The sequence below is a fragment of the Haemaphysalis longicornis genome, unplaced genomic scaffold, assembly GCF_048455015.1.
Source record: "Haemaphysalis longicornis isolate Haplotype H1 unplaced genomic scaffold, Haemaphysalis longicornis Haplotype H1 scaffold_3, whole genome shotgun sequence".
In the NCBI taxonomy this organism is placed as follows: Eukaryota; Metazoa; Arthropoda; class Arachnida; order Ixodida; family Ixodidae; genus Haemaphysalis; species Haemaphysalis longicornis.
In genome coordinates this window covers 86,408,641-86,552,819 of record NW_027526335.1, presented here as the reverse complement: position 1 = coordinate 86,552,819, position 144,179 = coordinate 86,408,641, and the positions used below count along the sequence as shown (strand labels likewise).

The 144,179-nt window shown below is 49.5% G+C and overlaps 2 protein-coding genes across 3 annotated transcripts; one reads left to right on the top strand and one right to left on the bottom strand.

Moving 5' to 3' along the window:
- The first annotated feature begins 4,469 nt into the window (after positions 1 to 4,469).
- LOC144175311 (uncharacterized) lies at positions 4,470 to 10,616 on the top strand. The gene is made up of 2 exons (XM_077704393.1): positions 4,470 to 4,871; positions 9,643 to 10,616. Exons 1-2 carry the CDS (start codon positions 4,502 to 4,504, stop codon positions 10,614 to 10,616), a joined length of 1,344 nt encoding a protein of 447 aa, XP_077560519.1. The 5' UTR covers positions 4,470 to 4,501.
- A 13,824-nt stretch (positions 10,617 to 24,440) lies between these two features.
- On the bottom strand, positions 24,441 to 130,861 carry LOC144174772 (protein brain tumor-like). Of its 2 annotated transcripts, XM_077703649.1 has the most exons (7): positions 130,456 to 130,861; positions 80,361 to 80,513; positions 53,113 to 53,367; positions 52,342 to 52,542; positions 51,991 to 52,257; positions 44,787 to 45,077; positions 24,441 to 32,426 (listed from the first exon to the last, which is right to left on the bottom strand). In XM_077703649.1, exons 2-7 carry the CDS (start codon positions 80,391 to 80,393, stop codon positions 30,960 to 30,962), a joined length of 2,514 nt encoding a protein of 837 aa, XP_077559775.1. In that variant the 5' UTR covers positions 80,394 to 80,513; positions 130,456 to 130,861; the 3' UTR covers positions 24,441 to 30,959. The 2 variants fall into 2 exon arrangements, with proteins under 2 accessions (XP_077559775.1, XP_077559774.1); XM_077703648.1 differs by lacking the exons at positions 80,361 to 80,513; positions 130,456 to 130,861 and adding an exon at positions 66,270 to 66,710.
- Between the last annotated feature and the right edge of the window lie 13,318 nt (positions 130,862 to 144,179).

The window sequence follows — 144,179 nt, the reverse complement described above, 5'->3', positions numbered from 1 at the left end:
CCTCCCGCACTTGTCTTCCACGTTTTCCACGCTGTTTGAATTCGTCTATTCTAGACGCACTTGTACCTTTTTTGTATGTTTCTTTTTTTTTTCTTAGTCGACGAAGGGTTCTGGTGAACCATGTGTTAGATGTGCTTAAGGCTTTCGCGATTTCACGAAATAATTTCCGAATTTAAAGAAATAATCCGCCGTCCCCAGTGACTTGATAACTACAGGGGTAGCCCCCTATCGCTCCATCTGTCCCTCCTTCTCCCCCCCTTCCCAATTGCATGCAGCAACACGCAACCAGGATGCAGGGGTTAAAAAACGTCGGCTCTCGATCATCACGCTCCCTCTCCTTCCTCCTCATCCCTCTTCTTACGCTTTTTCCGCTCTTGCTGCTCCGCGGCATCCTCACTGCAGGAAAAGCAGGAAATCACCTCGGTCCTCATCAGCGCCGGGATGGGCATGTCGACATGCACTCTCACAAGTAACGCACTAGTGATGTCCACGGCAGTGTTACAAGCTCGTGGCTTTACGTAAAGATACTCGAGCCCTAACAGGCCGCGTCAGAATCACGGACAGGCATGCGTCCATGGCGTTCGAGGCCGTTTACACCAAACTCGCTTCATCGGTTATTTTGCGCCCCAATCAAAGTGGAACTATGCACTTATTGCAAGACTTTACGGACCGGTCCATTGCGACTCAAAAGTTAACGCTTTGACGTATTATTCAGAACGCGGCCGGCATATATGTGTTTATGCGCTAGTGACTCCTCCTCCAAGATGCACCCGGGAAAATGAGTGCGTGTGAGCAACGGAGCCGCCCAAACTGCAACAGTGCCTCGGATCTTTTTCCGCGGCGCGCTGTGTTAAAGCCAAGCCGCGGAGCCGCTGCTAGGAGTCCACTCTTCAACAGTCCGCGTGCCCGGCAGCCGTCCGGGCCGTTCCCCATAACAATACTGCGATCCAATCAGCGTCGACAGGGGAGGCTATATATGGAAGCAAATTTGGGGCCCCAAGAGGCGGAGTCCGGCTGACCTTCACCTCTGACTCGGGGTGGCCGCGGCATCTCGAGCGGGCGCCTTCCAGGCAGGTCACGACGCCACGGGGGGCCCCGCCGGTGACCACGGAGGTTTTGCAAAAAAAAAAAAAAAAAAAAAAAAGCAACGTTTTGTTCTTCCGCGTATGGGGGATGCGAACAAGGCGTGAGCTCCTGTTGCAGCGAACGTGACTTTTCTTGCGCTTCAGCCGCCGTGAGGTGGGCGTCCGGCCTTCTAGCGTCGTCATTAGGGCTAATGAGTTACGATAGCGCCTTTTTTTTTTTTTCGCCCATCATTTTCTCTTTCCCTCTGTGAAAAATAAGAGTAGCACCCGCTGCGGTGGCTCAGGGGCTAAGGCGTTGCGCTACTGAGCACGAGGTCGCGGGTTCGATTCCCGGCCGCAGCGGCAGCTTTTCTGATGGAAGCGAAAAGCGAAAACGCCCGTGTGTACGAGAGTTCGGCGCACGTTAAAGATCCCCAGGTGGTCAAAATTAATCCGGAGCCCTCCACTACGGCGCGCCTCATCACCTGCGTTGCGCCGGCACGTTAAACCCTACAATTCATCAATCAACAATAAGAGTAGCGGTGTCCAGCCGGCATGAACTGGACCTGACGAACCGACGATGCGGCGAAGATTTCTGACTGCACCTTCAACACTGTCAAGTTGCAGAGAAGGAGAAGCACGTACGTGTATATCCGCCAAGGATGGGCAGCCTATTTTTTATGTTCTTTTCACTTTGCCTCACAATATCCATGTCCATGCAGTGGGGCAAATTTGATGTGAGTAGAACAAAACATCGAGTAAGGATATTTTAACTTGATAGAATGAATTAACAGCAGAAAAAAATCATGTATATGATTACATAATTTTGTGTTTTTACACACGGGTGCACGGACCCCAAGGGGTGCGTGCTACAACATCCTCAACTACAACAGCCTATTAACGTCCACTGCAGAACTAAGGCCCCTCCCATTGACCTCCAACCACTCCTGTCCTGCGCTGAGCGAGTGAATTATTTACCTCCGAATTTTCTTAATTCATACCTCCACGTAGCTAACGGTTTTCCCCTAATTTTAGCCCCGTATTTTGGTAGCCACTTTAACGCCATCCGGTGGTCCACCGGTTGTTATTTCTTCTCACTACGGGGCCACCCGAAGTACACGGGGCCACACGAAGTACACTTCGGGGCCACCCGAAGTACACTCCTAGTACTGCTGCATTTCTTCTAGTACTGCAGCATTTTACAAGCCGCACTTGTAAAATGCTGAAGCGTTTCCAATGTGGACTCGATTAATAATTAAACCCGTCTGTTCCCCTGTAATGCTAAAAGGGACCCTGCAACACTTTTCTCAACTTTTCTCTAAATCTTAAAGGCTTTTAGACTGTAGTCAACAAACACATCCATGTACGTCACGAAGTACCTCAGACAAAAATTACTGATCTGTGCCCATCAGATAGAACTTGCTCAAAAGATTTTTCTCTCTTTCCCGGTCTTGGCATTCTTCTACCACTGAAATTACGTCATTACAGCGATGTAGCGGCTGTTGGCCGGCTTTATATCAGTTGCAGCAATAAACGCGTTTGGTAGCCACACTTAAAAAAAAACGCTACAAAAGCAAAGCAGGAACGGAAGGCGGATCTGATGCGGCGAGCTAATCACGTGGGGCCGCTTTGTGCCGGCGATAACTAAAGCTTTCATAGTGCTTCCAGAGCCGAAGGAAAGAGTAAAACATTTATGCTATAATTTGCAGAGTCCCTTTAATGTGTCATGTTTTCGCCACATACAAAAAATTTCATGTGAAACGCTTAAACTGCTCCTGAAAAAAAATATCTTTCAAGCAATGTATTTTGTATTGTAGTAAAGCTGACTTGAATAGGCTAGGTGTTTTTGTTGGTGTGCAACGCTGCCTAGAGAAAGATGTAGTTTTGTGAAGGCGGGATCTTCACAGTTTGATATCAATACCCGTAATTTCCCACCTAAAGTTGCCTTCCAAGCAATTCATTTGTGCATCGTAGCGAAACAGACTGCAAAAAATAAAAGGGATCGGTTCAGTGTAAATCTCTCCGCAAGGATGCATGGGGTCCTATCGAGATATTTATTAGAATGTCCTTGGTTATCATACTTTTACACCATACTTTTACACAAAACTTTTGCCCCTAAAAACAATGTCTTGCCAGCAAAGCGTTGGTGTATAGTAGCGATGCCGACTTTAAAGCGGTTAGGTTCTGCGTATGCCCTTTAAAGGGATACACGGCGTCTAATGAAGCTATTTATTGAACAACCCCGAGGCACCAAAAAAAGCGTCTTCTTGGCAATGCATTGGTGTTTAGTAGTCCAGCCAACATTAACGTTGTTGGTGTTTAGCGGTGCGGCTTAAGCATTTATTCGACAATTCCCACTTAGGCTAGATCGCAAGTAATTTCATGACGCTATCAAATCGCGTCCTTTGCCTTTCGTCTTCACGCCTTGCAAACTTTATTACAAAGGACTGTTATACTCTACAAGCAAAAGGGCAACAAACGCAGGCGCTGTGTTTGTCGCATTTTGTCCCGTTCTTTCATTTTCCCGCCAAGACATGTACCAGCTCACCCAGCCTACAAACCCTCTTGCATAGCGTAGACGCTTCTTGACATGGACGCGGTCGAAAAACATTTAAAAATGCCCTTTCCTCACCCAGTTCACTTCCCCATTCCATACAGCGGCAGGTACAGGAGGCAGAAACAATCGGCCACCAGTTGAATTGCACTGAACCCACTTCCGTTCAATTCATCAAGAGAGGAGCGAGACAGGGAGGGAAGAGCGTGTGGGGTGGTACCCAAGAGCGGAGAACGGCGCCACAGCCCCTAGGCGAAACACTGCTCTGCATTTAAGACAGCTTTCACGTTGATTGGCACGGCTTTAATTTTTAAAGCAAAGCTTGACTACTTTCGTCCATCGGTTTCCCGGAGGATGCGCAAGGTGACCTTTTGACCGGAGACACACCCCTCGAAGCGCATCGCGTGATTCGCCGGGACCGCTTTCGGCGCTGCGCACAAGGCCTCGTTTTCAGTCGTTCTGCTCATATGAGCGGCGGCCGCCGCCGCGGTAGCGGCAGATCAGCTGATCGGAAGCCGACCACCCCCGCAGCCTCCCATGCATGCTCCGCGCGGTCGTCCGGGCTACGTGACTCGTCTCGCGCCCGGCGAAGAGGAACGGCGCGTTCGCCGGGCCTACTGTGAGCGTTGCACGGGACCGAACGGCTTTGAGCCGTGGTCGGCAATACAGCTAAATCAAAGGTTTAACCAAGCGAAACCAAAACTCAACCAGACTAAGCCAATCTTTTGCGTTGCATATCCAAGGTTAGCTGAGCTAAGCCGCAGCCATTTTTTTTTTCCTTTCGTGCTCGGGCTGTGTGTGTGTCTTTAGAGCGGGCTCGCTGCGTACATGTACTATGTGTGGCGCGGGCTCAGAGACTTGAGACTTAAATGTGATTGGACGAATGCATCAAGTATGCAACTGTTCACTGCCCTGGTTTTGGTTTTGTTTTTACTTTTCCTGTTCCTATCTGCCGCAGCACGCAGTCAGCAAGGCGCTGCGAGCGTTCCTGTTGCTAGCGCTGCTGGCCGGTGGCTGCAACGGCTACCCCGGATCCACGTCGTGGCAGGTGCTGGCGCCCGGCGAGCTTCCCGCCGAGCACAAGATGGCCAAGGCGTTCGTCGTTCACCTGCCCATCCACGCGGCACAGATGGAGCCCACCGAAGAGCAGCGACCGCCGCCGAACGAGGCAGTCACAGCGTCCACCGCCACCAGCTATCACCAGCAGCCGCACGACCAGCACCACGGTCACCCGCAGGACCAGCAACCCCAGGGTTCGTTGAAGAAGCGTTGGCGCCGACGCAGGCGGAGGAGATACCGGACGCAGCGGGGCCCGGTAGCGCCGTCGGGGATGGAGCCTCCTCGGGCTCCGCGTGGGAAGCGCGTGCGAGTGCGAAAGATAAGAGAGTCGAAAGATAAGAGAGCCCGTGGCTCTGCCACACTTGAGGCACAGCCAAAGCTGCGACGCTACGTCGTCTGCTGGAGGGAGCAATGGCGCGAATGGCGTGAATGCGCGCACCTGAGCGGTCGCGGTTGAACAGTGTGGCAAAAGGAACCGCAGCTGCCAGATAAGACGAATTGGTGCGCTTCAGAAGCAGCGATGAGGAAGCATTCCTCCATCATCGCGATGCAAAATAGGCGTCCAGGTGGAAACGAAAGTACGAAGACTCAGGCGGGCAGTATAAGGCACAATAACCGCGCATGCAACGATTGTTATTGTTTCTTTCCCCCTTCCTCCTCCCAATTTTTCCCAGTATGACGGTCTCTTCTTCTTTCTCTTGTCCTTCTTTTCCCCGTATTCTCCATCCTGTGCTCCGAGAAGGAGATTCCAGGAAATGCAAGGACATTTTTTTTATAAAGATGTTTCGTGAAGGAAAATCATCCGCGTTCTAATCTGAGCTTTCGTGCGCCGCAAATGCACTCTGAATATGAGAGGCCGGTAGCATGGAGAGCTGGCGACTAGGTTTTTCTACGCGTACCTGGCTGACGTCTTGTTTTAGATTGGGTGATACCCTCGCAGCCAAACTCCCGCCATTTCCCGTCTACAAAAACAATATTCAAACTCTAGCGAGCATTAAATTTACGGTACATCACAGATTAAGATGAGCGCAAGACTAGCATGATCTGCACGAAAGTTGATATTCCCAAAGACACCCATATAGCTACATGAATCACCATGCGCGTTTTAGTTCATTTCAAGCTTTCAAGGTTACGGTGCGCGGGCACTGATAGGACGTTTTTGACGTGAAGTTTGGTAGGGTGGAGGTTTGGGGAAGGAAGGGGAATGGCGGCGGGGGGACAACATTTTAATTATTCGAAAATGAAATAAATACCCGAAGATTGCGAAACCTGGACTTTGAAAAGGTTTTCCAGGCAGAAAGAATGTGCAGTTATTTTCTGCATTGTAACTGAACCAAACGCTAAAATCAAGCTACCTGCAGCGTATGCGCACTGCTGTGACAACCAGCTATACGTACGTATATTGTACGTAATCACGGCGTGCGAGTGTAGCTATAGTTGTTTCTTTGCCTGTAATCCTTGTGACAGAATATGATCAAGGCCAAATAAAAAGATCTGCGAATTCAATGTCATTCTGAATCATGCATTCCGAATCATCGTTTCAGTCTTACTTGTCAGTTCGTACGCTGCGATCAAGTTGAATACAATTGTAAAGTTTTTTTTTTTAGTCTTAAAGATTGGCGTCAGCATAAAGGGGGGGTAGGGGGGAGGAAAAGGGGCTCCGCTGAATATGAGGTCTAGGCTGTAAACAATCTCAGTTTATCAGTTCACGATCAGCGGGTATGGAGATAATCGATTGTCCTTACTGACTAGAAAGGCCTTGAGATAATGCAGACTTTCTAGCATTGTTTTGCGTTTTTCTTTACAAAAACAACCGTTTTGATCGCCCCCTCCTCCTCCCCCTTCTCCCCTACTTGGATACCCCAGATACACCTTCACCCCACATCCTAAACCTCCGAAAAACATTTATGCGGGCCTCTATGCTCCGTACTAACTTCCTTATATTTATTTGCACGAAGACGCGGGTTCGATTCCCGCCCGCGGCGGCCGCCTTTCTGATGGAGGCAAAAAGCAAAAACGCCTGTGTGCACGAGATTTCGGCCCACGTTAAAGATCCCTAGGTGGTTAAAATTAATCCGGAGCCCTCCACTACAGCGCGTCTCATCGCCTAAATTGCGTCGGCGCGTTACACCCTACAATCAATCAAATCCTTATATTTATTTTGCCACGCAGCAGTGACGTACACGCAAGAAGAAGTGCCCAGCCCCTATTGCTTTACGATCACAATTTTAAACCGAGAAGAAGCCACCCGAAGCCCCATCTTCCGAAACAAATTCCTGACTACGTCACTGTTGCGTGAACCCCCCTCCCCCCCCACCGCGCTCTTAGGCGCACCAAGAGAGAATATAGCAGGTCACCGGAAGACATTTTATTTATTTAGAAGCCTCCTCTGAAGAGGAGTAGGCGGACTTGCAGGTGGGTAAACAGTAAAAAATTCCCCCGCATTTCCCCGAGGGGGAGAATGTGAAAGTGCGAATGCACGGTTGTCGGCCCGCTTGCGGCACTTGCGCTCGGCCCCCGCAGCCCACCGCCTCGCCGCCTTCTCTTCCATCTCTTCCATCGGGTTTGTAGTATCACGTGTACACCACGCAGTTATCAAGCCGCTATAACGCCGCTGAGTCGCCAACGCACGCCGCTGACGACGTAGTTTGAATGCGTTAAAGATATAAGGCGCGTTACTAACACTGATATCAGCGTCGCGTCCGTGGCTTAGTCGGTAGAGCATCGCGCTGCGCCCGCAAAGTCCTCGGATGGAAACCTGGCGCCGGATGCTGTTTTTTTTTATATAGAGAGGAGGACTGCGGACGCCGCCGCCGCCGCCGCCGGCGGCGGTGGAAGGTTTGGGGTCGCTTATAAAGTGCATTCGCACTTAAAACAAGCAGCCAGGTTACCAACGGGCTATCGAGCTTTCAAGTGGTCTGAAAAATTGAACAAATATATAGGAAGAAAAATACATCGCAAAGGGAGCAGTTCCACTAATGGCTGCGGCCGTAAAAGCTACAAACAGGAGCGAGTTACACCGGAAAGCTGGAGTGTTGAGTGAAATATGTGGCTGTAATCACGTGATATATATATATATATATATATATGGCGAATTTGCAATGAAAAGCTATGCCGTCTCAACGGTAACGTTTTATCATCAGAATATTAACACAATACAGCCATAAGATTCTTATGTGGTAATTGCCGCAACGACGCAATGCCGTCGACTTATCGTGCAGCTGGGCTGTATTTTAACAGTACAGGACCAAATCGCCGTCAGTCGAATCTCCATCTAGCCTACCGTTTTCTATGCGACGCCGAAGCTGGGTAGTCCTACAATTGCACTTAGCTCAACAAGATTTCCCTTTCAAAGAAGCCGATTGCCCAAATGCTTTTGCAAAACAAGCTCACTTACCATTCAGACGAAGGTGGCTGGACACCTATGTTACGAAAAATAGCTAAAAAATTGGCGCAGCTTGCACTACTGCAAGGCTAAAGAAACAGCAGAGCTGGGGATTGACCTCGCTTTGTCCAGTTTTGGTAAGTTTCGCCAGGCTTTGCTAGGCTTTGCTAAGGTTTGTTAGGTTCTGCGACGTTCTTGCTCGGTAGGCTAAGTGTTGAGGGATGAGGCCAAGTTTAGCCGGATTTCACAAGCCTGTTCCGGTCCGTCACACCCACTGATCCCAGGGTGGAACAAGCGAGGTCGACCCCCAGCTCCGCCGTTTCTCCATCTTTGCACCACTAGGGAGCCATTTGTTTTGCGTTCTATTAGACAAAGAAAGACTATCACCTTTAAAACTAAGGGGTGGCTGGCTTCACTGTTATAATACTCTATCTGCGGTAATGCACGCTTTACAGGCGGTGCAGTTTTTTTTCTTGGTATTTTTGTTGCTAATACCACCGGACCAAGCTCAAGCTTAAACAACTCCGATGTTAAAAACAACAGTGACACGCCAGCATAAAAACAGCCACCTTAAGCGGCCGGTGACAACAATTCGCACAGCAATATGCCCAGGGCCTTTCTCCTCACTCAGGGTGATGCATGTTCACCAACCACCCCCACGAAACCACGAAACCATGGCAGTCACACACGTATACTTGAGAGCCCAAAAAGTATCCGGAAATCATAATGCAAGTTCTGCGCACTCTTACGGACGATCCTGGCCACGTACGATGGCACCTCTAATCGCGCTCGCATTGCGGGAATGCGATACAGCTGTCACCGCCATTGCGGAGGAAAACCCGGTAAAGGTATTTTTTTTTCCTTCTGTTCGAACGGTGGCCAGGACTGAGGCGTTACAAGTGTTCGTTGGTTACCGACCAATTTCAAATAAAGAGTACGAAGTGTGGGGAAAATTTGAGTCTTTCACGACTGCATATCAGAGCACCAACAAAAGATTGGGATAGTGGCGTGGCAAGGGGGGTTGAGATCACTACTGTTGCTAGTGTAACGAGAATAGTGTACGGACTGCCTGTGCACACGCTGAGGCGGATCCCGGCCGACCTCATCCAGCCAGGGAGGGTGTACACATACCAGGCAGGGTAGTGCTGGGCTCGGATTCTTTTGACCCCCCCCCCCCCCCCCCCTCCTTTCTAGATCCATCACTGGGCAGACCTTGTCATGCGTAACTGAGAAGAGATAACGCCGACCCATCACATCGCACTCAAACCCGCAACGGTGGCTCTGAGCGGGTTGTGCTTTTGAACCCAAAGACGGGGTGCCAATCACGGCCGTGGCAGCTGTTTTTCTGGCAGAGACAAAAAACAGAAACGCCTCTGTGTCGAGATGTAGACGCATGTTAAAGATCCCCATGAATGTGGTCTAAGCGAATCCGCAGTGCCACAGTACGGTCCACCTCATAGCCTGGGCATAGCGCTTCACAGCACAAAACCCCCAAAAATGTTTTCAGGAGCAGTGAGCGGAAGTGTGATATCCCAGTAGCAAATGATTCCTCTCGGTCACCCTCTTTGCCTTGTCGGCAGCTGGTCGCGAGCCACTCCAGGCCTCCCAGGCAGAAGAACTCAAGAAGCTGGTCATCCTGGTAAGGATACCCCAAGAGCAGCCGGCAGCACTGCTACCTCCGCCGCCACCACCACCCCAGGAAATAAAGCAGCAGCCAGAGGCGGATAAAACCGGTTACAACATCCAGGTGGACCAGAAGCTCCCCATCATTTTGATCGCGCTGGACAAGCCGCTCGCTTCGCACGCCAAGGTGCAGTCGGTGGCCGCATGGAAGGAACCGCTGCAGAGGCCCGGGGCTTCAAAGGAGGACCGCACCCTGGGCAACAGCAAGGAGTGGCGGCCCATCATCTACCCCCGGAGGCAGCAGAACTCGCCTCCCGCACAGCGCCAGTGGACGCGCTGGAGCAGAAACCTGGACCGCCGAGCGCTTTGGAGCAAGGAGCAGCAGAGCCCGTGGAAGCCGACCTCGGCGGACCGTTCTGGCAACAACGTAGTGGCGGCAGCACCCCCCAAGGTGCGAGGCGAAGATCACCAGGGCGGGGGCAACGAAGCCAAACTTCTGCTGCTGCTCGTTCACGAGAATAGCGCCGTTGGAGGCACGAAGAACTGGGAGCCGGCTCAACAAGGCGAACCGGCACCCGCGCAGTGGCGAGGGAATGAAAAATCATCCTCGGCATTGCCACCGCAGCAGCAGCCGCACCACCACCACCACCACCACCACAACCATCACCAGCAGCAGCAGCAACAACAACAACAACAACAACAGCAGCATGCACTAGGAGACACGATGAACAAAAACTGGCGAGAGCCAGTGAACGCCATGGTTTGGGCCCAGCCACCACAGTCCAGGAACTGGCAACACAATTCAAATGAATCGTTCAGGCCTCGCTCCGCAGTCTGGCATTCCGGACAGACGCACGGCATGCCGCGAGGACACTACAATGGCTTCACGCAGAAGAGAAACTACGACCAGTTTGCCAACCATCGATACTGAACACGGGTTTCGTGATTTGCAAGGTGGGGCCATGACAAGTGCGCGCTGTTCACAGTGTTTGGGACAGGCACCGCGCGCACGGCTACAGGCTCACATTCGTCAACACGTGGGTCCCGGTACATGTCCTCAAATCGTTCTGCCCGAGAGAACTGCTACGCAGTGGTCTGTTTTTGTACATTCCAGAATAAGGTACCAGCGGTGCCGGATTCACCGCTCGTGGGTACTCAGTGTGTACGTATCGAGTACTTTTTCCTATCGTGCACTGGCTCTTGCTCACAGCATTGATGACATCCCTCATTTCAGAGTTATGGTCTGTTTTAAAGTCTGTTGTAAATGAATGCTTCGCCGCAACGCATACTTCGTTCCCATTCAAATAAAATCATTGAAAAACCACAACTTTCTCCTTCATTCCACACGAGTCCAGTTATTCCAATGCTCCAAACAGAAAGTTTCTTTGGATGAACTGCTTTAAACTACTGCTTCACTGTACTATGCACTCCGTTTTCATTCCATTTAGTAGCAACACACAACTCAGGACCTTTTTAACAGCAAAAGTGGCCGATGATAAAAAGGGCAGATGGTTCACCGTGTAAAACCAGTGCAAGACCAATTGTACGGGTAAACAGAAGTAACGGCTGCTGCCCACGAATACAACTGTGCTTGATCTCTGTCGGCAAAGGGTGGTCCCGTAAGCTGCATGATTTAGCGAGGCAACGAGATGGCAAAAGCTTTGGATAGATTGTGGGCTAGTGCTTCTTACACACAATGCCCCGCTCTCTATCTGATCTGAAACAGACCACTACAGTCAAACCCGGCTATAACGAACCCGGATAAAGCGAATTATGCTATATATCGAACAAAAATATTTCAGTTACGGAAATACATGGGAAACATGTTCCTTACAACGAAGTTCACATCCGATATATCGAACTCTGGGCGCCTAGAATGGCCACCGAAATGCATGATCTCGGAGCCGCTATTGAGATGTAGATCGGCCGCGACCACGGAGCAAGAGCCGCGACTGAGACATTGCGCCTCGCACGGAGCGACGTGACGCCCAATACTTTCCGTAACTGTTTCCGACGCGCGGGACTCAGGACGGAACCCGACCAGTAAGCGAGTTCGGACCAAGATAGCAGCATCGGTGAATCGCGGGAAGAGCTCGCCAACGTTCCCGATGATGTCGCGAGTGAAATCAATCCGACGCTTATAATAGAGAGTTTTAGCAGTCCGTCCATTCCGTTCGTTACGTTGTTACCGGGTTTACCGGGACCGGTCTGCGCCTGCGCGCGCGGAAGGGCGAGAAGGCGTGGACATGGCGAAGGCAGGCTGGCGGAACTGATCCATCTACCGTAACGAATGCCCAAGTGCCCAGACGGGTCCCGGTCGACACGCAAGCAACGTACGCGCCGGAACGGACGGACTGCTAAAACTATCTAATGAAGCGCTTCCGGCAGTCGATATGCTCCGCCAATGCTTCCTAGATTTTTGAGGACGCGGACTCGAACTGGTGCAAACAATATTTCGTGTGGAGAATGCTATGCTAGTTGAAGCCGCCAAAACGAAAGTGAAAACAAAAATCACCGCTTTTTTTTGCAACGTGGGTAGTTAAGGCGGAAAGTAGCTTTATTACTTGCAATAAATGCATTATTTTGGTATGGTAATGGCTACTGTACTGTGTTCGTTTCTGCATACGCGAATGGCGGAGTCGGGAGGGGGGGTGGGGACTCCCGCGGATTGCGAACTCGTAACAATGGGCTCGTTATAGGCGGGTTCGGCTATATCGAACTATTGGATATATCGAACTAATCGCGGTGCATATTGCAGTTCGCTATAAACGGGTTTGACTTAATGCTGATGCTCTCAACAAGAGTACGATTGTTTTCATGAACTTCTAAATTAAGTGCTCCATTGCATCAATTCAAATAAAATTATTTCGATGGTGTAATTACTCTGTTGATATCATACAGAATTACAATTGGTCAGATAAAAAGGTCCACTCAGCATGCAAAACTATAGGAATGCTCATCATGCGCACGCTCTCAGAGAAAATTCAGTTGACCAATTCTCGATAGTTAAAGGCCTACTCCCTAGCAGGCAATTACTTTGCAATACATGTTGAAATGGTGCGTCAGATTGCACCAACCGTATGAAAACATAACTTAATGACAACGTGCTCCCGCATCGACGAAAGCGTGCGCTGAAGTAGACGCTGCCTCCACCAGCCCCATGGCAGGGCGAGTCATCACAACGGCTGCTGTATGGCCTAGGCCTAGCGCAACTCGAGCGGCTCCAATCAACCAAAGCTTGCCTCCACCACTTCTCACCACTAAATTGCATACGAACGAAGAATTATAAAACCAGGTCCCTTTTTTTTTACATGACAACTTATTTTTGACGAGGCAGAAAACGCACAGGGAATACACTGAGCCTTGCTCTCGCTACCAACTCTGCCGACCAATCATCCGTGCACCCTGACGCACAGGCAGAATTGGTCTTAGCAAGTAGATACCTGGTGTGCACAGACTTCAGCGCAACCAACGCGTAGCAATGCATCTGCCATACAATGTACCATGCGCCCATTTTACACGTTCCAACACCAAACTGAGTAGATTGGGCCTTGGGTTTGTTAATCGCAAGGAATCATCAGATTGAAGAGGATAACTTAACGTTGTCCTCCAGAATGACTGCGGGCCTCGTGCACTGCAGTTATAAGTAAACACGTGGCTCCACCTGGTAGCAGCGGTGGCGTTCTTTCCAGATAAGAAAATAATAAACATATATAGCAGATTGCTACGGGGCTCAATTACAATGCGAACGGGGAAATTAGTATACAAGACATCACTGCGTTTTCTTGCATTCACAGTTGTTATTTCAATATATTCCTCATACCAGTTGTGCGGGAATGCATGTTAAAACATTGTAGAAAGCGCCACTTCTCTAATACAAGCAGACGACAGAACCCGAATGAGCTGCTTGCGACGCCGACGTCGACAAAGCCCATAACACCTAAGATGAAATTAAAAAAAAAAGAACCATAGTTGCATTCATGGGCATCGGCAGGATTTTATCTTGAGGGGGACAAACCCGTTGCATGGCGAGGCGAGGGTCAAGTGCTGCTATGGCTTTTTTTTTTGAAGGGGGGGGGGTTCTTTTGCACCCCCCCCCCCCCATGGCAACGCCCATGACTTATCCCTACCCTTGGCTCTCTGAAGAGACGGTACATGCACGTTTAAAGAAGGTTAAAAGGCTAGTGGAAGGAAGGAAGGAAGGAAGGAAGGAAGGAAGGAAGGAAGGAAGGAAGGAAGGAAGGAAGGAAGGAAGGAAGGAAGGAAGGAAGGAACACGTTTTTTCGTCCATCGGGATCAGGTATTGGGGGTGGAGGAGGCCGACAGGGCCACCGCGACCGCCAGGGCCCGGGAGGTGGTCAGGACATGGCCTGACTCCCCCGGGTCACGCAACATCTGCTCCCAGTGGTGAGGGGAGGGAACTGGGGGGTTACGGGTCTGCGGAGCATTCGCAGAGGGAATGGTAGTGAGTGTCGAGTGCCCCGCAGGCTGGTTAAACTACCCTAAAACTAGGTGCAGATAGGATCCCCCTTAGCTTAGGCACATGGTATTGTTTCCTCAAGCAGTCAGTGTGCGAGAGAATAGCTTGTCTTTTGCAGCCTAGAGCAGACAGTCGACGAATAAAACGGGTGTCTGCACTTACCTGCGGCAGAAGTCGTACTTAAAGGAGCCATGAAGACAAAATACAAGTTGTGTTTATTAGAAAGACTGCTTAGTCCCGATAACAATGATACCATTATCATCGCAATCTTCGAACAAATAACGGAGATATTAAAGAAAACGTGTGAAGCAGTCGCGACCCCCTAGCCAATTTCCCGCAACTTTTCTATGCCGTCACGGAACCTTGTTTCTGCGATTGGCGGCCGCCTAACTGACCTGTCACGACGACACATGTCTGGACGCCTGTAATGGGGCCTCTAGTTCCATTTGACCACATCAGTTGAATGCTAACGTGCCGTTAACGCACTGAAAATCATGTTTTATTGTTGGCCCGTATGACGTCATTCTTGCTCATAACACGTCACTGTGGCGCGCAATTTGAAAGTTTTTAAATACTTCTTGCTTTTTTTCGTTAAAAAAACGTCTTTTGTGGTTGTAATTGAGCTGAGTGAGATACTGAATCCTAGTTCTTTCAAATTTAACGAAGTTGTATTTTCTCTTCATGGCTCCTTTAAAGCTTAAAGTGGGCTTCAGCGCATCGGTCGCCATTTTGCCTGCGCCCTTTTTTGGCATGTTCCACAAGACAGAAGAGCTAGCACACACCAAATAAGGAAACAGACCCCTTGGTAACCATGACAAAAACGTATTTATTCACTTACCTCCAAACAGAAGTAATGGACACAACAATAGTGCCAGCTATAACACACATACAGTAGAACCTGCATTGGTTCGAGATTCCAGTTAATCAGAGGAACTTACCATCACATGAAATCGAACAAAATAATCCTGCATTGTTAATGCTCAAAAACCACAACTGTACCACGTACCACCAGTACAGGGAAAAAAGGGCAGTTTTAACAGGTCCTCGTCTGCAGTAAAAGGTGCAAGTAGCTCTATAACTCCAAATAAACTCTGCTTAATCGCCGCTCTAAGATGCGCAACGAATTCATTACACTGGACATTTCGTTCCAGCTAGGGCACTCTTCTTGAAGTTAATTAAAAAATCAAAGCCACTTTAAAGCAGAGATATGGTTAAAACGCGAAGCTTTATTATCCCATGCAACCTGAGTGAAAGTCAAAGTCCAAAATCCAAACTGCTTCGACCATATCGAAGCGGTGCAATCAGATAGACGTCGGCTTCATAACGCGAATGACCCAGGTTCGATTCTGACCACGGGAAGGGTTCTTTTTTGAGGCGCTTGATGTGTCTTTGCGGAAACCCATTGCGTAAGTTCGCATTTCTGCGGCGCGTTGTGGGCGTAACGATTTGGATTTTGGACTTTTTCGACTGCGAAGACGTTGGCTTTCGATCAGAGAAAGCTTCGCGTTTCAACCATCTTTCACTTCGCCCGCGATCATCATCATCATCGTCAGAGAAAGTAGGCGTCCCTGCGGTGCGTTTTGGAGCAACGTCGCCATCAATGACGCAAAAAAAGCTTCGCTTTAAATAGGGCGCAGCTTTTCAGACTGAGCATTTCCCGGCCCTCTTGTAGGCCACACTCTTTCCTAAAGTGCAGTCATTTTTTTGCATAAACCGAGAGAGAGAGAGAACAACTTTAACGGAAAACGGTGATGTTAGCTGAGCCGTCGCGCTGGCTTGCTGCGCCAGCACAAACCGAAACCAATTCAAGACCACCTGTTAAAGAGCTCTTCAAATAATAACCAGCCACTGCACAGTCGAGGACCACATACGTAATGTACACTACACCAATTTCTGTGACGTTTGTTTGCTTGGACAATTACACAGTAATCACACGAGTAATAATAAAATAGTAGATGTTATACACCAACAATACAAGTAAAGAACACTGGAACACCCGAATTCCTGCTGTTTGTAATCAACTTCTACCGCTCGCACCATCGCACACATTTTACAAACGGTCTGAAAATATGCACAGGATGGTGAAACGGCATCGGGGCAAGCACCAGAGAAAAATGAAGGCCCCACACAGCTTGCTATCCAGACTAGTTTATGGAAGCAACAAATGAGTGCTCGTGCATAAGCAGAGAATGTGAAACGTTTTCATAAATGCCTGCTATCACCCTTCCACAGGCCAAACTTTTCGCATGAACTGTAGTGAGGTGCGTGCTTTTCGAAATGATTTCGATTGAGGTTACAGAATAGAGTTCAACACCTCAATGATCATCTTGGCCTCCCGCCCTTTGAAGACAAGGCGCGGAGCTAATTGGCAATCTAAGGGATTGACTTTCCGCCTGCATGACCAGCTTCCACCAGCGGCTGAGCCCCCAAAATAGTGTACTGGATTTGGTCAGCCACTTAGAACATAATAGAACATATGACTTGTCCACGGTTGCCCGGTTTCTTAATGTGGCTAAGGCATACGACTGTGTCTTGCAAAGTGCTATTTTGAGTCATCTGCAAGAAATGGAGGTGACAGGTCACCTACTCCGCTTCATTCGAGTCTTCTTGACCGACCGCTTCTTGCAGGTGCGGATAGAGAATGTGTTTAGTTCAAAAAGAAGTACGAGGCGTACCCCAGGGCAGTGTTTGGTCGCCCATTCTCTTCAATGTAGCCATGGCTGCCCTGCCTTTTACGCTGACGAATCATCGTTCAAAAGCTCGTATGTCAATATATGCGGACGACATCTGCCTCTGTCTCACCGGGTACCAGACAAAGCGCTTGCGTATAATAGCACAACGTGTTGTTTCGTCTGTTCAGGCGTACCCTTCAACAGTAGGGCTGACACTATCAAAGGCGAAATCGTGCTTTGTTCTATTTCCAGGTGTGCGACACTGGTCTGAACGTCTCAGGATAGACCTGAATGGCATTCCCATCCGCCAAGCTACTCACGTACGATTTCTAGGAATCTTCCTCGACCATAGATTGAATTGGCGAAAGGCCAAGTTGCACGAAGCCTTGATCTTGAACCACATGCTCTATCAGCTGCCTCTCATACCTCCATCAGAGACGTAATACGAGCGGTTGGAATCCTTGTCCAGGAAAGGGTTTCTTAGGCTGTCTCTTGGCGTTCCTCAAGCAGCTGGAAACAAGATCCTCCATGAGGCACAGTCAACACCTCTCCGCCTTCAGTCGTCTCAAAGTTAGCTTATGCAAGTGTTGCGCCTCAGACAAACAAGGGCTGGATTAGCATTGCTGCGGCATTTACTATTAAGGGTAGAGTCTCATAGCCATGCAACCCTAAATACTCTTGGAGTGCTGTGTCCCAAATGGACTGGAAAAAGGGCTACTTTGGACCCGACTTGGTCCCGCGAGAGCGTGGATTGTGCATGGACCATCCCTCAGATGCGCTCGAAGCGTTGTATACCTATTGCTGCAGCACGATCACTGGTGCTGGAGCATTTGGAACGGGACTACGGGTACTCTTTGCACATATACACTGATGGATCGGTTGACACAAAAAGTGGGGTGTGTGCGGCGTCTTTTTTCATACCCAGTTTGAATGTTTCGTGGGCTGCCAGGGTGGAGCATTTGGTATCATCTACAGGGAGCGAGTGTGTTGCCATATAGAAGCTGCGTTGCGCGAACTGTCATCGTTTGGAGTTCACAAAGTCGCAATAGTCAGCTATTCAAAGTCAGCCCTTCACCTGTTGCAGCGGGATATACCCGTGGGGAAAAAAAAACCTGCCAGCGATCCCTAGTTCTACTGAAGCGGCTCAAGCATGAAGGCTTCACCGTGGATCCTGTCGCAGGTCGGTGTAGCGGAAATCCTAGCTGACATCCTGACATGCTGACATCCTAGCAAAGGACGCCTTATCATCTACAAGGATGGTGCAAACGCGGTGCGATTTCCGACGCATAAAGAAACAGACCGTTCGTGAGCACTTTATAGGCAGCTGTGGCGAAAGAAGTACATCAACCAGTCGTGACGATAGTCGTGAAGAGCAGCTGCTGCGAGAGCACTTCGATGTGCTGGCGCTGCAGGAGACCAGCGTCTGTGGCAGCACCCTGCGCCTGCCGGGGTACGTGTGCCACGCCAGCGCAACAAGCTGCAGTGTGCGCTCCTGCACCAGCCATCCGTGCCAAGACGCCAGCCACACCCAAGGCAAGTCCCGGGCAGCTGTCTACGTGAGGGCTGCGCTTAACAGTGCTCAAGTGAACCTGGCCTCGGTCGTGGATGGCCCCATGGAATGCGCCGCCGTCACGGTGCGCATGGGGTCCACGGACACCACTTTGGCGAGCGTCTACGTCCGCCCAACGCGGCCCTGGGATGACAGCAGTGGGGCGGCTGCGGGTCGTGTGCGGAGATTTTAACGCGCACAACCCAGTCTGGGGCAGCCCCCGCACTACCCGCAGGGGACGAGAGCTGCTGGATGCTACCACAGCATGCAGACTGCTAGTGGCCAACACAGCCAGCCCCACCTTCACCCGCCCTGGTCCCTTAGGCGCGGTCCAGCTGTCCTGACGTCATACTGGTGTCCCAGAAGTGCCTACGTACACCTTTTAAACCGCCACCAGCACCTGGGGGTCGGACCACTACCCCGTCCTGGTCACCCCCAGGGGCGATCACAGGCGAGCAGACACCAGGCTCTACGCCGTTACCAACTGGAACACCTACCGCAAGGAGATTGCAGAGTGTCTGGAGGACCCAGAGCCTGATTTCCCGGCAGCTGTTGTGCAGAGCGCCAACAAGGCCACAGTACGGGGGGAGGTACGTACCCCTCTGCACGACACTGCCGGACCTGGAGCTCCTGACACTCCGGGATAGGCCCAACCAGCTGCAACGGCGGGCCATCCGGAGCAGGCGTCAGGAAGACTGGACGGCGTACCGGCAGGTGGATGCACAGCGCAGGAGGAGAGCCAAGCAGCGGCGGAGGCAGAGCTGGGAGTCGGTGTGCTCCTCTATGGACTCGCGCAGGGATCCGGCAAAAGCCTGGTGAGTCTTCCGGGCCCTGATCCAGCCTGCCGTCACCAACCGGCGCCCTGTGCTCGCCTCCGCCATTTCCTTGGGCATCACTCAGGAGGCCTTGGCAGAGCGGCTAGCCGACCAGTTCACCCCGGCTCCACCTGCCGTTGCGGCCCAGCTGCACGTGTTGCCGGCGTCCCCCATAGGGCCCGCAAGTGGTGGCCATTTTCAGTGGCGACATCACACTCCGAGAGCTGCGGGCCACCTTTGATCGATCCCCCAAGCGGCGGAGCGCCCCTGGCATTGACGGGGTGACCCACCAGATGCTTCAGAACCTGGACGTCACACAGCTGCAGCCGCTTCTGCAGCTCCTCAACGGAGTGTGGGAGGGCAGCCTTCCAGCTACTTGGCGGGTGGCACTAGGAAGGCCGACGCTGAAGGTCGGTAAGCCGCCACCGAGCCTGCATCGTACCGGCCGGTTTCCCCGACGTCCGCAGCGGGGAAGCTGATAGAGAACACGATCCTGGCCCGCCGCCAGTGGATTGCTGATCGTCGGGGCGTCTTCAAGGAGCAGCAAAGCGGCTTCAGGCGCCACCACTGCACGACTGACTCCCTGGGAGATGTGGTGTCTATGCTGAAGTAGACCCGCCATGACAAGGAGGTGGCCTTCTTGCTCCTGCTGGACATGAGGTCGGCCTTCAACTCCATCCCCCACACGGCCATCCTGGAGGCCCTGGACAGCATGGGCGTTTTGGGGCACCTCCGGAGTTACGTGAGGGCGTTCCTGACTAACCGGACCCTACGAGTCAGGGTGGGCCGAGCAACGATCAGCCCACGAGACGTCAGCTCTGGGGTTCCCCAGGTGAGTGTGCTCAGCCCATTCCTCTTCAACCTCATCCTGGCTCCACTCCAGGAGTGCATCCTAGTTGGCTTGCATTTGCAGTGGAAATGGCAGTCTATGCCGCCGACGACATCGCCATCTGGGCACATGGACTCACGAGACTACTCTCCAAGGTGAAGGTGTGCCTCCAGGGGGTGCTGTGGGCAGTCACCGCCTTCCTGACAAGCCGCGGCCTGCAGCTGTCCGAGACAAAAACGCAGGCCTTGATCTTCCACCCGAGGGGGTATACAGGGCACTTAAGGCGACACCGCCGCTCACCTTGAACGGCCGGTCTCTTCCGTGGTGCACCAGCGCCAAGTATCTGGGGCTACTGGTCGACTGCCAGTTGTCCTGGCATACCCAGCTTTCTCGCACAAAATTCCGACCTCTCAGGAACCTACAAAAACCACTTCACGAAAGCGATATTTGGCATAAAGCAAGAAGTCAACGTGAAGATGAAAACACTAAAAGAATTTTCCGTGATCCTGAATATTTTGTGCGTAATTTGCTGTCAAATCCAACTCCCCATGCATTTCTATGGGACAGTTTCCATGGCTCAGGAACCTAGTCGCGCAACGTGCGAGTCTTGAAACTATGCACAAAGCAAGTTTTCACCCCCAATTTTAGCTGCGCAAAAGAAATTTACATTTCGCTAAATAACTACAGAGCAATCACTGTTGAAAGGACTGCCATGAGCGGGAAAGCTGCACATGCTACCTGCGATGAAGGCACTCTGGCAACGCACAACGACGGTCCACCAGGGCTGCGGAGGTTGCTGGCGCGTGGACGGGGCTGCACACACACCGTGGCCCTGCGGTTGTTCCACGGTATGGCGTCGTCCGCTGTGCTCTATGCTGTGCCTCTAGTGCAACTCAAGCCGCGCCGATAGGAGGAGCTGGAGGTGGATCAGCGCCGAGCTACCCGTCTTTGCTTGGGCCTTTCGAGCACATTTCTGGTGGCGGCGACGTACACGGAGGCAGGCACCTGACCTATTCAGATGCGGGCCCTGCAGGTGGGGCTTTGCCACAGTCGGCCCAACTTTCGGATGGGCATGCTGCACAGTACCTAGGAGAGCCACATCGCGTTGCTGCAGCGGCCCCGTCTGGATCCACCACCCCCAGGCACGGGGCAGGCTCTACACATCGCCACGACATTGCCGGGGGTACGTAGCAAGAGGTCGAGTCCACCAAGAGGTGGCCGCCCTGCTGCAGGACGACGCTGCCGGACTTCTGCAGGTGTACACGGAAGGCTCCGTGCCACAGTTGACGGGCAGAGCCGGAGCCGCCTGCACGGCCCTTGGAACTCGGCACCAGCCAGGTGTGCAGCCTGCCCTTCCCTGCCTCATCCACCCACGCAGAGCTGGTTGGACTCCACCTGGCCGCGGATCTTCTTCTAGAGCAGGGTACCCAGGTCCGGGTGGCCATCATTCTGACTGTCTTACGATCTGCCCTCCCCCATCTGCGGGATGTGGTGTCATTTGACGCTTTAAGGACTATCCTTGCACGAGTGGTGGAGGCCATGCATCCAGATGCCCCAGTAGTCAATGGCCAGGCCCCACGGGTCCTGCCCGGACGCTTCAGCAGAGAGGCCCGGTCGCTCCTGCTTCGCCTGCGGCTTAATAATTGCTGCAACGTGGGAGCCCGCCTGCACCACCAAGGCCGCCGGGCGTGCCTTCCCCCCCCCCCCCCCCCCCCCCCCCTTGCGCCGACTGCCCAGAGCCCGAGGCGCTCGAGCACTTACCGTGCTCTTGCCGCCAGCATGAAACCGCGAGGGAGGAACTCCGGGCCGCACTCCAGCGACTCGGTGCACCAAGCCACAAGCTGGAAGACTTCCTGTTCCCCACGGGACCTTACGCCATCCGACAGCTAGGAGGTCTTCCAGCCCCCACTCAACTTACTGGTTATGACAGGACTAGCACTGCGTTTGTAGCCGTCGTCATGGACGAAACGAACGCGACATAGACTGTTCCCCAATCTCCTACCGCTCTTCTCCCTCTCTCTCTATCCTGTTATCCTTTGAAACTCCACTCCCCTTCCGCCGTCCAGCAGATCCTGGCGGCACTTGAACAGCAGCGGCCGAGAGAAAGCCTAGAGGGCCTGGCCGCCCAGCGCGGGCAGGCCGGAGGACCTCGACACGAGTAGCGAGGGAGCGGCCTAGTAAAGAGCCCAGCCGGGAAGACGTAGAGGCGCGCGTCACGGCGCTTCGGTAACGGAGGCCGGTTGCAGGCGATTTTAATAAAGTCTTCACTCACTCACTCACTCCCCTTCCCTGGACTGGGTTGTATGAGGGTGAACTCCCCGTTGAGTTCAGCAATATCCCCAGTTCCTTTCTCTTCCCTGCTTTTTAATAAATCACCACCACCACCCACCTTTTGTCCAAGCGCGAGGCGCACATGCTTGACTCGTGGTCCGCGCGGCCGAAGTCGTCTCCTTCGTTGTCTTCCGTCAATCAGAGTTGCACGTGCGGGGATGGCGCGGGATTGACGAACCGTCCTCAAACAGGGGTCGCACGGGATCCGCGCTGCAGAAATCGCCTCCTTTGTTGCCGCTGTTGCCACTCAGAGAGTTGGAGGTGTGCGGATGACGCAGGATTGCAATGATGAACCGCAGTATTAAAGCGGATTCGTACGTGGCACGAGCCGATACCGACGAAGCCTAGGGCGATGATGGGACTGGCGAAGAAAACGCGCTAATTAGCGCAGATGTCCGAGCTTGGGTGTGCCGGTTCCGCACCCGATCATAACACCGCTAGGATAACGCTCGGGTCTTTTGAAATTTCATTCAGGTATACGTAGTTGGCTAGGAATTCTACTCAGTCATAAATTACACGTTTCGTTCCGTGCACTCAGTGGAGGGTGTGCAGCTTCGCAGGCCATCTTTCTTCACTGAGTGGAAGGGCACAAATTTTTTTTATTTTTATCTTTCATTTGGGCGGCGGTGCTGGTGTTCAGTTGAAGCTGTTGCGAAATGAGTGTCCACCAGGGCGGAGAAAATCCTGCGCTTGTATACAGCTGGTTTTATTGTGATGAATCACTTACCCGTTGCCTTTGCGGACCATTTTCTCTTGTACCGTTTGGCTGTTGGCATCGCACTGTAACAGCGTAGCTGCCATTTGTTCGTTCTCTTGCTCATAATGGTACAGCGCTCAACGGCATGCTTCGGTTATTCGAATATTCAGATATGCGTTATAGTAATACTAGAGCAGGAGGAGGAGGAGGAGCAGAAAACTACAGTAAAATGTACCTGGTTGGTGGGTGGGCTCCTCAGTCCAGGACAGGAGAGTAAGAGTTATTTTCTTCAATTCATGAATAGCCATCCCAAAAAGGCCAGTATGTGTTCTTTACGCCTGAAGGGGTTGGAAAACAAAAAGCTGCTTGGGCATATTCATCGGTTTAAATTCTCGTTATACTGAAAACAGGCACATGTACTATTTATTGCGTTTGCTAACGACTATATCAAGACTTCAACACAGTAATCATGGCACGACTGTTGCGGTTGAGATGTAGTTCCTTACGATAACAACGGTTACAATGGAAATTGTGGGCACAAACGCCACTTTGAAGTACTCTGGCCAGCGTTGTCTCCGCCGTTTCGCGGGGCATCCCCAAACCTCCCAATAAGGCATTTGTGGACGCTCAGAAAAGTTACTGTGTTGGGCACAGAAAAAACATCCATCTGATATAAGTCGACAACAGAAGAAATAGAAGATAGCCATTTTATTTCCTGCTGCGCAATGCACTTGTAGGGGCCTGCTGCTTGATGCGCAGCATTAGACTGTCGAGTCATCACAGGAGCTCAAAAATACTTTAGTGAAGCCTATGCATTCTTAATACTTAATACTTAAATCTTAATACTTAACCTCGCAAATAAGCTAGAAAGGACGAGCTACACACCATCTAAACGATGCTCTGAAAAATGTTGGTCTCCTCTCCTTGCGTGTTGCAAACTTGCGCAACAGCTCAAAATTATTCAGGTGTCGGATGCTGGCAAAATGACTGAATTACGGGAAATACCCTTTTTTATAGCACTAATGCATCAAAAAGGGCGATTTCCAGTACAGGCACTGCTGCTCCTCACAATCGGACGACAGCGGCGCGAGTGTAGCAGCAGCGAGAGTTCCTAAGCTGATGTCAAACATCTCACCGCCATCAAAGTGTGGTGGATGCTACAGGAGTCGGAACTGCCCGGTGAACGTATCCGACTCGCCGAGACATTCTACGGAGGGCAGCTGAAGAAAAGCAACAATTGGTGCTTGGGATATGGAAGGACATTTTTTCAACCTGCAGCGCAGGTGGATCTGCCCCGGTAAGCAATGTAGCTTCAGCAATGCTGCTCACAGCTTGTGCAAAGAATCACAGACGTGTACAGGAAAAATGAGAGAGCCAGGTAGTCACCAAAACAAAAATATTTTATTGTTGACGCGTTACCCATACACTAAATCTCAACAAAAAAGGGAGTAGACATAAAAAAGTACAAACAATGTTGGTCTAATAAGTTAGTTACATCACACACACGTGAGAAAGTCAAGGCCCGTGAGAATCGTATTGAACCTTGTACCAAAAAAAAATCACGGAAAAAAAGAACTTGAGTCGGAATCCAGTAGCGATTATTACTGGAGGCAGCTCACAGTGCTTCCTGCCAACGGCCAAACGAAGCATGCAAGATATATTTCCGAAACTTGGCGCCTACGCCACATTTTGTGTACACCTCTCAGCGTGGCGCGAGGAAGGCACCCAAAAACACTTGCGTCCATCGGCCAGCACTGGGCAGGAACTCGCGGGTGACTACGCTACAACACGCCGAAATTAGGCTTAAAGAATCGACCTTTTTCTTCACTCTTTTCCATCTTAGAAATGCCAGGTGGTGAAAAGTATTAACGCTCAGTGAATGACAACACCAACCGAAGGCCCAACCAGGAGCGCTAACATGTCCGGAAAACATTTTTTTTTAGGAGGTGCCACTCTGCTTTAACAACTGACTGTAAAATGGAGCCGCAGGATTCCGACAGAAAACACGTCGTTGCAACGCATACTTTGTTCATCTGTGCCTGCTACGGCCCTTTTTTTGTTTTTTTCTTTGCTTCCTATTCGCACTAACGCAGTTTTCATATAAACGTTTTTTTGTTTCTTCGCAGCACCAACATAACAAAACACACGATGCTCAGAACCGCCACACTGCTTATTACATCGAAGGCCTGCAGTTTTGCGTCCAATTTCGGGTAGCCGTAAAAGGGGGGAGGCCGGTCTACTGGCCGCAAGCACCGTGAGAGAGAGGCCAGGCCGTGCGCACTCCCACCTGTACGATAGCCACCTGTTCGCTGTATACGGCCAACCCTCAAGAGTACGATTGTCGAGGTGATGACGGTTTTCCGGAACTGCGTGCTGTAGAGATCTGATTGGAACAAGTAGCGGACAGGTTTAGCAAACGCCCCTGCACTGCAAGCTCCAGCGCGCACTCGCTAGGAGGCAGCGCGGTGCCGGCGTGGTCGTTTTGGACGATTACCGGTCGGCCACCTCTCGAGAGCGTTTGCGTATAAAAAAATACTAAAAGACGACCCTTGACGTTTACTCTAGAAAAAACACATGCTAGACACCATTCGTACAGTTGAAAGCAGCTTGATAGCTGTACACAACACGCAAGGAGTTCTCCCCTTTCCCCCGCTTTTCTTTTTCCACGAGAAAAAAAAAAAAAAAAAAGTGAACACCATACAATGCTTACTTTCCCCGCAGGAGAGAGAGAAACCATTGTTGGCGGTGAACCCACACGGGCCCTTGCTTAATGGCTGGAGAGTACGCAGGGGTCTTCCACACAAAACGCAGTTGGTACACTGACAACGAAAAACTGGTGAAGAAAAACGAAAAACCTGCAGCACAACTCAGCTATACACCACGGGTGAAGGAGATAATACACACACACACACAAGACAAGACAGCACCAACACTCCACTAGAAAAACACGCAGGGATGATGGAAATTCACACTGTGGAACTCTCGGTAGAAAAACTGTTTAACGTCAATGCGGAGTCACCTTGGCCAGTGGCCCGTCAACAAAGAACTCAAAATCCGCTGCCACGCCGCAGCCTCCAAATGATGAGGAACAAATAAATAACAGCTCTGAACAAGTGTTGAGCACATCTGCTGGAACAGAGAAAGGACGCAGAGACGACAAAAACGAGACTCTATAGAAACAGGGCGGGGGCAAGACGCGCAGTGCGACCCACGAGTAGCCAAGAGAGAACAGCAGCCTTAAAACACAAGTCGAACCTGACAGGAATGTACGGGCAGCCACACTGAAAACACGGCCAGACAACACGAACAGCGCACACAACTCGCACTAACGCGGCGCTACGTAAAAAAATATCCGGGGAAAGTGGGGGCAGAGCAACAGCGCCGCGTCGCTTCAGCACTGGCACCTTCTCTCCGACCGTGCGCGTGCAACGAAAGAAGCAGTGGCACTTGACTAGGCACGTACAACCAAGAGCCACAGGGCTCGCACAAACTCCAAGGCCAAAGTTGCAAACCGCTCCGGGCTGTCACGCAACACCAAACACAATGGAGAAGTGCCAATGCCGCCCCATCCAGGCTCCGCCGCCCGAGCGCCGCCCCATCCGGGCTCCGGCCACGTTTGTCCGGCCAAAGTGGTCAGTCTACGGGAGAAGGCTGCTAGAAACATCCGCTTGGGCTGTGGCAACCGCGTTGCTCTGCGAGTGGGCTCGGCGCAATTCCTTTCACGCTGGCGGCGGGAGCTATGCCGAGACATGTACGCCGCGCGGCATCCTCTGTGCATGTGTGCTGCGAGAGGTTGTAGAACAGCGTCTAGCTACGACGGGGAAGTGTTTTGCAAGACAGACCGTGAGGTGAGCAAGTGAAAACTCCTCAAAAAAGAAAAAAGAAAAAAAAAAGAACCTCCTCCTCCTCCCAAGGGTTAATAAGTGTTGAGAAACAAACACTCGAAGCAACCACCCTCTTCCCAAACAGCCCTCTACTGTAGTGATAAATGCACGTTCACACAGCTTCAACATTTCCCACATACACAGTATAAATATACGCACGCATGCACACATGTATATATTTATATATATGTATATGCCGTGAACATGGAGATAATATATTAAGAACGAGAAACTTCATCTCATGGTTCTCCTTTAAATAATAAACCTTCCAAAAATGTCAACGCAAAACAAAACACGCGTACGAAACAAGGGAAAAAATGCAAATGAAGCCATGTAACTGCAGTAAAGACATGTGGTTTTGTACTATGAAAAACCTTAAACTCTTCCGTCAAGTTGGCATTATAAACTGGAATATGTAATCAACTGTGTTCCTTGACGAACCTAACCGGCTAAAATGTTAACGAACCTTGTAGCTTGGTCTAGAGCGGAACAATTCACTCCCGGAAAAGATCTGCAGCCTGTGAACAGTTCCCAGAAGACAGGGCACAGAAAGCCTGATCATGTCCTTGATGATGGTCTATTGCTCCAGACACCTTTCCCAAGCCTGCTCAGGTGGGGCCACTGCAACAATTTAGCAACTAAGCCGTCTCAAAGCCCTGGAAGCCCTAGGCGCGTAGCAACTTCTGGCAGGAAACAAACAGAAACTGAAAGGACGCAAGAGCCAATGGAAAGAACTTCCGGAATGTCATGGCACCATAGACTGCTGGCAAAGGCCTTGGAACGACGCGGGAGAGGAGTAGAAATCGATGCGGAAAAAGCAAACGCCTTCTAGGAAGGCTCCGGATGAACACAAGCTGACCGAAAAGCAGCAGAGGGGGACTAAAGGACTCGTTAGACCGGAGAATAGCCAAGCAGGTTTTGCGTCAAGGCACATGCAGGGTTGCAGAAGGATCTACAGCACGGCCAAGAACAAAAGAGAAAGAAGAAAGCCCCAGCGAAATGCAGCAAAGACCACCAACCGGGCAGTCTTGAGTGACACTACAGGAACGGAACGTTGGTGGTCACTCAGCTCTTTCCCCATGCATACTTGCATAGTGTGGAAGGAAGAAAATGGATCGGGTTGAGTCGCAGGCTCTGCTAGGGATAGTCCGGCGACCTAAGAACACACCAGGCCTTTCTCCGCACCTTTGCATTTAGCAACAAACGACTTGGATATGTATAGATGGGGGGCGGGGGGCTGAGGGGCAGAAGGGAGAGGGGTCAACTTCTGCACAGTTCCGAGGGATCACCATGTCAAACAGCAGTGAACACACAACACACACACATGCACGCAGCACACACGACATAAGTGCACAGACAACCATAGAGCACAACAGGAAAGGATGACAACTTTCACGCGCACGTCGGCCACGCTTCCCGAGCCGTGAAGCCTGAGAAAAGATGCGCGAGCAGCCGCCCCTACGTAGCGGAACCGGCCAGGAAGAGCCCACTTTCGTTTAAACTCCCCAGTGTGCCGCCCGTCCTAAACACTGCATGCGCAAAAGCCAAGAACCAACAGCTTTGCAACACAGAAACGAGAGAGAGACTGAGATTCTCAAAACGCACGTGCTGCACAAGCTTGGCATTCACTCACTTATTGCTGAAACAACAAAAAATGGTTTATTCAACAGAATACTTCTTGTGCATGAAGAATTATACAACTACAATCCCATCTCGCTTCGAAGAAATAAGTTACAGGGGTAAACAACATAGCGTCCATATTTTCTGGCCGTGCCAAATGCAGACTGCTATACGTTGGTCGAAAAAACCTTGAGCATTACACACGCCTCACCTGCTACACCACTTCGCGCAAAGCTGCATTATGCCACCAGCCTGCAAGTAGCGCTGGCTGTGTTATGTATAAAAAAACACATGTGCGCTCGTATTCCTTCACAAACAACAGTCCAGGGACAGATTAAAACAAAAAAGGAAAAATATCTAGAAGATTTTTCGGTATAACACAAACTATATGAATGGCAGTAACACTTAAATGCAAAAATACTAAATAAAAAAAGAAAGATCTAGAGCAAGTGAAAAGAGGAGAGAGAGCAGCAGCAATAGCAAGAACAAACTGCTTTCTTTTCACATTATAAAAACACAAGGCTGGGAACTAAAACATCCTTTTTAAACAACACAACTCAATTAACAAAAAAAGTAACCGCCATAAAAAAACTCCAGACCAGACAATGAGAAGGGCTTTTCCTCATTGTACTCAGCTATCCATTTGTTTCTCCCAACATCCTGTTTGGTTTGTTTTGCCCTCCTGGATCAGGCAGTAGTAGAGTGCAGTCAGACAGGCAGACCCTGATGACTAGCCCCAGGAGGAAAGATGAACAGAAAGGGGGGAGGAGACAACCCTGCGGGGTACCCTCCCAAACTCGCTCACACACAAGCTACCTGTGGTCGCCCACGCTGTAATAGACGTGCCAACTACCGCCGGGAGAACTGTGTAAAGAGGAACTGGTGGTGTGGCCGCCAACTTTGGCAAGCAACAGGTAAGGGTTCACAACTGCCAGTATGCAATTGGGAAACAAGAGATCCCCGGGTGTGCAACATTCACGTGGTTCTTCGCTAGCTGAAACAGGAGAGAAGTGGGGGATAAAAAAATAAAACAGCATGGGGGGTTAATGATGATGCTTGGCACACAACTGCCTTCTCACACACCGGCGCAGACAAAAGTGTGGCCACCAAAGAAATCAGCAGTCAGGCACACACGCACGCACACACCCACAAAGCCCATGTATAACAGAGAGTGGGCTTCCATTTTCACGAGGAGAGGAAGAAAGAAGACCTAACAAACGAGAGGAGAGTAAAGACCGTCGTTAGTCGATGACTGGCCCCTCAAAAAATGCGCACGCGCAGCATTTACGCACCAATGGCGGCCGCCTGCACGCCGCTGGCAGATTGGAAAATGGCAGTGCGGCATTTCCCACACCATCGCTTCTTTTGCGAGACCTGCCCAGGACACCTCTTTGGCATTGACTGCTGTCCGACCCTTGATCTGCAGGACTTCCCGTAGACATTTTGTTGCTTAGCTTCGATTTTCACTTGTGGTCTGCCATTATGAGGCGTTTGTTTTTCTAAACATTCTGCTGCACCATTCACGGTTTATGACTAGGACCGTACACGAAAAAAAGCTTGTAATCTCAAAAAAAAAAAAAAAAAAAAAAGCTCTCCTAGGCAACCCAAACAAACAAGACCTAACAGAGAGAGCCTAATAAACATCATCAAACACAAAAAATCTAAAAGAGTGGCAGGGGAAAAAAAGAAGCCAACCAAACAAAGGGGTGCTATAAAAACAGCAAACATACTTTAACCGGACACAAAAACTAAACAAAGGGGGAGCTCGCAAACCAAAGGGCATAATCATGTATTGTGTATGGGTTGAGGAAGTCCCACTAACCAAACAGTAAAAAATGGGGGAAATGTAAAAACAACACAACAACTATGCTACTACTCAACATAACAAGAGCCTCTGTAGATTACATGGTTTAAATAAACAATGACACCATATGCACTAAAAACCCCCAAATAACTTAAGTAGATCAGATCAAAGAAACAATGTGACATCAGCCACGACACATTGACCGGCAGTTCGTCATAAGACAAGAAAAGAGGGCGCATTTAAAAAGGAACAGCAAAGTGGTGGTGTTCTTCTCGATAAAAGACTGCCAATGGATTAAACATGTCCTCCGCAGACAAAAAGAAATCAATCAGAATACTGCCATTTATGTTGCCATCGTGGCTAGCCAACTAACAGATACCCCCACTCTTATCCAAATAAAATAAGGGGGAAGGGCGTTCTGCTCTCCCCGTTTTCTTCGTTACAACACTTCGTATCAAACCAGTTTAAAAAGAGCACGAGGCATTAAAAAAAAAGAAGAAAGAGGTGAGGAAGAAGTAACGAAGAAGGGGACAGAGAGAGGCCCGTGCAACAAGCCGTGGCACAACAATTGGGTTCGTCCCTGCAGGAGCCCATCAGAGGCTGCCCGGCGGAGGGGCAGAGGAGGCAGGCAGCTGCACGTAGCGGTAGACGTACAGGCGATAGTCCTTACTGGCCAGCACCACCGACCCGTCGTCCATGAGGGCGACATCGAAGCACTGGGCGTGCTTCACCTTGGACTCGAGGGCGTTCACCAGCTGTCCATCCTGGGTGAAGACGGTGACGTTGAAGTTGTTGTGGTTGTCAGCCACCAGGATCTCGCCCCCCTGGTTCATGCAGACCCCGATGGGGTAGTTGGTCAGGCCCTCGCCCCCAATTTGGCGCAAGAAGGCCCCGTCGTAGTTGAACACCTTGACGCAGTGGGCCCGGTTGTCTGAGATGAAGATCTCCTGCCGGTCGTTGACCACCACCCCGTTGGGGAACTCGAGGTGCTTGGAGCAGCCAAATTTCTGCAGCACGTTGCCGCTCTGGTCGAAGATGATCACCCGCATCACCTTGCACTCGACCACCACCACACGGCCTTTGGGGTCCACGGCCACACCCCGCGGGTGCTGCAGGATCACCGCCCCGAACTTGCGCACAAACTGGCCGTACTGGTTGTAGATCTGGATCTGGTGCGTGGGTGACCGCTCCGTCACCACTATGTCCCCGGACTGGCGCACCACAGCCACCCGGTTCGGGTACAGCAGCTGCCCGTCCCGCTTGCCACACTCCCCAAACTGGAACTTGAACCGGCCTTCCCGGTCGAAGATCTGGATCCGATGGTTGTTGGTGTCTGCCACCACGATGTCGTTCTGAGCATTGACGGCCACGCCCGAGGGCTCTGTGAACTGGCCCTCCATGACGCCAAACTCGCCAAACTTGCAGTGGTAGATCATCTTCTGCCGCTTGATCTGCGACTTGAGCGGGTAGAGCCCTACACCGGAGCTGGCTAGGTACTTGGATGACAGCTCGGCCAGCGCGTTCTGCGGCGGTGGGGCGGGGGTGTCCGGGGGAGCGCCAAAGTCCGACCCGTTGTGGAAGATGTCGCCGCCCCCGCTCGACCACTTCTCGTACGGGCTGACGTCGGCGAGGCTTGTTGAGAACGGTCCAAGGCTGTTGGCGGAGCTGAAGCGCTTGGAGAGGAGGTTCGACTCAAAGGGAGAGGTGGGGGGAGGTGGGGGGTGGTGGCCGTTTTGGTGGAGCGTAGAGCTGCGGTCCGCCGGACCGAGCACGACACCGTTGGGCCGGGCAATGGGCGGCTGCCGGGGAGCCCCTTCAGAGGCTCCGCCCTGCTTGATGTAGCCGAAAGTGTTGCGCACGCCAACCTGGATGGCCTGGTAGTTGGACACAAACTCCAGGTCCATGCCGTGGAGCCCGGACTCTGGCCGGAAGGACAGGAACCCCTGGAACTTGGCCTCCAGCAGCTGTTTGAACACAAGCGCCTCCGTGCTCGTGGAGAACCGGGTAAGCCGCTCCACGAAGGCGCACACCTGGTGGATTCGCTCAATGGTGTCTTGGACCTGAAAGCACCAACCAGTCACCGTCGTTAGGAGCCCGAGTAGAGTATGGCGTGATTTTCCAGTTCAAAGCAATACATGCCTTGAGAACCGTCCTAGGAAGTACGAAGTTAAAAAAAAAAATCCTACAGTGTTGCTAAATAACATATCTATCACCATGAATCTGCACGAGGACACTTCTGTTCATTACAAGAACGTAAATTTTATGGCCTAGATACACTAAGTTGTCTGGGAATTGACCTGTGCAAGGAAAGATATTGAACTGATGCAAGGCTTTCTTAGAATATTTGCGCTTTCCAGCATGGCACAAGACACAGGAAATTAACACGGAAATATCAAAGGAACAAACAGCATGTGAAACTAAGCTAAAGCTGCAAATGGTATTCAGTTTTCCTGCCTAGCTGCTGGCAAAGAGGAGACTGCAGATTTGACTCCAAACTGTTCAAATACAAGTCGCTCTCCCACGATGTCTTTCATGGCGATGGATGTAACAAGTGCAGAAATCCAAGTATTGTAGCTTCTGCCATAGTAGAAGACCTGCAGTCCTAACATCGCGAAGTAAGTTAGAGGCACCAGATGTGCAGTAATAGAGTCCTTTTGCCTGCTGGAGATGCCCAGAGAAGCCATGCAAAGAAGTCAACGCTACCTAGTCTCCTAATTCCCCGTGGAAGCAGATTGAAGCCAGCCGAAGTTGGTGCTGAGCTTCTTTTACAATTAAGTCACGCCAAAAGTTACACCATGAACCTGGGTTTGTGAAGCCGACCTGTTATAGCAGCAAGACTGTGCCAGTGAACTGCTGCAAACTTTGTTGATATACCGGCTTGTGTGTGTAGTTTGTGGCAGGAGAAATGCTTCCAGTGACAGCGCTTGTTTCTCACACACTGGTCTTACAGACAAACCCATCTTGCTAATGCTACAAGCAATAAAATTGACAGTTGGGCTAGTTGGTTTTGATTCATTGCAAGTAGCGCTAGAGACGGGACACAGAAGAGCCGTCGTGTGTGTCTTCTCTTCTGTGTCCCGTCTCTAGCGCTACTTACGATGCTACAAGCAATGTAACCTTTAAAGGGGCACTGACACAAAAATTTTGCACCTTGTTTTTTTTTTTGTTGCGATAAGTCGCTAGTGACCTACTTATCACCTGTAGAAACCTTATTTGCTTCAGCGTCCGACGGTTGTTTAATCAGAGGCATTTTCAATGCGGCCAGTCGCAGTTTCGGTTTCAGCGGGTGCCACGAACCGATGGATTTTATGTGAACAAAGCTGACCACGTGACTGTCGGAGAGATATCACAGAGCAGAGCTGCCGTAGCACTGTCGAATCCGCATCGACGGCAATTTCTGCGAATACCCCCACGTAATGATGTCGTGAGCCGCTTAATTAAAAAGCGACCGTGGACGTTATGCAGGCGCTGCGAGTGCAAATACTACCGCGGCTAAAGAACGACGCGCGACGCTCGAGACAGTGGGTGGCAAGACGCGCGCTGGGAGCAGCCGGCCGGTCTGCCTACAGGTCCGCCTACACATGTGTTCGGCTTAACACTGCGGCAGATATTCGATTGCCGCTCTCGTAAGCGGTGCAGATGACAATTTTTATAGCAACCCGCCATCGCATCATGAACTCCTTTCTCATGTAAGCCACCATGGTCGGGACTTGGGGACAATTTCGTGCAGCGGTAACAAGCTATCACTCGAGCTACCTGCGCCGGCCTGGGCCACTTTGCGGCCGTGGCCGCCGCCTGTACAGCGACCGTGCGGCTCGCTCAGTGGGCTTTTCGTGTCTCCGGCGCGTTTTCGCGTCCGATGTAAATAACAAGTAATAGAAACAGGGTGCCTGGAATCGCTGTAGAACTTTGGTTGCGGCCAGCTGCCCGATGAGCTGACGAAATCACAGCGCCTCCGCCGCCAACGATCGGGTTGTTCGTTCTTGAGAGCAAAAGCTCCGCCCTCCGGCCCTTTGATTGGAGCGGCGAGCCGAGCGAGCTGGCGAAAAACGCCGGCAGTGCGGAAGCGGCAAACACAAACTGGTGACGTGTTTGGATGTTGTTTATTTAGAAAATATGCGCAGGATGTCGATTGTGCGTGGTCTTCTGCTGACTGCTCGGTTGCGTTTCGCACACTTTAAAATTGATTTTAAATATGTTCTCGGCTGTATTCGCCGCTGATAATTTGCATATGATGTATATGTGTTCACACCAATCTACTTCCGAAGTTATCTCGCCTTCAAAATTTTGTGTCAGTGCCCCTTTAACTCCTTTAATTTATAGAACATTACCATAGGTCACAGATGCAAGCAAACGTATGAACGAACGGAATGGGATTGGCCCCAAAAATGGCAACTGTCTTGTGTAATAGCTCTTGAGCAGAGATACCTTGAATTTGTCATGATGCCGCTGATTACCCCTAGAGAGAGAGAAAAAAATTATGCCCACCTCCCCTCAAGGGAACCCTGGTGTGATGCGACGCTGAGGGGGGTTCAAGCGCAAGCGGAGAGCAACCGTCGACCGAAAGGCCGCCGGAGAGTGGCACACCGGTTATATGCGCAGCGCGCCCGAAGGAGAGGAGACCACGGAGAGAGAGAGAGTACTACACATGCGCAGCACCGCCCACCGGCGGAGTGAGAGCGCGCTGGGCCACACACCCGCAGATGTTGAGAGAGTGTGTTCGCTCTCACCTGGGCACGCGCCGGCGCCAGTGCGTCTGCCGCGGCTATGATGCAACACAATCCAACACAATCCACTTTAATCCAATCCAATCCAAATCCAATGCAATGCAATGCAATGCCCCTCGAGAGAGAGTGTTCACTACCGGAGAGGAGAGCGGGTGAGCGGAGGATAGTGCGGACGCCGCCGCCGGACACACGCAGGAAGGACAGGGCCACCGACAAGAGATGCTCTCAGCGTGGCATGTAAAAAAAATGTGATTGCTTCTGGGAGTTGTGACAGCAAAAGTGGAGTCACATGCATGGTCTGCAGGGGCGAGACAGCCCAAACAAATTAGGGAGCGTTTTTTGAAGCAGCAACATTTCGATTTTGGAGAAGAACCTTGGTTTGGAGCAGTTCACATTTAGTGTGCCTTCTTGGGAGCTTGAGAAACCAACTACAGTTGAACCTCGATGTAACGAAACTCTCGATGTAATGAACCACGTAATTTTCCTAACTTCAAGTGTATGAACACCATGTATTTTCACCACCTGTGTAACAAAGTCCGGTTTGCCGGAATTTCAATGTAACGAAGTTTCATGGAGAACTGGGCACGAAATTTAAGTTGTAGAGGTATATTTTGGGAGACGCAAACGCCGAAATGGGGTCTCAATAAAACGCGAATGGCAACACAGGCCGGCCGCCCAATGCCGCGGATGCAGCGAGCCACAGTCTGTGAACGAGCTCCTTGCCTACAAACTGCGTGGCGTGCATACACGGCTGGCGCACTGTTTCTGTTGGAGCTTAATCGTCTACGTGGGCATCAGCGTGAACCGCATGGAGCGTTTTCTCCCTGCAAAAACGTGAAACGCGCCCCGCAAGCCGCTGACGCAGCCGCGGAGACTAGCCGCGCGATGTGGGTATACCTCCAGCGACCGCTTCTAACCGCTCGCTGAAACACAACTCGAGGGGCAAACGAAAGGGGCACGCAAGAAAAAAAAAGCAGATAACATGGGCGAAATTTATACAAATGGTTAATGTGGGGGTGTGAGCCACTCATCTAAAACACAAACACTGAAATTGGGCAAATGGTGATGGTGGTGTCAGAGTAACGAATGAAGGGACACTCAGCTTTTCCACCCACTGAGGGTCCCCAAGATCATATGTGGTATGAAGTGCAATTTAAAAATCCAATGTCTCCCAGGAAAGCGAAAAGGCATTTACTTGGAATAAAAGTTTATCACCTAAAAACGACAAGGGATGAAGTGGTACTGTACGAGTGTAGAGTTCCTGCAAGTGCTTCTTCCTTCCCTTGTGACAGTACCCACACTAGACTAAAATATGTGCCACTGATAGGCGATATCCGCACCTCTTGCATCGTGGTGGTGGTGTTCCATTTGAAAGGCGTGAGTGTATAGCGTGTGTATTCTGCACACGTATGCCTCCGTTCTGTTGTGTTTGCCTTTGCGATAGCTTCCTAATTGGGATATTGTAGTGTGGAGCTTGTTGTCTGCTCGTGTCTCAGTGTTGCTGCCAGCGCTGTCAGACTGCCCTTCGAATGAGTGGTTTCCAATCAAGATAGGGAAGCTGTGAAACATCGACGCCACAGCAAAGTGCTCCCGCAGCAGCGCTCTCGCCAGCGAGTTCGTTACCAGGCATGCCACTGTGTCCAGACACCCAACACACGGCTATGGTCTGTTTTAAAGCGTACGCTGACATTATCTTTAACTTATTCAACACAATACTCCTGTCCTTGATTTGCCTGAGCGCAATGCCATCACAACACTCAAGGAGTCTGTGCATGCAATAAATAGTGTACTTGTTCACATTATACTTTCTAGTGTAATTAATATAGCCTCTGCCTCAGCCGTAATTATACTTGTGTCCTCGTGCTGGCAAAGATAAGACCATGCGCAGCACATGGCCACAGCAGTGGCACCCTTGAAGGCACCTGCGTAAAAAGTAACGTATGGATACTTGCGTTGCAAGTGCAGAAAGTGTTGTCGAGTGAGTTCTTTAGGTGAATGTCTTTTGTCAATTTCCTTTAATGACATGTCACAGGTGGCAGGGAGCAGATGCCAAGGTGGAAAGAACTCTGCAATGTCAGTTTTGTAGGATTCAGACAAGATTACCGCAAGTTCCTCGGCCTCTGCTCTCACTTGGGAAGGAAAAAGGCAGAGCAAGCGACGGACAGCTTAAAAACAGCCTTTCAGAGGATATGTTCTGAATGATATCATTAGACCGATGACTTCTTATGGATGTCGCCTTCACACAATACAAAAGTGTCACGTATGTACGCCGGTGCTTTAAAAGGGCCATGCAGACAAAACACAAGTTTGGTTCATTCATAAGATTGCCTTGTTAGAATCATACTGACACCACTTTTAATGCACACTTCACTCAAATAAGCTATATAATTAGGAAAAAAGGGAATGACCATGCGACCCACTCGTTAACTTCCTGCAACAGAACCTCTGATGTCATTTGCCCATTAGTGCAATTGGCTGAGGCTGGCAAAAGCAAACGCAAATTAGGCAGTGCTTATAAGCTTGCTGAAGGAGCTACCTGCGCTTAAATGTAATGCATATTCGTTTTACTGCAGGAAGAATGGAGGGGTAAACAATGAAAGTTAGGAAAATGCACGTGAACTTAAAAGTACCGATGCCCACTGCTGTTGGTACTGGGCGCACTATGCTTGTTTTAGCTGCACAGCAGTCCGCTGCTTTCGAGTTTACATGACGCTGGCCAATTGGTGTAAGCGACGTTGTCTTACGTGACCCTGTTTTTCGAGCATGCCCCATGTTTCACGAAACGGTTACTTTCTACCGTAACAAAAACGATCCAGGTGCAAATACAGTCAAAAACAAAGCAACGGAGTGTCCTCCGTTGCTTTGTCCGCTGCTGACTATGGTAGCGCCATCTGGGAGGACTGATGGTAAGCAAGGCTGCAGAGCCTAATAAAGCCCTGGAAGTTTTTTGAATACCCGCCCTCATGACATCACGGCACACGTCACGAAAACATGATTTGGTGGGAGAATCAAAATTTTAACCTAAATTGATTCATTTCTCAGTGAATACGGCATCGTTTGCTGCCGGACAAGCGCTGGGGGCACTATAACACACGAAATAATACAACAAACTTATTTTGTCTGCATGGCCCCTCCCTTTTAACACAAGGGGTTGTCCGGAAAAGCCCCAGTTGTTTAATATGTGGGATGAAAATAAGCTTATCTCAAACTACGCCAAGAAACATGTGTTCCCTTTTAACGAGCATGTGAACTTGTATTGCGGGTTGCAGATGAATCCAACGCTGCCCGGAAAAGAGAAAACAGGCGCTTTTCTCAGAGTTGAGGTTAGAAATTTTTTTTTTTTTTATAGTTCCACGAAAGTTCGTCTGGTCAGGTATCCTGATGAGGACGAATATGCAGTCACTGACCAAGTCAAGAAGAAAACAGACGTTTTGGAACCCATCCAGGTTCCTTCATCACACTAAGCAGGCAAGAGCCGCAAGTAGCTTCTCATTCTTGACTTAGTCAGTGACCACACCTTCGTCTTCATTAAAATCTTTTGTGTTGGCCCACTTGGCCAGTCTGTTCACAGTAACTTGGATCTGTCGTTCACAGATCGAGGAGTTACATGACCAGAAGCTGATGTGGACATCATCTATGTAGACAGAATAAAAAATCGTGAGTGGAAGTGCTCTCCCTAACGTATTCACTTTTGCAATGAATAGTGTGGCTTGCTTTAGCACTCCATCGTGGGGCACACCATTTTCTTGTGTATATGTCCTGAACAATGCTGGACCAACTCGTACCCGAAATGTTCTATGACAGGTAGCTTCCCAGCTTGCTTAACATCCACAAATGCCGAAAGATTGCAGGTCCCTCAAAACACCACATCGCCACGCTGTTTCATAGGCCTTTTCTTTGTCAAAGAATACAAATAGACAGTGTTTTTTCTGAGCAAAACCATCTTTAACATTAGAGTCAACAGCTACAAGAGATCTATCCAACCGAAAGCCTGCCTGTGAGCTATCGAGGACACCACAGTACTCCAAAAAGTAGATAAGCTTTCTATTGATCATCCTCTCGGAGAGAGTGCTCAAGCAGCTCGTCACAGCTATTGGGCGGCAGCTTGTCGCAGAAGAGGCATCTTTTCCCTCTTTCAGTATTGCCAACACAAATTGCGTCTTTCCATGCATGAGAAAAGAGCCCAGGGCACTACATCTTATTGTACAAGAAGAGAAGAGTACTGAGGGTGTCCACGTGTAGATGCTGAATCATTGTGTAATGCTATTTAATTGGCCCCTGGCACTGAAGCATGGCATGCACTCAGGGCTACCATAAGTTCCCGCAGAGAAAAAGGAGGGTATCACGAATAGGCTTTCTTTCAGCAGACTATTTGTATAGCAGAAATGTCTTGGTTAGTGGGAGGAGCTGGAAATGTATTCCAAGTGTTGTGCCAGGGTGTTTGCCTGGCCTGTAAGTGTATCACCTGAGGTGCTGACAAGAGGTGTGACGTGTTTTCATATGCTGTTCCAGACTTTGCGCGTATCTGTATACAAATTTATTGACGACAGAAAAAAATACACCATCTTCCCGTGGGGAACCATGAGAAGGATGCGAAGCATCATGGGGGTTCCGTGTAGGTTCCATTGTGTTGCCGTTATGTTGTTTCATTTATCGGAGCACGAATGGGAACGTAGTGTGAACCCCCATGTAGAGACAGAGAAATGTAGAGACAGCGAAGAGACCGACACCCGTGTTACCTGATCGAACACCTCCTGGTTCTCGTCTTTCTTTATTGCGTGCTCACGCTCCTACCCCGCTGCCCACCCTCTTTGTCCTCTGCTCTGGTTAAGCTGCAAGGCCCATGAAAAGTTCAACATCCTCCTCTAAAGTTTTAAGTACGTCGTTTCCGTTGACGTTCAGCTTCATGTGCCTTCGTTGTATCAGTAGCTTCTTGACGTAGTTTGAATGAGTGAAGGACATAAGGCGCGTTCGTAGCACATGCTCCTGTCTCGGTTTGTAGCGCAGTGGGAAGAGCGCCACGTACCTCCCGTTGCGGCCAGAGAGTCGTGGAATCGAAACCGGGCGCCGCCTGAGTACTTCTTTTTATGGTGGACTGCGCTGCTGTCAGCCCAAACGCTGACGGGGCTGAAGAGACGCGCATGCGCAGTAGAGTGCGGACGGCGGACAACAACGAGGGAGGGAGGGACACAGCCCCGAGCATGAGATGCTTCGCATCTAAAAAACCTCCAGCCGTCTGTTATTGCCTGACGCCAGATGCGACGTCCCATGGCTTTTGCACACTTGAAGGAAATGAGCTTTTCTGTAGTAGGATACCTGCAGAGGACCCCCCAGGTCTCACTGAGCATTTCGTGCTTTCCTATGATCTTCATTCCACCAGGGCCTCTGAAGACTAAGGGCCATATTTCGAGTCCCTCCTCCACTTCATTTGCTCCCTCCACTCAGCTGAGGGGAGGATTCCACAATGATTATGCATGGGGTGATCAATTTCAAGGATCTCCTCGACCAGAGGCTGGAGTGGAGGACGGACTCGGAATACGAGAGTAAGTGTGGTACCGGAGGTCTGGGGTAGAGAAACCCTGGCAGCATCAAGTATATGTACCGTGATGAAAGTGCATGCTTCGTCAATACTGTGGCATGGGTAACACTCAGAGAATCCTCCACACAAGGCAGCCGAGGCAAGGGCGCCAAAATGGGAGGCAGGCACGAGGCAAGGACAACGGGCAGTAATCCTTAGGGGTGGTTTATTCTCCAAACCCCCCTCCCGCTCCCGTCTTCTGTGCTACCGACGGGTCCCGCGTTGCTTGAGCAGCTGAGTCGTTTGACTCCAGCGCTAATGGTGAATGATGCACACCAGGATTTCTCACGGCTTCGTGCTTACTATGGGCTGCAGAAAGCCTGGCGGCCTCCCCCCCTCTCGGCTTGTGCTCTTGACAGACAGACGTGGCATGTACACACATACCGTATGTTCGCGCATATAACCCGCCCCTGCATATAATCTGCACCCCCACTTTCAGTCCGCCGGAAAAGAAAAAAATCCTCGCGTATTGCCCACACATTTGATGCAGGAAAGGCTGCACCAAAGCTACTGCACAAGCAACACATTATATACTATATAAACAGAAAAAGCACATGTTTAGCAAGTGGAATACACCGCCTGCAAGGGGAAAGTCACGATTCACTCAATGTCACTGCTCTCACTAGAGCTATCACTTGAGCCGCAGTCCTCACTGTTGTACAGAAGGCCATCTACACGGCACAATGTGCATTGCTGTTAGCTGCAGTAAAGGAAAAACCCCCCATATTATCCGCGCCCCTAATTTGCCACAGAAATTTCCGCATTTTTGGCGCGGGTTATATGCGCAAAAAGACGGTACTTGCACACCTGGGCTTTCATGCCCGGCCAGGTAGCGTGCCGACAAAGCTTTTTTGCCACGTCTTGGGCACGCTACTGTGACCGCCTGCGTCATGGTAGTGCTGCAGCGTGATAAGTGAGTTTGCGAGGAATTACGGCCTTGAAACACTTGACAGAGTCAGAGTCGCCTTTTCCCAGAATGTATTTCAGCAGAGCTCCGTTGGCGTACAGCAGGAAACTGTCCAGCTCACTTGCACCACTAGAGCTCACACCCACCGCTATATCCCTGGCTTCAGAGCCACCTAGGTTCTCCCACCTCTGAATTGCCCGGTTTTCCGTCTCTTTGCTGAGACTGTCGATCACCTTCAGGTCCCCCTTGTCCTCCTGCTGCGCCTGTAGCAGCTCTTTCTGAACGCTATCTCCAGGGAAGCCCTTGCCCCCAGGAGATGCACGTGCTCTGCGCTTTCACAAAGTACATGCTCCCGTGCTCTGCCACGTTCCTCTCGCGGCAAGAAAGGTCGTTGGCCCTCCGCCTCCTCCTCAGCTTCTCCTGCCGGCTGTTCGTTGTGTACGGGTGCCCGCGACAATGCGTCGGCTACCAAGTTTATGGCCCCTTTGTGATATCGGCCCTCGTATTCAAAGCGCTGCAGGGTCAGGGCCCACCGCACAAGCCTCCCACTGGCTCCCGGAGACGGGACAGCCATGTTAGTGCTATGTGGTTGGTTTCGACCATAAATTTGGTCCCTTCTGCGTACATCTCAAACTTTCGCACTGCATAGATGATCGCCAGGCACTCTTTCTCGGTTATCAAGTAGTTTCTCTCGGCAGGCGATAGTGCTCGGCTGGCAAACGCCATTGATCATCGCTGCTCTCCCTCCGTTTGGTGGAGCACTGCTCCTATGCCAAGGTCGCTCGCGTCCGAGTGTATCCCAAAGGGCTTGTTTACGTCCGGCAGCTTTAGCGAGGCCGTGTCCGCAGTGCTTGGTAATAGCCAGCGGAAGCTGCACTCTTACACCTCCCCCTACTCCCAAGGAGCGCTCTTCTTGAGTAGTTTCATGAGGGGCTCTTGCAAACGTACTCAGGCCAGAATAAACTGACGAAAGTACCCTACCATTCCCAGGAATCGGCGTGCTCTGCTCACGTCCTTTGGCGCGGCGAATCCCAAGATTGCCTGCAACTTCCCTGGGTCTGGAACACTTGCCCACACTCGGCCCTGTACCCAAGCAGACTCACTTGAGAACTGTAGATTTGGGCCTTGGATGGGTTCAGCGCATTTCCTGCCACCTTCAGTTTCCCCAAAACGTCCCTCAAGTGGCTGAGGTGCTCCTCAAAGGTGCGGGAGTACACGACGATGTCGTCCAGGTAGGTCAGTCTGTGTTGACACTTGGCATCCCCAAGCACCCAATCTATCAGCCGATGGAATGTGCCAAGACTTCTGCACAAACCAAAAGCCATGCGGACGAACTCATACAGCCCCCGGTGGCACGTGAATGCCATCTTGCATCCGTTGCCCAGTCGCATCTTGACCTGCAGGTATGCCTTGCTGGCGTCCAAGACAGAGAAGTAGCTAGCGCCCCCAAGGTTTGAGACGATTTTGTCCACGTTCAAGAAGGGGTACGCGTCTTTTTGGATGACCGCATTCAGCTTCATAGTCGACGCACAAACGCCAGCCACCGTTGTTTTGCGCACCAGCACCACTGGGAATCCCCATAGGCTCATGGAGCGGCAAATGATACCCGCTTTGAGCAGCTCATCCAACGCAGCGTTAGTCACCTGCCGCTTGGCGGGACTTACCGGGCGGGGATTGCATTTCCAAGGCTGGGCCTCACCCGTGTTGATGCCATGCTGTACCAGGTTGGTACAGCCCGGCTGTTCGGTGAACATCTCCTTGAACTCACCCAGCAGTGACAGGGCGCGAACTTGCTCGGGAGTGGATAGCTCACAAGCGTTTGCCAAGAGTGCGTGTAATTCCTCGGTCCGTTCCTCCCGAGCTGGCGGGGGTTCCGCCGCCGCTACCAGCGGCCTGGGCGGCGGCCCTGTGCGCCGCCCCTCGGCTGGTTCTCCTCTGGGTGCCTTTGTGGGTGTGCCGCCAGCGTGCTGCTCTGGCGCGGTGCTTGTCTGTCCCGCTACCACCAGTGGCTTGGCGAACGGCACGAGTGACATAAGTGGGGGGTCCCGATAGCCTCCCATGCCAATGTCAACCACGATGCCAGTCTTGGAAATGAAGTTTCTGCCCAAGATGACTGGGACCATGAGCCCTGGCAAGTGCACAAAGCACGTTCGTCGCTTCCGCTGATTCCACCGAATGGTGAAGCACACGTTGCTGCCCGGCCGCATTTCCTCGCACGCGAGCTGTGGGGGCTTTTCTCGGTGGCGTAACCAAACGGCGTTTCGCCTGAGGTGGTGGACGACTTCGTCCCCTGGGAGAAAAAGCCGTTCTCCGAAGCAGGAGAATACATGACGACGAACGTTTTAAAAATTACTGCTATTTTCCGGTTAGAGTTAAATTTCTGTGTTTGGATGCTACATAGAGCCAACATACTAACTACCGCTATAGGTACCTCCTTGCATGGCACCATTAACAATGTCATGAAACATGCAATGCAGTGGGAGAATGAAAATATGGTCTTTAATTGTTAAATTTCTCAGTGAATAAAGTACCGCTTGCTGCTGGGTAAGCACTCAAGGTATTGTGAAATATCAAATCTTTTGACTAAAGTAAAGTCTCCATGGCCCTTCAAGAACAACCAAGTGGCATCTCGCCAAACTCCAGCTCTAGCGCACGCGACGCAAATTTTTTCGCAGCAAGGTATTCTCACAGGGACAGATTAGACTCCCCCTTAACTCACTCACAGCAGTGCTTCATGGCACATTAAAAGGCACCAGCCCCTCGACCACATCCTTGATCTGGGGCGGGGTGGAGTTGTCAGTATTGTGCAACGCAATCATCCCATCATTCATAGACCCCAGGCAGATGGTAGGGTAGTCCTTCGTTGCAGGGACAGGTGCGCCTCGTCAAAAAACATTTTCCCATCCTCTGACCTAAGCACTGACCACCCAAGCAATCAATGTCCTATTGAATGCCACAGTGCGCTTCTTTGATTGGGCATGCCGACATCATGCCCAATGGTGGCTGGTGAATTGGTTGCAAAGCTCTGATAACAGCTATCATCATTAGACCATCGTACTCTAGAGTGGGTTTGTGAGAACAACATTGCCGTCGCAGCAAGATGGGAGCGGCTGAAGCGGTTGAGCTTTTCATGGCAGCAGTCATTGCCGCTAGCCAGCCTACTCCCACGGGTATGCTTGATGTTTTGCATTAAAAACGAAGGACTCACCTTCTGGCCGAGCAGGGTGAGGGAGACCATCTTGGCATTGTAGACGTTTTCGAGCTCGCGCAGGGTCTCCTGGCGGCGCTCCTCGAGCATGGAGCGGTAGAAGTGGAAGGTGTCGGCCACCTCCCCCTGGGCGCGCTGGTACTGGGCCTGCAGCCTGGAGGACACCTGCTCCAGGCTCTTGAGGGCCGCCCGGAGGTCATGCGACCGCACCCGGCCGTCCTCCACAAGGTGCGACAGGCCCTCCACGTGCCGAGGCGCCGCCTCGCTCAGGGGCTCCAAGTCGTGCATCGCCTGAACGAGCATGGCACAACAAGGCGTCACTTGCATTGTGGCCCAAAATGACGACGACCCACGGAGGTGGCAGCCCAAGCGAGAGCATTGCCGCGCTCGCTGCCCCTTATCTCCAATTCTCGAGTTCCTCGCCCGTAACACTCTCTGAGAACCGTCACCTGCCACGCGCAGGTACTTATAAGAGCACGTACACACGTACCTGTCTTTTTAAGTGCGAATGCACTTCTTAAGCGAGCCTGAATCGTCCGCCGCCGTCGTCCGCATAGCAACAGCTGCGGGTGCGCGCGCTCCTCGTCTTCCCTAGCAACGGGGGGAGATGGGCGCGCGCTACTCTCCTCCTCCTAACTCCGCTCAGTGACTGCGGGTGTTGGGCGCCTCCTCTCCACTTCGGGCAGGAGAGCTCTCACTCGCGTAGCGGGCGCTCCGCATTCCGACGCGTGAGGGCGCTCGTGTAGCCCTCGCCGTAACGGCGGGCGCTACTCTCCTCCTCCTTTCTCCGCTCAGTGACTGCGGGTGTTGGGCGAGGCTCCTCTCCACTCCAAGATCACGATATCCACCGTAATCGCGCAATCAACAACCGTGCATTCGCACTTACACACTCTCCCCCTCGGGGAAGTGCGAGGGAATTTTTTCTTTTCAAGTTGAAGATCAATGCAACGGGGACGCCCCAATAGACGTTCCTTTCTTTCATCCCCAAGCCCTTCTGCAGCAACATTTTGACTTTCCGTTCTTTTTTTCCATCGCCGCCTCATACTAACGTTCATCTCGCTCGGCCTTAGCAGTTTACACTCACCCTTTCCCCTCTCAATTTGAGCTTAGAGCATAGAGCTGGAAAGGCATCGGCCTTTCCAGCTGAAAGAGAGAGGGGGGAGGGGGAGGGGGGGCTAAAAAGATTGAAAGCCTGCAATCAGAAGTAGGCACTGCACCGCCAACACATTATGGGGAGAAAAGCCCCCCGACCTGAAGCTCAGTTGCTCACACCAGCCACCAGATGGTGCGAACAAACTTGAAATAGCAAGTCTTCAGCAGTCGGCAACACTTCCTTAGCAGCTCACACTTTCTTATCTATCACTGCATGCAGAAAAATCCCTAACGCTCCTGCCAAATGTGTGCTATACACTTTAAGCCAGATAATCTTCTGAATTCAACTTGTAGGTGGGCCTCTGCCAGCCATGATTAGATCTCCAACATTCTTCAACAAGACAACTGGCTTGCAAGATTATTCTCCCTTTTTTTTTTCTGAATGAACTGTATCCCTTTTCCCTTTCATTACGGCCAAGGCACAAAACAACCTACAAACACAAGCATGACGAAAACACAGCTGCAAAGTTTATGGGCACAGCACCCTGCCTTTAAGGTGGCACATCGAAAAACTATTTTTACAGTTGTGACGATAAAAATTGGGGGTGTATGTAGTTCTTCGTTCTGATTGCAGATATAACATTTGTTCTTGTGCAAAAAGAATATATTCAAATTAATTTGGATTGTTATATTTGATTTTCTGACAGCCCTTGTAAAAAAATGATGGAGGGATGCAGCTGGACAAGGTACCAGTGAACTGTGCATAAATGAAGGAGTGCAATAAGACCCAGCAGTTTTTTTACAAAAGCTGTCAAAAATCAAATATAAAAATCCAAATAAATTTGAATATATTTTTTTTTGTACAAGAACAAATGTTATATCTGCAATCAGGATGAAGAACTACATACACCCCGCAATATTTCTCACCATATCTAAAAATAAACTTTCTTGGTTTAAGACCAGTGCCCCCCCTTAAGAGTTGGTTTACTCGTGGTTATAGGAGTAATACGTAAAAACTGCCTTTGTGCTAGTACACCAACCTGTGCTCATGCGAAGGGTAAACGCTGCAATAAACAACACAAGTTCTAGCAGGCCAACAGAGCGACTACCAACAAGAGTGGCGTCCCTATTTACAATACAATTAACAGTTCACACGAACTACAACAAATTAAACCTCAGAGGAAACGTGCAGGCTCTTTTTTTGTGTGTGTAACGCTGTATTCGGGTGGTTGCTTTAGAGCCCTTTGAAAACCGGTAGCGCGTTCGGGTGGTTGTCTCGGAGAGTCAAAGCGGCTCCGACTGCTTAACTCTGAAGTAGGACCGCCGCTGAGATCTGGAGGTGAGCGGTCACGTGACACCAGCAGCCATGCCGATCACCCGCGGACGTCAGAGTTGGACGACTCCTGCAACTTTGCTATCACTGCACCGAGGGCTAGCCAGCTATTAGTCGTCGAAGTTTTTAGTCGGGCGTGGTGTTATTTGCTTTTCATGCCGCAGATGCCACCTACACGTTGCGGCGGTGGCGGCAACATGGCAGCGGCCGTGAAGCGGCGTAGGTAGCTCAAGCGGCTCAAGCTACCACTTGTTCCCGCCCTCCCCAATGACCTTCACACCGCAAATAAAGTTCCACACGCGCGAAAGGAGCCAATATTGCGGCTGAAAATGGCAGTACAAATAGTCATTCAGGCCACTTATGAAAGCGGCAATCAAATACCTGCCGTGGCAGTAAGCCTAAACAACTCTAGGTTGTCGCTTGTAATGCGATTGCACCAGCATAACAACCATGCTACAGGAGCCCTTCACCCTCTTGGTGCAAGCAGTCAGCCTCTCCCAGTGCCGTGGAGGGTGGTGCTGGCCGCGTCACGGCACCACAGCCACCCGCTGCTCCGAAATCGAGTAAACTGTTGAGTTGGGGAGCCATGTTTCTCGCCCGGATTGGGAGTGGCCTCCAACTCGGAATGCTCCAAGCCAGAGCATAAGAACAACCACCCGAATACAGCACAAGTATCCACCTAGGCCATCTTCTCTGACATATGCACCTTTACTCATTAGCATTAGCGCTCAGTGATCGATTGCCTAACCACGTTCTTGTGCACACTGGTACGCAACTCACTTGTAAGGACACCGAAGTGAATTTGAAACTTCTGTTTGCATCTGTCCTCCGTGGACTGGCGGAAATAAACAAACATTGTTTGTCCTGGCCGTAAAGCAGTATTTAGTTTATAAAGGCGGAAAGAAGGGAAAATATCATGCGTCGTCCCAAACGGCCTCAACTACTACAGCAGTGACGCCCAGTTTTCGTGCAATGTGATTGGATGATGCCCAAATTTTTCATGCACACGCACTTGTTGTTGTGCCAGTTATTTTTTCTTTACAGAGGGCCATTAGTTTTTGCAACATGCATAAATGCCTGAATGTATTCTTGTGGTTTCTTTAGAGTTGTCCATGCCACTCTTGTGCCATTTCGGCTGCAGAACGGGCTGCAGCGTCACTCAGTGCAACCAAGTACCATTTAGAGGCAAAGGACGAGCTGGGGCGTATGCAGTGGCTAGTGTCACTAGATAAGATACAGAGTACCGTTACCGAGGCATGCAAGTGAGCAACGGCGGCCATTTTGGTGTTTATCAGTGTTGCCAGATTGCCCGTTCCGTGGCTACACTGCTAACTTTGACGAGGTCATTTGTAAACAAGGCTGCCGAAGATACCGCAACACGACATCTTCAGACACCCTTCTGCAGCTGAAATGCTGCAAAGGGCGTTGTCTTTGATTCTCGTTTGGAACGGCACCAGCCGTGCGCAGCCGCAGAGCATCGAGGACAAGCTGAGACTACCGAAGTTAACTGATAGAAAACGCATAAACAACAAAATGGCGCTGCCCATCAACCGTCGCAGTGTAAACAAATGTCACGTGATGCGAACGGACCAATGATCACTGCAGCAGCACAAAACAATAGGCAAAAAAAAGTGTGCAGATACTCTGTAACCTTAACTAGTGACACTAGCAGTGGCTGAACGCCCTATGGAACATTGGAAATGCTCAACTGTGAAGCTGAGGAGAGAATCGGACTAAACAAAACCCATCCAGTATTCCAACCCACACATTCAGGTGCTCCTCACATAGTGCCTCATGAGACTAAGCCAAGGAAGCACTTGAGAAACAGCAAGTTTCCTATGCAGATTTACTTGCTGGCACTCCCAGCTGCCAAGCTGAGCAAAGGAGAACAGCAGTTTTGAATGGACTTTTCTACTCAATAAATTCAAGTAAATGCACCTAGAGTGGTCAAAACATGGCCTGTGGACTTCTGAATTCAATCTGTACAGGTAATGTCACAATGTTTACGAATCCCTTCAGTGTCCCTTTAATGCTCCAAGCACCCACTCGCCATGTGACCATTGAAAATTATGCATTCCAAACGAATTCTTCTGGCAAACATGCAACTCTGTACTACACACTTCTTTATATCTTGATCATTGAGGAAGCTTCTAGCTTTTACGCAGCAATCAACGTAGAGCATCATGTACTCTAGGAAGTCCCAACCAGAACGGAAGCAGCTGTCGAAGCTGATTGATTGATTCTAAGGTTTAACGCACCGACGCAACGCAGGCGACGAGGCGCGCCGTAGTGGAGGGCTCCGGATTAATTTTGACCACCTGGGGATCTTTAACGTGCGCCGAAATCTCGTACACACGGGCGTTTTTGCTTTTCGCCTCTATCAGAAAAGCAGCTTCCGCGGCCGGGAATCGAACCCGCGACCTCGTGCTCAGCAGCGCAACGCCTTAGCCACTAAGCCACCACGGCGGGTAGCAGATGTCGAAGCCAGGAGTCATACCCTGCCATGCTCAATATAAAAAGCGACAAAATTGAATGGCATTGATGCAGCTATACAAAGAACTGCTTATGCAAAATGTGTGCCAGAAGCCTTTTGACTACTTTACACTATCGAAATCGAGGAACCGTTATGATCACAGGCACAAGAATCCCTGGTACCGATTCTTTAGCGCTGCGCTGTGCCAGGCCCAAGCACTCCACATTTACACCTGCTTGTGGTACAGTCGACAGCTTGCGGGAGGAGGAGGATAAACTTTATTGACAGCATCGTAATGTGGTGTGGGGCCCTCAGTCCAGGACTCCATTGGAGACCCCTGCCGCCACGGCCCTTTCCACCAGCCGAAGCTGGGAATCGAGACCAGAGCTGGACAGCTCCTTCTCCCACTGCTCACGGGAAGGGTGCGCTATGCTTTCGAATTTTTTGGTTTGCGGAACACTCCCACACCATATGGTACAGGGTGCCCGGGGCAGTGAATCGCGCAGACCTGCAATCCCAGCTCTGTGTTTGCTAATGGGAAGAGACGCGAGCTGGTCTCATGTTACGTAAGTCTCGCAGATGATGTGCACACCATGTGACACCTGGCGGTAGTCCTGCACTACACCAGGGCTTCCGCTACTCAGCTCCGCCACATCAGACGACCCTCCTATTCAATGTGCACACACAAAGTAGAGGTCCAAAAATGCGCGTGTGCAGGGACAAGGTATGGAGGGGAGACCTGTCCCAATCGCGATCAGAGGGTACGAAACTTAAAAGCCCTCGAGCCTCGTGCTCACATGCTTTTTGGGAGGCCCCACACAAACGGTTGGGCTTTGGTGCTGTTGTCTGTCTACTGTGTGCTCCTTTACCGGCAAACCTCGTTGCATTGCTGTAGGTATGGCAGCCCTGTGGTAATCATGCTGAGAACTATACTTGGGTGCAAGGTAAGAACGACAACGGGAGTTGCCCCTGCGCCTCATAACCGTAGCGGCTGTTCCTCCGAGCGGCGGAAAGCGCACCTTACTTACTGCGAGTGCTTTGAATGTGACTCAAATCGTTTCGCGATTTTCCCGACTTAATCTGCTTGAATACTGCAGTGACAACAAACAAACTAGATGACAAAATGCAGACGACATTGCGCATTAAGGGCCACTGAAGTGAATTTGTCAAGCTTCCACTTTTGGCTGCACTGTGTAGACTGGTTCAAATGAACACACTTTTCATTGTTTATTCGGTTGATAAGTCGGTAATTATTTTATAAAGCCTGAAAGAAGAAGAACTGCCATGCGCAGTTTGCAACGGCTGCACCAACGAACCGCAGTGACATCAGGTAAAGGTGCTACGTGATTGGACGATGTCCAAGATTAGCATTCAAACAAGTTTCTGTTTCGATTCTGTGAAGCAAAATGCTTGACATCCGATGTTATCGTTAGATGGGCATTCTCGACATCTCAGTAATCGTCGTATCGCGCTTCTGCCATGTCATCGGCTGTAAAATGCCTCAGATAAGCCTACCAGGACGGCTTGGAAACTTCGCTGACTCTTCCTCCTTCAATTGGCCTTAGATTTTCGTACTAGTGTAAGAGTCAGCGAAGCGTCGCATGTGCGCTTGTGCAGTGCTCGTGTGGAGCGACCTGGACTTGGAGCTTGATGCAGTACAAACTAACGAACTAAACTATAGAGAGGCACATCCTTCCATTCACAAACGTGTTATGGCTTAGTTTCAACTGAGCGAACGATTGCGCCAACCCGTCGGCAGCCAGCGGACTAAACGCTGGGCCAACTGACTCTGTCGGAAGGTCGGCGAGCCGTGCGGTAGCGCAGTCAAGCCAAGTCATTTTTTCCCGACATCACATGAAAACGCCACAGAAAATGGGCAAGGATGCAGAGAGGAGGACAGCATTTTAAAATTGATTTTCTACTAAATAAATTCGCGTAAACACACCGAGAGTGGTCGAAACATGGCCTAGGGACTCCTGACTACAATTTGCACTAGTAATCCCGCAATGCTTACAAATCACTTCAGTGTCCTTTTAAGCGCAATCTTCTTTCAAAAAGCACGCACGCTTTGACATCCGGGTTCGTCGCTTAGGCGGCGCGACACACAACATGAGCAAGTGCCATTCTTAACTTGTACCCGAGTATAGAGGGGTGGCCTTACATCGGAACATCGGAGTAGTGGGCAAGTCACCGTAAGAACCCCTCCGTCCCACAAGCTTGATAGCACAAACAAGCACGTGACTGTGGGCCAAAGCTGGCATCTCCAACGCCCAATTGCGGGCCCTGTTCAGAGGCAGGGTGGTCACCTTTGGGTGGTCGAGCAGGGCGCACTCCTTGCAGACGGGCAGGTCGCAGGAGCGGCAGAAGTAGCGCAGGGCCTCCGAGCGGTGACGCAGGCAGGCCACGGGCTTGTCCTGGGGGGCACGCAGCCCATCCCGGGCGCTCTGCAGCTCCCCCAGGGTCAGCACCCGGTGGCCCTCGAAGCAGTGCATGAACTGGTGCGCCATCACGCAGTTCGGGCACAGGAAGTTGGCGCAGTCGAAGCACCGGGCCACCGCGCTAGACTCCTTGCCCTGCAAGCGCAGTTCGCATCCGCTGTTCCCCTCTCAACGCTTCACACCCTGCGGCAGGCGACAATCGGCCAGCCTCCTCCCCACCTTGCAACCTGTGCAGCCGAGGCTGGCGCCTTCAAGGGCGGCGGTCTCGAGGATGTTGGAGACGGCGTAGTCCGATGGGAGCCCCGCTGTGCCTACGGAGGGCAGCGGGGTGTCGTGGTTGCACTGGGGGCAGCGGATTTTGTCCCCCGTGCATTCTTTTTCCAGGCAGGGCTGGCAGAAGGTGTGCAGGCAGTTCAGGACCTGCAAAGATGCCACAATGCATACACAGCGTTTCTTTCTTTCTTTTTGCTTCAAGCACACGTGCTACTGCAATGACAGTTGCACATTAACAGCATACTGTCGCACTTCTTCCACAGAGCCACTTCGTCCTTGCAAAGGCTGTTGATAATGCCAGCCTTCTTGCAATCTTGCCTTCTTATGGCTTCGTTTGTGCTTTCACACGACCCCAGTCTGTCGGCGCTTGCAACTTTCGCACAACACCCTTTTGAACAGACCACATAAAGTAGGTTCGGTGATGCCGACAAATATTGGAAAGTGCAAAGTGCAAAGCTCAAGCTTTGTGGACTTGAACATTTCAAGTTCATTCCTCTCGAATGCCCGATGGTGATGACAAAAAGCTTCAGGTCAGACAGTCATCTCTTGACCAACCTGCGAGAGGTCACGTGCCATTTATATAAGCAAACGCTTAACCGAACAGTGGCGGTTTTCAGAATGTCACAAGCAGTTCGGATACAGCTGTTGAAGGTCACTTGTGAGATACACTGTGCAGACGCACGAACTGTAGTCACGGCCAATGCCAACACTGCCCACCTTGGGGATGGTGAAGGTGTCGTGACAGAGGCTGCACTTGGTGCTGAGCTGGGGCAGCAGCGCGGCCGAGCTGCCCGTGCCGGCCGCGTTGCCGTTCTCCGAGGGGCTGCCCCCGCTGCTGCCCTCCCCTCCGGAGGAGCTCGGGGCCGTGAACGCCTCGGGCAGGGAGGTGGGCGAGCCCAGCTGCGAGCCGGCCGTGGTGCCCGACCCGCTCAGCGTCGTCGGCGGGCTGCTGCTGCCCAGGGACAGCTGAACCTGGGGTGTGGAACAGAAACGAGCACCCCGTCAGCACCACACCGAAACAATGCTCTCGTCAAGCCTCTCCGTTTTACCAGCAACCCGGAGTGTTTTTCAGATAACGGTTACTCCACGCATGGCAATTGTGACACGAGATTGCCTTTTATTGTGCTGTATTTCATTTTGTTATGATGTGGTAATCAACTATTTTTACAATTTCAGATGGCCTGACAATTACGACTTTTGCAATGTGACTATACTCTTTCATAAAGCAATCGTCGAGTTCACTTAAGCTAAACTGTTGTTTGAATGGTTCTTAAAAAATCCTTAAAGCATGGTGCCAAGGCAATTGAGTATTCAGCTGTTCAGCCCAATTTTACTTTTAAAATGGCATTTTACGTCAGCAATAAAAAGCATTAGGCAAGGGGTGCACCGGTCGCCTGAATCCCGCTCTTGACATGATCAACATGTGACCTTAGAACACCGTTTTAACCTGACACATACGCTAGAAATCATTGTTTGCAATGCATTTCTTCAATTTTTTTTTCCTTTGTTAGTCAAAAGAGTAAGCCACATCTGCCTCTAACTTTGAACTGAAAAAGGCTGCAATAAACAACTTGGTGAACTTGAACTTAATAAACGGCTTTTATTCGGCAGGTTGCTGAAGCACTGAACAGTTCCTCGACCAGAGGAATTGGAAATTTGGCTTGAATTGTGTTCGCTGCCAGTCAAGCGCTGGGGGTTGTGTAAAACGCAAAGCCTTTTGAATGAATAAAACAAACTTCCTTGCTCCGTTTAATGAAAGCATTAGTTGGAACTGCACTTTCCGGGGGTTTCCTTGCTCACAGGAGATGACTGCCCTCGACAATGCTCAATGCACCACACTGGCAACTTAGAAATTTGTAAAAGCTGCAGACATTGAAGAGGGGAAAGGGGGGGGACGACCATTTTTTTTTTTTTACTTTTTTCTAAAGTTGAAAGCAATGTGAACCTTGGTGTCAGACTTGCAACCATGCGAGAAGTCTAAATCACAGGCTACATAAACCAAGCTTCTTTTTTCAACGGCACGGAGCAGATATATTCTCAAAGTACAATTTCAAAACCACTTGGTAGTACTGTCACAGCTTCGAGCCCACCATTGCACTGCGAGGCCTCTACAGCTGAAACACCGCAGTCGCTCTGCATGGGATGTGGCAGCCGGTCATACCGAGACTGACGCAAGCATGGAAGTCCCAACTGGCCCATGAACTTCAACAGATTTCTGAGGTGGCATCAAGTTTTGGACATGGATGTGTAACCCCCCACTCAAGATGATGACAAAAGTCACTAAATTTTGCAGCTGCTGTACGTATTGCCCTCTCATGGCGGCGCAAGGTACCAGTGCTGTTTTAATTGATTTTTTTACTTTTTTTTTAATTTTACGCAAGGTTTGTAAATTGTAAGGTCAAAAATTTGTACATTTTACGAAAAAATTCAAAAGAATTGGCAGGTACAGGAAATTTTTATCCTGAAAAAAGGACACAGCTGATGGCCTCAAGCAGCAGCTAGCCAAAGTTATAGGGACATTAACTAATTGCTGCATAACTTTGCCGTTTAACTAAACAATCACACCTACCCTAAAGTCCCAAAAGAATGCCCACCCAAACTACAGAGATATTAACTGAAAAATATGGGATGGGCGAACTTTCGGGTCAGGCGTGAAAAACTACAAAGAAGTGGCCACATCGCCAACCAAAATTGGAGATATTACGTAAAAAAAGCTGGACAAGTTGAGTCTCTTGTTCAAAACCGAGACATCTGTGGTGTTCACGGCTGCGGGAAGTTTTCGCGGAGGGAGCTTTCCGAACCCTCAAAGGTGTTGAAGCGAGCGCGATTTTAGGGGTGGGGGGTACCTTCGGGGTCTTTTAGTAAATTGAATACTGCACCCCAAAGGGGGGTGGGTGACGTTTCGGGTAATTTTTTCAGCTGCTGTTACACAACTGGCAGTGCTTTGTTTTTTAAAGAATAAATAATCGAAACTGGAACTTTCCTTCCAATTCCTTCCCTTTCTTCACTTCTCAAGCTGAACTGAGTGACCATTCACTAGGCTGACAGAGCCATGGCCTCGCTACAAAATAGGAGTATTAGTAAAAACTACTCTGCTAAGCCGCAAATCAATAAAACCAAATTGACTCAAGAATTACTCCTAGTTCAAGCACGAACTAAAGTGCAGAGTAATACAGCAGGCTCATACTGCATCACGGAGTAAGAAGGGGCACCTTCGCTGCCTGGGGCGGCTAGATAACATCACAAGCACTTGGTGCAGATTAAGCTAGCAGCATCTGTTATGGGATAAGATGCTGCACAAGTGAAATGTAGCTGAGAAACAGAGTGAATATGGTCACTGACAGGTGTCGCTATCATCTGCTCCGCTGTGGCATTCGGGAAGCCTCGTATCTACTACTTTTCATTGTGACATTACCCGGTCCCTCGCTTGCGCACACTGCAATCGGTGTTTCCCCCCCTGTGTACATTCTTGCTCTGTCAGCTGTATGAACTCCTCTCCAGGCAAACGACTCACTCACTCTGCAAACACAGGGCCGTGGCACCATGGCCCGGTGTTCCTAGTCATTCCCAGGCATTGTGTTGAAACACCAGGCCACAGCAGTCTCCCAAAATTTAGTTAAGGCTGGCTGTGGATCTTCAATAAATGCCAGAACTTCACACACACTCAAGCATTTTACTTCTTCACCTCCATAGAAAAAAAAAAAAAAAAAGTTGCCCCAACCAGGAATTGAGCCAGCAACCTCTTTCTTGCAACGATAGTCAGCGAGCCACAATGGTAGACACAAGGACCACCCCAAAGATTACAAAGGAGAGTAAGAATCGCCCAGCCAACGGGAAAGAAGACCATTCACCAGTAGAAAATGGAGGTTCTACTATCCGCATTGGGCAGCACTGCCACTGATGTGAAACCTGAACTACTCAAATGAAAGAATAAGTGAATACTGCGGCCATTTGTTTTGGAAGCTCCAATGAACCTCTCCCAAGGTACATCACACGGTGGCCGTGACGTCACGGCTAGCACACGTGCTCGGTGCGGCCGGGCAGGTTGTTGGCACAACATTCGCATCGGTGCGCGGCACGTATGCAACGAGCCTGCTTTGGACACGCGCAAAAGTGGAGTTTTCGTTCGTGTGTTGGCTTTTCTGATGCTGGAGGGTCTTGTGCTTTCGGCTACGCAAATCGTGCGAGCAACGGCAGCAGTGTCAGGCTCTTCTGCATCCCCAAAAAGTTAAATTCAGCTGACATTGTGGATGTGGGCAATGCGTCAAAGAGGCTGGCAGCCAAAGCAGCAACATGTTCTGCTCTTACTTATAGCAATATATTCCATTTTCGAACTTATGCTGTTCAACAAAGTGCAGTCACAGTCTACATTAGCAGCCCATGCCAATTAGTGCCATAAAACGATGCTGTGTGTTAATCTGGCAGCACCAGCAGAAATTTGGTCCAGTGAAGTGGGGGGGGGGCGGGGGGGAATTTCGTGCAGCGAAGTATTGTCATGTTTTGATGAAGTACAGTACATACAGCAATAAAAAGACAATGAATGTCTAACCTGCTTAGGCGGCATGAGATAAATGTTTTGACCAGCCATCCACGATAGCTGCCTACCGTAACCAGATCAACCACGACCAGTTTGCTTGTATGGGGAGCAAAAGTCCAAAATAAACACGTGCTTGTAAGTGCAATAAATGTATAGCCTGATAAATTATATGCCTTGAGGCTACGGTGCTTGCCGTGCCTGCATTTAGCATCACACCTTGGCTGCGAAATGGGCCTCTTACGCGTCTGTGTTGCCACACACTGAAGTCGAAAAATCAGTTTGCTCTAAGCGAATGGACTCTGTGAATGTTTTCTGTTTTCATGGTTTCCTAGCACTGGCATATGCACAGGGGGGGGGTGGGGGGGGGAAGGGGTAAATAAGGCCAGTAACTGACTTTCATGCAATAATGACTACCGAAAATCGTTTCACTGGCACTGTCGCAGGCTACGCACTAACCATATGTGAGTGCTATGTGCATTCTGAAAATGACAATGAACCATTTTTCGCAATTTTGTAGGGAAAAAGTAGCTAAGCAATCGGTAACTTGCGTAGAGGATGACATCAACTCGATGATTTTTTATTCAATAATGTTTGGCTTTGGCTTTCAAAATTTTTCTTTTGTGGTTGTTTATTTTACTTCTTTTACCTTTCATGCCCTCTTTTTCCACCCTCGACATGAAATCATGCGTGTGCCACTGCCTCTGGATGACGCAAGGAGACCAAGAACAGGCAGTGCACATGCTGCCTGAGGCAGGACTTGGCGTAACGGACTTCGACAACAAAAATGAATCGAGCTTTTTGTATATAGCCGACACAAAGTACCCCCAAAAAACATTTTTTGGGACGCACCACAACACCACCAACCTTCAGAATGGCCCCTTTTCGGCTGTTCTATCGTGCACCGATTAACTGATTAACCGAAAGCATTAATGCCCGTCGTTAGTTGACCGCACAGTACACAGTTGTGTAGTGATGGTTTCAGGTGCAGAAAGCCACCTGGAGGTGAAATGGTCGCAGCTAGGTTAGCTAGACCCACCCATTTGTAATGTAGGCGGCGAGTGACGGTCCAAACTAACACCACAACGTTCCTTTCGGGCGCTGCGCAGCCGGGTCGAGCCGATGGAGCCCACGCGTTCTGCCAACCACCGCTGCATTTCGCGGCCGCCAGTAGGTGCCCCCATCACGCGCGTGCGCTTTGTAACGTCACGGTGTTTACATACAGGGAGAGTTCCATTGCCAGTACCAATATCCTTGTCTCCCTCTGAAAGTTGTTTTCAGTGCACCTTTCAGTGTACAAAGGTGCACCTTCAGTGCACCTTTGTGCCCACACAAGCTGTCTGTGGTATGTGCAGGTGAAATTATGTAATCCCTGCTATGATGCACAACAGACCACTTAGCAAAAGGGGGGGGGGGGGGGGGGGCACGTTTTGACATTGTGTGGGAATAACGCACAGCTACTCTTTCTGCGAAAAGAAATTGTAGCGCAAGCAACAAGCAGAATGCAGAGAGAGAGAGCAATGGAGTTTATTTGAGACCCTTTGAGCTCTTCCAGCTTCAACAGCTTTTGATGCCAGCAGGCACTGACCATCAAGGTCAGCAGGGCACAGGCCCCACCATATGGAAAAGCATCCTAGGGGCTCCGCATATTTAGTGGGATGGGGAAAGATGTTTGTCTGAAAAGAACCGATCTGCCGTTCTTCCTCTTCGGGTAGGTGTTTGCGCGCTGGTCGGTAGGGGAGACGCCCTAAGCTATATATAGCACAGCGCCTTTGATCGGCCTAACCTGCTTACTTCCCAGGGTCCAGCGAGGTAACTATTGGGCCAAAAGGTGGGTGGTTTTGTTCCCTGGGACGGCACAGTGGGCAGGTACCCATTCGATAATGATGAGTCTGCCAGGCCGGCATTAGGAGATGGTTTGGTGTGCTGCCTGGTTAATTTGCCCGCACAAGTAGTTACGGGACGCTTGCCATGAATCGGTAATAGTTAAGCAGTGATTTGCGTGATGGCTAGAGCTATGGTCACTTCCTGCGCTCGTAAAGGGTTGCATCCTGGTAGCATTACACTGGTGACATGGGCAAATGTCCTGGACAACCATGGCTATCATTCCTCTTATGCCGAAATAGGAAGCCACATTTCTTTTTCCCAGAGCATTTTTAGGTGGCTTTGGCTCTCGCTGTCCTGCCCCTAGTGTGATGCACAGGGTGCACGTTTCGGGGGAGCGGTGCGATGAAAAATTTTCCCCTAATCTCTTGAGAGAGACTTCTGATTTCCGAAAGCCGACACTGTAGACAGGTTGCGAGGCCCAGATGAGAAAGAAGAGTCCTTCCTGCTTTGCGGACTCCCGGTCTCACACAGTGGCTTGAAAGATGGGCTCCTATGAACTCGTCTGTAACGGTGCTGACCCGAAATCTGAGGGCTAGTTTGCGGGTCTTCTTCATCATAGCATTCCCCTTCTTGGTTTCTGCCTTAGTCAGGTGTGCATAAAGTACGACGTATGTTATTATGGAGATCATATATTCTCGGACGAGACGAAGCGTGTATGCTTCACGCATTCCCCTCGTTTTAGTGGTTATATGTGGGATCATGTGTGTGACTTGGTCCCAAGATGTTTCAGCTTATCAAGGAGGCGGGAGTTGAAACGTCAAACTGAGGATCTTGACATGCGGCAAAGGGAACGATGGTGTGGCCCTCCATGTGGATGGTTACTGTAGTTGAGTTCAGGAGAGGTTTCTTGTAGAAACAAGGGGGAGTTTGTATTGTTGTAGTGCACATTTGGACCGCTGAGCTTAGAGAAGTTGTCAACATTACCAATCTGTCACTCGAAAGCCCTCGTCAGTTTTGCCTATGGATTTCATGCTCAACCAGAGGGCAATGTCGTCTGCCTACAAGCCGTGATGTATGCGCGGAATGGAGTCCAATAAGAAAGGGAAGTGGAGTGTATGTAGGGCAAAAGAAGGGAAATTACCCAACCCTCCCAGTCATTGCAACCGAAAGAGGGAAACTTAACCGAGGGAAAAGGGCAACGATGATGATGATGAGAGAAACCGTGTCCACCTCTGGACACATGCCACTGTAGGCACCACGTCATTAACATGCTTAGAGTAAACGTTTCCTTCCACAACAGCAGCTCTTCACCAGCCCAACTGTTCCACAATTCGACACTAATGCGTTCACATTCACTGCAGCGTAGGCAGTGCTCAGGCGTTCTTGAATATCAAACAATTGGTGACTGATCCCATTTTTTTACAACTTCACCCCAATTTCACGCTGACTATTAACTGCTTTCAAGAACCACCCATGGAGGCAGCGCCGAGGCTTCTAGTTTGACTTCACGGCGAAAAGAGTGGAAGGACTGGAGGGGCACTGTGTGGGGAAGGAGAGGCAATGGAGTCTTCAAACTGAGGATGGCCGAAAGAGAGAGAGAAGTGTGGGTGGTTGAGGGTGGGTGAAGAGAATATGACTTTTCTGCATAAATCTATCCCACACAACTCCCCAAGGAGTCTCATTGCTGACAAAATTCCCCCACTTCAGCAAACTGTTCACCCAAGCCTAATTGTTCAAAAGCGCGAACATAAGTGCATTGGGGCTGCCATTATGCTGCCAGGACCCACAAGGCTCGCACTGCCACAAAAAAATGGATAAATGGCATCATGCACAAAGAGCCACCCAGACGCTGTCGGCGCAAGACCTTGTTCTGTAGCAGCACCGAGTGGAATAAGTAGCGACATCCTATGAAGGTGCCAAGGATTACCAATCAGAGAAGCATGTCACAAATGAACGAATCAAGAAATCGCACAGCGTCCTCTTCGACAGCCTTTGGTTTTTCTTACACAAACCCAGTCAACCATAAATAAGGCCACTCTACTGCCAAATCGAGAATGCTGCGTGCTACGTTGCACTCAACTGGAACTGTGGGTATCTTAATACTATGCAAGATACTGTGGCCTTGTTTTGGCTCGATTAAAACCAATCCTGCGTGTATGCTTAATTAAAACCACATTGCTGACCTTCAATGCATACTTATGTCGTGCCTGAAATGTGTCCAAGGTTTACTTTGTGCCAAACAAAACTGCAAACTTAATTTTCTAGCAATGGTACCACTGGTTTTTTTTTTTTTTTTTTTTGCAGTGACACTAATATTTTCCAATGAGAAATGGTACAGTCTCATTTGGCTGGAAACAGAATAAAAACAAAGCAAAAAGCCTGTTGGCACTCATTCATTAGGATATACTTGACGTATAAAAGCAATAATTTGAATTCTAAGCTCCGGTTAATTTGTTTTGCAAAGGTTTTTAATTTGTGGGAACTCACCTGGTAGCAGCTTATACTGTTTTGCCCGATTGATCTTCACCCGTCCTACTTGAACAACGGATTCTCGTGTTCATTATTAAACGGGCTACTATGTACTAGTTTCCCATCACCCTCTTTAAATGCAGCTTGCATTATTAAAATTGGCATGCATTGTTCCTGCAAGGCTGTTTTGTTCTATTAATTACGAAGGCTCCGCTTTTGCCTTCATTATCCCTCTGATTTGCGCATTTTTCTCATTACGTGTGGTACCTCACTTTGTGGTCGTCGTAACTATGTTCACTGTAGCTGGCCCGAATAAAAAGATTAGCATGGAACAATACTTCTCCACAAGGTTTACCAGCAAGAGGTAAGCGGAAAGACAACAGGCCCTCAGAGAACGCATTCAATCTTACTCCAGTGTGACTCATATCTTTGCATAACTTGAAAATGCTAAAGCTTGCAACGTTTGCTATTAACAACCAATCAATCCGCTATAAGTCAACCATGCGCAAACCTCTCCCCCTCTCATTCTTTTAGAGGCTTGGGTGAATGTTAGAGCAACTAAATTCTGCTGGCTGCAGGGACTGCAAGATAAGCGTAAGTTTGACCATCTCGCCGCCTCCGCGTACCGCCGCCGCAGAACGAGGCGGAGGTGACCGCGACCGAAACAGCCGCAACAAGGCCATTGCTCTACCCCGAATTTTTTTCCCTAGCCTCGCCCCCAGCCTCTTCCTAGGGAAGAAAAGTACCCAGGCGCCCGCCTTCATGCCGCACGTTTTCCGCTAGTAAGCCTGCGAGTTCAACGAATGCGAAAAGTTATTGAAACCCTGTTCTCACAAAAATGTGTACGCGCGAGAAAAACAAGTTTTCTGAAGTTTCGTCGCGGAAAATTACTGCCGCACTTTTGAGCCACAACGTTGGGTACGGAGGAGCAGGCGGGCATCGGAACCACCACGATGTGCACCGTCGTTGGAGAGAACAGACCAAGGAGGCGAGGAGGAGATTCCTCTCTCCCGCCAGCAAGCTCCAAGTTCAAGGGCAAGCCGGGAAAAAGAGAGCGCGAAAGGAGCGGTCGAGAGAGGAGGCGCAGCCACTCAGCGGAGGCGGAGGGAGAAGTTTGAAGAACGAAAAAAGACCGCGAGAGGTGGCGCACCAGCGGCTAATGCTTACCGGAAAAGAGAGGGGGGAAGAAAACGTAGCCAGAAAAAGGGCGAGGGGGTGGAGGAAATGTTGCCGGCGAAGGAGGCCGACAGGGAAGAGAGGCGGCAGCGCCTGCAGAGGAGGCAGCGGAGGCAGAGAGAACAAGGAGGCGCGTTCCCCAGACCAGTGCGAAGCGGGCTCTCGGCGGCGGCAGCAGCGACAGACGCCGATCGATACCCTCCGGTGCCGTCGACCCCGAGCGGAGCAGGAGGAGAAGGCGGCAGAGAAGAGCGGAGGAGGAACGCCCGGAGAGCAGGCAGCCCCGCACAGGAAGAGCGCACGGCGGGGAAGGCCGCTTTCTTGCCGCCGCGACGGAGCATGAACCCTTCACGAGGAAATCGCCGCGGAACGACCAACCTTCTGGCGTTTGGCACCGCCGGTCATTGCACGATGAAACGCATTCCTCCTCCTCCGCTCTATCCTGGGCATTGTTGCGTCGTCGCAGCAGCAGACGCGGGACGAGAACAGGCCCGCCGCAATTCAGAGCCCTCCGCGAGGCCATTACACAACACGTATGCGGAAGCGGTGACGGCTCGGTTTGCGACACCTCGGAAGGTGAATGTCGCGAATGTTTTGTTTTCCTTCGACCTCGAGGCAGATTTCGCCACACCACGTAGGGAAATGGAGCCACTTTAAAAGTACTCGCCGAATTCTTCGTTTACTGTTACTGCTGGTTGGGTTGATTTTATTTAATGTCACTGAAAGTAGCTCGTAGCTTAACTGTTAGCAGCAAAACTATAGTTCCGAGAACAGAAGTAAAGAAAACTTAAATTGTAAAAAAACAGCGCTTTGACGTGAATAGCGGTGTGGACTCGTTTACCGAATGTACGGCTTTGTTTTCCTTTCGCCATGGCGATATGACTTAATAGAGCGAGCTGCAGGGTTGCGAGCACGTTTTCTATTTCCTTGATAAACTTTCTTAAGACAAAAAGGAAATACCAAGCGTGTACACGAACGTTACAAGCAGGAACTGGTGGTTAAAGCTCTGCGAGTTCGCTTATCACATGCTTAGGCCAGCCATTCGACGTAACGTCTGCACAACGAAGCGACGCTGTGCATTCAGTTACGTATCGCACTTCACTGTGCAGCGATCAAGATGCGCAGGTTGTTGGCCCAGACTGCCGCATCCTGCTTGCACCACCAGCCTGGTTCGTCGTTATCAACAAGAGCCGTGCACGAATATTGATGCCCGCGGATGCAAGGGAAGTGAGCAGAAAAGAACAAGGCGTTTTTTTGTTTTTTTTTTTTACAGCGTGACTCCGTCGAGCAGGCGTCCTACCAAACAGTACTTCGAAAGAAAAAGAGCACAAAATAAGGGTTCCTCAAAACACAATGCACCAATCAGAAGCAGGCCGTATTCTTAATCCCAGAGTGCAGCGCATGCGCGGAGTTGCTAGATCCACTAGCCATAAAGAGCAACATTTACCGAAAGCTGCACGCTCCGTTGTTTGTACAGCAAACCTCGTTATAGCGAAGTCATCGATACAATAAAATGGCTTCGTTATAAGAGACACGTCGTTAAAACTGGGTATAATTTGCTGTCTGAACACCGTTATGGGACTCGTGAAACAATTCGAACAAAGCGATTACGCTATAGCGAGAATTGCTGATGATATAGTACAAACTTTGTCGTAAGAATGGGGCACAAAAACGACAGGCCTTCGTCGCATGTACTTCTTTTACGGGCTCCTTCCGTTCTTCAAAGCACTACCTACCACACTCCTAACTTTCAATTTATCATTCCTGAACCGTTTATCGCAGTTTTGAGTTGATTATTTTGGTTGTAAAAAGCAAATATGCAAAACCAAAATAAGTCCCGAAGAAACAGGCCGCTGTAAAGGCACCCTGAAAGATCCGTAAATGCAGGTTAACCTCGCTGGTAAGCAGTTTCCAAGCTGCCTTCAGCGGAGACGCACCCGTATGACAGAATAGTCGCTGTGGCACGAAAAATCGTGTGGTACGCGCTCGGAGAGCGCGAAGCGGCACCGCGCTCTCTGGGCAGGCGACGCCCAACAAAAACGAGTGCACCCACGGCGGGGCAGACGAAAAACAGGATCGGCAGAGCCCAAATTCCGCGAAGCACAGAAAACGGGTAAGAAAGAAAAAAAAGGTGGGGAGCGCGATCAGAGAGCAGTGGAGGAACGCGTCCGGAGCGGGGGGTGTAACGTTTTGGCAGCTGCGGTGGGGGCAAGAACCTGGCAGAAAAAGCAGAAGAAAGCGGGCGTCCGGGGAGCGGCAGTTCCCAAAAAAGGTGCACGACCAGAGTGTCAAGGTCACGAGACGACGCTGCTGCTGCTCCCATCATTCCCCGGGGGGCAGAGAAACTACTGCCTGACTCTGCTACTGCGAAGGCGGCGATAGTCCGCGCCTTGCCCCGCTCAAACTCACTCACGGGAGGCCGACACAAGTGTTGGTTGCGTACGGCACTGAATATTGACAAACATTAATCCCATATTACCTGCTTTTAGTTGGAACTGCTCCACTTTGAGAACTGCACGGACGGCTTCCGTTCATTGTTTGCACAACTTATAGGCCAAAAGCCGCTGCTCAAAGCCTCTGACTACCATAGGGCGGCTGGAGCTACGCGCTGTTGCCTTTTGAAGACTAGACGGACGAGTAACAAACACCCCAGCAGTTATTTCAGGGAGGAAGTGTAAGCGACCACTGACAACAAACGTTTCACAATTTTTGTAACGGCAGAATGAAGCACTATCTTGGTTTCAGGCTACAGCATATCGAGTTGAATTGAAAACAAACGCCGGAAAATGAAAGGAAATCTTTAAATAGACGTTAAACGTAAAACAATAGAATCAAGCCTAATATGAGAAACAAATCACATGCAGCTGGTGCTTATCAGTGACCATGGCTTTCGACCCCCTCGAACCGAAAGAATGACGCTGACGCGCGCGCATAACAATGTCACCGTTCAACTGTAAATTACGACAATCGCTCAGTGCTCTCAAGCACCTCCGACCGCTTTTGTCGTAGTTTTGCAAGCCATGCTTCTCATGGCAAGCTGGTATGACGTCGATGCGCACCACCGAAGCGACTTCACTTCGTAGCTGTGACTCGTACGCGTAACATCGTAGTTTTTCAAGCACCACTACTTCCCCCAAAATGCGCATTAGCACTTCAGGAAGCACAAAAGCAAGTCCCACAACAACAGTCACGACACAAATCCTTTGTTTCAGCAGCGAAGTTTCGAGCACGCCAGCTGCACGTGCGCGAAACGAAATCAAGCCGAGAATCGCGTCGGGCGGAGCCCCCCAGTAGCGGGGCCAATGTCAACAAACTTGCCGGCCGCCACTGCAATCGCGGTCTCGGACAAAGAAACATCGCAACGCCCGGCGGCGACCGGCAAGTTCGTAACTCCAAACAGCCCGCGCGTCACTCGCAGCGGCCCCTCTCTCCCCGGGCGCCCGCACGGGACGCGGAAAGCGTGTTCTCCCGGCTGCTGGCGATGGAGTGAACAATCGTGCAATCGCGGAGCGGCCAGCGCAACCAAGAGCGTCGACCTCGCACTAGGGACCGGGGGGGACCACGGCCAAGGTCGCTGTTCCGTACAAGGTCACGATATCCTTGACCCGTGCTCGCCAGTTCAACGCGGCTCGACTCGTTCGGACAACAGCCGGTTCGCAGCCGAGGCGTCCACGCCGAGGAAAGCTGGCGAAAGGCGGCTCTCGGACGAACCGAGTTCGTTGGGACCAGAACAAAGACGGGTGGGAGCGCGCGCCGCCGGAAAGAGCGTACGTAGTACGCCCGAGTTCCGACGGCGGGTCGACGACGCCACTCCGGGTACATACGCGGGCGAGCTCCGCTCGAAAAGCGCTTCCGCCATGAGACTTACCATCAGGTCCACTTCGGAGAGCATGTCCGCGTCTGCGGCCTGGTCGCACAGAACGCACATACAGGGCGCACGGAGGTTAGCGGGGCACACAGTCTTGTGCGCGGTGCCGTGGTCGTCCGTAATCACCGCATCCGCGATGGCCTCCGGGCCCGGCGGCGGGGACACATCCTCATCGGCCGACGACGAGACCACCACTCCTCGCTCGGGCTTCAGGGCGCACACGTCTCTCGGGGGACAACCGACCGGGTGGGACACAACGACTTCTTCCGCGCGGCGGACGTGCACCTTGGACTACTGCTCGGCCGGTTTCAACTCCCGCCGTGTGGAGAGGACGCGCGACGCGTGGGGGGGGCGCAACGCAGCAGCAGCAGCAGCACCGACAACACAAGCCTCCCTCCTCGATCCGCAGGGGTCGTCGCTCCCTCTTGCCCTCTTCCAACGGACCGCGCCGACGCGCCCCCTGCCGCAAGCGTCCCTCCGAACGCCGCGCCCACGTGACGGGAAGTGACGCGGGAGCCGCGCCCCCTCTCCCAGACGGGCCCCTCCGCCTTCCACCTCGCTATCGGGAGACAAATGCCCCCCCACCCGGTCCGATCGCGAAAAAGAAGAGGAGCATTGGATGCGCCGAATTCGAGCGGCAGAGACGGGACGAAAATTGCGCAACTTTCGCCTCATTTAGCAACTTAATATTTAGCTCATACTTCATACTCAGTTTATACTTGGTAATGCACCTAACGGCTCTCTTTCATTCTTTGATTCGGCACTTCGGTTAGAGAAGGATGTCGAGCGACATGTCAGTACTCAAATCTGGTAACAAGCCAATAATATCTAAGTTATTTTTATACTTCTCTTATTTTTACTATATCTAAACTTATCTAACCATTTACGAGAGCAGTGCATGGCACCAAAATAAAAATAGACATTATTTTCCTAATCGCAACACAGCTCCGAGATTGTTCAACTGTTTCACGGTCAAATTATTGCACGATAATGCACGTCGACTTTATAACCGAGGACGGCTCGACGCCATCTTTACAGATTGTGTAGACCTGTTGAGTTTCACAGCAAGCTTTTCAGCGAACATTCAACCCCTGCTTGATAAGGATAATGCACGATAGGTTTATTTGCGTTACGCCGTCCTGAATTTGCCCGTTTAATTGAACGAAGTCATTCCCAGTTGAGATATCACGAGTTGAGATATCACGAGTGTTGAGATATAGGTTTAAAATTCAAATCCAGTAGTATAATTGTTAGCGTTTTTTTTATCGCCCTCCAGATTGTTCACACGGTTTCACTGCAGAATTCCGTCGTATTCTTGCCGAACTTGCTCGTCGGTTTCCGCACTCAAACATAATAATTTTTGGGGATTTCAACTTCCCTGACATAGCGTGGTCTAATCAAATATCTTCTAGCACACCATCCGAGTCTAATGCGTTTCTACAATGTTGTCTTGATTTCAACCTCACCCAATTAGTTACAAGCCCAACACGGCGTTCAACCCACTGTTCGAATATTCTTGACTTGGTACTGACTAACAACGCAGATATATGCTCTGATATAACACATCTTAATGGTTTATCCGATCATGACGTGCTAACCGGTCGCATAGTTCCTCCTCTTATCAAGCGGCAAACATTTAGCAAGCTCATTCGATGTTACAAGAAAGCCAATTTCGATCGTATTAACCACGAACTATCACTTTTTGCCATTGACTTTCTAACAGATAACTTGTCGCGGACCGTCGAAGAAAACTGGTTACTACTGAAAAACGCCCTCACTAATCTGATTGATAAGTACATCCCGGTCATCTCTATTAAATCCGATAATACTGCCCCTTGGTTTTCACAGAAACTTCGCCGCCTAAACAACAAGAAGAAAAGATTATTCAGACAAGCTGACAAAAGTAAATTAGCTGTTTCCTGGCAACGGTATAAGGAATGTGATAGAGAATATCAAAAATTGCTCAAAACCACGCGCTTACAGTTTTTTCAACGTGATTTATCATCCATGCTAACAAATAATCCTCGGCGTTTCTGGCGTGTCATCAATCCCAAGCATAATCCCGACATCGTCTTTACTGATCAGAACGGCGTAATAATAACTGGCAGTGACTGTTCGGAACTACTGAACAAAACATTTTCCTTGGTATTTACAGTCGAATCTTCCCTCCCACAGGCAACCATACGCAGTAGCACTAATGCATTTATGCCTGAAATAACCATAACCGATGCTGGCATATTTTCTCTTCTGACTAATCTCAAGACTTCTTCTTCGACTGACAACACTGGTTTAAATAAAACTATTCTAAAAAATATAGCACAAAGCATATTCCCAATATTATCCGCTCTATTCCAACAGTCTCTAACCACCGGCGTTATACCCCATGACTGGAAGGTGGCGAAGGTTGTTCCGTTTTTCAAATCTGGTGATCGTACCTCACCCCTAAACTATCGCCCTATTTCACTAACCAGTACTATATGCAAACTCATGGAGCATATTATTCACTCCCAGATCATTAACTACCTCGAAAAACATAACCTTATTTTTCGGCATCAGCACGGTTTCCGCAAAGGCTATTCATGTGACACCCAACTAGCTGGCTTCATTCACGAAATACATTCATCCATAGACGCTGGAATTATAGTCGACGCAATTTTCCTAGACTTTTCAAAAGCATTTGATCGTGTTCCTCACCATCGACTTTTTCACAAGCTTACGCTACTGAACATCGACTCTGCTGTTATAACATGGATAAAAGACTTTCTTTCTAACAGGATGCAATTTACAACAGTTGACAATCACAACTCCTCTCTAGTCCCCGTAACATCTGGTGTTCCTCAGGGAAGTGTACTCGGGCCCTTGCTTTTTCTAGTTTATATTAATGATCTACCAGACTGCGTTAAATCTAACATAAGGTTATTTGCGGATGACTGCGTATTATACCGTAAAATTCAATCTAACCATGACCACGATATTCTACAATCTGACCTTAATGCTATAAACACATGGTGCTCAACCTGGCTAATGCCTCTAAACCTTGCTAAAACAAAACTAGTGTCCTTTACTAATCACGCCTCCCAAAATTCAGCATCCTACATATTAAACAACAGCCTCGTGGACAGAACTTCCAGCTATAAATACCTTGGTGTACATCTAACCAGTAACTTGACATGGAATAATCACATTAACCATATCCTCGCGTCTGCTAACCGTTCGCTTGGTTTCCTTAAACGTAACCTCAGACATGCACCCGCCCGTTTACGAAAGTTAGCATATATTACACTAATACGCCCTAAACTAGAATACGCGTCAGCCATTTGGGATCCTCATCAGGCATATCTAATAAATGACTTAGAAGCTTTACAAAACCGTGCTGTCCGCTTCATCTTATCTGATTACTCACCCTATACCAGCGTAACCGAATTAAAAAATCGTGCTGAACTTGTAACCTTATCGCATCGTCGCAACATATCTCGCTTAACTTTATTTCATAAACTGTACTACCATGCATGCCTTCATAACGAATTTATGTGTGAACCCGCCGCCATTTTTCCTCGTCGAGATCACTCATGCAAAATCAAACGCATCACATGTCATACCGTTGCTTTTGCCGAATCATTTGCTCCTCGTACCACAATAGACTGGAATAATTTACCATCAAACATTGTTACTGAACCTAATACCACGAAATTTACTAATGCTTTGAGCAAAAATATCAATGTATAATATGTATCATTTCATGCGTCATTTCATTCAGTTCTTGCCTTGTCAGATGACATGTTGTAATATACCATGTGGTTATAATCGGTGTAGTTTGTTCTAGTTCCTGTACCAATAGCTGTTCCTATTATTCTACCTAATTTTTGTATTTGTTTTCACTCTAGCAATGTTAATGATTTGTACCATTTTTTAGTTCTTGTGTTTATTTTTGTTCTTGTTCTAGTTTATGTGACACCTTTGTAACCCCCCTACCCTATGTAATACCCTCCCCAGAGGGCCTTTAGGGTTTTTTTGAAATAAATAAAAAGCCGCAAAGTTCGGTGCTTATCATTTACATCAATGGCATAGCAGAGGCAGCAGGTGACTAACCAGTAAGCCAGATACTGTGCGCTGATGACTGCGTTACTTGATAATACGCCTAAACTTCAAATTTAAGTTTTGTGCTTTCACTGTCTTGTTTGAACATCCACTAACACTAAAAAATGAGTAGTTATGCACTTTCAAAACACGCAGATTCGCGTTTTACTGGCACTAATACCGTTTGAATACCTCAGTGAAAACACCGACGACAAATCCAAATCGGCGCAACACGTCAAAGAATTCGCGGCAAGGCGTTTCGGGAAATCGGGCACCTGAAACGAACTCAAAGCAACTGGACTACGCACTTTTAAAACCCTTGCGAGGCACGAAGCAGCAAATACCTCGGTAACTTCTCATCGTGCGCATGATAGAACCAGGTTACGACGTAAAAGAAAAATAATGAGCTAATCAATTAATTTTCCATCGCCATGGACGGCTATTCCCACTGCCTTTATATCGCACGTTTTATCGCTGGTTCAAACGCGCGAACGTCGGAGGACAACGGGGACTACCACTTGCCCATTAACCGTAGGCCCATTGCGTGGTCTTGTACATAAGATAGTCCGACTCCGGCGTCCGGATTCAGCACGCACAACTCGACCATCCCATCCCCTGAATTGCGTTAATACCTCTAAAGTCTAAAGCCAGCTTTTTGATTGATTCCTTTTTTAACAAAATGTGAATTCGCGGAATCAACTTTATTGTAGCCGTCTGCGTAAACTCGACGCAGAACAGCTCGAGAGGATGGGCACAGTTAGTGTTTTGTCCACATTTTTTTGTAGACGTACCCTCTGCATGCAATCATACCAATCCTTAAAAGTTAAGTGCGTGGTATTTGTAAAAGACATAAATACCTCCTTAGTACGATCAAAGACGAACGCATGTACATTCAAAACGTAGCCACGTACGCTATCCAAGGATCACCCGGGCGAACCTTGAACAGTGCACAGCCACGGTGTAGGGATTGCTATTCGTTAATGCCGAAAGCTCTGTTACTATTCGTGCAGGATAGCAAACTAGGCTCTAGCCAGGTTAACTTTCCTGCCTTTCTTCTACATTCTTCCTTCCTTCCTTCCTTGACGGGGCGGCAGGGAGCGACATTGAATACTGTTACGCACTAGGAATTACAGCTGACAGGACTTGTTCATCTGCTTTTTTCCTGCCATCATTGCGTGGTTGAAAGCAAAAAAAAGGCTACAGAAAAAAGTGCTCTGAGCTTCACGAGACCAGTGAGGGCGTAGGCTGTACACAGCGCACCGAGCCCATACACCGACGTATAAGGAAGCCTCGCCTGACCACACCATCCGTGTTCCATGCACGTGCTCATCATAACACAGGGCAGATAATCAACACTAAGATCTCTATAATCTTACCCCGTCCTACTCAATGCCCGGGAAAACAAAAACAACCAACCAACCCCAAGTACCGTTAAGCAAACAATGAAGGGCGGATGACACTCGCGTTGAGCTAAGCAACAGCTTCGCACCTCACACCCTCGTGAGTTATCTACAGCCACTCGGGCGCCCAAATCCGGCTAAGACCCATCGACGCCGTGCTGCGGCAACTATCCGAGCAGGCATCCACGACAGCGCACACTAGCACGACTGCAGCAACATCCCGTATTATAGTGTCAGGCAACCGGGACTGTCGTATCCTTGCTCAAGAACACAAGGAAAACGTGTCTCCAACGAGACTAAACTGCCGAGCTGTGTGGTCTAACGCCGACGTCACGCCTGACTGCGGCCTAGACGTGCAAGAGACGCATAACTACTACTACGTATCAACCCCAAATTCGACGTAGGGCAATGGCAGAGAGAGAGAGAGAGAGAGAGAGAGAGAGAGAGAGAGAGAGAGAGAGAGAGAGAGAGAGAGAGAGAGAGAGAGAGAGAGAGAGAGAGAGAGAGAGAGAGAGAGAGAGAGAGAGAGAGAGAGAGAGAGAGAGAGAGAGAGAGAGAGAGAGAGAGAGAGAGAGACGCACCAACAATTGTTGCCGTCCGCTTGCTGCACCATCCCACTGCGGACGATCGGCGGCAAAGAAACGGGTCATCTCTGCCGGACACCAGTTGGCGACGGCCGTCATCCCGGTCGACAGCGGCCCGGGGGGTTACAACGACAAGCGCGCTCCCCAACGTTTGCTACACAGCGCCCACGCAGCAGAAGTAGAAGCAAACGGACATTCTCCGAACCACCTACAACAGATGCAGAAATGAAACAGCAAAGTACCGCGTGCGCTTCGAAAACCGAGGCTCTCGAAAGGCTAGAAACAGTTCTGCGTACGTGTCGACTACTAGAAAGTTACCGTTAACTTACACCCGTACCTAACGGCGACAGCGGCAACAAATTGCCCAGCGATCTATCCCCTCCTTCAGCGCCCGTATAAAGTCATTTCGAACAGTATACAATAAAGCGACGTGCAAAGTCTGTTCCGTCCAAGGAAATAAAATGCACGCCTAGCAAGATTTCTTGAGGTACCACAACTTTTTTTGTATTAAAAGGCGATCCCGCCTGGCGACTTCGCTTTTAAGCGACAGCCCCGATTAAGCGATTTCCTTATTAACGGGATTCTGCTCTACGTAACGGGATTCTCCTATATACGTACATACACCGGCTTGGTACCTCACACTTAACCAGCTCAAACGCAGCCTTAGAATTCAGGGAACAATAAACGATGAAACAGACACGAATTAGCGCTTCCTCTGTGTCGGAGCAGCAGCGTTACACCAAATCCCAAACCCTACACCTATCAGTTCAGCTTTTACACAGCACTACACATTTTACGGAGGAGAGACGCCGAGAGCAGGCAGGCACTTAGCGAAGCCTGTTTGCATAAGACTTGTCGACATCCGTACTTCCGGCCATAAGCAGAGCTACCTTTATTACCTAACTCCCGGCTATGACCGACCAACTATCCCCCGTCGCCGCAACAAGCGATAACGACTGCTTTCAATCCGGCTACCAAACGTAAAAACAATTTCACCCCGTGAAAGTAGAGACGGTGAAACGGCCAGCACAGCGAAAGACGTTCAAAATCGTAGTTAGAAAGGCTAATTAATTCATATTCATCAATGACCGACCAACTATCCCCGTCGCCACAATAAACGAACCAGCTACCAAACGCAAAAGCAATTTTACCCCGACGTAAAAGGAACCTCAGTGAAACAAGAACAAAGCTTGCATCTACAATAGACGTTCGAAATCACACTTCAAATTCGCACATTAATTATCTTTCAGTAATCACCGATCAACTACCTGCCGTCGCAGCCACAAATGAAAACGACTGCTTTCCAATTGGCTACCAAACAAAGATAATTTTACTACGACGTATAAGGAAGCTCAGTGAAAAAAAGAACAAAACTTACATCTGCAAAAGACGTTCGAAATAACATTTCAAATTCACTCATTATATTTCAGTAATTACCGATCAACTACCTGCCGTCGCAGCAAAAAACGTAAACGACTGTTTTCCAACCGGTTACCAAACGTACCAAACGTGAAAACAATTTTGCCCTGACGTAAATGTAAGCTCAGTGGAACAAGAAGAACACAGCTCATGTCTAGATAAGACGTTCGAAATCCCGGTTTGAATTTCTCATTAATTACCTTTCAGAGGAAGCTCAGTGAAAAAAAGAACAAAACTTACATCTGCAAAAGACGTTCGAAATAACATTTCAAATTCACTCATTATCTTTCAGTAATTACCGATCAACTACCTGCCGTCGCAGCAAAAAACGTAAACGACTGTTTTCCAACCGGCTACCAAACGTGAAAACAATTTTGCCCTGACGTAAATGTAAGCTCAGTGGAACAAGAACACAGCTCACGTCCAGATAAGACGTTCGAAATCCCGGTTCGAATTTCTCATTAATTACCTTTCAGTAATCACCGATCAAACTACCTGCCATCGCAGCAAAAAACGATAACGACTGATTTCCAATCGGCTACCAAACGCAACACGATTTTACACCAAGGTAAAAGTAAGCTCAGTGGAAGAACAGCTAACACAGCTTACCTCTACGACAGATGTTCGAAATCACAGCTCGATCTTTCAAGTAGCCAGAGCTGCAACAGCAACGTCCACCCAAGAGTCAAGAGGCGTGAAAAGCATTTCCACACGGGAAACCGCCACGCGAGACAAAGACGTCTTTGATCAAGACCGCGCACGAGTGCGGCTCGACATGTGCGGCGGCGGCGGCGAGCGGTCGTGCCGGAGGGACTCGGGAAGTGGACTGAATGCGCGCGGCGGGGTGACGAACACTCGGCTAGTCCGGGGCCCGGGCCTTGAATCACCCGCTGCTGTCAAGTTTTTCCCCGGCGCCACGCGTGGCCCGATCGAAGGCGCCTCCGCCACCGCCGCCGCCGAGTACGCAGCCGGTTGGCGCGCTCTTGTTCGAGCGCACGTTTTCGAGCGGGGACCGAAGGCGACGCGTGCAGCTAGCTACAGCCGTCAACAGGTGTCTGCCAAAGGCTGGGAAGACTTCCTTTTTTTTTGTTCCTTTTTGTCTGGAGACGCTTGTCACGCGACCGGTCGAAAACGCAACGCGTCACCATCTTGGCGGGTTCGCCGCGTGACGAGAAACTTGGTCTGCCATCTCGTAACGACTGTGGTTGTTTTTTTTTCTTTTTTTTTTTTTTTTGCGCAAGTACAAACACGAAAATTTTGACGCGTTTTTCTCTGCTTTTTTTTTTGTTTGTTTTTTGCGGCCCCATAACCATGACATGCATAAATGACCGATCGCGGACTAAATAATTATGCGTCGCGCGCCAGTTCTGGCGGCTAACACGACGATCACTTCAATTACGTCAGTGTTTTGATAGTGTGCGCCTAAAGCACTACACGGGTGGATGTTTGGCACCGCGCGAGAATCTCTTCATCACCCTCGGCGAACTTGAGACTCGGCCTGATGAGCCCGACAAGCCCGCAACGCGGCGTTCCTCTGCACCCTGTGCTTTCCGTCGCTCGCTCTGTTACAGGGCGACGCGGATGAACGCGAAAATTTTGTCGAGATGCATGATCTATTCAATTATAAGCCACCGTGCGCCCGTTCCGCACGGTGCGCGACGCAGCCAACGCCAACATGGAGAATAGCCGCGCAACGACGCAGATATATCTAACGCGTTACCGCTCGCAATCGGCGAAAACAAAGATACACGGTCAAAGCAAAAACAGATGACAATACTGTTAAAAATCGCGCTGTGACTCTTCCTGAGTGCCGATAGAGAAAACGGCCAGCAAATATACGCCGTGATGGTAAGCCTAAACCTCTCGCGTCGTGCGTGCGGCCTGATGTAAACAATTCGGCAGCCAGGCTTTCGTCACGCTACGCGGAGCCCAGAGAGAAAGAGAGTGAGAGAGAAAACCTTTAATGAAAGCTGAAGAGATCAGCCGCTTGCTACTCCAGATGGGAGTGAATACAGTGAGTTGACAGGGGAAAATAGAGAGAGAGAAAAAAAGATGGGGGGACGGGGAGGTGAGATGCACGCATACTATAAAATGTTTGTGTTCAGAGGGTTCACAGAACCCCTTCTAGCCCTGTTTCCGCAAGAAAAGTAAGCAGAGTTTTTGTTCCCAGAACTGCCTCATCATAATTTCGCCAGGATTCAAGGAAGTGGGAGAGTTCTAGAAGACCTCCACGTCGTAGTCGCACAAGTGCCTTCATTGCTGTTGCCCGCTGACTATAGCATATCGCGGGCAGCGGCTTAAAGTGTGCCTGATGTTGTCGGTAGTAGAGCACACTACACAACTGGGACTCTACCCAGCCCAGCTTAAACAAGAAGCTTCGGGTGTATGCAACGTTAAGTCGCAGCCGGTGTAGCACGCCTCCTGTGCGCTTGGGCAGAACCCGCGGAAGCAGGAAATGCGGCGGCCATGCGAAAGGGGCTCTGTTCCCGACTTTCTCGCCCGTGCAAAGAATAAAATAGGTTTAAAATACTTCATACGAAACGGTTACGGTCCAAATTTCATGGAGATATCATCACATACACAGAAATCTCAGCTTCGAAGTTGCTTCAAAAAGGCATTTATTCGAAGCGAAGAATACCTCATTACTCCTACCCTCCCGACGTATGAGGCGATTTTGAATAATTAAAACCAGCGAGAGAGACGCGCACACGTAACGCGAAACGGGCAGGGCGATGTCGGACTAACAACTGACTCAACCTAAACAACGACTGTCTCCAGCGAAAGCTGCCCACGCCCGGCAACAATTATTCGAAGCCGCTTTAAAGCCCGCTTTTCCAGCATTCCTGGACAATGCGGTATAAAGTTTTTCGACGTCCTGAAATACTGCCGCAGACGAGTACAGACTATTAAAAGGCGGTATACCCGTAAGGAAGCGCAACGTCTGGAGACAGTTATCACCAGAATAGAGCGCTGAAATTACCATCGTTGCATTTTACAACGTGCACACGTCCGCACGTGTGTGTCGAGACCACCTCAGTTCCGACGGCACAGCTTGCCGTCACAGCGCTCCCACTCCCGCGTCGTCTTCCGTGTTAGAACTAGCGGTTCGCAAAGCGGTTCAGAACGACATTTGCAATCGCTCATCTAGGCGAAAAGCAAAAACGCCCGCGTCTCCGAGATTTCGGCGCACGTTAAAGATCCCCAGGTGGTCAAAATTAATCCGGAGCCCTCCACTACGGCGCGCCTCATCGCCTGCGTTGCGGCGATACGTTAAACCTTACAATCAATCAATCAATCAATCAAATCATTCATCTTTCCCTCTTCCCCGCCGCGAGCTGTGGGTGAACTGATGACCAGCGCTGACCTGGACAGGGTAGAGACCGCCAAGTCGTCCCTTGGGCTCTGGACTGAAGAATCACATCCACTTCGTCACTGAATACTTATTTTGCCGGGGGCAACACCAAATACGAGGGGTTATTATTTTTTTTTTCAATCGGCACCCATCAATCCCCTGCCTAACACCTCGATCACAGTAATCGCAGCATTATGCAGTCGTACAACTAAAGGTCAGCTGGATCCATCGTCACCAAAAGGTGCTTGCAAAGAAACGCACAGGTGGCGATAATTTGAACCGCGGCAACACTGCATGAACCTCTGAGTCAATGATAGCCGATCTGCCCACGCGATAAAGCGAGCCACGGTGCGACCTCAGCCGTGGCCGTCAGTCACTGCGACACTTCATCCGTCACTGCACATCGGGAAAGACAGCCAAGATTCACGTCAAATTATTTCACCTCGTTCTCAGGACATAAGCCTTCTCATATCTCCACCCAAGAGATGTCGCCTCATATCTCCAGGCTGGCGCGAGAAACAGGTAGTCCTCTAGCAAACACTGTCGCCGACGACAAAAAGTGAAAAAAAAAAAAAAAAAAAACCTAGGAATATGGGAACAAAAACAAGAGGTTGCAAAACAACCGCGGAATGGGGCAAGAGCTATACGCCTCGAGCGCGGCCTGTAGGGGCGCCACTGAAATCCCCCTAGCGGCCCGTTTCGAAAGCAGGCGCGGGAGTCCCCGGCCCGCTCCCCCCTGTCGCCGTTGCTTTTGGGGCTCGTTCAAGACAGCGATTTGCCGTTTGTCCGCGTTCGAAATACCGAATAACGTGGAGCAGGCACTCTGTTTGCAAGCCTGGTGTGTTCACGAGAGTATAAACGTTTATGACGCGATCTTAGAAAGATCTATATGAGTGCCGGGCGTGTGTCACAGGCCGGCGTCCCGAAGCCAACATTTGCATGCAGCTGATTGCAATTCCACTGCCCTGAAATTTAGTGGCAGTGTCTCAGTAAGCAGTGTTTCCTCCGATGGTCATGTTGCGGCCATACACACTATGATGTAAATCGACTTTGTGCACTACAAAAGCCAGCGGAGCACTCATACCTGACAGCACGAAAGTTACGCCTGCCAATATCACATATCAGATATTGATCAGTACCCTGAACAAGCCAATGCGGCATAAATTTCGCAAACATTGTACCAAAGAAGTACGATGGATAATGAAAAATTACACTCCGGAGTCAGCACACGACGACAAATTTAATGCTGGGTCGTCTTGTCCCGAGGTGAGGGCTCGCAAAGATTCATCTGTTACATTTATCCTCCACGAGAAGCGCGAAGATGGGCTTATAGAGTAATCCGCGTCCGCGACCAAACTCTTCTTCGAAACATCGTCGTATGACACAGTGAGACTGCAGAATCTAGCATAAACCGAAATCAGAGACCCTTATTAGATACGACACTCTTCCAACGAGCCCGTGTGTACGAGATTTCGGCGCACGTTAAGGATCTCCAGGTGGTAAAAATTAATCCGGAGCCCTTTACTACGGCGTGCCTCATCGTCTCCGTTGCGTCGGCGCGTTAAACCCTGCAATCAATCAGTCAACACTTTTAACGACACCTCGTATTTCTTGTGAACTGCCTACCCTGTATTCTTCAAAAAATGCGTCCGCCGAGTGATCAGCCGTTCGTTGAAGGCGAAAAACAAACGAAAAGTGAACACGCAGCTTGTGTGTGTGATTACTAAAACGTTCATCCGTTGATTTCGCTCCGCATTTGTAAACAACGATAGTTGAGCGTCCTCCTCCTCAGCCCCCCCCCCCATCCCCCCCCCCCCCCATGTCTAGCGAAATATCAGTGCATTTCGCATATAGTTGGTCTGGTGAATACTACCTTGCTCAAACAAACGTCTTTAGCATTTCAGAAGCTGCACTCGTTTTTTTTTTTTTCATTCCCGTACGACTATTCTATTTATTCCTGACTTGCAGACCATTCATTTCCCCGTGGTTTCATTAACATATACCTTGGTTCTTACTATAAGGCATGAGTGAGCATATATCTGACAATGCACAGCCTTTGAGTTTACTTAACATTTTCGCGTGGCTTATATTCCCATGAAAGGCACAAGTTTTTGTCAGCTATTGGGTTATCACATCCCTGAAACATATTTTTCTACGACGTACATATGAGCAAAGCCGAATTTGTTGTCTGCGCTGCAAAACGAACCAGCCTCTTACAGTGCCAATATCAAGCCTAAACGAGGTGACAATAAATAGAATTCACTTGTGCTGACGTGTTCGAAGGTGACAGCGGTGATATGCTGCTGCCGTTGCCGACGCCCGCAAGAGCGGCCGAGAAGCGCTCAGAACCGCCTCCCCGGGTAGCTCTTGTTGGCGTTCGAGCGCTCTACCAAGACGCAGCTGTTTTTTTTAAGCACCCTAAACGTCCAGTTAGCTTACAGACGTCACCATAACAAGTTGTTTAGTGCGCGGAAAGGCAAAGAGAAGCGAAAGAGAACCAAAACACTGCATGACCACCTATCAGCCACGCAGCGCTAATCCCGCAAACGCCGCGGAGAAGCGGCGGCAGGAGGCGCAGCGATAGCGAATCTCGAGGCGTATAGTATATTTACATAACTCAAGTTCTCATTTTCCCGGTGGCCGTGCTAACGAAGTGATCGCTTTGTGCAGGTGTAAGCACCGCTGTCCAGAAGCTAACTCCTTCGAAGTTCAGCTCCCCGTTAAACGACGCGGGCATATATGCAATTTTGATTAAATGAATAATGTTTAACTCCCTTAACTGGGACGAACCGCCCGGCAGTGCCAACAGCGGCGTGAAGACACCTCGAATCATACGTTAACGCCCCCCTCACCCCTGTGTCGCGCGTTTCGTATGTAGCTTCACAAAGCCCGCTTGCGCTAAATCGAGCACAAACATCAGCCATCAGGCATCATCAAGGCCTCTAGATCAGGCAGGAAAAAAAAGGGGGCGCCTAAGCCCTTATAAGTTGTGAATGGGAAAGCGATAATGTCCAATAGAACGCCGCTGAGTGCTTTTTAGTTTTGCGTTTCGGGTACTCGTAACTGTTGCGCCGCTGTGCTTGATACGACGGATCGCCGCCTCCGAACACCGCACTCACAGCCACAGCTTTCCTCTCCGCTTTCCACGAGGCTCTGCACAGGCCCCCACGCTGCCTGGCACTTGTAGCGTTGTTACAGCGTAGCTCGTGCTACGGAGAGCTTCGCAGTCGCGAGGGAGCCGTACTTTGAGTGCACTCACCACCTCCCGGGAGGGCTCGAGCAGCGCGTCCATGTGGGCGTCGCTGGGACGGGAACCCGTGGCGCCACCTCCTCGGTCCTCTCCTCCAAGCTCGAGCTCGAGTGCGCCCAGGGTCCTTCCTCTGAGCACAGCCAGCACCCTTCACATTGGCACCTGCACGAAGGAGCAGGAACAGCATGCGCAAGAGCACGCTCAATATACTCAGCACACACACGTTCGCAGTGCAGTATACTTGTAAGGTTTAACGCGCCGACGCAACGCAGGCGATGAGGCGCGCCGTAGTGGAGGGCTCCGGATTAATTTTGACCACTTGGGTATCTTGCAGTATACAAGACACAAACCCATTCGCACGACGGTGGTTGTCAACGCTTTTGCGCGCCTATTTGGCTTACAAAGCGCCAGATAACACGGGGTAGTAAGCCGACGATTAAAGGCGGCTTGAAAAAAAAAAAAAAAAAAGCGCCTTGGAAATGTGTTGAGGTGTCGGTTTCCAAGAAAGGGTGCTATTCAAGTTTTCATTGCGCAATGAGTTCAACAAACGCCTCAAATATCCACTCAAATATGATTATTACGACATTATATTTTCGGCGACAGATAGAATCGCTGAAGACCTTTGATTCCGCGGAGTCAAGAAACGCCGCGTGACGAACATTCGTTTTGCGGTACACCGCCGCAAGCGTCCGGAAAAGTAACAGCCGAGGCAAAGCAACGTTAAGAAACGTGAAGTGAACGTACTACATGCGTTGCTTGTTACATGTGCTCAAAGACCAAATGCGAAGAGTGTGCGTCGAAGCCTGGAGCCTCAGGGGGGGGTATCAATAGACAGTTCCAGCATAGCGGCTAAGCGCACGCTACGCTACGCTACGATCGGCGGACACCAATACCCGACGGGGGAGGTGCGCATTCGTTCCGCCAGGACGGGCACCCACGCCTCGCCTAGCCCCCGCATTTCTTCCGGTGGTAAGGGGCGCCGCCCCCGCGCGCGCATGGGCACCCGCCGGTCCCTGTAACCCGCCGCCGTAGCGTTAGCCTACGCCTGGCTACGATCGGCGGGCACCGATGTCCAACTGGGTAGGTGCGCATTCGTTCCGGTAAAGAGCGACTTCCTCGCCGTCCCCGCGCTTGCTTGCGCCGGGTACCGGTAATCCGCCGCCGTAGCGTTAGCGTACGCGAGCCCCTATGCTAAAACTACGCTACGCTATACGATTGGCGGGGATACCCGACTGGGCAGGTGCGTATTCGTTCCGCGGGGACGAGCGGCCCGCCTCGCCAAGCCCACGCACCCGTTCCGGCGAGGGGTGGCCCCCACGCGCTTGCGCAATCGGGTCCCGCTACCCGCCGACCCTAGCGTGGCATACGCTAGCCGCTATGCTTAATCTGCTGCCAAGCGACTTTGAAAGCCAGCGTAATGGTGCTGTGATTAAAGTTGTTTTCGCGGGCTCAAAATAATTTGCGGGGTAAGAGCTAACACTCAACGGCAGCTGGCGTAACAGGCAGGCTAAAGGATTCCGCAGTGTTTGTTCACGCGCGATAACTTCCGCGCGAACGTCCGATTTCGTCGAAATCGCGCAGAAACGCACTTTAACTTCATGTTCGGATATTTTCCCAGCAGAGTCAGCTCCCAAGCAAGGGAGCTAACTCTGAGGAGCTAGGAGGTTTTGGATCAGGTGCTTGCTACCTACCAAAACCCGCTGGGCAACGGCCACCCCCTGAGCGAAGCTGCTTTCCTTTTTTAAAAAAGTTTATTTCCTCTTTTTCCTCTCCGGTTAGCCTTCGCCACACTAACATCTACACCGTCGTGAAAAACGCAGCCTCGCCCCTACGATGCGAAGACGCGCAGCGAGACCGCCGCAGAGCAACGTAAACCGTTCACCTCTGCGCGCATCTTTTTTGCCAGACACACTGCTCGCGCGAACGCCGAAGATTGCCTTCCAGCGTGTTTCTTTCGACTTTGTCTTCGGTCAAAAGATCGATGCACAAACTGCCACCGGACCTTTTCCACATACAATAAATCCTCGTTAGAACGAAATCCTCGCGACCGGAAGATTGCTTCGTTATAAACGATACTTCGTTGAAAGCGGAGATGATCTGCTCTTACAGTACGCTGCGATGGGACCATGCATGATGATGATGATTTAGGGTTTTATGGCGCAAGGCCGACGAGGGCAAAGAGCGCCATGACAATGGTGGGATGCTATGAGACGATATTAAAATGGAATCTGTAAAAAATCCACTACATCAAAATTAAACTATGGAAGTTGGTGTATAGGGCCATAATTAAAAGTAAGAAATATTGGTATGCAAGGTGTTAAAAACCCCACAATACCGCCATTGTTTTGTGACGGAACATGAGGCCAAGTGAGATCATGGGGAGTATGTTATGTACTTCAAGAAGTCAACATCGGCAAGGTAATTAAAGACTCTTCTGTAAGAAAACATGGGTCTATCTGCTAAAAATAATGAAGGGTGCAAGGGTATGCAATGAGTGTATATTTCTTGAAAGTGACGTTTTCTCTCTGTGTTGCACATCTTGCATTCAATGAGCATGTGCAGAACTGAGAGCTGCTCCCCACACCGATGACAGTGTGGCTTGTTTGCGTCCGTTAAAAGGTATGAGTGTGTAATGTGTGTGTGGCCAATTCTCAATCTGCATAGGGCTACCTCCACAAATCTGTCATGTTTTTCAGCAGGGGGCTTTTCTATTTTGGGTTTAACGACATGTAGTTTGTTCTCTACTTCTCTGTCCCATTGTTGCTGCCAGTGGTCCCGCAGCTTTCTTTTTACAAAAGGTTTCAGATCTTGATATGGGACCTTGTTTACGTCTATTCTGCTTCGAAGGGCGGCAGCTGCAGCACTACGGTCAGCAGCTTCATTTCCAGGAATGCCGCAGTGGCCAGGAACCCAGCAAACTGTGACAATGAGTTTCAGGCCATAAACAGAGTGGAGAGCTCTTAAAACACAATTAAAAGTAGGGTTTCTACTCATCTTCCGAGATGAAAGATTTCAGACGACACTGAGAGAGTCTGTGTATATAACTGACTTCTTAACTTTGTTTCGAAGAATGTGGTTCAAAGCCAGTAGAATACCGTAGGCCTCTGCAGTGAATATACTTGTGTTCCTGTTCATTGTTTTGGATATATTAAGTAGGGGGCCATTTGCAGCACAGGATACGGTTGTGGTAGTTTTTGAAGCATCTGTGTAAAATTCAGCTGCCTTGTATTTGTCACGGAGGAACAGAAAATGCTGAGTGATGACAAAGTTTGGTACATTTTTCTTTTGAATTTCTCTAAAGGACATGTCACAGTGAATTGGGAAAGTGTCCCACGGAGCGACCAAATCATGAACTGAGGTACAGTAGACATCAGTGAGAGGAACTTGAAACTCGCTGACGAGGTGTGAAACTGCCAGCGGGAAAGGTGGAGCTATGGATGGTCGGTTTTTAAAGAGATGATCAGTTGTGTTATTTTTCATTATGGTATTCAGAGGGTGTTCCTTCAAAGAAGTCATCTTTGCGGCATACATCAGAGCAGTGTAGGCGCGCTGGTACCCTAGAGACCACTGGTTTGATTCGACGTGAAGGGATGGAATAGGACTTGTTCGATATGCCCCTGTGGCCAAGCGAAGCCCCAGGTTGTATACTGGGTCCAACATTTTGAGTGCTGTTTTTGTTGCAGACTGGTATACAATGCAGGCATAGTCTATTCTTGACCTAACAACACTATTAAGAAGTGCTAGCAGACATTTTGTATCCGTACCCCAGGACTGATGAGATAGTACCTTTAAAATGTTCATTGTTTTCAGGCATTTTACTTTTAGTAATTTAATGTGCGGTATGAATGTGAGCTTGTGGTCGAGCAAAATACCTAGAAACCTGTGTTCCGTTTTCACTGGTATCGGCTGACCTCCTAACGTGATACAAGGAAGAGGTTGTACACCGCGTATCCTAGAAAAGACAACAACAGCACTTTTATCAGCGTTAAACTTAAAACCATTTCTTTCAGCCCATGTAACCAGCCTGTTGACACTTAATTGGATTTGACGTTCACATATCGACAGATTACAGGATTTAAAGCTAACTTGGATATCGTCAACGTAGGCAGAGTATGAAACAGTCCGGGGCAACACAGTTTTAAGAGAACTCATTTTAACAATGAACAGTGCACAGCTCAGCACTCCTCCCTGGGGTACGCCATTTTCTTGAACAAATGTTCTAGACAGGGCAGTCCCCACACGGACACGAAATGTGCGATCAGACAAGTCTTGAATAACATTGAGTATATTGCCACTAAGGCCAAACGACTGCAAGTCCAATAGAATGCCATATCGCCACGTTCTATCGTAGGCTTTCTCCATATCAAAGAATACAGAGAAGCAGTGCTGTTTATGGACAAAAGCGTCTTTAACATACGATTCAAACGCAACCAGATTATCTGTAGTTGATCTCCCAGACCTAAACCCTGCCTGATTTTTGTCTAGAACACCATGAAACTCCAGAAAGTAAAAAAGTCGTCGGTTTATCATTTTTTCCAGGAGCTTACACAAACAGCTGGTCAGGGCAATAGGCCTGTAACTAGCAGCAAAGGATGGTTCTTTCCCCTCTTTTAGAAGAGGTACAACGATTGCCTCTTTCCATGCTTTTGGAAAGCGGCCTTTCTGCCATATTTTGTTAAAGAGAGAGAGTATTGTGTAAAGTGTGTCAATGTGTAAGTGCCTGATCATCTCATAGCTGATTCTGTCAGCTCCAGGGGCTGACTTACCACATGTGGACAATGCAGTAATTAGTTCGGGCATCGTAAATGGGGCATTGTATCCTTCATTTGAGCGTTGGTTCACACAACGGGGCTGGCGCTCAGCTGCTTTCTTGTGCTGGAGAAATGTTTGAGTGTAATGAGAGGAACTGAACGTACGTGTTCAAAATGTTTGCCGAGAGCATCTGCTTGGTCTTTTATTGTGTTACCCACACTATTTACAAGGGGAGTAGGATTGGTCTTGTAGCCTTTTAGTTTCTTTATCCTAGTCCATACTTTGCGAGAGTCTGTGTAAGAGTTTATAGACGATATAAACCTTGTCCAACTTTCGTTTTTTGCTAAGCGCCGTGTCCGCTTTCCTTTGGCTTTTGCCCGTTTAAACTTAAGCAGGTTGTCTGCCGTAGGATAGCGGCGTAAGAGTGCCCATGCTTTATTCTGTTCGGAACGTGCACGCTTGCACTCCTCATTCCACCATGGTCTAGGTGCGATGGGACCATGCAACACTTCGAGTAAAGCTACAATCTGTATAATGCGACTCCTTTATAGTGAGTGCACTGTACAGTAAACCCTCGATATAACGAAATCGCTTTATAAGAATTGCTGCTTTAACGGAAGCGTTTACCCCCGTTACAACGAAATCCTCGCGACAGGCAGCTGAAATGATACTTCGCTGAAAGCGGAAATGATCTGCTCCTATACATCGCTGCGCAAGGACCAAGAAAACCTTCGACGTACTTTGATAAAAGTGGGTATGGCTTGCTCTTTCTGCACTGCAGTTGTAACTGTAAATCATTCGAATAAATCGACAATTCGTATAAAGCGATTTCGTGGGAACGATGGTTTGCTGTGTAGTATACAATCGCTAAACAAAGTCGCTTTATACGAATTGTCTACCTACCTACTCTACCTACCTACCCTACATACCCTACCTGTCTTGCTCCACAGGCGTCTGCGCGTGCGTGTAATTGTCACCCGTCCGCCGCAGCGTTCCACGCTGATTGCCGTAACTACCGAGCACACACAGAGTTGACGAAGGCCCGGTTCAACACGCACCCAGTACGAATTCCGCCGCGACTGCGTGATCCGGAACAGCGCGCGTTACCGCAGACAGGCGGCATTTTCGGCCCGCGCGATCGTCCGACGCTGTCGGCCACGAAATCACTGCGGCGAAGGCGTGTACTGCGCGGCTGTCAACACGGTGTTAGGGGCCGATAACGGTCGTGTTTTTGCAAGCGAGGGCTCACACAGCAAACGATCCGCTGTGGGACGGGACTCGGAAAAGAAAAATGAAGGCACGACATCGCTTGTTTTGGCACAACTGACTGTAAAAACGGTAAAGGAACCTTGAAAATGATAATTCATCAAGGACACTATTGAGACCGGCGCTGCTCCGCACGATTTTTATTTGCACTGGCCTTTGACCCAGAAGAAGTATCGCCGCTTGATTTGCACCTTTTGGCCTACTTATTCCGAAATTCGGGGACGACGCTAAGGATTACCGTGGTGGGCGAACCGATTTCGATGAACCCGTCGCGGATAACTCTAGAACGGCATTCCCCTAAAACGACTGAGCTGCGACCTTTCCCTTACACTCCCGTCTCGCTGCGCGGAAGACAACGGTGCAGAGCGGCTTGGGATATATTTGGGGGAATACCCAGGGGAAATGGGACCTGGAAAGGTATTAGAAGAAACCTCACCCATATTTTGTTGTGTCCCACCATTCCGCCACGCAAACAAACGCCACTATCATTCCTAGTTTGAGTCCCGTCCGCCCTGGTACCCGAAAACTAACGCCATCTGCGCTCTGTGACAGCGCCCTCTGGCCTTCGAAGGGGCCACGAAGACAAAATTCAAGTTCGGCTCATTAAGAAGACTGCATTGCCCCAATAACAATTATACAAATTGTACCTGGACTCTCAGCGGCCATTTTCGGAGGATAAAATTCAATGTCACTGGCCTTATCCGTTGTCAGCTCAAAAGGCGAATATGAACTCTTATGCTTCCGCAGGGCGACGAATTTAAACACCAGACTATACACCATTTCCGCAAGCAGCCGGGAAAGGAGGAAAATACTCGCAAACCAGGCATCTCGGCGGCCCGCGCTCCTTCCGCTTCCGGCGGACCAGTGTTGTTAACACTGCTCGGCGCGGTGTGCTCCCCTTGGTTTTTGCGGAACTTTCAACTGTTTTAGCCTATTCTGCGATGCCGTTAAAGGCGCAAACGTCGCTGGGGCAGCGCTGTGCGGTGGTGGGGTAAGGAAACAACCAGAGAAAGCGAGAAAAAGTCGCCAACAGTACACATCTGCACGATCACTGTTTGGCGAAAATGCAGTGCGGTTGCGACATGGTTTTGCTGCTCTATTTCCCAGCGGACTCCGTCAGAGTTGAGACATCGGTGGACGCCGTTGATAAACCCCAAAGACTTTGTACCAACGACGAACTCCCGGGTCTGTTCGGTGCACTTTTTGGACGGCAAGCAGACGGAGCAAAGTCCATTTATAACACGCGAAGCTCCGACAGGGGCGACAAAGCGGAACCACCCGCCGCGGTGGCTTAGTGGCTAAGGCGTTGCGCTGCTGAGCACGAGGTCGCGGGTTCGATTCCCGGCCGCGGCGGCCGCTTTTCTGATGGAGGTGAAAAGCAAAAACGCCCGTGTGTACGAGATTTCGGCGCACGTTAAAGATCCCCAGGTGGTCAAAATTAATCCGGAGACCTCCACTACGGCGCGCCTCATCGCCTGCGTTGCGTCGGCGCGTTAAACCCTACAATCAATCAATCAATCAACAAAGCGGAACCCCCTTAAATGTTAGAAATAACTTGATCCTTCACAATCGAACATTATAATCACTCTTGGTTTTTCGCAAACAGTTTAAAATAACTTACATTGTTCGATCGTTACAACCGCTTGGCATTAAACAATCACTTTTTCATCCAATCTAACCTTTAAAATCACGGTTTTGTTTACCTATTTCAGGCGAACGCATTACATTGCCAAACGATATGAAATGATAACTTCCTACATCGTACACCGTACTTCCTACATCCGTCGACCGCAGGATAAGCAGGCAGCACAACGTGGAAACGCAGCTCGAGATATGCGAACGCTTTATTTGGAAAATAGCTCAATCTGTACACAACGCGGTTTAAAGGAGCCATGAAGAGAAAACAAAAGTCTGTTTTATTCGAAAGATTAGGTGTTTCATAGTACCCCAAGTGCTTTCCCGGAAGCAAATGGTGCTTTATTCACTAAAAAATAAGGCAATTTAAGCCAAAATTTTAAATCTCCCGCTAAAATTGCACATTTCGTCACGTGAACAATGGCGTCATACCAGCCGGTCCATAAAACAGATACTTAGTATGTCGACTCCATATATCACCCACACGCGGGAGTCGACCGAGACGGCGGCCATTTTAAAAATACTAGTAAAACCTAGTGCACCCGCAGCCCTAGTCATGGAATCGCCTGATCCGGAGAACTAAACTCTCGCCGAGGAGCTCGGGCTTGCATTTAACAACCTCACAACACTTGAACGCTCAATGCTTCTAAGTGCACGAGCGGCAAGAGTTGTGGGATACGCGGTGGACGGGAAAGCGACCATTCCGCGATAGCCACAACAGACGAACGCCCAGCCGTCGGCACCGCTGCCTCGTCAGCCCCGTCGCGACGGACGAATACAGACTGGTACGTATGTGCCGTATTTTCAATTTCAGTAGCAGTATCGCTTATGCCAGTTGGCCGGTGTCGTGTATGGAAAGCCGTTCGCTCGAGCTCTCTGCTCCGACCAGAAAGATTCGAGCGTCAATGCGCGGTGTGTAGGCAATTTTTTTCCCCAAGGTCAGAGCGCTTTGAAAGGCGATTTGACGAAGTCGGCGGCGAGCGCCAGCATCTCCGGGTCCCTGCCGTAATCACTTCCTCGGAAATGAAGCGAGCACACTCGTACTTCCTTTAGCTCTCTTTCTCCTCCGTTTTCAAAGTTCACAAAACGTAGCCACTTGCTTCGCCGAGGTTCGTCGTTGGGCAGCACATGAAAGGAGATCTCCTCACCGGCGGGGATGTCGCACTCCCTCGACGATTTGCCCGTACTACATGGGCATTTCAAAACGCAGCAACGAAATTTCATTGTAAAGTACTCGAACAAACTGAAGTTTTCAGTGGTTGTAAACTGGAAACGAGCTCCTAACAACAGCAGCAAGCCAACACCATTCCAAAACTTCTGCGACGACTGTCACTATCTCGACGCTGCTTGCTGTTCCTTACTCCCCTCGTTTCTATTTTTACCTTTGCTGGTTGGCGATATGACGGCCAACCTCCTGTGAAGGGATTACGATAGCAAGCAAGGTCGCGGCTGTGCGTGCTGGGACTGTTCGTTGGCCCCGAAGAGCCTCGAACCCCAAAAATTCGTCTGCGCGACGGTGGCGACGGCGAGATGTCGAGTTCGGCTGGATGTAGTTTCGTACGCATTGGCATACACGCTTGCGTGTTCGTTCGGAACTTCAACCGTTTACTCCACCGTTCTTTGTCATAAAAAGAATGTGCAGTATGTATCACGGGCATTTAGCTCGCTATGCAAACTGTAAGCCCTGCCTAACATGCGTTTGCTTTTGCCGGCCTTCGCCAATCGCAGAGCATTCTCGAGTGACATCATAGGTTCTGTTGCGGAAAATGAGCTGGTGGGTCGCATGGTCATTTCCTTTTTTCCTAATTATGTAGCTTATTTGAGCGAAGTTTGCGTTATAAGTGGTGTCGTTATGGTTCTAACGAGGCAATCTTTCGAATGAACCAAACTTGTGTTTTCTCTTCATGGCTCCTTTAAGGAAAAGTTTCTCATCCTTTCGAGTTGTCACGGAATCTAAAGTAGCACAATTGCAAAACACCCGCTGGTGATTGCGTAAAGCATTCACGGTGCAAGCATAGGGTCCACAAAGATGGGCTCTGAGCGACAGGGCGCATGCGCCGCGCAGAATTAGGCCAATCATGGTCACAATCTTCGAACAGTAGTTTGACTGGTTGTGCGGTCGTGTTATTTTTCCGCCCAGGTAATTCGCACTCGTCAGTAACCATCATACGCCTAGTTCAGAAAGATCATAATGTATTGCCATGTCAACATAGCGGTAATCGCCTCGTCGAAAGTCATACCGCGAGCACGGGTCAGCGAGACAAACACGCTGTGCGCGCTCCGCATTCGACGTCCGGGCTTCCGTAGACGTGACTAATAGGAGAGATGCACAACAAGGACGGTGGCATTAATAATACGTATCTACTCGCCGATATCGACTTTCATGTCAGTCGGCGCCATACCGGTAGCGTTTGCAGCGCGGAACTGAGGAGCGCCACGGCACCACCACCACCACCACTGCAACTGCTGCTCGCAACGGTCGGGGTTGGCACCTTCCACTCTAGCAGCGAATTTGGACTAAAATCCGTCCGCAGGTGATAAAAACAAAACAGAACACATACACACACAAGCACTGCAACCGCTAACTTAACGCCAAGCCAGTACGGTTCATTGGGCAATGCACGGACACCGAACAGACGCACGGAAAGAATGAAGCACTTAAATGGCGGTTTCGGCGTTCGCTTCAGAGACAGCGCTAGCGTCTGGTCAGAAAAAGCAAATGGCGGCGCCCACCTCTAGAAAGGAAAATGGTGTATAGACAAAGACTCCAGTGACAATCACTGAATTTGAACATTTCGTGCTTCAGCGCTGGGAACATGCATATACCTGAGTGCTCCAACTTTTCCGACACTCCTGCATTCAAGACGCCGCCTCCGCGAATTCCAGGTAACGTCTTGCAGAATCTCTGGTTTCGCTCTTTGTAGAGCCACGTGTGTGAATTCAAGTGACGTCGCATGGGAAATTGTTGTGGGTGGCGTTTAAAGCTTTGCTTTCCAACCATGCACCTTCACAGCGTGGATTGGAGCCAACATTTTTGTCCATTTTCCCTTTCCCGCGTGAAGGATAGCACAAACTTCACTCTAGCAGCCAGGTTAACTTCCCTGCCTTCCTTTTACCTTTCTACCTCACTCCGTCCTTACCGTAAACTTCAAACGAGTAATTTAAATAATAAATAAAACACAGGTAGAGAGGTGACCTCACAGCCATTTTCCGGCTATTTTTCTGTGACGTCACAGAATCTTGTTTGTGCGATTGTCGGCCGCTGAACGAAGCCACAGCCAAGAAACATGAGTGGGCTTATGTAGCGGCGCATGTATAGTTCCGTTTGACCGTATCACTTGAACCACAACGTGCAGTTAACACACTTATAAAAATCTTTTTAGTATCAGTCCACAGACGTCACTCCTGTCAATATTACGTCACTGTGGCGCGAAATTTGAACTTTGTTAACTATTTCTTGCGGTTTTTTTTTCCTGTAAAAAACGCCTTTCGTGGCTGGAATGGACCTGGGTGAACTCCAAATAGCGGGTTCTTCTAAACTCAACAAAGTTGTTTTTTGTCTTTTTGGCCCTTTTATGCACGCACGATAACCAACCACCCAACAGGAACCGACAACAGCGGACGCAAAGGAAGGGTCGTTGCCCTGGAGTGTAGCAGCCTTCCAGATGTGCGTACAGCACGCGCTCGTAAAGCACGGGCAAGGGCATACGACGCCAATGAGTTAGCACTATACGTGTAGCAGAACTTGCAATATGATGTACTAGCGAGCTCAGCCTTTGGAAGCGTAGCGAGCTACGAAGCACAACAGCGACCTTGGAACAGAAGTGGATGTCGAACAGGCACTGACGGAAACGTTAGACCCACCGCGGTGACTCAGTGGCTAAGGCGTTGTGCTGCTGAGCACGAGGACGCTGGTTCGATTCTCGTCAGCGGCGGCCGCTTTTCTGATGGAGGCGAAAAGCAAGAACGCCCGTGTGTTCGAGATTCCGGTGCCCGTTATAAAGATCCCCAGGTGGTCAAAATTAATCCGGAGTCCTCCACTACGGCGCGCCTCATCGCCCGCGTTGCGTCGGCGCGTTAAACCCTGCCATCAATCAGCGGAAACGTTAACGACAGTCCAGTTGACTGCCACCCACGGCCCCGCAGAAGGCAGACTACGTAAACGACCAGCTTTTCATCCCAGCCTCTTCGGCCCACGACCGGTCCCCGGATCAAAGGACAGACATGGCATCCAGACAGCGGAGCAACATCTACGCTTTCCACAGAACCGTCACAATTTGGCGAAGCCTTAGAATTTCCCCGGAACGTGCGGCCTGCACATTCTGCCCCGAACACTATTCTAAAGATCCTCATTGCTTTTTTTTTTCCCCAAATCATTATCAAGCAAGTATGATATTACATATTTATGTTCTCGGTTCGCAACAGGCGCGATCGACACGCAGGATGAAATCGTAAGTGGTTAGTCAATTTAAAATACTGCTTGTGGCTCATTAAATAAAACGAAAGCGCTTGCATAGCTGTTTGTGTTTGTGTTTGCAAAGCTGTTTGTGCGTGCGCCCGTGTGCATGCCTGTTTTTTTCTACGCTACATACGACACATGGTAATGTTCATCCGGAAATCGACCTCTCTCTCTCTCTCTCTCTCTCTCTCTCTCTCTCTCTCTCTCTCTCTCTCTCTCTCTCTCTCTCGTAAACTGTCACGGAAGTAAGCGTCAGCTGGCGACCGCACGTTAGAGGACACGACTGCACCCCACATTACAAAACGACCTACGCAAGACCCTCCGAGAGCAACCGGGGGTCTTGCTTGCGCAGTTGCCGCCGCAACTGGCGCGGTTACACTCGCGTACCGACCACAGCCCGGGCCAAAGAAGAGCGACCAAGCACCGTACGTGGTCGAGCATGTTTAGTACTGTCTGGCCCACCCTTGAAAACAGATAGCCGCCAAAGCGCGCAATCCGCAGTGGTTAAAAAGAAAGAAAGAAAGAAAGAAAGAAAGAAAGAAAGAAAGAAAGAAAGAAAGAAAGAAAGATCCGCAATGAAAGAAAGAAAGAAAGAAAGAAAGAAAGAAAGAAAGAAAGAAAAGGCATGGCGGGAACGATATATGCGCCACGTCGGCACGCGACAGCCGTCGCGTGGGTCCTGCTCAGCGGGCCCAGCTGCCTGCCCACCCCGCTCAACGCTCTCCGGCGCGGGCCGCCAATTACCGACAGCGGCGGCTCCCGTTCGCCGACGCGCCAGATGGCCGACAGAGTGGCACGGGCGAAGGCTAACGGCACAGGCTCGTCGCCCCCCGAACCGTTAGACGGGAGGACGAACGGTAACAAAGGAGCCGCTACACGGTGCACCCGAAGACAGGGAATTCGCGCTCGCGAGGTCTTTAAACCCCCCTCTCACCAAAAAAGGGGAATAATTCACGCCCCGAAATGCCGCCGTTGGCTGAGTAGCCCACCCACCCACGCCCGAGGAGGTAAAGGGCGTCGATCTGCGTTCAAGAGGACACCGCAGTGCTGGCGCTGTGTCGCACCGACGTGACGCCAGGGCGCTCGAAGCCACACGTACGGATGGCGATTAGTCTTCTCGCCTATTTAGTTGACTCGCTACAACACAATACTTTTCCCGAGGCCGACTGCTTGTCGTGGCAATGAACCCAGACTCGAAATTTAAGATGAAGATATAATTACAGGGTTCGTACAGGATTGAAAAGCAAAAATTCAAGGGTTTTCAAGGACCAGTAAACACATTTTCAAGGTCCCCATCTAATATTTTATCTGGGATTATTTATAACTTTTCCAACACAATGCAAAAGTTTTTTATTGCACAATGCCTAAGCACTTTAGTGCACATTCAGATAGGTGCTAACGGGTTCGTAAAATGCTCCCCCAGATTTATTTTTTATTTCATGACTGGTATTTAGAGGTTTTTCTTTTTCCTTTGTGTTTGGTGACGCTGTTTGATTTCAAAACTTAGTTAATGTTGCCTGCATCTCCTGCTTTGTCAGCAAGAGTATCAGCTGAAATTAAATCCACAAGTGTTGCTGCAAGGCAGGATGAACAATGCATACGTCCACCATTTGCACGTAAAAGCAAACGCCGATGGAGCGTATGAGGCACAGCAAACATGCAAGGAGCGAGCGGTCACAGCCTAGATGGAAGATGCAAGATAGAGAACAGAAGCTGGCTTTCACTGGATTGTATCGCGACATGGATTGGATTGACAAGTGCCTACTCCCAATGTTGCCGTGTAATAATGAAAATCCACCAAAATCACGCAATACATTGAAACTCGATTGTTAAAATGTTTCTTTACATTTGTTAGCACCTAAAATCCACGACAAACACTTTAAATTCTTGTGAAAAGACAGGGCCATTGATTCTCTCCAGAAAAATCAAGGGTTTTCAAGGACCCTTTAATAATTCCAGGACTTTCCAGGCCTTGAAATGGACACTTCTAAATTCAAGGGTTTTCAAGGACCTGTGCGAACCCTGTAATTAGACGAACCTACACTTGCGCTATGGGGCGCACCGTAGTACGGCGGCTCAGGGTCCTATCAAGGAAGCTCGGGGTTGCTCAACTCGAACCTTAACGTGCGTACAAGAACGTGTTTTTTTTTTTTTTTGTTCGCTGCTTCTTGATCTAGAAGTGAATAAAAGTTTATTCCTCCTCCTCCCCCTCACACTGAGCATGAAAACAACCGCCATGGCACGGTCTGGAACCCGTCACTTCTCTCGAAGTGTAGTTTCTACTACACGGACCATAAGATAATAAAAGTTGTCACCCCTCTCCCCCTCTTCCCCCTCCCACACCCCTTGGCGAAGCGTTTGGGCTGCCTCCTCAACTCCACCCAGCACTCCTTCACAACAGCGCTGCCTGGCATAGTTTGAACGCGAACACTCACACATAGGTCTCTAATGGATTCCTTGCCCAAGAAACAACATTATGGTGCCGCGGTCAGGAGTATAACGGAAACAAGGCAAAGTGAGTTTTGATGTTCTCTGTTTTGCTCAGTATATAACGCAGCGATGTGATAGCTGCGCCAATTGCGCCTAACTGCGCCGAGAGGCAAATTCTGCTACATCCTGCTACAAGGACTCCGATTTCAAGGAATCTGCGCCAATCTTGCGCCGAAGCTTCGTTTCGCCGGGCTTCCTCGATGTGGCGTGCTCTTTACGCCACACGCGTTGAAGAGGTGGGAATTTGAGTGTTTTCTGCTCGCGAAAACGCTCCGCGCTCGCCACAGGCGTGCTGACGCTGCCGGATAACACCCGCACGCTGCGCGCGGCGTGGCCGGCGGTGGATACATGGCGGCGGCTTCGGCCGCAAAGTGGTGTGGGGATCTCGAGCGACTGCTTCTAACCGCTCTCTAAATGCTGCTCAAGGCACACACGAAGTCGCTTGATCGGTGAAGGAGCTGATAATGTGGGCGAAAACGGTACTATAAAACATCATCCGCGCCACTAGTGAAAGCGCCCATGAAATATCTGCCGGGGTGGTAAGCCTAAACACCTTTGTCTGAGCCAGCTGGCTGTCCCGAGCGCTTCGAAACTTCTGTCATGAGGTGCGCACCTCCCCATTGGGCAAGTCAGCAAGCTCCTCCCACTGTCGCGCGCGTCGCGAGTCATTTACTGACCGAGGTAAAAGGTGCCGCGGGTGCGGTATCGTCGATGCGGACGTGGAAATATCGCGCACGCAACGCAGACGCGCACGAATCGCGTGTAAAAAGCGTGAACCGCATGGAGCGTTTTTGCACGCGAATTGAGCGCGTCGGCGTCCCGGAAAAAAAAAAAATAAAAAAAATATAAAAAAAACTCGAGACAGCCGGCTCGCTCCGCCAGAGACGTTAGGCTTACCAGTAACCCCGTCAGATATTGCATGAGCGCATTCACTAGCTGCGCGATGGCGTTTTATAGTACCGTTTTCGCCCACGTTACGAAGCTCCTTTACCGCACAAGCACCTTCGTGTGTGCCTTGAGCAGCATTTTAGAGAGCGCTTAGAAGCGGTCCCTCAAACTCCCCAGCGCGCCTATGGCGTGCGCGGCGCGTTTTCTGCGGTTCACGCTCAAAAACGCGCCATGCGGTTCACGCTTTACTATCTGCTTTGCAATAAAGTTTGGCAGGAGTTCACGTGACTAGCTCCGAGGGGTCGAAATGGAGAAGGCATTGCAAGGGTAGCCAGCGGGAAAGGGGAAAGGGACGAAAGTTCAAGATGACCTAATTTGGGACAGGCTGTAAGCCAATTTATTTAACAGTTTTGAGCATCGAAGAAAGTGATCTTGTCTGACTCAACATGTACTTCAGGAGGAACGCTACAGGAGCACTTCAGCAAAGCATTTTCTGATAAAACTTTCTTTGCAAAGCTACTCTCCGTGAAGAATGCGGTCGACGTTTTCACCGATTTTTTTTTCTTCGTTTCAAATAAGTTAGCCATTGGTCCACTTACTCAATGATCATAATAGGTGACCCTATTTCACAAGCTAGGTGGGCGCTTCATGAAGACAGAGTCTTACAGCCCAAAGAAAGCCGGAGAGTTGCTGTTGCAAACCTAGTCCCCTACAAATTGGAAAGTGAGAGTAGAAGTCAGAGGGGACACATAGGGGGCACAGAAACAGAAATTGAGGTTGGGCGCTAGAAGCTTTTACATAAAATGCACTCAGTACACTCTGTCGCGGCTGCCTTTCGACAATGTCATTTTACAGAGTCTGCGCTTAAGCCCACAGTTGGGGGAAGAGAAGTCCTCTTGTGCTCATTTTAGGGTACTAGCTACCAGGCGGCCGCAAGTGATCAAACCCTGCGGTGCCTCTACTTTGACGGATGAATACACGCTCCTCCAGCTCGAACATGTTGAACCAGATCCGTCTACAAAAATTGACGAGTATTGGCAGCAGATTTTTGAGCAGAAGGTGGCTGAAAACAAAGCCAAAGTCCCTCTTTTGGCCTAGTGAAGACGTTGCTTTGTATTCGACATAGAAATGCGGATGTGGAAAGGGGCTTCAGTGTGAACCGCCGGCACCTTAATGAAAGGGCTTCGTTGACGATACAAAATGTTAATGGCATCAGGCACACCGTTTCGTTCTCCGAGCGCTTTGAAGGAGATGCAAGTCACTTCAATGTGACACCAGAGGCTTTGAGAGCAGCACGAACGTTCAGCGAAAACAACCAAGAACGCATTGCAGCTAAAGAAGATCAGGCAACTAAGCAGTGGTGTCTTGACCCAGCCAAGGCTGGTCCTAGTCCCGATGGCCGAGTCATGCTCCTGCGAGAAGTGGGAGACCGCAAAAGAAATGCTGGCGAATGTGGAGTAATTAGCCACGGCGTAAAGTCTAAGAGCTTCGGTGATGTCGAAAGTGGACAGTCTCTTCTAGCCGAGGGTAAAAGAATTGCGGCAGCACAAACAGCACAAAAGAAAACCGTGGACCAGTCACGGTAGTTCTACTTTCATGCATATTTAACCAGAAAAGCATGGGTATAGCACAAGTTTCCGTTTTGCTTCATTACACGTTCTGCTTACTCGGGTCATGTTGTGTTTTATTGCCATGTAGTTGTTTCTTGCTTCAAAATGTTCTAAGGCTTTGTACGTACATCAAACTGTCCACGTTATCTTACTGTGTTTCGTTCGTTATGATTTTACGAAATGCTCTGTAGCCTACCGATTGGAATGCTACCCCGATAGTCATTTTTGAAATAAAATAAAACTAATAAAATAAAATAAAATAAAATAAAATAAAATAAAACTCTTTCATGATCTGTTGGCTCATGCAGGTTCATGCAGTGAATGCATGTACACACGCATGAACTGTTTCGGTGCTTGTCTTGAGGCATTTCATAGCCACTGCTAAAAGGCATCTCTATGCGGCAGAACCTCGTCTGCACCGAAGTCATTTTACTTGTTTAAACATTTCTGTGTTCCCAGGATGCTGCTTTTGGGGCTCCTCTTGGTTGTTTTATCCCCTTCTAGCAATATTTCTCACATCTTAATGCTCGTTCTGGCTGCTCCGAAAGCCGATTTTGCTGCTCCAAAACCTACTTTTGGCTGCTCCAAAAGCTGCTACAAAATGACTCGACCCAATCACATCACTGATAACGGAAATAAGGCAATGTGAGTTTCGAGGTTTCTTCATATTTGTAAGCGAATACTCGCCCGCCGTACGTGCGTCGCGATGCATCGCCACCTCCACGACCCGTTCCTTCCGCCGTCCAAATTAGGGGAGGATGCGGTGTGCACGTGCGTGTATACGTGCCATCGCATTCTGGGGGCTTACCAATCCCCTGGAAAGACGGCGTGCTGAATTTTCTCGTACTCCCAAAAGGCACGTAGCTCTCGAAACTCTCTTCGAAAGACATGCGCCAGTTTTGTAAAACCTATTAGACGTAGTACAATACCAAAAGCATACGTCGGTTATATTCCTTTTCACAAAATAAGGGTACATTTCGCGTTTCACGCAAAACTACACACACAGGCAGGAACAACCAAGTCTGCAATGTACCGTTGTGCCGAGAGCGGGCCAGCGCGGCAAACTGAAATTTGGCGTTCGCGGTCGAGGAGGCCGTTGCCCGCGAGTAGAAAAGTCGAGCCAGTACTCTTTTTTTTTTTTTTACTCGTGTCTGCGTTTTCCGGTCGCGCTCACGTAACGTCACGTCAACGGCACGAAGTCGCGATCGACGTTCAGCACGCCCGTGGCCGCGAGATGGCTACGCGCAACGCGCAGATCACGTCTGCCGGCGAGCGAGTGTAACGACCTCCTCCGCTACGCCGGGGTCCCGAATCAAAAGCCCAAGCGCAGGCACTCTGCGAGAGCCGCACGATCACCGGTGCCGCCGTTTCCTGCTCCACGACGGCCGCGCCGGCAGTCATTCGTCACCGCCGTCCCCGACTCAACGCGGCAAGGGCCTAGCCGACGGCACACTGCGCAAAAGCTTGCACGACTGTCACAGTACGTCCTCCGAGGCGCCAAGGCCGAGAAACCACCTATGTAATGCAAAGGAATGCGACACAGTCAAAAGCTGAGAGAGACAAAAATCGCCAAGTCTCCCAGGAGACGCGCGACTTCAAGTGCATAAGAATGAGTCAAAAGCTGCCCCCTGTTCGTTTTGTTGTTGTTGTTGTTGTTGCACGCCTTGACTTCTGTTCTGTAACTATATGACATAGCAGCACCACCTGCCGCGGTAAGCCGTTCGGGAATCGAAACAACGGAGTACAATAAAAAAAACTGGTTGATTTCTTTGTCATAGGAATCGGTAAAACACGAAAGTGAGATGTGCAGCGAAATCTGCAGCTGAAGATGATTTGCGGGTCAGCGGCTGTCTTGTCGGTGTGTTTGACGAGCAACGTCCTCCTGGCGGGTCGCTTCGGCAAAAGTGTACTGGCGTCATTTCCGTGACGGAGATGACGTCAGTGAAACCTTGGTGTATCCCGGAATAAAAAACTTTCTCGTGTTAAAAAAAAACACACGTGCTTCAACATCAAGTCCCACATCTTGCTGCAGCTCATCCAGTTATGACGCATTCCGTGCTTTATTCCACCGTCAGGAAGAGCTATCGAACCCACTAACAAACCAGCTATAGAAAAGAATCGAACCGACGACCTCGCGCACACACGCGGTAACAATCGCCTCACGGACGGCGGGCCATACGCTTGGTCAGCGTAAGGGCAGCTACATCTCACCCGCCCCGGAAGTGAGCGCAATCGATTTGTAACTGCGTGTTACGAACACAAGGGCGCCTAATGCTTCCAGCATCAATCATACAGCCCGAGCTTAAACTCCGCAATAAAGACGCGAAAGGAACGACTGCCACCGATGCTTGCGCATTGCACAGCTAACGGGCATTACTTAGTAGTAACAGCGCGTTCCCTAATGCATTCTCCGCTCCAGCGGCAACACCATGCATTTTTAATCCTGGCAGCAACCCTGAGCTACTTATTAACTATTCGTGGTTCTCCGTCTGCCCACGCGTCTCCACCTCGCACGAGGAGCAGAAAATCCTCTTATGCTACTACTACTCCATAGCGTAGAAGAACAAGGAGACGTTGCGCTGTCACCGTGTGAAAGACGCATTTCCTTCGCCGCCCAAGCCTGTGCGCCCAACAAATCAGTCGAGCACCACTGCGAAGTGGAGACCAGCACGCCAACCCACGACTCGACTGAGCACCGGATATGACGTCAGCGAAACATTCGTGTATCCGGGAATAAAACACTGTCGTGAAAAAACTTCGCACCCAGCGGCAACCAGACAAAACTTCCTCGAAAAGGCAGCGTCCTGGCTCGGACTTTCGGCTCAGCCTCACTCGCAAGACGCAACTCCTCGCTCAGGTGGCGCATGGTCTTCCTCGCCAAGAACTGTTCTGCCGCAAGACTTCACGCGTCATTCGAGCGAGCACGAGCGGGCCCACAGGGCCGCTTACAGCGCGCAAACCAGCTCGGACAAAGCCGCCTCGAAAGAACAACCCCACACAAAAAAAGGCAAAAAAAAAATTTGCAAGCGAACATGCGCAGGCACTTGCCGAAGAACGGGGAGAGCAGGCAATCCCACGCGCCCCCGCCGCGTAAACAACGGCTCCTGGGGAGACAGAGGGAAAAATCAGGGAAGCCGGAGAGGGAAGAAACGGGCGCGAGGCGACGCAACGAGATCGAAGTTGGGCGCGGGAGGAAAGGCCGGCGCCGAGCGTTCCGCGATTCGAGAGACAAAGGCTGGCGGCGCCAGCACAGCCGCTGGCACCGGGGAGGGGAGGGGGAGCGGCCTCCCCCCCTTCCCCATGCTTCCCGATTCAGGCACGCGCGCGCTCCCTTCCCGTGAAACCCAACGGTCTGACGGGACACACGCGTCTCGCTTTCCAATATGGTTCCCCCGTACACCTACGGCAGCGAGGCGTGTGTACCTTGAACGCGATGAAAAGGGCACGGGGGGAGAGGGGGTGGGGGACGACTGGTGTCCGAGACCGCTTTCAGTGCGCGCGCAAAGCACGAACAGTAAGGCACCGCCGACACGTGCTGCCCGCGATCCCCTTGCACCAAAGAGGCATGAAAAAATTAGCCCACGGTTCGGGCGAGGGGAACCTACAAAACACGAGGGGAAAAGAGCACGACAAAGGGAAGACGAACGTAGCTGCTCCTAAAGCACTTTCTTACTCCACCCCCCCCCCCCCCTTGTGTAACCCCTCTCCCCATTGCTGATTATATATTTCCTTTGTTGCTTTTTGCCCTGTTAACGCATGCCCCGTTGAGAACTCCGCTCTTTTTTTTTTTTTTTTTTTTTACTCATAGAGGAATGGCGGCACCGAACCGCCGTTCTACATCTGCCGCAGCTGATGCGGCGGTGGCCGATCGGAAAGCACGCGCTCGCATCGTGGAAGCAGAGAGAACGAATAGGGGTCACGGGGCCCGCCCCCGCCCCTTGCCCTTAAACGACTCCCACATGGAGGACTAAATCGGCACTAAGCCCGTAAAAAACACATCCACCACCGCAGCAACAACCAGAGGAAAGCCCCTTTGCAGACGAAGATCGACAAGCTCCCGCAATGAGAACGACAACGAACCAACAGCGACAAAACCACGATTGAACGATCCGGCCCCGTATCTGTTCATCCGCTGCAAGTCTCGTACAATGTAACACGCTTTCCTCTCTCTCTCATCCTTTCCCACTACTCGGACCAATACTACCTTGCTCTGACACGGCCGGGCTAGAGCGGCGGCGCGCGCCGCCGCTCTAGCCCAAGCTCTTATTTTTTTTCCTGCCAACGTTAATGGAAGGAAATTTTCTCAATTAAATTCAATTTTCCCGCACTCTCACTGCTCGCGCGCCATCCGGTGGGAGAGCGCTCAATTTTCCTTTCCTTTTTTAACGCGTTGTTTTATATTTCATTTCCTATCGTAAAAACCAATCGAACTTGCATTCTTAATCGAAAGAACATTGATTCTGATCGTTATGTACTGACATCTTGCCAGAAGCACGCTTGAGGTTCCTTGCCGCCGCACAAAGTGAACATGTATGAGCTAGATACACTAGATGAGTTTTGTTTAGTGGCTCTAGTATGACCCATGTCATAGGTTTCAATAGTTTGGAACGTACTTCTCAATGTATATTTTTTTGTAAGAGAACATTTCTTTTGGCCGGGTGCTTCATCGAAACAGAATAGCGAAATTCTCTCTCTCTCTCTCTCTCTCTCTCTCTCTCTCTCTCTCTCTCTCTCTCTCTCTCTCTCTCTCTCTCTCTCTCTCTCTCTCTCTCTCTCTCTCTCTCTCTCTCTCTCTCTCTCGTTTGGGAACCCCAAAGAAGACAACGCCTTTAAAAACACCAGACAGTTCACAGCACGCCGCTTTGACAAAGCTCGGTTTGTAATGTTCCACTCGTACACTTTCGTGGGCTTCCGAACAACGCACAGCCGCCGTTCCGTTTCGCCCACCGAAATACAAATAGAATTATCGGCGGCGACCCTTCGATTACGCAAACGCCACCGGCAAAACAAACGCGTTCGACTAAGCCACTGGTCGGCGACTTTGGCTAGTTTCGGTTTCCGAAATTGTGGCGATCCTAGCGGCACGGTGCTGCGGCGTGGCCCTTCCCTTTCCCTCAGTGTTTCTTTCTTTCCACACCGTCAACGCTTCCGCGCCTCCTCACGCATGCGCAACAGCTCACCGGCGCCAATATTTTTTTTTCTTTCTCTCGGCGCGCACGGCGGGCCAGTTCGGTACGTGCGTGAGCGTGCCGGCGTGCGAAGGGTTGCGCGGGTTGCCTAAACGCTTCCACGGGCGGAAAGTTTCGCTGCATTATAAAATACATTCGAATGTATTCTAAATATGGGGCAGCGGAGGAAGGAGTGTTACCACTCCTGCGCAGCTCTGTGGTGCAGCAACACAGGGCGGTACAGTTCGACCAAGTTTCTCGCCTTCTCCAAAGACGACAGGTAAGCAAATTAGCTTTGTACAAGTTATAGTGAATTCCTTAAAAGCCGACTGATTGCACTCTTCTGTTTTCAAAATAATTCGCGCATGTAACGTGAAGTTAATGAGACATGTCACTCGTCTTGGAGTGGAAACAAATGTGCAAATATATCCCAGCTGTGCAGGTACGCAAAGTTTTAGTAGAAGTAAACGCGTCTTTGGCACGCACACACTTGCTCGCAAGATCAATTTGTGGTGGCATTGCCGTTTTTTGATGATTGCCTTAGTAACTGCTGGAACGTCGATTCAGTATACTTATCAAGGTATTTTTTGTTGTTTCGTGCAGCAGGTATGAGTCTAGGTTTGGGCCCCAAGTCGAGGACGGTTTGCGACTTCATTGGATGTTTCCTCCGGTGACTCTCCTCAATCCATCCAATGTCATCACGACGCACCTGCTCACAAAGAAGGCAAGGTCAACTGTACGCGCTTCTTGCCTTTCATGGCGTACATACTACCACATCGATTGATGGCGTGGAGGTGCTGCGCCCTAAGCATTGTTTCCTCCCCCGTCTTGCTCCAAAACGTATATTTGCGGCGAAACTACTGCCAAGCGTTGCTTCAGAGCTCCGAAAAATCTGACGTAACTCCGCGGTGTTCAATGCAAGTCGATTTTCACATGAAGCTGTAGAAGGCCAAACCGAAATACATGCGTTGTCTGCAGCCGCCATTGCAAGCGTTTCGCTCATTAAAAAATAAATAAAACCAAGTAGCATTGCCGGCTTTGCTGTTCAATCTAAACTGCGCGCCCGCGCCTTGTCATCTTATCGCGAATGGGTTTGGTGTTCCGTAGTTCTGAAGTTATAGAATGGTCATGCCATATCGGACAGGAGGAGATAAGAGGCGCTGCCCAGGCACGAGTTAGAGGGTAGCTTGTAACAACCTGGCCGATATCTGCGGCTTAAAATACAGGAAAGCTTCTTTTTTTTTCTGGGTGTCTTCTCTCCCCCCCCCCCCCCCCCGCCTTTTCTCCCACCCGCGGTAAGCAGACTGTTAATTCACGCGCAATTAAAAGAAAAGACGGGTGCGTTAGATTTGTGTTCTGTGTTCTACGACGTGCACATGGTTGGCCATTGTTTTTGTACGTAGATATAATCCAGCAAAAAGTGTCTACAGTGTGGTCATTGTGTTGCAACAGTTTTTTATGGCTGCATTTTGTTGGTGTGAACATGATTTCTCGGAAGTGTATGCAGCTGTTAATGGGCGGGTCAACGCTTTCGTTCAGAGTTTGCGTTAACTCGCCCGAAAGGCAGGGCTTGAAGCATACGTGTGCGTGCTTTCTTTTAACATATAGATTCCCAATTATTGTGTCTCTGAACTGAAACGAATTTTTTTAATGTCTAAAGAACATTCCTGTCTCGAGGTGAGCCCAAGAAATAAGTATACATTGAGTGGAATTTTCAAGTTCTTTTCTTCTCCCGCCGAGGTGTGCGCGAAAAAAAAAATCTGTGTAGGGACTAGAATTTTCGAAGTTCTTCTTTCGTAATCAAGTATTGTGTACCTAAATGTGTATTCATGGCTGTAACTTTTGCGCAACTTTAGACGGAGACCGATACAAAAAGGGACTCGAAGACCTGTACCTGTCACCGTGTAAAGTTGCGCAAAAGTTACAGCCATGAATTCAGAATACCAACTAGCCCGCCTAACCGTGTTATTGTAAATGTGTATGTAGCACGTTTTTTTCCCTATTGTACAATATTGTATGCCTAAATTTGCATATGTCATATTTTTGCTTAGTCCAATACTGTGTACATAAAATGTATGTGCAATATCTGAGTGTAGTACATGTGTTTTCATGACTTCGAATCAAAGACGTCCTCATATGAATTTTGAATAAATGCATAGCAAAAATAATGTTTGTGTAACACTACAATTATTATCGCCACAAAGACAACAATTCCACACCAGAAAACGTACTATTACCTACATGTTTTCTTCGTTCAATTATTAAACACGTTACTGCTCACATAACAAACGACGGGCGGCGGCCATTTCGAGTCATCGGCGCCGCTCGTCCAACTTTCGCGCCTGGTGCCATTGCCGAGCGGCCCATGAGGCAGCGACCGGCGGCAGACGCGAAAGTTGGACGAGCGTCGGTTTCAGGGGCCGGGCGCGGCGGCACGGCCTGGCTGCCGCGGGATAAATGACGTCAGCAGCGTCCGCGACGTCAGCAAACGCCCTTTCCCCCTCGCCACTCGTTGCCATGGCGATTAATGCAACGTTTCTCAGAGGCCACGTACTACTAGGGGAGGATTTGGCGCTGCTGGCGCGAATTACGTGGGACCACGGTGGATGCGAGAGAGGCCGCCCCGTGACTAAGCCTTACCCTCGTGTCGTGCCCGCGCAGTGTTTCTTTGCTCTAAATAGGCAATTAGATCAGTTCGGTTACCCACTTCACCGACCTTGCGCAGTGCAAAAGCCCGCGAAGCGCGTAACGAGAGACGCTTTATCTCGGGAAACAGATCCCCCACAGCGCGGGAAAAACATCAAAACCGGTGTCGCCGAAGCCAGCGGTCCAGCACTGCTTCCCCCCTCTTTTTTTTTTTTTTTTTGCTTTCTTCTCTTCTAGCTAACTAAAAAAAGCATGCGCGCGCCAGTGGAGTGAAACAGCCGCAGGCGTGGACCCGTTCCGTTGAAAGGGCTCCTGTTGTGAGCAGCCACCCGGGTAAGAGCTCGACCGCAGGATTCGCGCGTGCGCTTTTTATCGCGAACGCGTTCAAGTGCCCCGAGTGCTCTGCGCGTTCGTTACACGTGCCCGCCGCGGAAACATCGCCCAGCCTTCTTCCTACGCGAGGCGGTTGAATGAAAGCGTTAGACAAACCTCGCAAGCTCAAAATTTCGGGGTTTAATGATTTTAAAGGCTTAAAGGGCTTTGCCCCACGCCTGTAATGTGCAAACTATATGCATTTAGGACGCCGAAAGTGTACGCGTCGACATTTTACACGACCTACAAGTTTCCGGTTAAGCGCCTAATGCGATAACAGAACGGCACCGAGATATTCCGTCGTCATCCCATGTTCTTATTTTGTTTTCCACGGTATACGTTTTTTTTTTTGTTGTTGTTGTTTTCAGAAAAGAAGCATTAGTTGCAGCCCTTCAATAATTCGTGAAAAGAGCATTCGGTCGGCTTGTTGGTAACACATGCGCTGTCGCCAAGAGCCGCGACAACGAAACACAAGCCCTTCTTCGAGCCTCTTGTCGAGCGCGACCTCTGCACCGTACACAACTGCCCGTCGAGATTGACCCGCGCAAACTGTCGCCCACCCCGCCGATCCATCTTCCCCAAGTGCCGAGGGCGGGCAGAAGAACGTAGACAATAATGCTATCACCACAGAAGCGATTACCGCCTCCTTCCACCAGCTCAGAGCCTTGGCGATCTGTGCGTAAACGACATACGCTCAGTGTCAGCTTCAGCGACTTCCTTCCTGCGCGCGTTTCCCACGTCTACCGCGCGCTCACAAGACAAGCGGGAATGCGGATGGTCGCAGAAGATGCTACCCGCAGCGCGCTGCAGCTACCGACATTGTACATGTGCCGACGGTGATAGCCCATCTATACTTCTCAACCTACTTCTTTCAACGCGGCTTCGAACAAATTATTCGCAGTATATATACTGTTCTCAGCGATGGCGCTGATAACATACCCACCTAAAGATATTAGAAAAGAGAAATTGTCACTTCAGATTTCTGAGATTGCGACGCTTCTCCAGCAGCTCGCGCGCGCTGAAAGTGTGTGGGCAACGCTGCCAGATACCACTTCTGCTATCAGCGCCATCGCTGAGACCAGTGGGCAACGCTGCCAGATACCACTTCTGCTATCAGCGCCATCGCTGAGACCAGTATGCTGCGAATAATTTGCTCGAAGCCGCGTTAAAAGAAGTGGGTTGAGAAGTATAGATGGGCTATCACCGTCGGAGGCGCGCATGCGTGTTCTGCTCATTTCGTTTACCGCCGGTGCAGCTATATACGCGGCGCTCCTATGCGATTCGACCACAGCTCCCGTGCTTCAATTACTTCTGACGGCACCTGTACGTCGCCGGAATTAGAGCAGTGACACGTAATTGTTCTTAGCTTCCACTGGCGCGCTTAGTGAGAAAACCGGAGAATGGCTGTCGCTTTTATAGCGAAGCTGCTAACAGCGGGACACGGCGGAAAGGCCAACTGCACTGAAATTTTCGACAACGTAAAAATAATGTCATCTAATAGTACATACAAAAAGGGTGCGAAATGCAAAATACTGCGCTTCAAACGTCAACGCGCGCGATGCAAACTGCTCGCGACATAGGCGTTTTCGGAACCGAAACTGAATAGAAAAGGCAGCCATACCGGCGGCCGGACGTGACGTACGTGATGGAACGGAAGCGGCCGCGCCAGATAACCGCCGTCCGCTCAGAGCCGCTTTCAAATGCGCGTGGTAGCGCCGCGTTTGGCTCTGTTATTTCCACAGAAGAACATGCACTCACATTTGCCCATGATAATGTAGTGAGGCACAATTCCGGCATTCCGTTGCTATCAATCGAGATGAAGTAGACCGCCCGACGGTAATTTTTTCCCATCAAACAACTGCCGGAGTAGCAATTTTTGGCATTGCAAGTAAAAAAAGCGGACCCTGATTTACAAAGCTACTTGCCCGTACGATTTCGAAAAGCAGCTTTCGTTATAGCCGACGCCTCGGCTATCACGTCGCTCTCTTTGAAGGGAACAAACCGCACGCGGGCGGAGATCAATCACTATTTATACTATACATTATACGTACAAACAGCTTCGTGAATATCGGCCCAGTATTTTCGCTTTGCTGCACTTCGGGAATCGAGTTATAAAAGTTGTCTGAAACTATAAGCCAGCTTCCACAGCTAAACGATGCACTAAAACACGAAAACATTTCCTATCCACCGCTGTTTTCTACTTTAACCAGATACATGTGCTGTTGAAAACATTTTATTTTCAAATAAACTAAATCTAACGCTCAAAGTAAATACTTCACTTGGGAATTAAACAAAAATCTAGTCTATTGTTTAGGAGAGGAGCAGTTTCGTTAGTTTTAGCACTTCGCGAAGACGACGGCCGATATTTGTGCGGATGTATTTGTTACTACGAGAAAGGGTGATTTTGGTTCACTTAGCCAGTGAGGCAAAAGTCGCACAAATGTATATAGCCGCGTGTACAAGAAGTCTATTTAGGTCGTGAAACTTTTGGAAAGGTTTAAAGAATGGAGGTGGCGTTGGGCCAGCCCAAATATGGCCAATACTGGACGCGGAAGTGCAAGTGGTCAAGACAAAATATATGTTTTTTTTTTTCTGTGGTAAATGCAGTAGGAATGACAAATGTAAGGCAAGTGCTCGGTTCGCGCTATTTTTTTCTTTGAGTAAAAATATTATTTTCAAGTAAAAAGAGTTTTGCTAACTCCAAGACGTTCGCAAGCGCGTGAATAGTTTGTAGGCTTCTAATCTTTTCTTTTTTGCATTGAAAAAAAAAATGGCGGATATTACTGCCTACGCCATCAGTTTAAACATGTGATGGCGACGGCGGTACAGAACCATGGTGTAGCAGAGAAACCCCGAGCGAACGCATCCCTGCGCCCGGCGGGGCGCCCTGCAAGTTGCCGGAGAAGCGCGAACGACACAAGCCGCTCGGAACTTGTTTCGGCGACTCTCTACCAGGTGCAAACGTCGTCTGCTCGGAGGTACTCTGCTCGGAGGAACAGCGGTACCTAGCGCTCTCTGTGATTACGAAGCTAAGGATTTCGCCATGGTGATTTTAAGAGCATAGACTACTTATTTGTACAAAGAAAAATTTGAGTGCAGTTGGCCTTTAAGATCGAACTCGCGCGTCGTCGCCGACTACCGTTCATTCATCCGGTCAGTTAGGGCTTAGTTCCCCTCGGCAGAGTGGCAGCCGACAGCAGTCGTCAACAGCCGTCAGTCCGACGCCGCTGCCGCGTACAGCGAGCCAGACTCCTCGGGGGCGCGGACGAGGCACACCACTGTTCGGGCACGCCCATCTCGCAACCCGTTCCCACGGCGCCCGATTAACACCTTCCAGGGCCACAAAGCCTGCGCGCTGCCTCGCTATCTCACAGCAACTATCCTGCGCGGACAAATGGCACGCTATAACGCGGTGTAGTATCCCACCGTCTCCGTCGCAAATGAGAACGGAGAACCCCCTGCCGGCGTCGTACTGCGATTACGTGGCGAGGCCCTCCGGTCTGGCTAGCGTGGCAGCGAGCTGCTCTGCTCTCTGGGAAGACAACCGACGCGGGCCGAAGAGAACGAAAAACTGGTCGCCCAGCGGCAGCGAACAGCCCCTTCTTCCGGCGCTGCTGTCACGGAGGGCCCTTCAGACGAGCACAGCCGACCGTCTCGTGACCCAGCTAAAGCCGGGGCCGCGCTGGCGGCTTGACCACAACTGCGCGCGGGGCGCGACACAGCACACGCGCGCCGACGGGCACGGACTTTGGCAAAACAGATGCCCCGGCGATAGCCCGCCCACTCCCTAATGGACCGGCTTTGGTCTCGATAGAGGAGCCTCGACACGAAGACGACACGAGCCGGCTTCTCCGGCACTGGCCGCGCGGCGCCGACAGGGCAGTGAAACGGGCGGAATTATCGGGTGAACACGGTCCTGCAGAGACGACCTTTCGAAGGCGGTCGGTGCGAACGACTGACGCGCTGCCGACCGCGTGAACGATAACGGCGGTGGGGCGACGACTGGACAACGAATATACGCGTTGCCACAACGTTTGTTTATACGCGTTCACCTGTGGCCGCGACAGAGGCAGCGAGTTGGCTCAGCGGCTAGATGATGTGTCCAAGCCTCCTGGCGCAACATCTTTGCTGCGACTTACGAGCGCTGCTGCGTGCCGTTTACATGACGTGCACGCGACAGAGCAGGAAATGACGGGACGGCAACACTACCCCGCTTCACTCGTGTTTCGAATGTCTTCAAACAGCGTGTCATTCGACTCCACTGCCAATGTTACATTTCTTTTTTTTTTTTTCTTCTTTTTGGCATGGATTTAAATAATTCAGCTCTCAAAGACCATCAAGTTTCTGAACGCGATGCGAAGTTTCAAATTTGATTCGAACGACCTTGAGTTCGAAGGTATGGCTGAAAGCAAGAGCAGGGAAGAACCTTCACATCAACGCGGTGGAAGGCAGCTAAAATAACGCAGCAATTATTTCCGACCACTAATCTCGGACTTTAGCAGACGGAAGTGCACTGGACGGAACGAAACGACCTGCTGAGATGCACCATTAATATTCCAGCTTATGACACTGCTGTCTAAAGCTACGTGCACCCTAGCGTCGAACTTTCCTTGCCGCCTTGCCGACGGCCGCCAGCGGCGCGGCGCCGCTGCCTTCACCCGCAGCGCGGCGCGGGGCCGCTGGCGGCCGTCGGCGTCTGCCTTGTCTCACGCAGTTTGTTTGTCGTCACTGGAGTCGTTTATAAGCATATTAAGTCCAAAAAATCACGGGAACGGCTCAAGCCATGTTCAAAATATTCCCAGTAGCGCCCCACTTGCGCCGCGCGGAGAAACATCCGGCTACGGTGATAAGGCACAGCGGCAACTTCCGGTGCCGTTCTTAAGTTGTCACTAAGGTGGCTAGAATATTCTAGCCACCTTATTGTCACCTAGTATAGTGAGCACGTACCTTAAAAAGAGGCCCACAGCATGGAAGACACTTCCCCGGACAATCAGTATACGATCACTTTCGATTCACTGTGGTGTCGTATTCCAGACATCAAAAACGGTACACGCACTTTTCGCCGTCAAATTAAACAATATATGGTTCAAAGTTTGTAATACTTGCGTTACCACTGCGTCTTGCCATATCGACAATTTGCCAATACGGCGCTTCGTTTGAAGTTGTTGACACTCGCTTTTAGAAATTAGCAATTTCCGATCACTTTTTTTTATGTTACCCTGGTGTATTAGCATAGCGTCGCTTTTATAAGTTTGGGTATTTTTGTGACACCCATGACCCGGCTTCTTCCTCCGTACTCTGTCGTACGCTACCCTGTGTGCCTCCACATCTAGTTTACATGTTCACTCATCACTTGCTTTCCCATAGTAGCTCGCCTTCACTCCCAGGACTTTTTTATTACTTTGCATCTAATCTACTAATGCCACAGTAAACTTCAACGTCAATTATATCCGTTTAAAATAACAGAAAGGCAGCGGACTTTTTTAAAGTACGAACAAAAGCATGCCGACGAACCACAAGACCTCGTTTCGTACAATCACGGGAAAATGGAGCGTGAAAACTAAACTACGAACCAAAAGGCACAAAATCAAACATATTCTGGTTCGTGACGGCCCAACAGCGCTGCGCTTCCGGTATGCTCACGGGAGTCTATTCTTGTAACTGAGAAGCGCGACAAGCTGGTTTAGACGAAAAAAAAAAACCTGCGTAGTTCTCGTGTTCAGTCAGCTCCAGTTTACCCGGGACTGTACGCAGGCGACACCCGACGCAACCCGCACCGCCCAGGGCGGAGGAATTTCTAACGTCTCCACGTTCGTACGTCCGCCGAAGTGTGTCACCTCATGGCGAAGGCGCACAAACACCCAATGTCGTAACGAGCTGAAGGCGTATGCGCTTTGCAAATCAAGCAGTGCGGAGGACAGAAAAAAAAAAAAAAGACCTTTCGCAACCCTGTTTTATAAATACGCCCCCTCAACAGAAAAAAAAAAGAAAGAAAAAAGAAATGTGCATAGAGAGAGGGAAGGGGAGAGCACGCGGTAATGCTACACCGCTGCCGCTAACCCCGGAGGCGGGAGCGATTGCGAGCGTTGCCGGTCGCCTCGCCGCAAGCGCATCGCGCGAAACTGAGGCAACACTGCCGTTGCCGCCGCCAGTCCAATGTCAAGGTAGCCCGGGTTGCCCCGCGGAGTAACGACCCGAACCGCCGCTCGCCCTTCTTCGACGTCCGCTCGGCTTCTGACGACACCACACTGCGATTGCAGGCAGAGTCACTCTGGATTTCGTGTCACAACGCCTCCGCCTTCTTCTCCTTACGTGGACGTGGCGTGAAACCGGCCATTGGATCCCTAGCTTCCGCAGCGAGGAACGCGATGTAATTAAAGGAGAGAGAAGTAAACTCGGCTCCTTGAACTTATTCCGGACGATGCGTGACGTCAAACCAGTCCCGCTCACTTTATTATCGTAGCCTGCGTTTTATGCCAGATCGTTTCCCGGATGCACTCGTATAACTAATTGCCCGGAGGCCTATCCGCCCCTTAACTAACGTGAACGGCGGTATAACAAGTGAGATGATAAATCCGTTTTCCCCGAGATACACCAACAGACCACCTAATTCCTTTTAACTTTGCGTTAAAGAGGAGACAGTAGAGACATTTTTTTTTTTACTTGCACTGACTGCTCTGGTGCAGCTCCTGCACTACACTTCACTCATCTGTACCACCACAGGTAAATAAATGGTCGTCGTGACCGATGAATAGGCACCAGAATAAAATGAAATGAAATTGCCTTGCCTAAGCAAGGACAGTCTTCTATGGCAAAAAAAAAAGAGGAAAAAGCTCGTTATTTCTTGCCTCGTTAACTCAAAATTCGGGATAATTCGGAACTGTCCGCCATGGTACCTTATTTGCATAACAGTCCAAGCGGGTTATTTAAAGTGAAAATTCATTTCTGTACTTAAAATTCCAGTTCAGCATCACGTGAGTGTATTTAAACGACCACGCCGCCAGTTCCCCTTCCGGGAACCCGGAGCGACATGACCGTCTGCTGACATAACACGTTCAGAATAATAGTAATCCTGTACACGGCGAACGAAAAGTGCTGCGTTAGCTCCTCCTTGAAGGTAATTCAGTGCGCGCCTCGAAGTCCTGGGGGAAACGACACAAGGATACGCCTTGAGCGCTTGCGCACTGCTGAGAGCGGATGTTCTCAGCCCGCACCGTTGAGGCGCTGCGAAAACGCTAGTGTTGTTACAGTTACGGACCTGTGCTACGGCTTTCTTTTTTTAAGGACGGAAACGTGGCATGAGCTGCTGGCGAATATCTTGCGGTAAAACTGAACGGAAACGTGAAAGATAAAAAGCGCCCCTTTATTTCATTCCAATACGATTATTACGTTATTGTGTACGCAGTGCGCAAAAAGGGACACCGGCTGCATTTGAGCACTGAACGAAGAATTGTGCGAACCACTTTAAAATGCAAATGCATGACGCGATAGAAGATTTAACCATTAAATACTTACGAATCGATTATAATGACCCCACCAACTTACGTGTCCACTCGCCCTGATCTTCGTCACAAAGTAGGGATTCCATCCGCTCAAACCAAATGTTTTCAGGACTCGTTTGTGTCAAATACTTGTGTATGTTGCAATCGTCTTCCTCACGACATTGTTGATATACATGACGCTGTTTTATTTAACGTTGCTGTCATTAATTTCCGTTTGTGTAAGCAACCATTCATACCATGAATCTTCCGACGTTTGATTGCAATTTTTCCTATTGCAGCACTGCTCTTAGTATGTAGAATTGCGCCCACTCCCCTGTTTAATGCCCTCGGGCCTTGAGGGTAACTGAACGATAAAAAAATTAATACAAATTAAAATTTTCGGCCTTCTTTACACTGAGAATGTCGTTTTTTGTTCACCTCTAGTTAGTTCGAACTTCGCCTATGCGAACTCTTTTGCATCCTAACCAATTCGAAATAATGCTACGTTCACCACTCGACATTTTTTGCTACGTTTCTACCCCCAATGCCATCGAAAGAGGAATTACCGCTGGATCTCTTCTGCCTAATTTTATCATAGCAGGCGATCAAACACGAGGTAGATTCGATTTGTAAAGACGGATCTCCGTTGCCCCGCAGTTTAGGTTAGGCCCACCAACTAGTTTCCCAATACACACACCTACGAAAAAAAAAAAAAAACGCGAAAAGCAGAAAACACCGGCAGCGTGCGTGGGTGCAGCAACCGCCGAGTGCAACTGTTGGCTACATCCACGTGCACTTTATAATCCGTCCCCCAAATAAATTAGGACGAACTCCGCAAGAGAGCAAATAGAAAATAAAAACAGACGCTACCCAGTCTGTCTGGTTAGACGAGATTTGGCGCGTTACTGCTTGGGGCCACTCTGCCCCGCCCGTTCCCCCGCTGCCCACTCGCACCTGCTGGCTCGGCAACGGGGCCGTCTTAGAACACGCGCCCTTCCGCAAGGATCGACGGCGCGTCCAGCGCAGCCACCAGCACCATTAGCACGCTCCCAAACTCAATCAACCCCGCGTAACGGTCAGAAAGGGTGGACAGCGAAGCGTTTAGTTAGTTTTCACAAATTTATATCTGGGAATGAGGGGCTCGTTAGATGAACGCAGAAAGGAACGCCAGCAGTCAAGAACTTCAATGAAGGCGTAGGGAATTTATTAGGTCGAGGGGTTCGGCTCCCACCCGGCTGCATGTTTTTCTCCACTTTCTTTCAAACATTTCACAAAAAAAAAATGATGACTCACTTCCCATACGCTTTACTTGGCGTTTTTGACAGCTGGATTTCCTTACTGCGCTCCTTGAACGAGCCCCTCGTTCCTAAAATTGATTAAACACCGTTCTACCTGGATCAAGGGGGTTCGCAACCCTCTGTACCCTGCTGCGACGTGAACTGCACTCGCAACACAAGTGTAGAGCCATCAGCACTGGCCCTCTCTCACACCGAACCTACACTCAGGGTAGCCGGTGTAGGTTAAAAAAAGGAAACATCCCTATCGTTTGTAATAAGGAGCATGACTGTTATGCACTATCCTTACCCCTCCCTTTAGTGCGGAGCAGAACATCCCGTAATGATGGCGATGATGATGACGACGACGAAACGCGATGTTCTTTTGATTTTGAATAATTGTGGGGTTTAACGCGCCGATGCTTCACAGGCGATGAGGCGCGCCGTAGTAGAAGGCTCCGGATTAATTTTGACCACCTGGGGACCTTTAACATGCGAATAAATCTCGTACACACGGGCTTTCTCGCTTTTCGCCTCCATCAGGAAAGCGGCCGCCGCCGCCGGCAATCGAACCCGCGCCCTCGTGCTCAGCAGCACGACGCCTTAGCCACACGATGTTCCTTGATAGACGGAATTTCCCTATTATTCGCATATATTCACAACTCAATGCGAGATGCGCGTCAAGCTGGTTACGTGGGCCCCTGATCAGCCATTACGATACACTCGTGGAAAAACGCGCCACGATTAACCATGGTCGCCCTCCTATATTGACCGCTGACCTAGAAAGCGGGTGTGCGAGGCATTATTAATTAGTCACGCGAAGTTGAATACAAAAATACAAAACGTGGACCCGACAGCCGCGTTCGGACGAGGCTGAGGTCTTATTTCCCACGGCCACCCGTTGCCAGCGCAGGACAATCTATACAAGTGAAGACAACCGCTCCGTTTACATTTGTTTGCTGTTGCCCCTTCCCAAACGACCATGCGTACGTGACTTCAGACCAAGCAAAGCAGCCAAGTAAAAACGGCCCCAGGGTGGCTCTAAATTAATCCGCAGTATTCCAATGTGGCGCACGGGCATACAGATTAGGCGCTTAAACCCGATTTTTGTTCTCATCGCTCACTAGAAAACTGTGAGCGGTCACTGGGAAGCAAAGGTCCTCCCCCTTTCCCTCCTTTTTTTTTTTTTTTTTTTACTTGCGTAGTCTTGCGCCGCCGGTGCTATTTGCTCATTGCTGCCACGTAAGGCCAAAATTTCTGCTTTTGTCGTCGCGTCTCGAAATAAGCAGGTCAGCGCCGGGTCTTTTATTCCATACTTATAAGCCGCGAGTTAGACGCAACACTCCGAGGTCGATTAACTTAGGGCAGGGAGTTAAATCGACTTTGCAGTGGTTCCACAAGAGCAGACGAGGTACCTGAACCGTAACACGGCTACAGGTGTGGCGGAAGAAAAAGGGCACCCATTTTTACCTTATGTTTGTTCACCCACCCAGAAATTTCGAATGGTTCCCCTCTGTTACCACACCTCTAAAAACATCCGAAATATGTCCGATGACCTGGGCTAAGTACAGTTTGTAACACCTTCGAAAAAGACCACCTCGAGAACGGCTGCGTCGAAAGCCATTTATTAAATGTCCTCGGTAGGTTCATGCAGTGCGAATATTTTGTATACGATACAAAGCTCACCACTGATCAAATAAACCGCCCTTAGCGACTATTAGAAACCCCGACCCTGGTGCTATTAAAGCACAAGCAGAACTAGCCTACACTTTGATCTTAGCCAAAAGGCCGAGAAGCGATGGCCAACCCGGCATTCCCCTCTGTCTGAGGCCTTTGCTCAGTTAGTAATGATGATGATGATGATGACAACGAATAAACTTTATTGGTCTGAGTCGAGAAAAAAAAAACGCTCCCGGAACTGGCGTCAAACCACGGTCCTCTCAGTTGCGAAGCCGATGCTCTACCGGCTGTGCCACGAGGGCTGAATGTTCTCCACGAGTAAAACGTCAGACGTGATAACTGTGCAGCATGCGGTTCTACAGGCGTGGCCCTGTTCGCAACGAGGCCCGTGAGTGCAATGAATGTGGAAATTGAACCAGGATCGCCGACGTAAATGACTTAGCAAGGGCAACAAGCTCGCCGACAGAGGCACACACCTGCAGAGGGTGAGTACCACGACAGACAGACAGACAGACGGTGAAACAGCGGCTGGCCCGCAGTGGCACGAACAATCAGGGACGGAAAGGGAGGGGAAGAACGTACCCCTACCTCCCACGTTCTTCACGTGCTCAAACCCTCCGAAGTTCCCACAAAGAACGAAGCAGTGTAAACACCGCGAGTCGCTCATTGTTCCGCCTTGGTCCCTGCTCCGCTAGTTCGTTCACCTCGTCTGCGCCGGTCGGAGGACAAGAAATGCGTCCGATCCCCGTCGCAGGAGACCGGTAGCCAAAGCCGCCGCGCTTTTAACAATGGGAAGGAGCAGAACTGAGATAATTATTGACGCGCCACCGAGCGGAAGGCCACGTATAGTTTCGGAAATAAGTGCCCAAACTTGATAACGAAGTTCACTTCCATAAAAAAGAAAAACAGTTTGTGATGACGGCTGCTTTATAAAAGTGGCCCTTCGTTTTCACGTTGCATAATGTCCTGACACCAGGGGGTGCAAACGGGCCCTGCTCCAAACGCAAGGAGGAAATCTGGTGTTTAATAACATCTTACCACAATTTCGGTTTTATGTCCCCACACAAGAAACCATTTAGCGTCTTAGTATATTTCAAGATGCGCGATGCTTTTACGCAGGTAATGTACGCAAAATAAACGTTAAGAGCGCAAAGTGAGGTCGTCGGACGTACCCGCACCTATGGAGGCGTTTGAGCCAATCGTCAGGCTGCGACTGTGAGCTGCTGCAATTTTCAATTAAGACAGCGCCCTGGACATTTGCTGCAGGCCAGGAGGAGCACGTCTAATTTGGCTTTTAGTCTTGATTAGTAGTTACCGAATCTACAGTGAGTGTTCACTCCTCCAGAATTTGTCAGTCTGGATACTACGCGGAACCGAAGGACCGTAAGTACATATGCGGATTTTATTCCTGCTTTCTTCCCAGTCAAAGTCCTTCGTTTTCAGTGGTCTTTCTCTTTTATCCCAGCAATATTTTTCTGCGTTCATTTAAAGCAGAACTTTCGACCCTTTCCGGTGAATGTTTACTCACGTGGAAGAGTATTCGTGTTTGCGTAATATGGTGGGCTATTTTCGGTGAAGCTTCAAGCTTTCCTTTAGGACTTCATAACAGCTACCGATATATCAACCGAGAAATACGGATGCTGCCTTGTCGATGAGCAACGATCGCAATACGTACGATGTGTTTGTTTCTCGAACTTAGCGCGCCAAAAGCGATGCGATAATAAAAAATAACCACGAAATAAGCATGCTGGATGTAGAGGAAAGACCCCGCAGGCGTCAGCGAAGAGCTTGCATCTTTGTCTACACAAAACTGCGACAAATATGGAACACAGGGCGCTGCTCCACCCCACAAGATGATGACAAACTCGCTGGGTAGCCTAAATGATAGGCTAACATTCGCTAGACCTGCCTGGAATACGAGACCCTAAGCCCTCGAACAGCCATCGCTTTCGGTTAACATACAATTTCTAAAAGTTATGCTGCACCTTTAAAGGTTCACCCAGCGACCTCCTGAACACGAACACCACCAACCACCGTTTCCCCACCCTTACCCCCAAATCCAAAAGCCGTCGCCGACAAGTGACCTCAAAGATAAGCTTGCGTGAATTTCCCACCCGAATGCAAAAACACTGATCTCACACGTTCACCGATCGAAACCGCTGATAAGGAATCTTTGCGAATGCTACAGAACTGGGGCAGGACCTCACTCGGAACGTCATCACCAACGGAACTTACAGTACACGCTGCCTGAAGGGCGGGGATCGACGACCCGCTGTAAGCAGCAGCTTAGCACGATGGCCGGCGGCCAGACATCTCTCTTGCCCCGGCGCTAGCGCGCCGGCGAGACAAGTTCAGCGGGGCGGCGGCGGCGAGCGACCAGAGAGAGGCCGTCGGGGCCAAGGAACCCCGACACTTCCGGGAGTCATTCACCACGGCCTCCTCCAACAACACGGCCGGGGGAAAAGAAAGAAAAGGCGTCTCGTCTCTCTCACGGCGACGAGCGGGCACCCTTCCAATGGGTCGCCACTGCCACGCAAGTCTGCTGACCCTGACCTAGGCGCGCCGATCGTCGCTGCCGACCCCCTATCTCCGTCTAATAAAGCCGCCGGTGGTGCATTTCGACCATCTTCCAAGAAGCTTCGCGCCACGGCCGTTTTGAAATACTATCACCGTGGTCGAATGGCCTGAGGTCAAGCCTCGCTGGGGTTGAGATAGCAGCGGGGGACGGGCAGCACGGCCGTGGAAGGGGAACAAACAATTCAACTTGGCGTAATGTTTCAGTCGACCCCGGGACACCCGCTATGCGCGACAAACACGACCGGCGGATCCTGTGACGGATAAAAAAAAAGGGGGGGGTCGTTTGTCGTCCCTACCAAAAATAGGTCAAGATCCGCGCGTCATTAGCCGTCGGATCGCGTCATACACGTCCAGCTTGAGTCCATCCGTCGTCGTCTCAGTTTGGATAGCGACAGCGATGTGTTGAGGGAGACCAGCGGCGCCCAACCAGACGAGTTTATCCCAAACTGCGGGGATGGAGCGCTATCGCGCGAAAGAACTGGAGCCGACCTTCATCGCAGGGATCTGGATCTTTGCTCCCAGTCGAGAGTTCACATTCAAGATCTCTCTCTCTCTCTCTCTCTCTCTCTCTCTCTCTCTCTCTCTCTCTCTCTCTCTCTCTCTGCGCGTGGCCGAGCATAACATTCTGGGAATGATATTGGAAACAAGATCCCTTTAGAAAAGGAGGAGGTAAGAAACTCCACCGCTTCAGTCACCGAAGCGTATTCAAAAACTGGCTCACGCGTCGGATAAGATCTTTGGTCACAGTTTAATAAAGTCATAATAAACAACAAGATGAGCATCTTAGAAGTTCCATACCAGTGAAAGAGTTGGAAAACAAACAGACGAAACAGAGAAAAACAAAGACACTGTGAACCACCACGGGTTTAAAGAGTTTAAAAGAAAATTCGATGTGCCACAAGACAATAAAGATGCTGTTGTCAGAACTACTAATTCATCTTCACAGCGCACAAATAACAGGACAAAGGGGAGGAAAACAATTGATAAGTGCTGATCAGTGCTTGTCCAGTGTTTTTCTCCCCTTTGTCCAGTTTTTTGTGCACTGTGAAGATGAATATGTACCAACTAGCCTGGTTTTCTACACTACTTCATGTCAGAACTACAGTTCAAACGTGTATATCACTAACTTTTTCAGTTCTTATTTCAAGCAGAATTTCACCCAAAAGATTTCAGCGGCACTGCGACTAGTGCTTTTTGTGTGACCATTAAGGGCAGGGCACAAGTATATCCACCCACATTTAATGGATCAGAAAGACTTAAGTGCACCGCAATTCTTCAGTGTCATCACAGACTTTTTTTTAGTCACCAAGGTCAGTTCAACCAACAAGTTTTGTGGTTGCTTGTTTCTCAGAGTTCCACCGGTGGCAGCATACTGGCCCCCTTAAACAGTGGTCTGCAGACTAGAAGCAATTCCTGCTGGTCTTTCTGCTTTCAACGCCTTTGAGCGCAAATCATCCCTTATAGCAAGCCTAGTTAGCTGTAATGAGCGGCAGAAGAGAAAACATCACGCAACGATCGCGGCAGTCGTTCGAACTACCGTAATGATGACATAATGGTTTGCAATGTGTTACCATGCTATCACAGCCTTCAAAATTTGGATTCTTACTCATTTCATGGTTAATGTTGATTTTGCGTGTGTTCACGCATACGTTGTACGGCTTTAAAATGTTTGCAACTCGCTAAATTTAGTCCTGATGGTTTGACATCATTGCCAACGCCGGCATATTGTCGCGGAAGATGGCACGAAGACAACGGTACTTTTGAACGCCTTCTCCTCGTTTAAAGACAAGTAAATCGACGAAGAATATCTAGAATATGACCAACACATGCTAGATTTTAATCTGGTAAGATGAATTGACCACATTTACAACTCCCACAACTGTACTTTTTAATCTACTCATCTGTCTGGTCATTCTCATGCCACTCGCGTTACTTCCCTTTCCCTTAGGCGAGTGAACGAGTGCAGAATTTCGGTTATGTGTCACGGTTCCTGGAAGCTACATCAGCAAGGTTTTGCCACACAATACATAAAAAAGTACAGTACATGACAAACCTCAGGTGCAAAAGCCTGGACCAGGTATTTGCCAGCTGTATTGTCCATTTACTCAGCAACAAATTTTTTTTATGTGGCACACTAAACGATCATAACAAGTGACTCGTCATACTATGCTTCTTGCAAAAATTTCATGAGCCACACGAGCTAGTGGCTGCGCCTTGCAAAAGTACCAGTAGCAGACTCATGTAGTCACCCTATCAACGCTCTCAGGTTTTCATTAGGGCTAATTGCAGTAGCGGCCAGAAGAACAAGTGGAGTCCCCACCATTGGTTACATTTCAGGACATTACACAGCACTATCCGCTCGACAGACAACAATTCCCTCAACCTTACTGCAAACTCTCCAAATCAGAAGAGACGACTCTTCGTCGCATCCAAACGAATACCTTCGTCCATCCAATTTGCTTACACCACGGTTCCCACTTAGTTTCCTGCCCAATGCACTTTTTGCTCTAAGCCTGGCACACTAGTCCACGTTTCATTAGAGTGTGTTCATAACCCCGACCCCCCACCCTTTCGTTCCCCCCTCCCCCTCCCTGAGCTGTGGGAGACCCTGATTACCAGTGACCACCTGGGCGTCCAGCAACTTCTGGCATCTTGGACATCGGTCGCCCAGCCATCACTTGGACTCCCGGACCAGGGGACCACTCCTACTTTACGGCTCATTAAAGTTTCATACCGCTACTACTACCACAATTAACACCAGCTGTAAAGTGCCAAGGCCTAAAGGGTGGCTTGCAACAGGAAAAAGGCACCGATGGCACGGACTTTGACAATACCTTTTCACCTACATCCATCTCGTTAGGCAAATGTTCATTATGGCAAGTTCTGGCCCGTGCCAACTCATCAACTGAAGCATCACAAGTTTCGGTTTGGGCAGTGAAAGCGAACTAAGGCATGCAGGTATGCAACAAAGCAAACAACTCTAAATTGCAAGCCACATTCGGCACAACACCAGCTTATGAATTCGTAAGCACATGTACGCCTCTTCGCATGCGTGATAATGCTGCACAGCTCAAAGCCAGAAGGCAGCAGTTTTTTGGTCCAACCTCAATAGCTGCAGGTTCAGCCATTGTTGTCTACATTGCTCTAGTGCAGCCAAACATATCAAATTTAAATATAATCGAGCAATAATCAAGTAATCAATTTATCTTTGTTTTCAAAGCAGTTGCTCGCTCCGTATAGCATAGCAAAGTCCATAAGCAGCTCATTCAAGAAAGTTTTCATAGGTCTGAATATTTGATGCATATATTTGTAGAAAAGTAAGGTTACACGAAAACGTAAGTACCTAGCAAGTGATTGTACCACTCCGTTACATGGAGTTAAATGTGTGTTGAAAATCCCCGAGGTCTTAAAAATATCACCAAAGACGACTAGACAATCATAAATAGGCTGCAAGAATCCATAACGAACGAAAGTCTAAAATGAGATGGTCGCACCAAAACTTCTGATTGCTCGTAATGCAAGCCCATACACATGCACACACGCACACACACACACACACACAAAAGGCTACAAATGAGATTACGAACTGCTTCTCACATATATGAACCAATAATTTGCCCACAATGAAAATGCAGGAAGATTAAGGGCACCATCTGATTTGCATAACTGTGTCACGGGCAATGGTAGAAAAAACTGACCAGTGCCACCTCCATTCCTATTCTGAGTATATCCCCGGATGTAAATAGAAGTGTTGTTCCAGCAAGACTCATCACAGTCTCTTGTCCTTAAAAACACAAAATAAATAAAACACTCCTGTCTCAGCAATGTGTGTGAGAGAAGGACCATTGCCTAATGCACCAGTGGGCAGACCATTACTGTAATGCCTGCTGAGCCAGCCCAACAGCAAAGGTACTTGAAGGTAAATAAATATGCATCTTTGAATTTGAACTTATTTACAACACAGCTTTTCCTTTTTCCGAACTTCTTTGGCCTTGGCCTAAGGTAATTTAGTGAGCACCACTGCACCACTCCGTCCAACTCCGTCAACTCTGCCATGGGCAACTGTTTTAACCTCAACCATGTCTGGTGAATTAGCAAATGCACTTTTTCAGAAACGGCCAGCTCAAGTAGAACTCGGTGTTATAGGTAAGTGTGTTGTGCACTGTGCTAGTTATCTGTTACGCACGACAGCACCCTTAACTAAACAACAAAGCTGTACCTAAACAACAAAGTTGATGCACCTACTATTTGTGTTCTGTTGTAGTACAGGAATCTCCTGTCAATTGGACCTCAACTGAGTTTTTTTTTTTTTTTCATTCAGCCGCACTGAAAGGACCTGGCAAGCACCTGTACATTCATACAGAACAAGATACTGTCCTTTCAAAAAAGGAAGCACATCCAGTCGATTAATGAAACAGGAGCGCTGTGTGCAACCCCTCAAAGAAGCGCTACAAACTGTCCTTTTCAAAACTTGGGAGATTTACTCGATTGTGTTGCCATCACAGTTCTGTCAAAGTATTTTGTCTTGGCTTCTGCTGGCCGACAAATTTGATCCTGTGCAGCTTTTCATTTCAGCATGATACTAAAGCCCTGTTTAACATGTAAGCACTGTTTGCAGCGTGCCCCGTACGTAAAGTTTTAAGCACAGGAAGCAGAGCTAGAAAGAGACTTTAGTTTGTGCATATTAAATCACTTATCTCTTTTTTTTCTTTTCTTTCAGCTTTCGAGACCGTTTAACCGTATTTTGCGGTTCCGCAAGACTCGAAAAAGCAGCGGTACTCGACAATGACTCACTCAAGGCAGGCGTGCTACCCAAGAGGGACCAATAGTGAACAGATTGTTCAATGTGGACAATAGGGAGCATTGTTTATACCAATACCACATGGTGATCTGCCAAATACCATCAATATGGCTTAAGTTTCTAAGTAGTTATTACAGTTACAAGGTGGAAGGGAGCGCGGCTAGTTGCAAACCCTTTCCTTTCAAAATTGTAACCATGTTTCGTATCTGCATTGTATATCGTCTTGGGAGGGTCCAGAATGGGCAGTTGTAGTCAGTCTTTTACATTCCGTTGTCTTTGGTTGAATAAAAACAGACAGCACTACTACATCTAGGGTTATACACCTCGCTTTGAAATAATCAAACCAGCATTTATGAAAGAAGGCACAATTTGAAATTATCAGTCAAATAATTTAGCCCATAAAACTTCTAAGAGCCAAGTGTTTCATGTCGTGATGAAAAAATAGTTTTTGCAAACTTCATCTGCCAAAAAGACGCAAAAAAAAGAAAGTAAGTAAGTTACAAAGGCAGATTTGTGTATTTCATTTTTGGTGCATGCGTGAAGGTTATTCTGGATCATATGTGCGACTTTATTCCTGAATTCAGGCTCCTTTGTGGCAAAAGCTTCGAGCCTTAACTTTTTATTATCCATTTCCATCCTCCTAAGAGTACTTGTTTTCACAAAGAACAGATCCTCATTCGCACTCTCTCCCACATAGCAGCTAATCCTCGGCCTCAAAAGCAGCCCCCACACCAGAGCGGTTGCATGTCCAGATCATTAAGGGCATATCCATAAAGGAAGGAAACATGCCCACTAAAGGCAAGGCATTGTACAGCACAACTAGCATCAATAGGAATTGCACAAGATTGAAGACAGGGAGACACGCATTGTGCAAGACAGAGAGAGAATCTATTTACCGAGCACAGGTTGATGTCATGGGGGTCGCACCATAAAAGACACCTAGAAAGGGATTCCTTGGCTGTACTTCACTCGAATACCCTCGTATAGCTGGGGTATACGGGTGTGGGCTGGCCAGGAAAGCAGTCCTCTGCTCAAAGGAAGGGTTTGGGAGTGGGGGCTTATCTGGTGTGCACTGGCATGCCCATACTATATGGTATCGTGAGCCAGGCTGGGAATGTTGTTGGGTAGAGAAGATGAGGTGAAGGCAGGTGGGATGAGAAAAGGTGTTTATCTGAAGTTGTGGTTAAGTGGTAGCTTCCTCCCGGAGGAGCATAAGTGTGGTGGGAGGCTGAAGCGAGTTTGCCAGTGATAATGCCAGCATCCCAGCATAGCCGCTCTGTGGGTGGGGCTGATCCTGTGGAGGTAGAGATATGCAACTGTCGGCAAGGGCTTCGTGTATCATGTTGCGAGTCGCGCCGTGGGTCGCTTCATTGCTGAGGATGGCGGCGTGTCCCGGCGCCCAGACAATAAGGACATCAGGCGGCATCAAACAGTTGTTGAGAATGTGAAGGGTTGATGAAGAGAGGCAGACAATCTGGTAGTTTTGACTGGCTGTCTGCAAACCGGTAAGAATAGTGACTGCTTGTGGGAGGGAAGTGGCTAGCTATTCCCTCGGCGACATCGATGGAGGTTGTGGTAGTAATGACGGCATTGATGCACTGACCAAGTATGCACAACTACACAGGCTACGTGGCCGGCGTGCCTTGTGCAAGGGGTAGCATCTGTGTATAGAGTGATCGGGTCTTCTTTATATTGTCACGTGCACAACTGTGGGATGACGGCGTCATCTAGTAGGACGGACATGCTAACGGACGTGCTAATCCACTGCGTGGGTACATGCTGTGTGATGTGGCACAGCAGACGGCGACGAAGGAGCGCGTTGGCTAGTGGCTTGTGTGTTTGGTTTTGCTCGCCATATTGCTAACCACCAACCGGCGCTCACACTGTTTCACCTGGCAAGTTAGGCACCTCGCCTAATAAATACTTTGCCCCTGCAACTTCATGATGAAAACTTCCCTGCATCCCTGCTTGACAGGACGCAACAATATCAAGCAGTTAAGTACCCTGGCGGCCAAATGGCCATGCATATGGCGATTGCTCCTTGATTTTCATTCTGCATCTCTCACCAATGACAAGATGTTTGATTGGTTATTAATGGTAGAATAAAAAATTATCTGATGATTACGATGCTCCATAATGCAAAATTAGAACACAGTGAAAACTGCAGTCTCCCAGGGATGAAGCATAGCTGCTGCACCTCAGGATGTGATCACGCGTTCAGAGAGCGCAGGACAGCGCACTACTGTGGTGTTATCTCACACCGAGCATGTTGTCGTAAAGCGTGTTTGAACCTTCCGCACAAATGTCATGTGGTTCGGATGAGCCATGCAATGAAGGGGACAATGAAGGACAGATGTACGTGCAGCACAGCTTTTTGTGAACCTGAAAGAACAAGGCGCTTGCTTTCATGGATGCCTGGTTTTGCATCTCCTTTCTCGGGAGCCACTAGACTCTAAGGTGCAGCTTTCCCACCCCTGTCCTGCACGGCCATGCAATACTGCCCTCCCACATTCGCCATACTTTCCTCCTCCGCTCCAGCTCGCTCCATCCCATCTACCTTCGTTGTCCTCTTTGTTCATTCAGTTACACTGAGCGACAACGGCAACGCGGAACCACAGGAGCGGGCGCTTAAGAGCTTGCACTCTAAAAAGCACACAACTTATGGCATATTTTACAAAAAACGCATTAGAAAGAGAGGTGTCAAAGAGAGGTGCGATAAAACCTAAAAAAAAATATATGCTGTTCATGCTGTTACAAACAGACGCAACACAAAATATGAAAAAAGGCACACACTGTCTGGACGGATAGTGCGCGAGCAGTATGGATATGGAAAAATTGAATTGAGCAAACCTTCATTGCATTTATCATGGGAGAGACGAGAGAAGTAGGAGGGGAACAGATCAGGGGAGGCGCGCCAAGGTTGGCAAAAGACTGTCGTCACTCCACAGCATTTGCAGCGGAGCAAGCAGATAAACAGTCAAGTTTTTTTTAGTCGGTATGTGTATATATTTGCAATTTTCTAAATAAACTTAAGTTGCTAGCAGCGCACCGTCCTGTCTTGTTCATTCCTCCCTGATCTCATCTTCTCACACCTTTGTCATCGTTTGTGGCTCAACTATGGCCTCCATATTTGCTTTGGATGATGAAGCTTTCATTAGAGAGATCACTTCACTAGAAATCGACAAACCTGGCACAATCAAATGACACAGCTGGCCACACCTTGGCAGTTTTGATTGATTGATTGTAGGGTTTAACGTGCCGACGCAACGCTGGCGATGAGGCACGCCGTAGTGGAGGGCTCCGGATTAATTTCGACCACCTGGGGATCTTTAACGTGCACCGAAATCTCGTACACACGGGCGTTTTTGCTTTTCGCCTCCATCAGAAAAGCGGCCGCCGCGGCCACAAATCGAACCCGCGACATCGTGCTCAGCAGCGCATTGCCTTAGCCACTGAGCCACCGCGGCGGGTACCTTGGCAGTCTCAAAAGCAATTAGAGAAATTTACTCAAGGACCACAGTGAAGCAATTGCATAATTACATGAGCCACTTAGAAACGGCACTCTTTAATCACTCATAACGGTGAGTGACAAGCCAGTTTATGCGGAACTTAGTGAGTGAAGAAAGGTTTAAAAGAAGTTCTACAGAGGATTTTATCAGAAGCGGTCTGTGATTTCCTCCTTAAGATCCCAGTAACTTGGCAAGAAATCCTCTAACGAGTTCTCTCTCTCTCTCTCTCCTCTCTCTCATGCAAGTGAGTATATTTATTAAATACGACCCACAAACTCGCCCAAACGCATTCCAAGCTGCTCTCGGGTGAACCTTTATTAAACCAATCTGGCAACAATCCGTCGCAATTTCTAAATTGTGGATGCGGCTAACCAGTGTGTTGAGCAAAGGGCAGATATAAACAACAAGCACACCTGTAAGACCAAAATCCGGAGGGTGGAACTGCAAGTTTTGTTCATCAGCATGCAGTTCTAAGCAGCCTAATTACTGCAGTTCTTTGAAGAAAGATTTCCAAGTAGTGCTGTTTTTGAACGGTCATGACCAAACATGGTAATTTAGTCAGGTTTATAAGCATGTTATCTTTGTTCCTCAATCAAACTTTTAAGCAAACGATAAGCGTGCCTGAAACCAAAGTGTGCTACAAACCTAAATAATAACAGCACCCTAAAACAAAAGAAAAAAATTCCCTCGTGCAGTGTTGTCAAGGAATCAGTCTTGGTAGAGATTCCTGAATGCACGGGGGCAGGAACTGGAGCTATGCTGTATCATGATGGGAAACCGCAAGGGCAAATTCATGGAAAGGTGCAAGATAGCTAGTTCTCATATCTCAAAAGGACAAAGAAACACAAAGGAAACGGGGAGCCTGATAATGTAGTGGAAGTGATCAAGTCGAGAAGATAAGACGAGTATTTACACCCGCTCGGCTACACAAGATATGTCGCGGTTCGCCCCAACTGTATTTGACTTGTTAAGCCGACACCGATGTTTCTAATACTACCTGACTATCCTATTTATTATCCAGCAAGGAATGCCACTTCAGACGACATTATACAGGAACCTTTCCAGCCTAAGAATTGCAATGACGCGCTTTTGCCGCGACTGCGGTTTCAAGGTTACTGGAAACTGAAAGCGCAAAAAAGACACGGACAAAGAAAGGGAACAACAACTACATTATTATGCATCACCAACAGGCCCAAACCATGACCCTTTTGGACTTCAAGGTTACACAGAGACAAGTGTTGCAACAACTTTCATACTTCATAGGTGAAGTGAATTTGCTCTATGACCTTACCACGACATAACCAGACAAGGTCAGTGCAGCATCACTGTGCGTACCTGCATTCTAACCCCACCACTAAGCCTGCTTTCTCGGTACACTCCCCAGACTATCGAGCAACTGCAAAAAATGTTCGGCGAACATACAACATTTTAGTCAGATAATGTAGCACAGGTCCGCAAGGTGAAGCGAGAATATTTGCGACAAAATTTTGCAGCTTTTCCACGACGTTCGGATTTGCAGGTTTGAAATGCAGCCCAAAAGTTCAGGGGTTTAAATTGAAATACACGCATTCCAACCTTCACATTACCCTCCCAGGCACTGCCCCATCTCGAAGCAGAAAGAAGAAAAACGAATTATTACATTATCAATAGCCCCTGGGACCCTACGGATAAAAAACGCGCACAAAAGAAAAAAAGAAACCCTTTACAACTGGTTCCCGACATGCGGCCCCACTGTGTTAGTAATTCCACCTGACGCGCTTCCCGAATTGCATAATGAGTAACCACAGTAATAAGGGCCTACATAACGAGTACACGGGCCATAGCCAGTAGTATTGCCAGGCTGAGCAAAGAAAACATCATCAGAGACGATCTAGATTACAGCAGTGCTTTTTTTCTTCTTTTTCTCTCCGGAGACTGTTACAAAACGCGGGGCCTCAAAGGCATAGCAGGACTGCTGTAACAATGATGTGGAAATGCCATGAGGATGTTATGCAACAAACTCCAAGGAGTAGTGTAGACGCAGTAATTGCGCAACTAGTCTGACCTTTATGCGATCAGCCACAAATAGTGAGTGTCATTTGGTTGTGTAGGCAGATAAGCTCTGAGTGTAGCTGCTAGTCGAATTGCTTTGAAAGCAAAATGCACACTCAAAAGAATGTACTAAACTTTTTTTTTGCTTTATTTTGAGACTAGGTGTTCCTATAAAATATTCCTCCACCCTTTGTTTAAATTGAGAGCCACTTTTTCTTCAAAATATGAAAGGTGCAGCTCCGATTGATAAAGTGGGCTACGAAAACCAATGGCACCTGTCAACATCGAACAGACACCACATTCACATAACAAAGAGCTAAACATCCAGACGAAAAGAAAAAAAGAAACAGTCTGTTCGTTGCGTCGAAACATCAAAGCAAATTCTACACTTCGCGAGACGACGTAAGTCTGTTCGTTGCGTCGAAACATCAAAGCAAATTCTAGACTTCGCGAGACGACTTCGTTAAACAGCGCAGAAATTAGTAACGAAACATGCTGTCCAGCGAGAGAGCGTCAACGCCAAAAATTGTTGCGTACTAAGTCTGCAAGCCAAGCGGCGACTTGAGCAGGTAACAGTAGCCGACATACGAGCGACACATCTACATGCACCGACGGTTCGCAACCTGACCGCGAGGAACGGGGTAACATGTCGGTGTTGTCTTATCAAGAAAGCAGCGGCTGCTGTTACAACCGTGAGACTGGACCGTTGAAACTGCCCGACGTTCTGCCGCCAACGTTCAAAAACCCGCTCAGACACCGACTGTTATTTACGGTCTGTAGCTTTCACAAACTTCGAAGAAGCGGCAAACGAAACAGCTGTCAAAGGAAGGATCGGGAGCCCTGGAGACGAGCAAGAAACACCAAGACGGTGTTTACCAAGACGGGTACCGGCGGGTGTTTAGGGCAACATCTGGGAAACAACTACGCACGTCGCGGCGCATTGGCGGCGCGAACAATGGTGCTGCCGACTCTTCCTCCGTGCGGCAAGGAAACGCCGGATTAGTTCATGAACCGTGCCAAAAGTCAACAACCGCAGTCCTGGAAATGAAACAACCCCGTCGGTGACGCCGTACGAACAGCGAGCGGCAAGGGAAACGCGGCAGTGGAGAGAGGTTGTTGTCAGACGCCGCGCGCCGTCAAAAAATTCCCGCGAGCGCGAGCTCGCGACGCCGTCGCCAAAGACGGTGCTCGCTTCCAAAGTTCTCACCGCGACGCCGCAACCGCACGTGAGAAGCACGAGAGAAACGCAGCCGGCTCGTGTAATGCGGCGTTAAGCCGGCGAACGCCATATTGGTGAACGACGCTCCCGCAAAACTGACAAAGGGCGGTCCGCACGCCGGAGCTTGGGCGTGCGGCGTCGACAACTCGCACAGCATCCGCGCTACTCTTTAGCGCGTGACAATCAGACCCAACGCTGGCGCAGGAACTGTTGCTCGTTGTAAAAATGCTGGAAGGACAAACTTACCGTTCCGGACCGAAGAAATCCTCGCGCTTTTACGCTGCCGTTGCACATGTGCGTCTGCTTGCAACCGCCATGTTTGAAGATGACAGCCAGCGTCGGCGGGCGGCGGCGTCGGCGGCGAGCACCCAAACGGCGGTTGCTACCGGCATTGAAAAAAAAAGCTACGGCGAGCATGCGGAAAGACCCGCTAACTTCGCCGCTCGAGCAAACACCTTGTCAATGGGCGTTCTTGAATGATTGCTCGCGCAATGCTTTCTACGAACTACTTTTTTTTTTTTCTATCGTAATTTCTAAACGGCGAAGGAATGGCCTCAAGCCAGAGCAACGACCGTGGCTCCGGCGGGTGAACTCCCGAGGTGTCAACACCCTTGCCGGCCGGCCGTATCTTTGCCGCTGGTCGCTCGCGTTTTGCGACCTTGAATTGCGCCTCTCGTCATCCAAACACTCTTATCAGGCGGTTCTTTTTTGTTATTACGCTGGGTAACTTCAAGTGCTAAAAAAACGCGCCAAACGCGCTGTCGAAGTCCTACTGGTAAAGCTGCGGGACAAAACCGGAGCTGAAAGTGGAGTATTCGAGAGATGTTGCAAGTTTATTTTGTTAACCAGGCTTCTGCGCTAGCATAAAAACTGCAGGCGTGCTAATTTGCTGAAATTGTGTTCCAATGGAAACGGGCCACACGCCATTACATCCGGCATCACAGTACGTTGTGTTGCAAAAAACGTTCCGATACATTCTTGCAGCAAATTTTGTTGCGGACTGAGCACATATTTAACGCTATACAAGAAGGAATTGTATTTAGATAGGCGTCCTGCGTCGAAAGATCCACCCAGTTTTATTAGTTTGTTTGCCGTCACGCTTTTTCCTCGGTGAAGGCACGGTTACCTATTGGGAATGCCAAAGGGGACACTACTTAATAATTGCGCACAACAATTAGCCCACTGGTAACGGCGAAACGACCCCGTACGAAGTGCGACGTGAGGTGTAAACAAAGACCTGCGGCTGCGCACGTTCATTCGGAGGTCTAAAAAGGCTTTCTTGCATGGTGCTGCCATCTATCGATGGTAGCGGGAACCTACCCATAACGGGCGGATTTTACAGGTCATTGCGGCCAGTCAGCCAAAGGAAATGCGGAGTGCCGAGTCTTATTTTATCGCTTACTCACTTCATCAATGTAGTCCACACGCACGCACTTATTTTTCGTGAATATTATTGCTTTTGGAGATATATGAGAACTTCAAAATGATTGATTTTCCAATTAAGCAAGAACTAAGGAAGAAACCAGTGCTAGATGTACAACTGAACCAAATTTTCATTGACAACTGCTTCAGAATATAACAGCAAGCAGTTTCGATAACTAACTGTCTTTGTAAAAAGTTATAAGTTGCAAAAAACAATTTGTTGAAGCTCTCAGAGCACAGTCTGTTGCAAGGGCGTGAAACCTACAAAACCTTGTGCTATTCGATTCCCGCGCAACTGGCGAACGCAGCTCTTGTAACCGACAGACCAACGACAGCTTGAGCCTGCTTACGTCAGACTGGATACCATATATGATGCAGACGTTACACATCGACCGAATTTGAAGTGTCCGCATCAAAAAGCAGCCCGAACGTGTCCTGGGAATTAATCAAATTTTTCAGGTTTAATAAACGCGCCGAAACTGCACCTGGGCTGTAAGGCGCGACGTAACGGAGGGCTCCGGATAAACGTTGACAACCGTGCGCCGAAATTTCGAAACACGGACGCTTCCGCTATTTAGCCACCGTCTTTTCAAAGCAGCCACTGCGGCCAGGATCGAACCCACGTCCTGCGGCGTAGCAGCTCAACGCACTGAGCCACCGCGGCGGGTGTCCTGGGAATTCGAAATTAAAAAGAGGAAAGATAACATACTATCACCCAAGGCGGCAACAGCGATGCCCTCATTACAGAAATCTGTCTAACCAGTCCCTAAGGAAACCGGGGCATTCAACCCGCGTACAAAACAAATGTCTGGGGTGGGGTGGCCGACCAGCAGCAACAGCTGCGCAATAAATTTCAGTATTTATATTTCGAGAGTCTTGACTTTTTCGTCAACGAAGTAATGTAATTGCTGATAGTGGTGTGACTCATATAATAATTTTCATCATGTTTAGAATAATTTAGGTTTCACTTTAATTTAGTAGCACACAGCGGATGAGCACAGTCAAAAGTTTTAGTTAAACGTTCGTAGAGCGTTCAAAACGTCAATACACGAATAGTTCTCTAAAAGAAAGATGCGCGGAATTGTGCCAGTGCCAGCGACATGTTTGAGTACGAATCACAGCCGAACAATAAATTCATTCGTTGAAAAACCTTTTATTTGAAGTGCCCATGACTCGAAGCATTCTGTGTGCTTCTGGGTACGAGTTCCTTCCTTTATCATAGGAATATTCTACATACTGAGCATTACCCTCCAAAATGCTAAATTGAATTATTGGTGTTTCGACACCCCTTGGGTTGCGCAATTAAAAAGTACTCAATACATTCAGCCCGTAAAATTTCATGTAATTATTCTAAAAATAAGGGTGTCCTGAGAGCACGTAGGCCATGATAACCATTATTATCTTTTTTATCGGCAGCAGAATCAAGCCTAAGGCTTGCATGAAATATGGCGCATAACGCGTGCAAGGCCTGAAATAGTAAATCACCTCGCAAAAAAAATGAATCAAATTTTTTTCAATGAAGTTTATATTGTTTTGTTTTTTTTCCACTGCTGTTTCCTGCTAATCGCTATTAATTCTGAGTGCTACCTTATCTGCTAAAGCCAGGGGCGGAATTCTGAGTTTTGTCTATTACCTTTAAGATTGTCCTCTTCGAACTGGAGCTCTGATTGGCTGAGAGCAGACGGTATGCATGTGACACAAGTCAAGCAAGGCGTTGGTTGCCGTGCAGTGGTTAAGGTTAAATGTCTAGCAAGTGCAAGTACGAAACGACGCGTTTTGAAACGAACACAAAATTGACGTTTTTGAGGCGGCTCCGACTACATATTTCTTTCCAGAACAGATGTTTTGAAATGATTCATTTGCAGTGGCAACTGTTGATCCGGTATACTGACGTCCTGGAAGGCTTGGCAGAAGAAAATTTCCGCCACCTCATCCTCGGTTAACCGTACAAGAAACCACCACTCTTCGGCGATTGCAGACACGTTTGCAGACTGCCGACACTGCAGGCGATTGTAGACACGAAACTTTCTTACACCCCTTTTGGCCGAAAAGGGTATAATAATCTTGTCCCGTGGCGAACATTTTTACAAAAATGTTTTGGCTAAAAAAGGGGGTAAGGATGAAAAATTGGTGTTCGTGTGAACACTTAAAAAGGTGTAAGGTTGCTCAACCAGCTCAACATCCTAAAATGAGCGTGTGGGTAGCGCAGCTACGTATGACCGTGTGGATGGGCCGTGAGCGCAGAATGGCACACAGACACGCACAAGTCATACTTCCTCCACAAACGAATTGAGCGAGAAAACCAACGACGATACATGGGGAGAGTGAGTACTTACTCACTTCGAAGAACACTTACCATTCTTACTTTTATAGCCAGCATAGGAAAGTCCTGTGATCGAGTCGGTGGGCTTGTCGCAAAAATAAGATATTTTAGCGCTAATTTCGGAATAATTCACTTTAATGTGAGCGTATACAAATCAGCATGCGGGTTTGCAAAAACGTTTTAATCGCGAAGTAGTTATTATATTCAATAAGTCATAGAATTTTATTAAATAAACAAATATCCCCGCCTTCTCAAAATCCTTCAAGAAGGTTGTTCATTATTTCAACACCCTTTTTCCCAAACGGGTGTAAAGCTACAAATTAGGGTGCTGGAAACAAAGAAAAGGGGTGTAAAGAAAACAGGTGCAAGGAAAAGTGTAAGAAGAGACCGCAAACTGAGAAAAGAGGTGTAAGAGACCTTCAACGTTGGAGGTATTTGATATCCGTTTAGACGGATGGACAGAACGTTTCCTACTAGCGGAGTATGTTTTGTACCTCGCGATGTTTCACATAATATAAATTGCATTATTTATTTCAAGTGAAGCTGTTTAAGCTTAAACTAGGTTCGGTGGCGTTAGCAAAAAAAAAAAAAAGACCGAGAAAAAGAACTGTGCCCCCTGTAAAGGGTGCGCTACTGCAGATCAGGTATTATAACAGTGAAGCCGGCTGTGGAGTCTGTTCGAGTGTGATTACAGAAGGCGCAAGGGTATATGCGCACCTCTTACTTTGCCATTTAAAAGGTGCTAGTCTTTTTGGGATTCTAAAACGCAAAAAAAATGGCGTAGCTGGCAATGCTGGTGCAAGGCCACAAATGAAGCATAGGTGGGGGTCGACCTAGCTTGTTTCCCCCTTGGATCCGCCGTCACTGCTGGGACACACTGGAACAGCCTAGCAAATTCCCGTTAAACTTGACCTCACCTCTCAGCGCTTATCCTAGCTTAGCAAGAACATCGCAAAGCCTAAAAACGTAGCAAAATTTAGCAACACCGGAAGGAACTACGTCGACCCCAGCAGCGCTGTTCTTCTTTTGAAACGGAGCACCTATTTCACACAGTTTCAGCACCCTACAGAAAGCCAAGCGTGTTGCAGTCAGTCAACACCCTTTTCGCCACACAACTAGGTCTTTTTTTAATATTAAAGGTTCAAATTGATATTTCACGAACCAAAGCTAAACTTGGGGCATGGGGTGCACCGTACATGGAATTACCAGCGATCATTGCAGACGAACAATTTTTTTTGCTTTTGGACAGTTCTTACGAGTAGAGGAGGGTATGAAGATGTCTTGTTCGTTACAGTGCAATTATACATGCATTTCAACACCCTAAGAAAAACCAAAGGTGTTGAAGTTGATCAGTACCATTTTTTTCCTACAAGAAGGGTGTACAGCTAGGAAAAGGGTGTTGAGATTCAAGAAAAAGGGTGTAATGGGCTCCCAACACCTTTTTACACTTATGCTACCCCCTTTTTGGCCAAATAGGTGTTAAAAAGTTTAGTGTACACTCAGTATCCCCCCTTTGCAATTTCTGTTCCCCGCCCTGCACCTTGTACCACCATGTACCACCAACAAACTCCTAACTTACCGCCTGTCCCCTTCTCATCTTTTGAACAGGGAACGGCTCGTCTGGCCGCTCCGGACCTTGACACCAGCAAAACTTGGTAAAAAGAGCCCGGACGGTATGTCACAGCCCGGGTATCCTGGAACAGGGATTCCCTCCACCGAGCGAGCTTCCGGAAATCAATCAGCACTTAGGCTCATCAACAAATATTTATTCTCTCTCTCTCTGCTTTGCCAACGCGCCTGCAGTTTCGTTGTAATCGATACCTGGGAGCACGAAACTCTGCTGAAGCCGCAGGTCGCAACGTTTTACCCTGTCAGAAGGCGAAATGATCGAGGGCAAGTATAATGGAGGCCACAAATATTCACACCAGGTCGTGCGGTTGCCGTCGCCGAGATGCTCGGACATTTTTTAAAGCAAAGCTTTCTACCTCTGCCAGCCAATGATTCTTTCGTGGCGTGCGGTACAAGAAACTCCTAACGCGGCTGGGGAGGTGGAGGGCGTTTTTCACTCACGGAGCACAGTGTAGATGGCGTGGCGATAGGGCGCTTTTACCCAGCGTTCCCCGTGCTCACCCCGGCGGGCGCGTCGGCGAGACCCTTCCGTCGGCTTTGTTGTCTGCTTTAGCGACGGTGTTGGGCCTGTTTAGGCGCAGCTTCGCGTCCATTGCGCGCTTACTTCGCACTGCCTGATTAACTTGTTCGACAGCACCTCGTGGGTAACCCGGACCCGACGCAATTATATGGTCGTACGGCAAATATACGTTAAGTATTGGTTTCCAGGGCGGGAAAACAAATTATATAGACCCATACAGGCATCTGGCCACTGCAGAAACGCTGGAGAAACTCACTGCTTTCCACGAATTGGACAACGTTTTCTAAATTGGTGAATACCAATTCGGTTGTGTTTTAACAGGTATTACAAAAGACGGATGGAGCAACTGGTTCTGATAAATATTGCCGCGAACCATGTATGCGTTTGTTTGTTTATTTATTGTTTGTTTTTACTGCCCGGCCACGCCCGGCCCTGTTATCTGGGTCAAGCGAAGCGCGTCTTGCATTCTTTATTTTTATGCCGCACGGGCTATCTCATTCAGATAAGCAGACCGTTTCGTCTTAACGTCACTAGCCCAGAATAATCTTCTCTGATCTACAATGTTCTGGATGTAAATCGACGGTTCCAGAAACACTCGCGCCGAAAGATAAAAGCCAGAGCAGACGCCACGGCATTCCGATCGTCGACGCTCGCTCGCACACGTCACTTTGTTGACTGCTGCTTCGCCGCCTGTGCATTCTTTGAGTTGTTAGGGGAGCACAAGTTCGCTCCAATTAAAGTGTTTTCCTTCAAGACAACTGCGTCGTCTCTGGCTTCGTGGCAATATCGATTATAAAAGTTCAGTCAGCTTTCTCGCAATTCTGAAACTTACGAAACTATTTAGTTTAAATCTGTATAAATGGGAATCACTAAGCTCACATGCCAGATTTTTTCGGTGTCTGCGCTTGTGCCGCGTGGTGGTGTAGCCCCGAGCTATAATAAAAAAAATTGGGCCCATCTCCCCGCGAGGGGGACTCGAGTAAATGCGTCGCATAGGGGGTGGGTGTATTGCGTTAACGTTTAGTGTTTGGGGAGTTGGTAGTAGTGAATGCGTTGTATCAGCAGCTTCTTGACGTAGTTTGAATGAGTCAAGGATATATGGCGCGTTCGTAGCCTCCCATTCTGTGTCGGCTTTGTGGCGCAGTGGGTAGAGCACCATGTACCTTGCGTTCCGCCCGCAGGGTCGTGTGATCGAAACCAGGCGCCGGTAAGTATTATTTTTTTATATAGTGTAGGGGGAGGGGTGCGGACTACGACTACGGACGTCAACGCGGATGACATCATGAGTTACTGAAATGCTCTGCATTTAAAAAAAAACATAACGGATGGCTAGGCTCCGCTGTCTGACCCTTCGAAACAGGCTCCTCTCCGTTTTCTTTCTTCCGATGCAAGGCCGGGCTACAGCGGCGGCGTCCGCCGCTCGAGCCCGGCCATGACCGACACTGCTGCGTTTAGGACGGCGCCCCCTCTTATCCCAGGCAACGGCTGGCAGAATCTCTGGTTTCGCTCTTTCTAGAGCCACGCGTTTGAATTCAAGGGACGTCGCATGTGGAATTCTTGTCGGGGTGGTTCAAAACTTTGCTTTCCAACCACCTTCACAGCGTGGATTGGAGCCATGGATTCTTTTGTTAGGAGAGGTGCACACACGTTTACCTATTTTATGCTTTTTAAGACCTAAAAACAGATTATTCCTGGTTTTAGTTGCCACCATAAAGTGAACTGTCACATTGTCAGCGTTCAGCATGGAATACGGAGCTCGTAAACTTGTAAATCAATCTGCAGCTACAACTGATTCTAGCATGTAAAAGTACCACCTTGTAGGTGCGCATTTCTCGGCCTCAAGACTTTGCTGATGCATATTTAAAGTTACAGAATGCAGACAGAGGAGGTTTGTCCATATGCATGCGAAAATAGCGCCACAAGATACGCTATACTTTCTTTCATTTGACCCTGGCAGGACTACTGAGTTGGGACAGTTTAAAGGGACTCTGCCACTTCCTGATAAACGCTTCCACGCTTTCCTTCACGCCTGGAGACATTATGAGAGCTATAATTAATGCCAGCACGGAGCGGCACTGCAGGCGTGACTTGCTGGCCACAGCATATGCGCCTTCCGTTTCTGCTTTGCTTTCGTGGCTTTTTTAACAGCGGAGCTGTTGTTACTGGCCGTAAGTTCGGGGTTCGCTCGCGCCGAAAACTCCCCGCAAGGAGCGTTATCACGTAGGCGTCGCGCAGCCGTCGCATTACCCACTCTACAAGGAAAAGACACGTGATAGCGGCCGCCGCAACACTCGAGAGGAATGTGCGCGCGCGCTCAGTATCGTAGGAGAGCCCTTCGCGCTAGAGCTGGCATCGTCGTGCGCATGCGCTCAGTATAGTACAACAGACCTCGCGCGCAGCGTCTTCGCAGTTCTCTGCATGGCCCGGTCGCGGATAGTTCGCATGGCCGCGGAAGTGACCGTGAACCAAAAGGCAGGGCGTGCTACTTAAAGTACCTATGTATCCGTCAATGCTCACCCACAACAGGTTCGCGATTCAAACCCTGCGCATGAGTGCAAGCTTCCCTAGATTTTAACGCGAAACTGTTTTATTCTCGGATACACGAAGATTTCGCTGACGTCATACCGTCACGGAAGAGACGCCAGTACAACGAAGCAAGCGGCCTGTAGAGGATGCACCCCCGCACACAGGGTATCCTTGCGGGGAAGCAGCCTTTAGTACTAAAGAGTACGTTACACTCAGGGTTGTTCGTTTTCGGGTTTTATATTTTAACACGGATGTGTTTTATGCCGCGATACCCCAAGATTTCACGGATGCCATATCCGTCTCGGAAATGACGCCAGTACACTTTTGCCGAAGCGGCCCGCCAGCAGGACGTCGCTCGCCAAGCCCACGCACAAGACAGTCGCCGACCCGCGAATCATGCTCAGCTGCAGATTTCGCTGCACATTTCACTTCAACCAACCACAGTTTTTTTTAAGTGACTATCAAATGCGTTTAACTGCTGCAACTGGAAGAAAGCTGGCCGATAGCCACTACATCGCTGTAATGACGTAATTCGAGCGCTCGAAGAGCGCCAAGACGGGGAAAGAGAGAAAATATTTTTGAACAACTAACTAACTTATGTGATGGGCATAGAGCAGTAGTTTTTGGCTGATAAAATTGGTGCCCTACTATTCAGGTACTGGATGTGCTTGTCGTATACGTTCTGAAAGCATTTACGATATAGAAAAACAGTTAAAAGCAGTGTTGCAGGGTCCCTTTTTAAAGGGGGGCAGAAAGTGACCTGTGAGTGTGATCGAATTGAGCTATGAAATCGAATTCTTCTCTGACTAATAGCTCCTTGTTTCGTTTAAGTGGTCATTTAGTCATTCATCTATCTTAATTTTCAGAGAATTCGTCGTAGTAGTCGTCGTTATCACTGTTGCGGTTGTCGTCGTCGTCGTTGTTGTAACAACTTTATTGGAGACAGGTGCCAAGTGGGTTAAAACACCCGCCGCGGTGGCTCAGTGGCTAAGGCGTTGCGCTGCGGAGCACGAGGTCGCGGGTTCGATTCCCGGCCGCGGCGGCCGCTTTTCTGATGGAGGCGAAAAGCAAAAACGCCCGTGTGTACGCGATTTCGGCGCACGATAAAGATCCCCAGGTGGTCAAAATTAATCCGGAGCCCTCCACTACGGCGCGCCTCATCGCCTGCGTTGCGTCGGCGCGTTAAACCCCACAATCAATCAATCAAGTGGGTTAAGGGGCGTAAAGGAATACGGGGTTCCGATTTCTTACAACTGTTCGATCTACTTAGAATGTAGGGGGTCGATAATGACCCTACTATACCGCTAGTAATAGATTCATACGGAACGCAGCAGGTACCCGTCTAATAAAGTATTTTTAGTTATGTGTGGGTTTGGTGGTTGCATGATGTTTATGAGGGAACTTTAATAGTGGGCGAAAGTTGAGCAGTTCCAAACAAGATGGTGGAGGTCGCCTTGTGCGGAGGGTTTTCGGTATGGCCATCTTGGTGGAAGATGAACTGAGAGCCACTTGTGAAGAGTCTCAGGAGTGCTGGTTGAGTTAGCTACGTTCTTATTAACAAAGATTTCCCTGAACAAGGGAGGGAATTAATTCAGTAGAGAAGGCTTCAAGGGGTGACGTTTGGTAACGCTGCATTATTTTTTATTTGTAATGGGACGATGCGTAGGGCGTGGGAAGAGTCGCTTCCGCAAAAACCAGTCGTGGGGCGGGGTTTGGACTCTCCTACGGCGCAGCGTGTGCACCCTGATTCTGAGTGCAGACGTTTCGGTGTCCCGGTTCCCAGTCATTTGGAGCAGTTGTGCCATCCCGTCAGAGTAGGTCACTGAGTGATGGTCTGGTGGGCAAGAGGATTGGTTAAAGATGATTTTCGGAGTACTCGAATAACTTTAAAGGAAGCTCAGTATTCATCAGATTTCTATTGGCGGCAACTAGATCTGTCGGACCTACTCGTGTCGACCCTCTATTTTTTAGATGCGACGCATCTCTTGCTCTGAGGCATATCCCTCCTGAGTCGTCATCGCGCCGTCCGTCCGCATCCCTCCTCCGTTCTTCTCTCCCACAGCTGTGTGCAACACTCTCACTCCGGCTCATTAGCATACCACAGCTGGCGTGCTTGTTCGGGCGCGCTTCGCTGCTAACGCTGCATTAACAACTGCTCCGGCGCGCGCAAGTGCGCGCATGCGCGACTCTCCTCCATTGTCTCCTCTCCTTCAAGCGCTATGAATATAAAGCGGGTATCGCGCTGCGGCGGTTCAGTCAAGCGTTCGCTCTCGCACTTGACGTGACCTTGCTTGACTACTTCGTGCTTGACTTGATTCTTCCGATGAAGACGTGATGGAAGCGACGGTCCCTTCAGTGAGTGGTGTGACACAACAATTACGCCCATCGTCCCGCGTATAGGAACACCCGCATGTGATGGAAATGCATCATACGCGTTCACAACACGTTTCACGCGATTTAGAGAATCAACCCAACGGAAACACCAATTGAACCCCCCGATGCGTCGCATCACACCAGGGTTCCCTCGCGGGAAGATGGGCGTAATTTTTTCTTCGTTCACTCTCTCAGTACCATTGGTATTATCACATTTCTCTTCTCCGCAACACTTCTTTCGTCCTGGTTGTGCACACAAAGGAATTGTCCAGGTACCAGCGTTTTGAAGACGGCGGATGGATGCGTAGGGAAGTCAGGAGGAGGAGGAGGAATGTCCGAGCAAGACGGAAGACGGTAGTGTGCGACGTCGCCAGTCCAGGATGTCCTGGGCACGCGCAGCTAGCTTCGTCCAAGGACGGGCTGGTCAGCTGGCCCTTCCAGTTAATTTCGAAGAAAAAGCCGTTATAATAGTAATTGTAAAGTAGCGCGTTTAAATAAATATACAGGAGGGAAATTTAGGGAGCAAGTCCACTGATAGATACTACACGTATATATAAGCGTCTGCCCAGCTTTCAGGGCGCTTCGCCATTGGTACACTCACTGCTCGTCGTTATCTGCAATCCCTTTCTTTTGCTGCTATAATTGTTTTGTCTTTGTCGGCGGTATTTTCCGTAGCATTTTTTTTTTTTTTCATTTCTAGCAGGACTTATGTCAGATTCCCCTCCCGCCCCTTCCTCGTGCCAGCAATGCAGCGGAACGCATATAGAGACTTGCAAGGTTGGTAACGCTTCTATTCTGTCTTTGGTGAAAATATTAACTAAAGCCAATGATAGCGTTCCCTCGGGGCTGCTACGAGAAAATTGTTCTGGAGGAACACGTTCTCTTTTGATGCTCATAGTTTCCCCAAATGTAACTTGAATGTGTGGGAGCACCGTAATGCGGGTTAGTTATAGTTGCTTGCAGCTTTTATTTCACAGGAAGGCGGAAGCCAATGAGGTGGTGGTTGGGGTTGTGACGGAAGGGGGTAGACAGTAGTATCACTTTTATTTCTTAGTTGCACTTCACAGTTTTTCAGCCAGCGGGACCGACTAGGGGACGCTCTGATAGACAAACTGCGCCAGACCACACGTAATTGCAAAGCTAGCGAGCTCTGAAAGACGCTCAGCGCTGTCTATGCTGTCTGATATATCAGATGAGGTAAAATAGGTGTGACCGAATGGCAGCCGTGTTCGATGCCCCTGGAAGTATACGCATGACCAAATGAGATGGTGTAAATCAGATTGGACGCCCAGATTGGGCAATGTTCCCGCCGTTGAGATCCACGGGTCCATTTCTGAATTATATGGAGTGTGAACTCGGCGTCAGCACAAAACTTATTTATGAAAACTTCATCCGCTCTCGGTTGAGTGCCAACAACAAAAAAGTGATAACTTGTCGGGGAGGCCATCCGGTATTCCTGTTGTCTTGCCTTTATAATTTTGAGCAGAAGAAGAGCCGGGGGTGTAGGTTGGAAGGAGAACGAGGAGTTCAGTGGAAAGGAACAAGCGATGCTCTCCTGCGCTGCCACGTGGGCGACCCGACTTCCGGTGTTCATGTCCTCATGGCCGGGAGTCCATTCGTCAAAGCCTTGTATACCCTATCCTCTGAGAAGTTCAGTTTGCAGCAAAATAGAGTTTACTATTGGGTTGGAGGAGAAAGGATTTCGGAGTTCTTGTACAGCTTCGAACGAATCCGAGAGGACACGCACGTATCCAGGGGGCCGGGTGTCAAAATAATAACGTAGATGACTGAGGGCGTTATTCATAGCGTTCAATTCACCTTCCAGGTTAGTGGCATTATCATAGTTGAGTGCGAATCTGCCATTTAAAGATGTTTGTTCCGTGCATATCCCTGCAGCGACTGTCAGCTGTGCGTATTCGTGTAGTTATAGTGCTGCTAGAAGGTATGCCGTAACTATCAAATTGGAGTAGAGGCGCTGGTATAAACGGACGGACTGACAGACATGCAGGCGGTAAGAAACACGTTATGCTCATATAAAGCATTTTTTGTTAATAAAAGCTAATAATTATGAACTGCCCCAACGTGCTGTCGTTTTCAATGCAGTTCTATTTCCACAGGTACTCATGACCGGCCGCGGCGTACATGCATCAACATGTGACCATGGCACTGACAGGCTTCAAAAACCAGTGACAATCGTATATACTTTGATCAGTTCCGCAAGGTTTAAGCGTATTGCGCTGCTGTGTCGTGCAACCTTGCATCAGCGTCCCGAGTTCGATTTTCCCGCCACCCGCCGCAGAGGCTCAGGGGCCAAGGAGTCGTCACAACTTGGTATGTGACTATAGTCCTACGACGACTTGGTCCTGTCGTCACAACTTGGTATGAATAAGTGAACAGTTTCTTACGAGATTTTGCACTTTGGGGGGAGCGCGCAGCGCAACAACCTCGGAGCTTTTTACCAAGACTGCATGTGACCCTTGATGCATATGCGTGCGCCTCTCCCTGCACGCCCAGCATTTGTAAACACGCCGACGCCGGGGGCTGACATGCAGCGGGCGGGAACGTCGCGAGCCGCACCTTGATCGAACTTGGGCGCGGCAGTCCTAGGGAAAACTTCTGCCGCCCTAGGGAGGAGCGCCAGGAGTCCCTAGGATCCTGCGCTGTTCCCCAGCAGCCGGCGCGCGCATTGTCCCCGATCGAGAGGACTTTGAACTTTCGAGGTGAAGGGCCCCGGCATCGGTGAGATGACCGCGAAATGACTCCGATAGGGAGAAGGAGGGCGGAGGACAGCGGCGAGCGGAAGAGGAACAGGAAGCGGGAAACGCTGGGAGTAAAAAAAGGGCCAACGGGGAACGTTGCGCATTAAGCGAAAACTATACGATTACGCATCGGCCCAGCTATTGTGTAATTCAATTCTCGTTTCGCTTTTTTTGCCCTGCTATTTATCTCTTTCCGTTTAATTACTTGCAACCATCCATTTTATTGCGGTGCTTTGGGTCTTTCTTTATCTCGTTTGCATTTCGCTCTTTTTCTGTGCTGAAAATACACCGGTCCGCTATGTAACGAGCTCGAATTCGCTAACGACGGCAGAGACTGAAGGAAAAAGGAAGTAGATCTTAATCTTTCGGAGTGCACTTTCACCGGTCATAATTTTGCCGTCGGTTTTGCGTGTAATGA

What these genes read in the sequence shown, in the direction of transcription:
- LOC144174772 (XM_077703648.1), bottom strand. Translation starts at nt 66,329, where the DNA reads ATGTGCGTTCTGTGCGACCAGGCCGCAGACGCGGACATGCTCTCCGAA. An exon ending in TCGGCTGCACAGGTTGCAAG is followed by an intron (nt 52,258 to 52,341) that starts GTGGGGAGGAGG and finishes CTGCGCTTGCAG; the next exon opens with GGCAAGGAGTCTAGCGCGGT. An exon ending in TCACCCTGCTCGGCCAGAAG is followed by an intron (nt 32,427 to 44,786) that starts GTGAGTCCTTCG and finishes TGGTGCTTTCAG; the next exon opens with GTCCAAGACACCATTGAGCG.
- LOC144175311 (XM_077704393.1), top strand. Translation starts at nt 4,502, where the DNA reads ATGCATCAAGTATGCAACTGTTCACTGCCCTGGTTTTGGTTTTGTTTT. An exon ending in GCAGGACCAGCAACCCCAGG is followed by an intron (nt 4,872 to 9,642) that starts GTTCGTTGAAGA and finishes CCTTGTCGGCAG; the next exon opens with CTGGTCGCGAGCCACTCCAG.